The 108,092-nt window shown below is 39.2% G+C and overlaps 1 protein-coding gene across 2 annotated transcripts; it reads left to right on the top strand.

The window, feature by feature from the left end:
• Positions 1-20,833: 20,833 nt before the first annotated feature.
• On the top strand, positions 20,834-74,375 carry HAPLN1 (hyaluronan and proteoglycan link protein 1). Of its 2 annotated transcripts, none has more exons than XM_017806047.1 (5): positions 20,834-21,136; positions 48,255-48,380; positions 58,880-59,251; positions 66,838-67,140; positions 73,817-74,375. In XM_017806047.1, exons 2-5 carry the CDS (start codon positions 48,281-48,283, stop codon positions 74,104-74,106), a joined length of 1,065 nt encoding a protein of 354 aa, XP_017661536.1. In that variant the 5' UTR covers positions 20,834-21,136; positions 48,255-48,280; the 3' UTR covers positions 74,107-74,375. The 2 variants fall into 2 exon arrangements, with proteins under 2 accessions (XP_017661536.1, XP_017661537.1); XM_017806048.1 differs by having other exon boundaries at positions 58,877-59,251.
• The last annotated feature ends 33,717 nt before the right edge of the window (positions 74,376-108,092 follow it).

Genomic DNA, 108,092 nt, shown 5'->3' with positions numbered 1-108,092 from the left:
CTTTCCCCCATTCTGAGTCTGGTGTGTTTTGTCTGGAAAAAACCCATCTCACATTAGGTTGAGATGTGGGAGGAAGCTAAGACTAGGGGATTGGATTTTGGGGCTATCTCAAACCATGACAGCATGTTGTCATATTCAATCAATTAACATCTTAATCACAGCATCAATAACCGAGCTACAGAACAAATGAGACTGCAGCATGTTTATTTCTCCCTCAGAAACAGAGGTTAATAATAATTAAATATTTTTTAATTAAGGAAACTGATTTTGGGATGGAGGTGTGTTAGTCTCATTATTGGAAATAGAGTAACAGTACAAAGATACCCACTAAAACCACTAAATGGAGAAGATATAGATCTGAATAAATTCTGAACAATTCTTATCTTCAGTTTACTGTATCTTGCGTCATTTGGGATGTTATTCCTTAACTAGTGCCCTTGTATGTTTGTCACATGCTCACTGAGCTACAATTGTGGAGCAAAGCTGCCTGAGCCTGACAGGAACTATGGAATTGGTGAGCACCAAAGGCACTGCTTCATGTATCCCTGAAATAATTCTATTAACCTCTCATATCAGAACAGTTGATACTTGGCCTGGCTGAGTGAGCCAAGACTATTTATGAACTGAGTTCAGTGATATTCTTATACAGCAACAGCTGGGTTGCTGCAAGACAAGCTGAGCAATCAGCCAGTTCTGACCAAAATTTAAAGCCATCTGGAGCAAGAATCACATCTGGAGCAAGAATCTCTGATATGCTGGAGTTGGAAACTTTCAAAGTTTAGAGAATATCGGCCTTTCTATTCAGGTCATGAGGGGAGTCTTGAAGAGAAGATTCCACTGTTACTACTACCACCACCACAACTACTACTACTACTACTACTACAACTACAACTACTACTGCTAGCATTCATTACTTGTTACTTAGATTTCCTGGATCGAGAGCAAGCTTTAGGTTTCCGCTCAAGTGAGGTGATATTAATATCACCTTTTTCTAGTCACTGGTATTTTGGGACAGTTCATCTACTTCATATGTTACTTTTTTTCATTGACTCAATTTTAAAATATTTTTTTTTTTACTTTGAAATAGTCCTGAAGTTGTCTTTCCACTGTCATTTCTTTTCCTCCACTGTAACACTTAAACCCTACTTATTTGCAATGTCCCCGTTATAAATTCTAAACAACACTTTTTCATGGAGAATAAGCCTTCATATCTGTAGAAGTTTATTTACTTCATTTTATGTCACTTGACTGACTTTTTTGAATATAATTTTTTTTATGCTGTAAACAAATTCAAACTTGGGGCTAGCAGTACTTTTAATGTCATCCTGGCATGACAAATTCAAAGTAATTGAATTTGTTGCAACTGACGGTTAGCATACCACATTTGCCATGATGTGTCAGCACTACCTTATCTGCCTAATAGAGCTTCTGATCTTCAGATTACAGCAGTTGCTTCTTGCTATTGATACAACTGCCTTCCATGCACAGCCTACCATGTACAATCCAATAAACATTTATAAATACTAATTCCACTTTTCCTTTGTTAAGGGCACAAAACTGCTTGCTCAAAACACAGAAAGGCACAAATAACTTGTCTTGAGGTGATTGCTTGATGCTGATTTCTATAGTCATTTTGAAACATCAGAGGAACATTTTGCCCCCCGCACTTGCCATTTGTTCTGTAAACTGGTGTGTTCTTGTCCCTCTCTGACCTCCTCTCTGCCCCCAGGTCTTTATCTGTTATCTTCATTAGGATCTCTTTGGTTTCTAACAGCACTGGCAAGAAAAGATACACTGCTGCAGCTCTATGAGGTCTTTAAGGAGTATCAAGTACATTGTCAAGGCAGAAAGACAAACTAGGAAGTCTTCGGTGGGTTTTCACTTGGGAAATCGAGGACAACGAGGGACTCCAGGGGCATATCAGCCAGAAGACTTACAGAAAGAAAGTATACTAACTCCACGACAACAGGTCACTGAAAACCACCAGACTGGGACAAACAGCACAAATAAACCTCTTCTCCCCTTCCACTCCTCGAAGGTATGTGCAGGGAAAGGAATCTGTGTGAGATGAAGTGTTCCAGAACTGTAAACAGCACTGGATGTCTCACCTTTGGTTCCTCCTGCAGTGAAGATGGAGCAAGTCCAAAACTACAACCAGCTGAGGTGGATCAGTTTCCATGGGGTGTGCAGTTTCCATCTCTAATCCTTGGCAGTATCTACTGGGTTGGCAAAGGTGCACAAATTTCAGGGAGAGAACAAAGTTCTCCCTGGCCGAATGAAAAATGCTTATGATTTTAGGCAGTCATCCCCACCATAATGGGATGCTCCCAAATGATAAGAAGGAAGAAGTTCACATTTTTCCTCTCTGTATTGATCATCAATGACTTAAAATTTAGCTTTTGTCCTCAAATGTAAGGACACAATTCTGCCACATGTGTTCTCTGTGAAATTATTGCTCACAAAGAATCCCAGACTGAAATATTTAGTGCCTTTAATGACTAATTCTTGATAATATGGGTAGAACTAGATCATCTTAAAGGTCTTTTCCAACCTGAACGATTCTATGACTCTGTCTGTGAATTTTCCAAAGAATTAACTGTGTGTAGAAACATATCTCTAAGTGTGATGCAGAAAGTCTGAGCACAGAATAGTCTTTGCTCAAATCAGTCCGTCAAGCTCCTTGCCAATATTCCTGGTAACCTGCTAACAGTAAAACATATATTAAGTAATAGACTAAAAAATATAACAAGTTATAGATTAAGAAATAGCCTACAACAAGCACTCAGTAATAGGTACCATGGCAAACTAATGCACCATACACCTAAACACTACACCTAAATACTGAAAGACTCAGCCTTGTTATGGCTGAGGATGGATAATCCTCACAAGCATTCTGAAAAGCAGTATAAATATTTCTCATTATCTCTAGGTTTGACATAACTTTTTAACAGTGCAACAGCCTTATTAAGCTGAATCTCCCTTGTTTTTTTTCTGAGACACCCACCACTACAAAAACAGCAGGAGGGAACTGTGTTTCCTGTAAGTCTAAACACTGTACAGAGTTAACAGGAAACAAGAGACAGCGAAGAGATTTAGTATAAAGGGAGATGGCTCTTTCCTTTTCATGTGGACCACAGTGTTGTCAGCCAAACATCAGATCATCCTGATTTCCCTGCTCCAGAGTATATTATTTACCAAGAAAAATCTCTTCTTTCATTTTAGGCAACTATCAGCTGCTTCAGTTTGCATTAATGTATTTTCTGTGTGCTTTATAAAAGCTTCTTTTCAAATTATCTTTCTTCTTTGGGAAAAAAAAAAAAGAAAAAGAGAAGACTGGCCCATGAGTAGACACCATGTTGGAGAACTCCCGGGTGTTTGTCATCTTTTCATGTCACTGAGTATCCCTCAGTTCTCCTGCAAGAGAAGGACAGAGTCTGAGCTCTCTGCATTGCTCCATCTTTTGGGTTTTTTATACTATGGCCACAATTGCTCTACACATTCAATAATGCAAATTTTTTTCCTTTGTTTCAAGCTTTCTTAATAAGAAAAATTCTCTGACATCTCAAATAACGTGCTTTGTGCTTGAATCTTTATTTAAGACAGGATTACTTTAATATATAGATTTTTTTCTTTCACCTTTATTTATGATAGGGCTATGAGAGTTAATACTTGTTCAAGCTTTAAGCACTGTTTTTATGTAATGAAAACAAGGGTATAAATAAAAATAAAATCAGCTGTCATTTCTCACCTTAAAACCAAAAAAAAAAAAAGGGTAGTCATCAAATACCAGGTTTCTGTACCTATAGAATACCTGTATTCCCTAACATTTTGGAATTCCTGAAGCATTAAGCACAGGAATAATGACAATGCATCTATACATGTAACAGTAACACTGACATTTCAGTATTGTTCTATGCAGTTTTCCTAATATAACCCACTGCCTTCTTTGCTTCTTTGACCACCATTGCACATTGAGCAGATGTTCTCATTGAGCTTTCTCCAGTGAAGCTCAGGTCTTCCTCCAGAGTCATTACAGCTAATTTATAACCCATCAAGGTATATGAAAAATTCAGATGGTTCCTCCCAGTGTTAAGAGGTCTTCCAGAAGCAATGCCTTTGGAATTCATCTGAGAACAGAACTGACATTATCTGATATTTCAGTGCCGTATTGCCAGCAGCTGTTTAATATTTTCATATATGCCATTTGCCCTCACTAGAACATTAGGCTTACGCTTTTCTGGTCTAATTACATAGGCTTATGTTTTGATTTTTTAATATTTCAAGGTAGTCATTCTCCTATAGGATCTGTTCTATTACTAAACTGATGTCACTTCAGTACCTTCCTATAAACTAAAACTGAGACATTTAAAGTGCTGTAACAAATTCTGAAGTAATTTCAAAGAAAGAAACCAAAGTACTTAGTTTCTGGCAAATCACAGATATACTGAAGTCTAGCTATCAAGACAAATATTGGAAACTATAGCATGAGCCACATGAGGTCATGTAGGGTTCTTCTAAATTAATGAAGGCAAAAGGGGTATTTATTAAGTAAACAGTCATCCCCATGAGAATAACTGTCTCAGTTTAACGAGACAGAAGTGTTTGCTAAAGATGGCAGGATATCGGGAAAACCAAACTCCTCCCTCTAAGCAATTGTAACTCTGAAATTAAGAGGCTCCAGTGGAAAAGGTGTGGAAAAGAAAAATAACAGCTCTTTACAAAAGAATATACGCGTACAGGTAACACAGCAAAAGAAAACAACAGTCCCGCCCCAAACTCCCACCGAAACCACTTCCGTCCTTTGCGCCTTCCCGCGCAGTTTCTGACCGCGGCCAGCAGGGGGCGCTGCTGGGCCCTGGCCCCGCGCCTGTGGGTCCGGCGGGGGCGGCGGCCGGGCGGGCCCCAGGGAGGGGGGAGGGGGAAGGGAGAAGGGGGAGGGCGATTCCTCCTGTGCCCTCACTCTGTTGAAGGCTCTGGCTGGAACTCCCCTTCCTCCTCAGCGGGTGTAAACTGCCACTGGCACGGAGAAGGAGGAGTTGGGGGTGAAGAACAGCCCTTCCCCTCAAAAGTTCCTCTGCAGATTGGTACCGATTTCATCCTTTTCCGATGAAATCCGAGGCAGGTCCGGGCCGTGGGCAGAACGGAGGCGAGCCGGGGCCAAAAGCAGCTAGGTGACGGCCAAAAGCAGGATGACCCGCAGAGCTCTTTCTCTTCACACAGACCCTCCCTAAGTCCGGCACAAAAGTGAAGTCTCCTCCCCAGAGGAAGGAAAAAAAATAAGAAATAAAAAATAAAAACAAAAGCTCACCTCCCCCCACAGTCTACTAAAGCCATTAGCTTGGAACGTGGGGCTTTTGTGTGTGTGCTCACTCTAGCCACCTCCTCCCGCCGGCAGCCTCTGCAGCAGCCCCGCTGCTCTCACCTTTCTTTCACAGTGATAAAGGGGAAAAAAAATTCCAAGCAGGGTTCTTTTTTTTTTTCTTTAAAACAAGAAAACCTATGACAATGATGGAAGAGGGATTCCCAGGAATGGTTTTGGGAGAGCTGATGAGCATGTGCAACACAAAATCCAGAGTCTGGGAGATGGGAGATGACAGGCAGGCTCCTAGCAGAGCTCAGCAGGTTGGAAAAGGATTTCTTGGCTGATAATTCGTCATATTTTGTGTAATGGGGAAAGAGGTCAAGGTTGGTGCTCAGTGAAAGCTGAAGAAGTGCATAGTGTCCAGTTAAAAAATATGGCCTTAATTAACTGGGTTTCCACTCCCCATAACCACTCAACGTTAGTCCAGTGGCCGATGCTTTCAGGTTAAAAAAATTCAGTTTCCTTCTGTGACTGTGAGAGAAAAACCACTGGAGCTCTGTCCTTCTTGTCGTATCCATTCCATGGATAATAATTAAACATAAATGATTAAACATCCACCAGAAAAACACCAGCATTCAGATGTTTCATCCAAATACTGGGTGAGTCAGGCAAGTTTTCTATCTTTCAGTGACAACCACTAAAACTGGAAAATGAAGGCAGATTCACACCTGGCTCTGTGCTGTGTGCATGGGTGCAACTGGTTTTATCAATGCACTGTGATTGTTCTGACACTGTAATGCTCCTCTTTTCCATGAAATACTTTAGCAGTTGGTGAGAACAGACATGTGACTTGTGTCTGCTGTGGTGAGAACACTTGTCTGAGAGGTGTGAAAGCTTAATTATTTATTCAAAGTAGTAGAGCTTCATGGGAGACTTGAGAAGATTCTTCTCCTTCCTCTCCCCTTTCTCTCCAAAGCACATTACAGATATTCATCAGGGAAATGCAGATTCACATCCTTCAGGGAATAAGAGAACTCCATTTGAGCAGTTCCTCTAACCCAGCAGCACTCGGGTTATAAGTGACACCTCCACCTGATGACTTTAACCCACATTTCTTTCTTATTTTTGTAAGACATATTTTCACTCCATAAAGTTGTTTTGAGAATATAGAGCTTTTTTCTCGAAGAAAAAAATGTGACAGATTATGTCTTCATTTACCATTACTTGTTTTTTGCTCTCATACCCATATATGAAGTCAAATTTAACCCTACCACTACTCATTCTTCTTCTACCCTCTCCCATTAAACTAGCAGAACTGTCTGCAGTTTTATTAATCACAATTAAAATCTGCTAAAATATATAGAATTTACAATCAAAAATAATTTTTAAGGATAGAAAAAAAGACAATTTGTAAACTCCATGTTATCTGCATGAAGCAGATCAACAACAGGGAGCAAGCAGTGGTTGTTCTGAGTTCGGCTGTGAAAGTATGGGGGGAAAAAAGTGGACCCAGAGTTTTTGCAATCCAAGTAACTGCAAAGAATAATTCTAGGATCTGCAGAAAAAGTCATGGAGGATGCCTGTGAAAAGCCTTAAGGTATGCAAACATTAAACACCATTTTTAAGGGCAATTTGCATTACATACTCCTTCTATTCAATTTGTACACAAAATGTTAGTAAAGTGACAGCATGTGCAGAGGGAGAAGGGAAAAGGGGGGTAACTTCAGCACTGTATCAATTATTTAGTAACCACTAAAGGGAACAAAAGAGAGAAGAGGAAATGATAGGAAAATCTCTCTGACTGATAGTGAAGTGCATCATGTTTGTTGCTCATTAGTATTTCTCATCATACCCTCCAGGGTGAACCTAAGACAGCACCCAAACTTGGAAAAGCCTCAAAGATTATTGTCTAAAATTTGCTATCTGACATAAAGCAGGAGCTTAACTGCAGCTTTGAATTTCTAGAGGGAGTATTCCAGGCACTTTTTGTTAGAGGGAGATGATGTCCACCCACACAGATCCCCATGCCAGTGATGGACATGTAGCACTGTCTCAGAACACCCTTCTTCAGATGTTGGAAGAAGTTTAATTACAGAGTTCCCTCCTAACCGTTATTACCTCCACAACTGCACAGAGAGCTTTTTGCTGGTTAACATGATCAGCTCAACTAACAATGAGTCCTCAGAAGGTGCAGCTGAATGAGCTTCCCACCACACTGCAGGGTGGCTGCATCTTCACATCCATTCATGAGTTCACAAAAGCAGCACTTAATTTCACTTACTTCAAACTCTTGCTTCCCCTCGAATTTTTCACAATGCATCGGTTCCCTCAGAGTTCAGTTTGCTGATACCCCTCCAAAGAAAGCCGTGGGACTGAAATGGAACAGACAATTCTGCTTAAGAATAAGCATTTCTCACCATTCACCAGGTAAAGTCACCTTCAAACAGCTTATCTCTTGAGAAAATAACACACCTGTTAGGAAGTCTATGTTGGCTTTCAGCTGTAGCACCCAGCCCTCTTTTGATCTTTCGTTTTTTAAATCAAGTCATTCTTAATTTCTTACCTATAGACCACAAATTTCTCATAATACATAGTCCAGACCAGATAATTTCAGTAGGACAAACATTTTCTGATATACAGAGATATTAGATATTGTGTTTCCTTAGCTAAGGTATCAATTTTGGTAGATTTTCTTTAAGTGCATTTAAGGCCATGCTTTGGAACTTTTATTCAGACTGAGTTTCTCATTCTGTGAAGGCACTAAATTCATTTTCTTGTGTAATAATTTTTTCAGAATGTGAACCTCTGTACCCAGCAAAAAGGGTAGATCTCATTAAAAAAAAAAAAAAAAGAGGAATACCAATCTAATCTTATCAACCCTGTACCAATTGCTGGTTTTGCCTTGAAAGAGTGGAAACCAAATTTACAACATTTTATTTCCTTGGATACTTAAAAATGACAACAGCAGTTTGCCCAATACCTTAAAAAAAACCCCCACCATATGAAGAGGGGACATTTTATTCAAGATTAAATGGTAAAGGCAAGTTCCAAATCAATACTGTAGGTCTACAAATAAAACACAGGTTAAAAGTAGGCAGCTAAATTCAAGACCAGTTGCTCTAGGTGCCAAATTCTACCTTCTCATACCACCCTTCCCAAGCCAGCACCCTCATTATGACTTTTTACTGCCTAATTTAAGTATCCTGAGGGATCCACTTTTGGATCACATCACAGAACTTACCATTAAATCTATAAAGGGTGCATTTCACTCGTTATGTATTCTCAGGTTTCTGCCTGGCAAAAGAAACAGCTGCCTCTCTCTTTACTGTGAATCAGCATCAAATTGTGCACACATAGGTGCACTTTCCTGTATGTTCAATGTTATAACTTTCTAAGCACACTGTACAAGAAGTTAAGTGGATTCAGAAGCACAAACTTGTTTTTAATGAAGAAATAATTAAATAAATCTGCAGAACACTCAAACATTTTAGATTATGTGTGCAAAAGTACCAGGTTTTTTCTCTGCTTGGGATCTGATCTGCCCATAAAATTCAATAATCCTGCTGCACACAATACCTCATAAACACCTCTTTTTTAAACAGCATAATTTTCTGGTTCTCTTAAAATGGAAATTAATAAAGGACTTCTTTAGTAACCTAGGATTTTTTTCTTTTTTTCATTAAGGCTCATCCTTAATATTGGAAAGCCGCCACCAAGATCAGCAAGTATTCTGCCTAAGGGAGGCAGGAGAATTTTATTTTATTTTATTTTATTTTATTTTTATATTAAAGGAATGTGTAGAATATAAAATTCAATATCCAGAAACCTATTTCTTTCAAACTGAGTTTCTGTCCAGTGAATTGCACAGATGCCTTGATCTCAAAGTTTGCTCATGGCTCAAAGTTTGCTGACATGAAAAAAATAAAGTAATATATAAAGTATTCACAAAATACTTAGAATAGTAAGAGTTTACTGTGACCATGAAATTTTTTCACTGCTGGAAAGAATTCACAAATTGCTTCAGTGATGTTTTCCTGTTGTAAAGGCACCCATAGAAAATGCTGAAAAACCAACTGTTTAATCTCTGTTGGTATTATCCAATAATATCAAGCACAAAGAATTGGACAAAAATAGAATATACATATGATATAATATTACATTCCTGCAAAATAGTATATGGTACAGCAAAGAGCTAAAGAAGTTTCTTTTAAAGACTATGACATGTTTCACAGAAAACTTCATTGGTGAGGACAGAAATACTGTCAGATTTAACAAAAGACGTGCACACACATGCACATACCAATTATTTTTAAAAGTACAAATAAAACAAAAATAAAAAATGCCTTTTAAGGTATTTAAGGAAGGTATTTAGGTATGAAAACATCACTTTGATTATTCACTGCACTTCCTGACATAAGGCAGTAAAAGACCAACTTTTTTTGTTTGTTTGTTTTGGTAGGGTTTTTTAAAATCTAAGCAGTTATTACAGCTTATTCTGACTGGTCAGCTAAGCCAGTTATTTACCTGCTACTTTTGGTGAATGGTTAGTGGTGAAACTTGAAAGGAGCAAAGGCTCTGAAGATAGGAAACCCTTTCCAAATACCTCTTTATAGATCAGAGGAAGGGTCCCTGTGTCTGGAGTTGTGAAGGGATATATTCTGAACTTCTATTTTAGTTTGAATCCTCCACAAATGACAGAACGCCCTCTATTCATTCTGTCTTTTGACTAACAAGTCTTCATCACTTTTTTTTTTTTACCATTTTTCATATGTTTACCTCTGCTTCCCTTCTTCTAGATTTTCTACAGAGCAGTAATGGATCCTTTAAATCAGATAAATCCTCATGTTGCTAAGAATATATTTGCATTTGTTGCAAAAGTATGAGGAAAGCTGGGCTAAACCAAAAGGCTTTTACTATGTAGGGCTCAACTTTAAGTAATGTAGCACAGCTCTCGACTATAAAACTTCAGCATTCCAAAAACATTTGGTTCCCCTCATATGAATGGTTTCATAGATTATAACTCAGAATTTATGCAGGTCAAGTTAATTTCAACCCCAGTGAATAGGATTTTTTCTCCCATCTAAATTGTTTTTCTTAAATAACCATCCTCATTTAAAAAAGGAAAAATTCTTTGAATCTGGTCTCTTTAAGATTCTGTTTCTAACTACATTCAGAAGACATATTTCCATATGAAAAGGTAATCGTTTTCTTATTATATTGATTTTCTACTTACAGTGACTGCAAAGATTTTCAGTCTTCCTAAAAAGAAGGATCAAAGTCAACATAATTTTTATAACCTGATGAATATTTTCCACACTGAATCATTCAAGAAATGAAAAATAACACTCTATAACATTTAAAATCACAGTGAGAATACACTCCAATGTACAAGTGCTGCACTTCAAAATATTTAAAATTATTGAGTTCTTGGCAGCCATACCTTACATGTGTATATGTTTAATGTATTTACGCTGACAGTGATTCCACTTCAAAATACTCTACCAGATAGGAATCAAAAGATGGTAACATAAATGATTTGCTGCATCTTGTCAAAAGTTAGACAAGCTTTTGTTCCCTGTGGCAATTTTTCCAAAGAATAAGTAAACAGGAAATGAGAATAACTACATCCAGATTTCTGTCTTGCATTGGTAGGTACAGCTGTGCTGATGAAGCCCTGCAAGGAGGACTGGCAAAATTATCTGTATGGGCATATACATCCTGAAATAATAAGTATTAATTCTACCACTTTTAGAAAATACTGTGAAAGCCACACATACAGGTAAAAAAAAATACTACCATCAAAAAAGGAACATTCCGTTACAACAGAACGGAAGGACAGAAACCTTCCTGCAGAACACGATTTAATAGACTCAAAAGACAAAGTGACTCCTTTATTTTTAGAGAACCATGCAATCCATAACTTTCCAACAGCAGTACAAATAAGTTCCACAAGCTGCTGTGCATGACAGCGGACAAGGAATTGCCAAAAAGGTTCAACAAGTCACTGCTACACCACTACCCCCAAAATGCCCCAATCAGTTCTTTAAAACAGAGATACAAGTGGTTCTCATATTCTTCTCTTTCACCAGCTCATGATGATCCATCAGACTGTTTGGAGGAAATATTCCTTTGTATCTAGGACACAAAAATATTAGTAGACTTCAAGACAATAGTCAAAAGAAGAGCCCTTTAAATGATGCAAATGGCAAAACCTCTCAAATTCTTTTCTCTCTCATAAAATACTTTTGAAATAATAACATCTCTTATTTTAGCCATTTAAGCAGTGCTTAAATAAGGAAGTGATATCAGTGCTTTGCATGGTTATTAAAAGATACCCTAGCTATAATTGAAGCCAGAGAACTACAATCAAGATGATCCTTATTAAAATAAACAAATGAGATTGATAGAATATTAATTTAAGCCTAAATACCAACAATGTCATGCTGTCAGCAAATGAAATATATTAACTGAAAACTGTTGCATTTGATTTAAGGCCCTATCATGCAAAATGAGAAAAGAGGTCACCCTGGACCTTCAGGGAATCTGTTCTTACAGAAATTTTAATTTTGTTCACAACCCCTGTGAAGGGAAAATAATGAACTGCCTTGCTCAGAGATGTGAGAGGTGTACCAGTCACACACCAACAGCATTACAGTTCATATTAGCTGATCTACCTATGCAAAATATTCAGCTAAAAGTGCAGTGATGATTGGGACTAGATAGTGTGCTCCTTTACTCATAGTGGCAATCCTATTTCAGTGGAAATGCTCATCTGAGCAAGTATTAATTTTCCTTTTCCCTGAATACGTGCTATACCATACCGTTCTCCTGTTTCAGCCAGATGCAGAAGGAATGGGTTTTGTGTATTTTAAGTGTAATAAAATAGCTCCTTACAGAGCATGAAAGCTGTAAAATAAGGTAGGGTGAGCCATACACTCTTTAAAAGACTCTGGATCAGTTGCTGACAGCAACTTATAAGTGCAGAGCCTTTTGGATGCAGTTTGGATACCAAAAATATTCACCCATCCAAGCCTTGTACTGCATCTGAAAACCCAGGCCATGAGGTGCAAACAAAAAGTGTGTGACACAGTTTCAGTCACACACATTTCTAGGCCAGTTGACCTCAGAGCATGACCAAGAAGCCTGAAGGCTCTGCCTCTGGACATCAGGTGGCCTTTTGCCCTGGTGTCCACCATCTGCTTGACAGCCAAGTTGCTCTGGCTACTGGCTCCTGCATGGACTCCGTGGTCCAAACTCCTCCAAAGCTAAAATTCTTGGAGGCACTACTATTTTAATTCACCTTCCCACATTTCTCCAAGCCTCAGAAAACACCACTTTAGCAGCACAAAACAAATGCACTGCAAAGTGGCAACCTTTGCAGCACCATCCTAGTTCAGAACAGGTCCCAGCACAAGTCAGGGCTAAACATCAGTTACCCAGGGTCACTGGAAGGGTCTCTACCTGCAAAACATATACTTTGAAATGTGCCATTGGGAAGCTGGGCTGCCTCTTTTTTATATTGGTGCAACCAGCTGATTGGAAGTTGCACTGAGGTTGCACAGAGGACATTTTGAAGACTGGCCAAAATCTTTTCTTCAGCCCTTCAATGCTGCTTGGGAGGACAAATAGGCAAGCAAAGAAACCTATTGCTAGTGGCTTGGACGGCCTGGTGGTGATAAAAAGTGTCTTCTCCTGTATGAATAGTTTGAGAGATGACAGCACAGTCAGGAATTGTGCCTCAGTTTAACAGTGTTTTGTTGGTAACGGTTCAACACTCAATAAAATCTGCCTTAGTTTTCCGTGTGAGAAGGCCACTTCTCAGGCTCACTTTTTATAGTTTTGAGAACTCCACAATGGCCTGAAATCATCTCTTTCATGAAAATACCAAAGATCAGTCATGTTCCTACTTACTGAAAAGTGTTATCTAGTTTGTGTGGAAGAGTACTTGACATGAGATATTCATCACACAGAGAGAAATCACTGACTTTCCAACAGCCACAGTGGACATTCATTGACTATTTCTGAGGGTAAATTGACACTGGAGTCATATGTATTATGACTCCAAATGAGAGTGGTAAAAGCAAATCAAGTCATATACAGGAAATGATGGTTTTTCTTTCAGCTTAATGGCAATCTGAAAAAAATCAGCATTTAAGATGACTAAGTTGGTAGTTTGGCTTTAAAAGTATCTTCACTACTGAACTTGCAGTTCAAAGATTACCTTCAGTATTTTCCTTATAATTTCCTAAGGCATATTTCAAGGATTGGGTTGGGGTGTTTTTCTATCTAATGGAGTAAAACTGCTTATTTCTGGGGTGTGCAGTGCAGGAACACTTGTGACACCAGTGAGATCTGCAGAAGGCATAATGTAAGTGCAAAGTATTTTGATAACTTGCAGGCTGGTGGCAGAAAGTTTCCTGCTTCTGCTTATTAATGACTCTACAAAGTCTTATTTCTTGTCTTCCTACTTTTCTTCCCTCTTTGCTTCTTCATCCCACTCTAATTCTGTCCCACCAACTCATTTTCAGGGTCTATATGGAAAACAGAAACATAATTAAGAGTAAAACTTACAGAGCTTACAGAAGATGAGAAAAGAAAAAACAAGCCACTTTTGTTCTGGTATGTGGAAGAGGCACAACTATTTGTGAGATACAGTATTAACAGCAAAAGGATTCTCAGAGAACCTTGGACATGGCCCAAGTTGCTAATAAGTCAAATCAAATTTCAAGGCAAGGATAACATAGTTCAGAAGAAAAAAGTCAGTGAATATTCTGGAGAGAAATGTGTAAAGATTGTGTGATGAAGTGCTAAGTCAAAAATGCATTTATATGAAAATTATTCTCCTGATACAATCAGGCAAAATGAAGACCATGCAAATTTTGCAGAGCCAATACATCCACCTCCAGAGAAAGTGATGCTTTTTTTTTTTTTGGTGTTCCATTTCTTAGGTGGTAGAAATGAGAATATTGTAAAAAGGAAAAGGTTATGTAGCCAGGAGTATTAAACAGCTATGACTGCCTCACTGAAACAACTAGTCTGAATAAAACAGCTTCGTAGTGTAAAAAGCCCAACTTGTAAAAAGAAAGAGAAAACACTGTAGACTGAGAATCTATAAATAATCTCAACTGGAAAGCTGGCATTCAACTGGCATAAAATAATTTCCTTTATTTCCAGTCAGCTTGGAAAAGTAGGGGGAGGGGTTATTATGTATATTTTTAGTGGATGTTCCTTAATTTTTCACTGTATTTGTATTTCTCTTCAGAGGATTTGGGGTTTTTTTCAGTAAAAAATTTGCATGAGTGTGTAGGCATTGTTTGGTTTGTTTGATTGGTTTTGGTTTTTTTGTTGTTGTTTTTTTGTTTGTTGGTTTGGTTTGGGGTTTTTGGGGGGTTTTTTTGTTTGTTGCCTTTTTTTTTTTAAGAGTATGTTCTGCTGTTTTTTTCCTGTAGATTTCTGTAGCTTGGTACCAGTGAGTCATCAGCATCCATCCTACTCAATTTTCCAAGTGGAGGAAGTACACAAAGCACATTTTTCATCCTATTATTAGCTTTCACCTTACGTCTTCTTCCTCACTGGGATCAGGTGTGTTTCATTTCTGCTGCCAAGCTGAGTCCTTCTCTTTTTCTGGATTCATACTGAGGAACTCCCTGCAAATAAAAGTCAAGGTGAGTGGCCACAAACAGAACTGAGGCAGTGTCTGAGGTGCCTTTGGGACCAGTGTCACTTAGCAGATCCATTACTGATCTGGAGGATACATGTAAGAAGAATGATAGCGAAATTTGAAGAAGACTGGAAATAAAAGAGCACTAAGAACCAAAAAGTTGTGCAAGAAGAATGGACTATGCATTTCTCATAGGCCAGTAATCTTCTTGCAGAAAGATGTCCCTGGCACTGTTTCCTAACACCTGATTTTTTGGCAAATCCTAAATGGACTACATTGCAACAGTGAGGAACCCTAATTTTTATATCAGTTATGTATGTTTATTGTTTTAAACCCTTCTCTCCCTCCAAAAAAAACCCCAGACAGGCACCAACTACTGAGATTTGAAAATTTCTAAGAAGGATTTCAGGATGGCATGACTTTTACGAGCTTTAAAAGAAAGAACTGAACAACCCAAAATCCAGCAAGTGATAAACCTGTTAAAAACAAAACCCTGAAACTATTCCTCTCTTGCTTTTTAGGTTTATCAGGAAGACTGTGTTTTAGCTGCTGTTTTCCCAGTATCCTTATCCTCAAATCCTGGAAAATAGCCAATTTTAAGTGGCACCAGTGGGAATTTTCAAATTCTTTCTACAACAGTCCAATGCAACATGAATCACTACTTTCACTTTTGCAGAAAATGCCATCTTTGCATCCCTGTTAAAAACTGAAAATTCAAAATCTTTCATACAATGATACTGAATGTTCTTTTTTTTTTTTTTTTTTTGAGTTGTTGCCATGGTCTGAGGTGCCAGGAATAACAATCAGCAGGCCTATGAAGTTGCTCATCATGACAGTGTTCCCAGGTAAAAGCAAAACCTAATATCCGTTCATCTTGTCTGACCTGGGTTTAAGCAAACAGCTTTCATTCTGCTCTGTTTCATGGTCAGATACCAGGAGGGGAAAAATATTAAAATCCAAAGTGTGCTTGTGTAGTGGTTTGAACCAGGTTTTCCTCCTGAAGCTAAGAAAATGGTAAAACCCCAGCGGGTGGTGACCCCTGGAAGTTTTGAAGTTTTGTCCAATCTGCGCTCCTGTGAAATGTAAACATACCACAAGCAAATGGAAGAGAAGGTAAGTTGTAGTTTTGGTTGTAGAAGTGGTAGCCATGTTCTGAGGCCACGAGGAGCAGAGGGCAGAAGCCTCCTAGGGGTGCTTTGGCCCCCCAGCACCCAGCGGGGGCTGCAGGGACCTGGAACAGCATAAAGCTGGGCTAGGTGCCTGCAGGTGAGAGCTAAGAAAGTTTTCTCCACTGTGAGTGAGCAGAGACAGAGCAGCAGCAGAAGCAGCGTCCAGAGACTATGGCTAAGAGCCAGGACAGATAAGAACTGAACCAAACAGCAAACGGCATGCACCGCAGAGAGGACTCCTGGAAGGAGAGCTGAGAAAAGAGAGTCAGCAGCAGAGCTACAGAGTTTTGGGGGTAAGAACTGAACCAGACCCCCCAAAACTCCTTTGAGACCTCCGAGAAAGGAGGGAGATGGACTCCTGTTAAGGAGAGGAGTCTTGGACATGCAGCACTAGAGAGAGAGAGGAGCTGAGAAGCTCAAAAGCGTCCTGAAGCTGGACTGGGACGGAGAGGAATGCAGAGGAGGGTGACCTTGGCCTTCCCCCCCCCCCTCGCCACTGCTGCCAAGGTGGCAGCCTGAAACAGAGCTCAGGAGCTCTGGTAGAACTCTTGAGGCAAAGGTTTGCAACTGAATGCTGTCCAAGATGTTCTGACTCAGGGGTGAATCCCCTGAGGAAGGGACTTTCACAAAGATGCCCCTACACTTTGTGATATCCCTGTGGTGAAGCAAGTTTTGTCCCTGCTGGCAGTCCACAGGTGAGACCTTTGCTTGGAGTCGAAGGAGAGCCAAGAGGGGTGAAAGGAGACCCCCTTGTGTCTTGAAGGCCCTTCGTTTAGAGACGACGGGCCAAAGGACTTGGAGATCCCCTTGTGTGTATTGAAAAGAGATTCAGCTGCAGTTGGAGCTGAATCTCTTTTCAATACAGCAGATGCTGCTGCTCAGAGTAGAGACTAGAAGGGATCTGTCCTTCTTCCCTCCTGGACTTTTATTTGGAGGGGAGAAGAGATCTGATCCATTGTAAATACTTATGTCATGGTAGAGATAGTTGAGATCGTGTGTATAATGTATTGTAATATTTATTTATTTGTACAGTCATTGTAATATATTCCCTTTCCCCATTTTGAGTCTCGTGCTTTGTCTGGAAAAACACGTCTTATACTAGGTTGAGATGTGAGAGGGGGCTTAGACTAGGGAATTAGATTTTGGGGATCTCAAACCATGACATATTTGGTAGCAGAGGATGGTTTCAAACCATCGAGATAAAAAAAATGCAAATCAACATCCTTGATCACTATTATATATAATGGTTACTGAGTGCTTCCCAGGGATGATTGATGTGCATGGAGCAGTGGTCTGCATGTGGAGCAGCTCTTCAGCTGGAGTTAAACTGCACATCTCTCTAAAACCCTCCACAGGATTGATACAGAAACACCACTATCAAGATATGCAGATTAGGCCCCCAAATCTGACAGAACCATATGAAATCACTTTTTTTTTTTAACTTTTGTTGAAGGCCAGTCAGGCAAGTTTCAGTGCACTAGCTCATACTGTGCTGTGCAGAGCTTCTGGTTTTAACCCAAAATTCCTGCAGAATCGTGTCTGTCTCATCAAACAAAACTCACAATTAACATTTTGCTTGTTTCAAACCTACGTCTTTGCTCAACAGAATGGCAACATTTCACTATGACTTAATACATGGAAACACACTTATTGCCCCAAAACAATGTTCATCTTGCTCAGCATCTTGCTCAGCAATATTCAGTCTTGGGAGCCTGAAGGATGACTATGGAAAAAGTTTCCATTCATATATCCTCTTAGTATCCAGGAACCAGCAGCTCAACACTGTTCTAATAACTAGTCTTCAAACCACGATAAGGTGCTAGAATTAATTTTAAGATACACCAGAAGGCTTTATGATAAGATTCTTATGATGTTTCATCCTCTTAGTTTACCTGCACCTGACATATAACTGGGGAAAAAATGAAACCCCAGAATTGTAAAAAATTTATGAGAACCCAAAACTGTGAAAAAAAAGTACAATGAGAACCCACACAGGTTCACTTTGTAGGACATTTTTGTTGTTTCTTTGGGTTTACTATGTCTAATAAACCAAAAATAGGGCCCCTAATCCAAAGATAGGGTTCCTCAAAGACCAACCCCACAGCACAGGGCATTGGTGTAGAAGAGCTGGGAGTCTCTCAGCTCAAACCCGCTACACATAAAACAAATAAACAACCTGAAGGAAAGAGGGATGGGGAAATAAACACCCAAAAAAACCAACGGCAGGTGGAAAAACTCGGCAAAATGCCCGTTTCGGGTCACTTTCACACTGCTGCCAGTGCGGGGGGCGGGTCCAGCTTTTCCTAGCGGCATCCCCGGGTATACCACCATGACTGGGAGGGATAGAGGAGGGAGAAGGGCCCAGAAGAGGGGAACAGATGGGGCCACCGGTCTCCTCTATGTCCCCGGTGTCCTCTCAACGCTGTGCTGAGGTGCTGAGGTACCGCGCCCCGCATCCCTCCCGCGTCCCCCCCTGCCGCATCCTCCCCGCCCGCGGGGCCCCGCCGGCTCCTCCTGACTCCGAGGGTGTGTTTTTTCTCGCCGTGCCCCATCAAAGCCCCCTCTGTTATTGAAATATGAGGCCGTTTCCTTCCCGGCAGGGAGGGAGCGAGACCGACGGGCTGGGCCGGGCACCGGCGCCCCGAAGAAACGTCCCTTTGTGAGGGGCAGGAGGGGCCGGTACCGCCCCACCCGGGGGCTCAGGTGCACCCCCCGAGCTCTGGCCCCGGCTCCGAGGGGTGTGGGCAACTCTCCACCGACCGCCGGGGTGCCCCAGCACGGAAGGGTGCAATCCGGGAATGGGCACCCAGCCCAAAAATCCTTTCCGTGACCACCAGTACTTCCCTGTTTTACACTGGGGAAATGCATTGCACGTCTTTTTTTTTTTTTTTTTTTTTCACTTTTATTGATAGCCACAAACCCTGATATTTCTTTCTCTCAGGCACTCAGTATTCTCTAATCCCCATTCTCCTGGGTTTTTTTACAATTTTTTGTAATTCACACGAGTGCATTACAGAAGGAAATAATAGGTTAAAATTAAATGAAAGTGCTTGTTTTAATATGGAATATATCAACAGAGATGGTATTTTTGGGACTGTCCTGTGCAAGGTCATGATCCCTGTGGGTCCCTTCCAGCTCAGGATATTCCACGATTCCAGGCAGAGGCCTGTTTATTTGCTTGGGGCTTTTTTTGTTTGTGTTTTATTTTTCCTTCCAGTGGGATGTGCTGTGAAGTAGCCGCTGAGACACAGCAGTGGTGACCCCTGCTCAGTGACACCGCCGAAACTGATGTCCCTTCAAATGTGCTTTTGCACCAGGATGTGTCAGGCTCTGGCATTTCCTGATCGAGGAGGATTGATGGGCTGCAGCCTCCTTTTGATGGTGCAGGCTGAGAGTTTGACACCAACAATGATAAAAGCTTAGCAGGGTCCAGACTGAAAAATTATGTTGGAGAGTTGCAGTGGGTGTGACACAGTTACATTCTTCCCTTTAGAGGGGGGAAGGATAAAATTAATCCTCAAGACTAAGTTGCCTGGGCTACCTGTGTTTTTTAATCTAGCAGATTTTAAAGGTTAAGAATTCCACATACATTTCCTACTGTTTGGAAATGAGGCATCGAGAACCCTATTTTTTCAAGTGAAGGAAAGTGACACGTGCTTTAAATAAAAACATTATTTGATCCCAATTTGCCAACCTGTAGTACATCATTAAGGTCTGGCCTTTTTTTTCCCTTTTTCCTTTCAACTATTGTTGTTTGATTTGGGGTTTGGTTTTTGGTCAGTTGCTTTTTTAAATAAGACACATTTATAGGTACAACAATGTCAGCACCTTTTGCCTACAGTTGTAAGAGGGGAGACTCAATCCTCATGCTTTTCATTCCATGGCATTTAGGGAGCTAAAGCCACATAATGCATGGGTTTTAGCAGACTTTTTTGGGGTTATATGTCTCATGATGTGAAATGGACACCAATCCAGAAATTTTTGATGCTGAGGTGGTGTTCAGAAATTGCATAAAGACTCAGAGCCAACAGTTGCCTGACATTAGGAAGTAGTGATGTCAGTGCCCTGAGCAAGGTGTGGGGTATTTGGGGTGTAACAAGACAAGCTGGGTTTGTTTCCTGGATTAATAATTCAATTGGAAATTGGGGATAAAAGAAAAACAGACTGGGATCCTGTTGGGTCCAGCTGTGTCCTCCCCACTGCACACCCCCTTCATGCTTCACTTTCTCCCTATCTGAAACCAAGTTTCCACCTTCAAAGTTAATGCGGGGTGGAGAGGGTGTGAATAAGGAGCGGGGGCAGGGAATGAGCAGAGGCAAGTGGTCAGAAGTATCATGTTTCTCAGGGTGTCACACACCCTAAATCCCTAAATTCAATGGTCCCTTCATGAGGAACACTACCAACTTCTTTTTTTTTTTCCTTCCTTTTTAATTCCTGCCTCCTCCCCACCCTTTTTTTCTGTGTTTTTTTGTTTGTTTGTTTGGGGTTTTTTTGTTTGTTTGTTGGTTGGTTTTTTTTTTTAGCTCCATGTAGTTTTTAGCTCGGGACTTGTGTGCATACCGAGAAGCTTTTTTAGGTGTGGATCTAGGAGGGCTGGACCTAAGGGGAGAGGACAGGGATCTGGAGGGAGAGGGCAGCGCGCTGGGGCGGGGGTGGCTGAGTGTGGGTTTGTGAAAGAGAGGGAAACGGCATGTGTGGGTTTATTTTTTCCTCCCATTCCTGGGTTCTGAAGGAAGCACATTGAGCTGTAATTAAGAGATCTTGGAGGCGTACTTAACTCATGACGTGTTGCTTTTCTTTTCCTCTCGGTGAGAAAGTGGCTCTCTCTTCCCTGAATCAGGTCCTCTGCCACCCAGAGCCACAAAGAGACACTCGGGACATAGACACACACACGCATACACTGACTTAAGGTGAGCTCCAAAAACTTTCTCCGCACTTCGCTGCCCTCCGTCCCAAACTGCTGGAGAGTTCTGAGAGCATCTCAAGTCGGGAGCTCTGCGCAAGGTAAAAAAAAAGAAAATCAACAAACTAACCAAACTTTTGGAAAAGTTTGTTACTCCTTTGCTTCTCTAAGTCGGATGGGGATCCAGTGAGCAGAGCCCGTGGCATCAACTGCAGGGCTGCACTGGAGGGATTTTTGAGCGATCTGATTTGGCAGCTGAGGTGGGGGGCGATGGTGAAAGACAGATTGAAACTGGGTACCTTCAGTGTCTTTGACTTTAAGCGCATTGTATTACCAAAGGAGAGATCAAATTGCAACTGCAGATTCCGGCTGAAAGACAAAAGCTGTGTACCTTTTTTTTTTTCTTAAGTATTTCTCCATCCATTCAGGTGCTTTTAGAAGTTTTTAGGATATAGGAAAAAGAGGATGGTAGACTGAACAAACATTTCACAGACTGGAAGTAGGTCTGCACAAAGTACTGCCCATCCCGTTCGAATAAGAAGATTTTGATAAGATGTGATATGTTGCATGCTGATGTCATGTTTGGCTATTTACTGTCAGAGAAAGCCTGAATAACATTTGGCACAGGTTTCTGTACCATCTCCACTCACCAAGAAAGTTTGATGCTGCAGCATTTAACATGTGTAGCTGCACATTAGCTGATCCATGGCTGTGGGAATTGTATCATTTTACTGTTTGTTTGGGTTTTGGGGTCAAACACATATAAAGTTGTCATTCTAAATGTTTTTCATGGCAAAACTACTTGTGTGGTGGGTATAGATAGAAAGGGCTGGAAAGCATTCGTGTGTTTGAATCAAGGAGATTTATTGCTATTTGTATGTAATTAGTGAGGGTTTAATTACTGCTGGGATCTTCCAGGGCAGAAAGTGCTGCCATGTAAATGGCTGTGTGATGTCATGTAAATGATATAACACCTCTAGGAGGCTCTGGGAACGTAGCAGTGTGTCCAAGAGAATCATGTGGGTAATTAACAGCAATGAGTTCATATTAATGGCTACCAAGGCTTTTTTAGTGCCTAAATGTGGAAAGAAGCAATCTGGGAAGGGTCCTGTTTTGTTAGGGAAATATTGCTAGAAATATTTATGATGTGGTAGCTGAGAACACAGATGCAGTGAGGCTGTGTAACTATGGATACACACCCTCTCCATAAACACAGTATCTAGAGGCAGGTTATTTTCAGCATGTGGAGAAATTTATCATAAGCAGGAAAATTATCCTTAGCTCCCGTGAAGAGGGAACCAGGAAGTCTGTAGCCTTGTGTTAAGGCATGTCATACAGGATGCTAAATCTTTGTGCTGCACAGAGACAGCTCATGCTTCCTTGGATTTTCATATCCAGTGAAGCCTATAAAGCATAGCTAAGTCAAGTTTCTCTGGGTGTGTTATCTGAGAATCTAACCCTTGTATATTTATGGGTGTTACATTTGGTGTCAAGGTGAAAGGGAAGAACACAGAATGTAGAAAGGAACAGAAAGAAAGTGAGGGGAAAATATCGATTTGTGATACTTTTCAATGCAGTGGTTAGAGCAAAGTAGGGACAGAAGTGTAGAGAACAGCTTTTTCAAGTTAAACAAAAATAAAAGTCAGTGTAATAATCAAGACATTGCCAGTCTGCACTGAAATTGTGCCAAAAGGCCTGTCTTCCTAATGAGAATCCTGAATGTACAGGCAGATTCCACTAAGACACAAAAAAAGCCCTGTGTCATTATGAAGAAAAGTATTATTTATTATTATTATTATATTATTATTATCCACAGAAATGTCCTCTTCAGAGAATTACACTGACAGTGTAAATCACAGCAAAGCATCATTTCACTATAAACATAGCAGGTTCAGTTTCCCCTCAGCTTCAGTGAGCATGGTTAAAACAACCTACTAAAAAAACCAACCAATCAACCAAAAAAAACCAAAACCAAAAACCCTAAAGTTTTGAGGCAGGGGGAGAAGAGGTTTCAGAACCTCTTGAGGCAGAGTGGAGAGTTTTCTGTTGCATAGTGGAGTGCATTTTATTTTTAAAGTTTGTAATAACGGTAAGAAGAACTTTTTCTACTGCAGGTCCCCCGCCTTTCTGATTTTATGCTCATATGTGACTAAAAGTAATATTTTTACCCACTACTGATCACAACCTGGAGCCAAAAGAACTATTATCAATACTTAATGAAGTTGTTCAACTTCCTTGCCCCTCAGTAAAAGCCTGGAAATAATATGGACCACTCTTTAAAAAGTGTTTTTAGGATCTTCAAGTGAAGAGAGACTTTGCAATTTCTTATATTTAAAAATATTAAAGGTTTTCCAATTCACTGCAAGGATTAAAATGTGAGAACCGAAATTAATATTTTCTGCTTTTCATTTGCCTTTTCACTGAAGCAGTACTTAAACTATCTTTGGAAGTTGAAGTATTTTGCATTTCTGTTTCATTGTAAACCTGACAGTGTATTTCATTGCTTAAAACTCTATGGAAGTTAAAATTTTTTTGGGAAAAAAAAGTTATTTTCATATGACAAGCTGCTTCTGTTGGTTGTGAGGAAGTATTAGACATTCTGTCTCTGCTGTTAGTAACTGTAGTATACAGTGCTGCACTTGAAAAGGGAGCTTGTAACTTGTAGGTAACAAAATGTTCTTTGGGGGAAAAAAAATAAAAAAACCTGAATATACTTAGGATTTCAATCAATCGTGTTTAAGGAAGATTAGAGGAAACAGCTGGCTAAACAAATATTAAGTGTAGAGTGGATGCAGTGGTATAAATTAATAATGCAGTTCTTTATCTGCTGTATGAATGGGAGGTTTTGTGGAGATAAGGCGATTTAACACGGTCACCACATGCCACCTAGTGGATATTGACGAGTCTTTTGACAGATTTTTCTATTATTCACAATATCTGTAACTAATTCAGGTGCTATTTAACTGTAAGTGATTAGTTTTTTCGGGTTTACCATTAAAAAAAATATCAGCTGGGTTTTTTGTTTTCTGGTTTTTATTTTAATAGATTTTTACGGGAGGTTATTTCTGCTTTTTAAGTGCCCATTAGACCAGACAAAATCAGTTAATCTTTTATTTATAATTTGCCACTAACATCTATTTCCAAAGACTTGTTAAATCACTCAGTGACAAATATCCACAACTTAGCACTTGATTAGATGTACTGAGCTGTTGCTGCAAAAGTGGAAGGATGTCTGTACAAATATTTTATCAGCAGAAGTTTTGTTCAGCAGTCAGGATTTCAAAGCTCCTTCCAGAAAAAACCTCTTTTATTACTTAGAATGTGCTTTTGTTAACCCCACTTTTGTTTTATCCCTGAATATTTTGTCAATGATAGCCATGGATAAAGAAAATGTTGTATTATTTCTGATGGCTTATAAAAGGTCATAAACCCTCCCCATCTTTTTCCCCATCTGCCATTTATCTCCACCTCCTTCAGACATTGCATACACTCACAGCTTAGACTGTCCTTTCTCTTTACTAGGGAAAGGAAAATTGCCTTTTTTTTTTTCCCCACTGGATTGTTTATTCACTGGTGGATGTTCAGGTGCTGTCATTTCTTGTATCTCTAAAAAGAATCCCATCAAATTACAAAGTTTTAAGCAGGCAAACATCCATTTGGACATACTTTGTGATCAGCTTTATGCTATGTGACCAGCTTACATGCTTCTACTTCCTAAGCTTTTTTAAAATGTCACCATCACCACAGCTTCCACTGCAGTCATACTCTGGGTAGCCAAAGTTGGAGATGAATCCATGGTTCTGACACCACATTTTTCAAGTAGGTGCCACAATGGCTACTGAAGCAAAGAAATACTAAAATACATGTCAAATTCAAGCTTCCTGTGCTTTGCTTTCCCCTGATTTTCATCATTGAACAGATTTTCATCATTGAACAGTCAATCAAATGACAACATTACACTTAGCAGAACAAACAGTTTCTATGTTCTGCTCATTCTCTTAGCTTTGAAAGCATTTCTTTTTTTCTTTTAATTAGGCAACAGAATTGATGTCTTAAACAGTATCAATAGCTCTGAAAACAAATATTTAATACGTGCATTAAGAAGTCACACAGCAGTTACCTGCACTGATTCTCTGAAAACTTTTCTCAAGGTTTACACAACATTACCATAGGAGGTTGTTAACACGAGGCACAAGGTATCAGCTAAAGTGAGGGAAATCTACTTTTCCATTAATCAGGCAAAGTTTATGAATTAAAGTCTAGGAAGGTAAAATACCATAGCAGCAAATGGGCTAATTGGCTGGATTCTCTCCTTCATAGGTGACTTACCCATCTTTTTAGCTCTGATACTGTGAAACACAAGAGGTGCTAATGCAGAGAGATGCAAACTGTGTTAATGAGAGTCTTTGCAAGGCCTCAGATTCTCTCCTAGGACAAATCTTCCCAGTGGTGTCACTGGCACACAACGTCACTGCCACTTCCTAGAGCAGGGCACATCAGGGCAAAATCTGCATCCTTAATTGTCTGGCATAATAGAAATAAAATCATGAGGCCAGAAAAATGTCCCTGGACATATACAACTCTTGCTTTGAAAAATGTCATTTTGGCATTTGTCTAATGGCAGGAGACCATTATCTTGAGAAAGCTTTCCATTAATAATATCTTCTAATTACCTTAAAATGCTTGCAGTCTAAAGGAACATATGGGCAACCGAGACAGGTTAGACTGGAAATGTGCCTGATAGAAATCTAAGTGGTAGAAGACAAGCTGCTCCAGTGTAGAAAGAAGGAAAAGTGAGAATCATGGAAAGGTTTGGGTTGGAAGGGGCCTGAAAGGTCATCAAGATCCAACCTCTATGTCAAGGAGTTACTTAGATATAGTTCAGATTTGGGTTTGATCAATTTTGTTCTGTGTTTTTGGGAGTGGATATATTAAGTTTGGGGAGTTTTTGGCTTTTTTTTTCTTTTTATTTTTTCTGTATGTCATATGTTAATTTGCACTGCTTATGTCATGATATCTGGTAACTCGTCATCTAAATTGTATCAATAAGTACTAGTGAATTATATCATGAGATATACTTGCATCTATTGTGATTAACATTTTTTTATGTCCAGAATTCCTTTCCTGCATTAATGCCTGCACATACGCAGAAGTGGCAGTCTCTGTGCATCTGTGGGTATCTATAAGTACTGCATTTTAATGTAGGTTCAGCTCTGATCAAATCAGACAATAAATCTCACTACACTGTGACATTCTGATCTAGGTAAACAATATATAAGCAACTTTACTAACACCAGTAATTCAGTGAAATCAATAGCAACTCAAACAGGCCTCGGTGAATAAAACTATTTATCTATTTGCATCCATAATATCAAATGTCTGATCAAAAAGCAATGCATAAAGCTCCTAACCTGCAAATCTCTTTAGCTTTATAGATATAGATGACTCAGTGATGTCAATAGAGCATTAAGTGCACATTCACTAAGAACAGAGGAATCAAGACCTACCCCTATGGAATCTCTAGGCAGAAGTAGGTGATTAATGTAAGAAAAAAAACAACATTAATTGCTAAAATAGCTTCCCAAACTCTCCAATTAAAACTGAATGACTACCTATCTATTCATTAACATTTGGGAAAATACATACTACAGTCCAAAATATTTATGTGGTTGTTGTTATTTTCTTTTCCATAAATATATTTTCAAGTAAAAAAAAGAAACCCATCCCTGAGTTACATAAAAATAATACAGCCTGGAAATAGGAAAAGCACCTTGAAAAATGTGAAAACATTGTAGTGTTGGGCCCAACCAAGAGAACTATATCATAGAAAGATAATGTTACAGTAGGTGTGGTGGTTCTTTTACTGAAATTGCAGTGATACTTGTGGTGCAACTATAACAGACCATAAGGGTGCCACCACTCTCTGATCACACTGCTTGTGGCTTAAGGTAATTTTTTTAACACCCAAAGTGATGTACATGCAGCAGTGAAGGTCTGCATTTTTAATTTCTTGCATAATCTGAAAGATTTATCTGCACGTTGTTATTTTCAAACTATGTTTCCAGATTTCCAAATGTCTGAAGCAAAATGTGAAGTCTTGCTAAGTGTTTGTAACTTGTTTCTCTAATGGCTTTGATTATACAGACATAAAATGGGTGGGGCAAAGCATGACAGCTTTTATTAGCAAATCTTGCAAGCAGGCACATTTTTTTTGTTTGGTTTGGTTATTTTGTTCAGATGTTGTTGAATATATTCTTTGATTGGTTTCATTGGAACAGATTTTCACTGGTGCACTTCAAATACAGTTGGACTTAATGATCTTAAAGGTGTTTTCCAACCTGAATAATTCTAAGAATGTATTAATGCAGTGACTGTGTATTTGTCTGTTTTGGATGTTGTGGTGTGCCTGGTCACAGGTATCATGCCATGTTGCTCTGATGTACTTTGGGGATTTAATGGTCATCTCTGTGAGCCAAGAACCAAGGAGAGACAATAAAAGTGTTGATATATCAAAGGGTTTCTAGATTTTGCCCAGCTGAAAGATTGAAGGGATAGAACAGTAATTCAGCAATTATAGATGCAATCAATGTAGCCAATGAATGGGTTGTTGCTTCCTGTTTCCAGGCATTTCACTGTTTTCCCCCATGGGCAGGCTGAGAGAAGCAGCCTCCATATCTGTTTTTTTTAATGTAAGTTCAGCTCTGATAAAATCAGATAGTAAGAAAAACTTTCAAATCCGGTAGGCCGTTCTCCAGCAGGATGGGAGAATAATAGTGGCCGCTTTAACATCCTCATAAACAGGCCAGGGAGATATTCTCTTGATTAAAGTAGTGTGATGTGTTTTCAAAACTGATTAGGAAACAAATAGCTCACTGTGAAAACAGAAGCTCATTTTAAATAGGATTTTGCCAGGACTAGTCAGCATTGATACTCTCAAGGTTTTCATTAGTAACTTGGATACGTGAATAGAAAGTATGCATAGGTTTTTAGAAAATGCAAAGTAGGAAGGGACTTTGAAGTTAAAATTTTTTTGCCAGACTAGAGAAAAAAATGGGGAAAAAAGTTTAAAAAAACAGAATGTGGTAAACTGTGGCAGAAATAAAACAACCCACAAAGACGTTTTGGCATATAAAGAAGCAGAAGAGTGTTTAACAAAATCCGAAGAGGTTAATGAGTGTTCACAATTTGTGGGTCAAGACGGTAACAGTTCCTTCTTGAACGTAGAGATTCAAATACATTATCTCTGCGGACACAGTTCAGTCCAGTCTGACTTCAAAACTCACCTGGGTGCACGGAACTTGGCAGTTACTTATTTTCAATCATGTACTGCAAATCTGAGACAGAAGCAGCATCCTTGCCTATGCATATCACTGTTCTGAGGGATAGCTGCTAAAAACTTTAGATTTACTGTTTCTCAAGACATATCAAGCAGCAAAAAATATGCAGAGTCGTGAGATAACTTCACTTGAATAGAACTTAGCAAAGGAATAACGGGCATCTATCAGAAAATTAAACTACCACACTTATGGAAAAGTGTCAAGAGAAAGCACAGACATTTATTTCCAGACCAGGAGACGTAGATCATTGTAAGGGTGACCTCTATTTGGTGCATCTGATGATTGATGGAGATTCTGTTGTTTTATCTGAGGAATGCTGGTTCAGGGCTGCACCATTACTGAATTACTGCAATCTGTTTGTTTCCTGACATTGTACTGGGGAAATGTACTTTATTTCTAGCTGATTATGTGTTTCTTCAAAACTGTATTTATTTCTGTGACTTGTAGTTTGCAAAATAATCATGTCAGAGAACAACCCTCCTTCTGCAATGATATTCATTGACTCTTTATTATTACTTCAGAAACTGCTATGGAACTATGATTTATAGGTTTTATGGTTTTTTAAAATATATATATGTATATTAGTACCAACTGTCCAGTTTATATTGAGTTTCCCGCATAAAAGGAAAGCAAAATCATATAGATATAAGTGTAGAAATGGTGACCACATGTTGGAGGACAAGAGCTCACCTTATAAACATCCAAAGAGAGGGAGGTAGGTGTCTCTAATGTGAAAGCACACCATCTTTTAAGTTCCTTTGATAACAAATAGCCAATTTAACATATTTTTTATGTCAGGCTTGAATATTCCCTAAACTGTCACCCCAAGTCTTCAGAAATCCAGAATCTTGGTTCAATAAATCTTAGCTCTCTGTTTATGCCACCCAATTAAATGTTTTCAAGTTCAGTTTAAATGTTCAAATAAGTATGAGCAAAAGGAAAATTAAACACTCTGCTTGTCAACAGATGTAACTTTTTATTCTTATGTTTTTAGGATGCATGTTGTCATTTTAGGAAATCGTGAAAAAGGCAATTCTGATTCTCTGTGGGTACATAAACTCTTCCCAGACTTTAGTAAGTACAATAGAGCACACAGGAAATACCTGTGGGTTTACCTCAAGGAGAATTTGGTTCACACTCCTCTGTCATGGAAGCTTAAATATGGCAGATGGCCTAGAAAGCATAACAGTCTACTCTTACAATTCCCACAACGTTTTTTGGGTTTGTTTTATTAGGTCATCAGTTTTGAAGTCATAATTTTAGATAACAGTCTTGACTCCCAGTAAGAAAATCTTTTGACCTTTGTGGCTATAATGGAAAGCTTGAATATGTGAACAACAGAGGCAAGTTAGAGAGAATAAAGAAGAAAAAAGGAGAAGATATTACAGAATTATGCCAAACCTCCAGTCTAGCATCATTCCCTGTTGCCTTTTGAGGAAAAAGGAAGAAGAGCAAAAATACTAGGAAAGAAGGAGTGAAGTTAAACTAAATTGCACTAATTGCTTTTCCTCACACAAGAATAGAGAGTAGGAAGCTCCACTCTTCTGTGCAGGGTAACTACTGCTGTAAAATGTTGAACAGGCCTCCTAGAACTGTGTTTAGCTGAAGGAAGCAAAGAAAGACAGCATACAGAAAACATGAAACTCATTTACACTGTGTTTTTCAATTGAGTCTTCAATTTCCTATCATGCAGCCCTTAATTGCTCTTGGCTTTGACCTTTAATGCAATTCTCCAGCACTAAACTGATCAGCATCTCTAGATTGACTCAGGAAGCTGTGGCTGCATCATGGTTGATTCAGTGCTAGAAGAGCCTTTTGAATCGCTATCTTTCATCTCAAAATGACCTCAGATATATCCATATAGTGCATTGCTTGGACAGTGAGGAATGAGCCAAGAAATTTGCCTGTGATGCTGACCTTTGCTTTACTCTTTCTCAAATAAAATCACAGTAGGGGATAGCCAAAGGTCCACAGGCACAAAATAGACCATTACCAACAAGTTAGTGTTTGTTGTATACTTGTGATACAGTTTGTCATTTCACTGCTGCAGGAATTCTGGAGTGATTACAAGTCAGGCAACTCTATTGAAAAGCTGAAGACCAGCACCTCACTGCTTATATCTCCCTGCCACTCAAACTGATAACTTCTCAGTTCATAATGGAGTGCCCACAGAGGACTTCCAGGGAATCACTATTGCCATCTTAGTTCCTTTCTGTTTCAAGGGGAGAACTATGCTTGCTGTATTAGCAGAGAATACAGCACAACATTGATTTGAGGTTGAGGCACCTGAAAACAAATAATAATTGTTATCTTTTAGTTATGTATTACTTGCACCATGGAAGAAAGCATTGCTGAGCAGTTAGAACATTTTACTGTAAAGATATTTCACTTTGGATTATAATGAAGTCCAGAGGAACTGCGTGAAGAGTCCATCTCAATCATTGACCATTGCTCAGTTGATACAATATCACTGTTTTTATGCAAGCTCAGAGTTCCAACAGGATTTATGAGTTTTACTGAGTCACAGCAAGCCAGTCACTGAGCCCAGAGCAACAATTGCACTAGAAGCTGGAATAATTCTCAGCACTCATATTGATTTGGGGCTGCCATTGTCCACAATACTTCAAATAGTGATTATTCCAAATACAGAAGAGGTGTTAAAAGTAAATGTGATTAAAATAAAATAACCTAGGCTACTGAGAGTACTGGGAATTCTGAACATTAAAAAAAAGAAAAAGGAAAAGGTATTAATTTGCCCCAGAAACTTTCCAGCTCACTTCTAGGAAAAAAAAAAATACAAAAAACTACACAGAGAAGATGTAGAAACAACAATAAAACCTACAAAAAATGCCTACAGCTTGTCACTTATAAACGACACATTTTAGTGATCGAAGTTAAAACTAAAAAAATACATGTAGTAATAGAAATTATATATGGAAATTTATGCAACTTTTTTCAATGCAATGGAACCCCTGATATTCACCTTGTTTAAGATACATTGAATGTCAATGCCATGCATTTACTTTACAAAGATATAAATATCTGCACAAGTAGAAGGCAAATAAAAATCTGGTCAAAAAGTTTTGAGCAATGAGGTTATTGTTCTATCTGAAGAAGACAAAAAAAGACAGCTCTGGCCCATGCTTTGTTGAAAATAATCATACAACTTTCCATTATTTACTTTTCCAAAGGTTAATACAGCAGCCTGAAAAATGTTAAATAATTAAAGTGAAGGTTGTCGATGCTAATGTCTTCTGACCATTGACTCAGAGGCCAATAACATTTTGATTTCTTAACTTCATTTTCCTTTTAAAGTATCTCTAGCTTCTGAAATTGTTAATTTATAATTTTGTAGACATAATTGCAATAATTTTAGGTACATTTATTCAGAGCAGGTAAAATTATTCCATATATTGGCCAACAACATCATCTAGCCTGTCAATGTGTCTTGTAGCACATCCCCTCTCCTTGAGTTGGATGGATTGCCACTGTTTGTAAAGGGTTCAGTTACCAGAACACGTGATCTCCTCTGCACCAAGGCATTGGAAAGTGGCTAATCCAAGACAAAGAAAAAAAATTCAAGACCAAGCAAAACCTGGAAAGCTACTGCATTGGAAATATACCTCATATCATCACCCATGTCAACTCTTCATTTCCCTCTTATTCAGCCCAGTTGGTGCAATGCCTCTTGTATTTATTTCATAAGGACTACGGGGGCCAGGGTGCCATTATTCACACCGTTAATTGCACCCCCAAGTTACTTTGGTATTAGTACACTATGCTCACATTTTAAGCTACTTATTGCATAAAGAAGATACTAGAGATTTTAGATAATCTAGTGTATTCAAGGTTTTAGCATGAGTACATTTCTGACTTTGGAGTTCCTGTTGGAGGAAAGCCAGGGTGAACTTGGACATACAGCTGGAAAAGATGCTTTCAGAATCATGATGTCTGTCTGATCTTATCCTTGTTGTGGGCAGATATGGTGATGGTCTTTAGGGTCCTTTCCAATCCAAACCATCCTATGTGTGATTCTATGATTCTCTCTACCCCTTCACTGTAGTTCATTTAGGGGGACTGAGTGATTCTGCAGAAGCTATTACCCATGAAAGTGTTAATGGTGTTGTATTTAAACAGGAATTGCTACACTTCTGACACTATACTTAACTTCTTTGAAACAAATAGGAGCTGTGAGCTTCCCTGAGAGAAGCTTTTCCAGGCACAACATTGCAGGTTCCTCCAGGGACCACAGAGGTTCTTTCCACAAGCTCATATTAAGCAGGTTTTCTTCAGAACCATGAAAATAATTTATAGTTCTTGCAAATCACTTCTCATCCCTACCTCTTAATTAGCATTACAGAGATAGCAACTTACATGAAGCCATTTAATACAAGTGGATGTGAATTTAAAATTATACATATATTTATATTTTTTAAATAAAAACACGTTCAACAGTTTCAAAGCAAGGAGAAATCTTATGGGTGTTTCTTGTACACATCCATTGTGCAGAGAATTCTGCCTGTGCCAATATGCACAGATGGTGACAGACTCAGTTTGCAGTGTCTGTGCAGTGACTGTGTCCTGTACACTGCTGAGAGGTATTGCACAGTCACCACGAGACTCAAGCAACAGACCAGCAAGGAACACTTTGACAGAAAACATTTTCAGGTCAGGGTGTTTTCTCGTCTACCCTGCACTGCTGAAGATGTTTCTCAGATTTATAGCATAACATTGCAGTAAGATGTGGATGTGTCTTCTGAAATTAATAACTTCGCTTCAGTGACCGAGAAGTAGAGATGATGTTGTTTAACCACTCCTCTTGCCTGCTAAAAATCAAATATTTATCTTTGACAGTACCCACTACTCTGTTTTACCAGTGCAAAAAGTTGGGTCACTTTTCCTTTTTTCTGATGGCCAGCAAAAGGAAAAGTGGGCCTGCACAGTTACTATTGTCTTTTTCTTTATCCTTGTAAAATATTGAGAACCAGAATTGTTTACCTTAGTTTTGTTGGGGTTTGAGTTTTTTCCCTGGTTGTTTTTTTGTTTGTGGGTTGTTGTTTTTTTGGTTTTTTTGTGGTTTTTTTTTTCGGGGGGGTGGGGCTTGGGGGAGAATGTCTTGTATTTTGGTCTGGAATTTTAGGGGGGGGATATTTTTATATTTTTTGATTTTGTTAATTTCTTTTTCATAGGTTTTTGAAGGGTATTTTTTCAGGTAGTAGCATTGTCCTAGGTGTTATAGAACATTTAGAGGATCTATTTCTAGATGTCCTAGAGAACACTAGATAGTTTGATTTTATCCTTTTATATTCTGACCATACAAACACAAGGAAGGGGAATTTTGAAGCTGGAGGGGAACACACAGGTGGAAAGATAGTAGAAAAAACTTAAAACTTTTCACTGAGGAAATGAAATCTTCTGAGGAAAGGTAAAAAATATCACTTTAGATAAAATCACAATTGACTGAGAAAGTGCAGATGCTTAGAAGTTTGAAATGAGCACAGAGAGGTTGGATACTGGATCATAGTCCTGGGAGTTCTTTCTTCCTGAGATTTACTGCTTGTTATGCCATGGCACAGCAGGGAGCTGCAGGATGTCCTCCCTGAGCAGCAAGTGAGGACTTTCACTGCAAACACATCTTTTATCCCCAGATTGAATAACAAGACAGAAAATAATTTCTTACAGGATTTTATTTAAAGATAAATAAATGGTAAATAAATGTTAAAATTTATGAAGAATTATAAAGAAAGAAATCAGCTGAAGTCCAAATATCACTTCTGAATTCAGAGCACACAAGGAAAGTCTGTGTTGTAGTCCAGGTGCTGCTATTTATAGCTTATACATTCAGAGTTTACACTAGAAATGAGTTTATAATGGAAAATATTTCAAGTTATGAGTGTGCCAGTACCTTTTTTCCAACAAAATCTAATTTGAGATATTTAAACAGAGGTGTTTGGAGCAGATGACTAGTGGGAAGCACTTTTTTTTTCTTCTTTTCTCATGACCAATTTGAAATCCTTCAGAAAATATGTGTGCCAGCCCTTTTATAGTAATAATGAGGGGGATTTCTTGGCTTTTAAATAGCATCTGACTTTAGAGCCTTTGATATCCCAGTTGCAAAATAGAGGTCACCCACTAACTCACACAGGAACTGTGAGGAACTACTCACAGACACAGCATTCTAATTTTGGTTTTCTCCTTTCGCTCTCAAGGGATGTGACCTGTTGCAACCATTTAGACCACACCTAGAACTGAAGTCCCAACCAGATCCTCAGTCAAAAACTGTTTCCCTCAGCTCCTCGCCCCCATTCTTGGTGAAAAAAAAAAAAAGAACTTGTTTTTTTTGCTGCAATTTCTGTCCCCTTCCCATGGAAGAGAAGGTATCACATTCCTTTAATTGATTTTCACTGCAGCACATCTGAGAAGCTGTGACTCCCTGAGACTAAAATGCCTCTGGTATCTAACGGCAGGAATTGTGTTCCTCTTGACACTGACAAAGATCAAAGATAAATGCCTCGAGTTAGTCTAGAAGTACAAGGCAAATGGTCCTCACTCTACATTTGTGTAAAGCAGATCCATGACTATACCTCAAAAGCTGTGAAGTGTAAATTTCAGATTAAAACAGCAGGGTTCAAAGGCATTAGTTCTGTATAGTGTAATCTCTTAGTGGCATGTTGGAGGTGCAAAATTCATCTTCATTAAGTGCAGGGTTTATATGAATGCTTTTATGTCTATGTCAGCTTTAATTAGAGCACTGACCTGATTTTTAGGAAGAGACTTCTACTGTCTACAGCCTTTTCAGGGAGATTGGGTTATTAAAGATCTCATCTATTATACTTATTTTTCTCAGGTTATTTCATTTTGATCCTCAAGAAACTGCTTTTTAAACAGTATAGATTCCTCAAATTAACCAAAAGAAAAGGGTGTTTTCAAAGATTGCTATCATGTGACAGCAAATGAAAACATATTTTTTAATGTGCTAATGTCAGTGACATTTTCTTTACTACTTTTTGCTGTATTAGCAGCTATGGCCCCTAAAGTGAGAAACTTCTCCCTTTGGATGTGTGGTTCCTGTGAGAATGTTAAAATAGCTGTTCTACATGAATAACCCATTTTAGAAACAGATTACCCACCAAATAAGTATGAAGGAGGGGTGGGCATGGAGGTTGCATCTGGGACCTGCTCATGCCCATCCTATGAGATTCCATTCCCAGAGAACAGCAAGTTAATATTTTGTGAATATTAATTTTTTTAATGTCTTGAGGATTCAAGAGAGAAAAAGAGAGACAAATTGTTTCATTGAAGGTTTCATGTTTGGTAATTTCTCTCCTTGTCTGGAACGAGGATGACAAAATTTCTGCAAGATAGGTAGTCTTATCAGCTTTTACTGGTGCAACCATGTCAACCAAAAACACATCTTGCTTTGTCAGAGTGTGTTCAACAGTCAGAATTTGAATAATGGTCATACACATATATGTATATATACATATATACACACATATATATAAAATATGTGTGTATATATACACAAATAGCAATGCATATGTGCAGTGGAGCACATTAGAAGGGTTTCAGCTTTTTTCCTGTTATATCTTAGGCAGAGCATCTGCTCTCCAGTTCACAGTAGTAACATCCACTGCTGCGGTAAGTACCCCATTGTGGCTAAAATAGATGCAAGTTCCTGGGCTGGTTCAAGCAAACCAGCTTTGCAGGTTTTTCTCCAAGACAGCCATGGGTGCAGGAGAACAGGATTTAGGGTCTGTAGTTGCTCTACACGTCATTGATACCATGGCATAAGTGCAAAAAACCTGTGCTTTTTATAATAAGAGCTCACTTTCCTCACCAGCTGCTACCAATTGGGAGGCTTTTTTCCCCCCCTCTTACAGCTATGCCTACACTAGGACTGACCTGTCAGCGTTGCTCTACCCATCTAACTAAATCAACAAACCTTCTTTAGTGTAGATTAAACTTAATTATGGATTAGCACAGCTCCCAGTCTCTTGTTTGGCAGCCCTCAGGCTGAGAGGTGGAGCACTGCTAGGGTTAGTTTATGGAGGCCTCCACAGGGATAGGTTTGGGAATTTGGGGCTCTTTTTCTTTTAACTTCTGCTATTTGACTCTTTAAAAACCCTGCCCTGGCAAAACAGCCTGGAGAACAGCATTTATGCTGCGAGCCTTGACATTTGGATGTAAGTGGATCTGTGCATTTGGCCTCTGAAAAAGAAATGAAACTGAGCTGACCCCACAAGATTTAAACTCCCTGTAAGTGAGAGATCCTAGAATAGTGTCCTATGCCCTGTATGCTCTGCATTTTATATAGCTCAGGAAATTTCTACATGTCACCGAGATGAAAGCTGGCTTAAGTAGAAGCCAGTAACTCAATTTATTTGATAATTTATAGTCCCAGTCGAAAATCACAATCCTAACTTCAAAAAGCAGTAAGGAAATGTTAAACCTTGCTGATGCACAGATCCCTCATGGTCTGACAAATACTTAGGGAAGGTGATGCTGCATATGGTGGAGAAAAATTACAACTGTTCCATAGTTCAGTCTGTGGAGCATTTGAGAAGAAATGAGCAGAAATATCAACTTTCCAAGGCAATCCTCAGTAGATCTTCCTGTTCTCTTTTCTTCCCTGTGGGGCAGTGAAGGCTTAGCAGCAACAATCCCTGCTATTAGCACATCAAAGGGAAAACCAATCCTTTTTGCATTATCAGCACTTTGGGGCAGGGAATGTCCCCTCAGACAGTTTTGGAGATGCCCTGTTTCCCCTGCTTTTCAGTCCTTCACCACAGGCCAGTTTTAACACCCCTGTTTGCAGTCAGTGAAGCTTATTATGGAAATTTTCCAGTTGCCTCTGAGACACATACTTGTGTGAAAGTATCAGTGAAGATATAGTGACTGAAAAAAAAAGAGCTTGAGAAGGGCCAAACTGTGTCAAGGTAAAAGTTTGCCTTGCCCTGTGTCCAGTGATCACCTGCACTAATTGCTCAGGGAAAGAATATATCTTTAAAAATAAAAAGTAAAAATGGGCAGGAAGAGTGTAAAATTATCTTGTGTTTCCAGTACCTTTGTAAGAGATCCCTGTTTCTGGTACAGGACTGTTCCCACCACCCTCTAGAGTGTGGCAGGAGTCCTTGTTTTAGCAGCACAGCTTCACCTCATGGATGAGGGTGTGGGTTGGGTGACGCTGTCTGGAGGGTGTTCAAAGGTGCTATTGAAATAATGTCTCTGGGGCTGAAATACCCTGCATAATCCCGAGGACATTAAAGCACCAAAAAAAGCCCTGCATTTATTCTGGATGACTGTAGAATTGCTGATCCCTGTAATTAACTTGGTTGAGTGGAACACTGAAAAAAGTAGGTGAATCCTATTCATTTAAACTGACATCTTTGAAACCCCATTGATTTTCAGCGTACCAGTGTTGTGGGCATTCTTGTTGTTGACTAAGCAAGGATATGGCCTTGTCTGGCTTAAACAAATCCATACAATCTCCTTGTTAACTGAGCTTTCCAATTCAGAGATTGTCAAGAAAACCTGTTGGTTTTTTTTTCTGAAACCTGCACAGGTTTACTTTACTTGAAAGAAAAGACCATAAGCCAGCAGATATTACTGGCAGCCAAAAATAAGTCTTAGAACAGTTCAATTAACAATTACGTGGATTTTTTTTTTAAATTATCTTCTGTTTCATGTCATATACCTATGAATTAAAACCAATCCTTAGACTTTGGTTCTCTCAGTCTCTATATTAGTATGTACTAAACTCAACTATCTCCTGTCTGTGGCTTTCCATACGTTCTTTTTCTTAATGTATACGTTATTTTTCTGATGCAGAATGTAAGTATTTCCTAGATATAGAACTTCAGTCACATCTTCCTACACCTGAACTTAAAATACAACGTACTTCTGTTATTGTACTCGGTGCACTAAACTACACAACTAAACTGCACACTCTGCAAGCTCCTTTGCTTACACAGCCTAAGAGAGTTTTGTTAACCATGATATGCTGCATCGTGATTTTATCAAGCAGTTGCAAATTATTCAGTTGATCTTAATTCTCTGTTTCACATTTTCTGAAATTTCCTCAAGCCCTTGTGCTTTTTCATTATGAGGGCATTAAACCAGGGAAAAGTGTTTGGAGGACCTCCTGCATTCTTTTTCATGTTTTGTCTTTGATTTACAAGTATGTGTTAAAATTATCTTTATTTTCACAACTTAACATCTCAAATCACTCTCAGTGGTCCAGAGTGGGGATGGAACTGCCATTTTGCTTGCTTTCTACCAAACCCCTGGAATGTGAGGGCTGACTTCTTCCCATTTTGCACATAACCACTGCAGCAGACAGAGAGAAACCTTCTGTATGACTAAGCATTTCAAGAGACAGACCATTAAGTCAGCCACATGTATCTCTATTTCATTTGCAGATATTTAATGACCTGTATCAGGCAGAACGGTGTTGCTATTAGAGCATGGAGTCCATTTAGGAAATTACTGGAGTCAGATAACCGTCAGAGTATTAAAAGCTGCTTTGAGGTATCTCTTGTAAGAAGTCCCAGTGATGAGAAAGGTGCTTTGCTACCAGTGATGAGTGTTACTGGGAGCATGTTTGTAGCTGTATGTGGATCAATAGGAAGCCCCATCTGATTGTATTGGATCATATCATTAATAGCAGGAACCAGGAGAGTCTGTGCCTGTCATAACAGGGAAGGAAAAAATTCTGCTTGAGATAAGAATCGATTAACCTAGTTATATTAAGGCTTTTGCCAAAAATTAGGTATCCAAGAACAAAAAAAAAGGGATCCCCTGTGTCATAATCTAGTCCTCTCCTGTCCACATTCCACTTCATCCCAGGCAGTTTTTCAAAGAGCAGGCAAGTTATGATTTAAAACTAGCTGTGTTTCTTTCCTCCATGCTAAAATGTGATTTAAAACTTGCTGTGTTTTTTTCCGTCATACTAAAATGTCTTCATGGAGGCTGTGACATTTTTCTACACCTTAAAATCATGTAATTTCCAGTCCGAACTTATTTACAGCCCCACTAGTTCTGTTCCCAAATCTTAGCTGAAATGTTCTTTTCCTCCTCTGACATTTACTCTGATGTATTTATAGAGAGCAACTATATCCCTCCTCAGCTGTATTTTGCCAGACTAACCAAGACAAGCTCTTTTGGTCTGTCTTTGTAAAATGGGTTTTCATTTTGTCTGATTGCCCCAACAAACCCTTGCCTGGATGTGTCATAATCTGAGCTACTCTCTTCTGATCCCAGGGGACCAGGGATGTGGGCAGAATGCCTGAAGATGTTGCCAGTGACATGGAGTGGGAAAAGAGATTGTCAAGGTGATGGAGATATGCAGTAGTCAGCCCAGCTCTTTGTTGCACCCTGGCAGCCCTGTTGCCAAAATTTCCATTTTCTGTTGCAGTCTTTCTGGAGACCATCAACCCAACCATCCACTTATTTTATGATTCCCTTCCTTGAACTCATCTGGTGATGCTCTGAGGTATAAATTTTGAGGTTTAGCACAACTGTGCCATCCACATTTTTTAAAAATCTTTGTCTCCTTTTATAATAGTCTCTTCCTTCTCTATCCTAAATGATAATTTCCCATTTTGCCTCTTCCTCTTGAATCCAGTAAATGTCTTTTTCTGATTCTGTTGCTGTTAAATTCCTTAGTTCAAAGTGCAGCACTGCAATCACTGTAAGTCAATATCTGCAACTGGTAGATATGCAGTCTGGACCTTTGAATGTAGAGTAATTTTTGGCACCTTTTTACATCTGACTGACCAAGGGTGTCATGCAAGTCTCTGTTATCATTACTGCAAACCAGAAAACAAAATTTTATTTGCTTTTAATAAATGATCGAGTGCATTTTTGAACTCAAAACAAAAAGTGGTTTTCAGACAATAGTTTGAATTTGTTGTATTCTCACTATTGTTGGTTGTTTTGAAAATCAAAATCAAATCAAACAAAAAGTGTATGCATAAGACTGAAGTGACATTGTTTAGTTTCATTAAAGTTTGAAAGGGTTGCCTTTATTTAGAAAGATTTTTTTTTACAAATACACACAATCTTAAAAAAGTTCACATGTTCTCAATAGAATTCAACTAATGAGATGTTAACTAAACAATCATATGACTCATCTGTTTTTCCAATGTTCTTAGGCTTAAGATACTGCAATGAAAAGATATTTAAGAAAAACGGGAGGAAACGTGTTACAAGTAGATATCTGCATGTTTATCTGTGTATATAGATGTGGACAGCCATCACAGGGAGCTTCAGAATGTGAAAATGTGTGCTGTTTTTAGTGATGGCCTTATGAAGAAGTCCCCTTCTGATCTAGACACTTACATATCTCATTACAGCAATGTGGCAGCTCCTTTCAGTTGTAAATATATTCATTTCCACAGTACCCTTTGAGCAACAGAAAATACGGTCATGGTGTCACTGACAGTGAGCTTAGAAATAGAAAACCAACCCTTTCCACCACTTCCACATTCCCTTCAAAGTCCTACACAAGGGGTAGAGGGGGCAGAGTTGAACCCATGTCACACAAAGTCTGAACTCATGGCATGACCTCTAGACCTTCCCCTTCTTTAGAATAACTGATCTCAGTAGCAAGTATGTTTTGCCATTGATTGCAGATAAATTCAGTTAAAGTATTGCTGAAAGAATTGTGCTTTTACAAGTGATCTCCATATGGCTTTGATCTGGCTACACCTGCAGCCAATTCTTTGTGACGTAATATCCAAAGAAAACTTATGTATCATTGCAGTAAGAAGCAGATGTTTGATGAAAACAGTGCTGTTGTAAAATTAAAGTGTTTACCTTCTCAGAGACAATGATTCAACAGGAACTTACACTGGCAATGTGGAACAGCAATTTAAAAATATGCAGAACACTATATCTCTGCTATTATTTCTTGAGGAAACTGAATAGCTTGTTAAAAGTCATTCTCAATGAGATTAAAAGTGCAAACAGGGCAATTCTCAGATGACAAAAAAAAAAAGGGGAGGACAGGACCAGGTTCTCATGGCTGGCTGGGCAAGGAGTCCTGTTTTATGCTTTGCACCAGGATCCATGACAAAAATGTTATACTTCCAGTAATTCCTTACAGCAGGCTGAAACCAGCTCCCACTCAGGAAGTCTGGCAGTGCATCTGTTCTCTCCCAGAGTGGCATCCTTAAAGGATATGAAAGCACTGTTAATGTTTTTAATTTTAATTTTTATATTGCTGGTACCGTCCTCTTAGCTGGCAAAAGGGAATGAGAACTCCATCAAATTTAATGTGGGACAGTCACAATGGAGATGTTGCACCTCCCCCTGATAAAACAAATATCATCTGGCCTATTCCATAGCTCATATTGTTATCATTTCATGGACTGTTTCCTAGCATTACCATTCATATAACTTTAAAAATATTTCCTGAGCGAAATGTCTAAAGACTAAATTTTAAGGGGCAATTAGATCATTTGATTTGAATGACTTATCAAAAAGCTTGAATAGGTTTAAAAACCAGCTGCCTGCAGTGACATGGAATTTCTACACTGAGTATCAGTAGGTGATTTTCCTAGCTTCTCTTGAATTCATTCTTTTTTGCCATATTTACAGAAAAGAAACTTTCCTTTGTCCTTATAGGAGGGGTTGTGTTTGGGGCTGATTTTGTTTTTCATGTGCAATAACAGATTTTCCACCAAGTTTGTGCATGTACTTGATAGAAAGTGGAGGAGACTTAGATTGTGTAGACGCATCTTTTAGATCTGCTTCAAAACATCATCATATTTTAAGTGGTTGAGAGCATGGAAGGTCTCTTGGGGGAGACACGGCTTGAGTTGCAGGAAGGATGAGCAACCATTCACCACAGAGAATTATGAAGTAAGTTTACTAGTTTAAAAACCTGTTTCTTGTCATCCTGGGCCCTGCATCTGATAGAGTTTAGAGGCAACAAATGTAGTACTGTTTTAGTACTTAGTAACGCGAATGTCCTAGAGCCTCTCTGCCCAAATGTCCCAGCCTGAATTAATTAAATGTGAAAATGATCCTAATTAAATAAATGTCAAAAAGCCAACTCACTTGGGTTGGCTTTGGGTAAATTCTTTGCTTTTTCTCTGTACACAAAAACCTCAAAAATTCTGTCTGACTGATCTAAAATGGTGCTTAGATTGGACTAAACATTCAGTTAAGAGCATGAAATCTAGCACTACAAGTTTAGATACAGAAAGTAGTTCAAATTCCCAAAAACAGGAAAAAGAAGAAGAAGAAGATACAATAAACAAGTTAAAAAAACAGATTTTAAGAACCTACCTAATTATATAAACTATATGAGATTTATTTTTTCAATTATATAAAGAAGACAGGCATCCAGCTTTCATTTACCTTTGGTAGAGTGACAGAACACTAGAAATTTAAAATGTTTGTGTCCCTGTAGAAATCCAAGGATCACAAAAAGAATGGGTAGAACTGGAAGCATCAATAAGTGAAAGTTAGAGAAGCAGAAAAAAACCCTGGCAGAACTTTCCCAAAGTGGGTGGCCTTGCAGAAATTATGCAGGGCATTGGGAAATATAACTCCCACCAAGAAAGTATCTTGAAGAAGAGGTTTAGGTGATAGTAATGGACCCAGAAAGCAGCAAGGTCCTGATGAAAAGCCAGTTTTGTAAATATGACCGAAAGGCAAGAAAAACGGAAGAGGGAGATCAAGTTATATAGTTCATTATTTAAAAAAACAAAAAACAAAACCAAAAAATCAAAATCAAAACCGAACAAGTAAATAAACAAAACTCCAACAAAACTAAGAAAGAAAACTACTCCAAGAACTGAGTAGTCTGTACTCCATCAGGGAGTCCTTACAGCACATTTTCTGTACTCCTGTTTGTATCCAACCTAGAGTACCAAATTTTCTAGCATTTAGTCCTAAAGCCAGACCACATGACCTTGGCTATACCCTATGAATAAAGTCAAAAGTACTGTTACCCTCCTGCATCTGGAATAAATTTCATATCTAATGCAAGGCAGACACTTCAAAAACCATTAAGACATTTTCTTTCTCTCTACAAGCAATTTATAAGCATTCTTCCCAGGGAATTAATAGTCTGCAGGGGGTTTCAGATGCCTTTGAATGGTCATGCTTCTTTTGCACTGAGCTGTTCTGCCCTGGGTTAGAGAACTGCTCTGACAACCTGCTCTCCAGACAGCAGCTGTCTGGACTTTGGATGGCCCCAAGTCTCACACAGCCTCACAAATTTCCAAATTACCTTAATTAATGAAGTGTCATGGGAGGAGCCCTTGGAAAGCCAGCTATAATTCATTCTAATAGAGAATGTAAACATCATCATTCTCATGCTACCAGTTGTTCTTTCTTCTTGCCGTAGCATCAGCAAAATTTCATATGTGGGAACCCTTCAGCTTACGGACCAGCCTGCTGGATCTGTCTTGCCATCATTCCATAGGCTGGGGGACTCTTTCACCAAGAAAAACTTGTTTTCCTAGCAAAATGAGTGAAAAACAGAATCCAGAGTAGATGGTGTAAGGGCAATCGTGACAAGAAGTGTATTTTCTTTTGATTTTGTGAACAGAGGTCTCAAGTCTGTAGCTGGAACTGAGTATCTTACTTTTGTCTTTGAAGAATGGAAGATCTTTGAAGGAGATAGGAGTAGTTACTCAAAGACAAAAATTATTAGACAAAAGGTATCCTGGGTCAGTTAAACACACACCTACCTTCCACCGACCACATTGGTTAGATATAAACTGATCTTAACAATAGTTTGGACTCCTAGTGAAAAGTAAATGTTTCATTTACAGACACAATAACTTAAGTGTCCACAATCTGTAGCCAAATTCCATTCTTATGGTTTGACTCAGCTGCCTCAAAATCCAAGTGTTTATCCTTGTCTCTGAAGTATGATCTTTAAGAGACTTGGGACAGACGAGAAATCTGTTTGATCAGCTAGATTGAAGTATTTTTCTCCAACTTCCCAGTTTTAGGAAAGGCTTTTGAAGAGAGTGAGTACTGCCTAGACTGGTCCTCCTACTATTGTGCTATCTACCATCAGTGTCTAAAGGCAAGAGACCCTTCATTACTGCAGCTGGCTCCATCTCCCTGAAAATACACATATTTTATTTCATTAGCATTAGTTTCTCTCTGCTTAATGCCAGTTCTCAGATGGATCAGAGCTCCACAGAGAGTGGGCTTGTAAAGGCTTATATTATACAGTAGGTTTGTGCATGGATGTGAATAGCCCAAAGATTTGGGGGCTGTTTCAATTATCAAAAGTGATTTTACTGATTCTGTTGCTTGGTTTAGATATCATTGCTCCCTGCCTTTACTGGCTTTATGAGTTAGATAAAATCCATTCTATGACAGTGTCAACAGCTGGAACATAGGATGTGATGGTTGTACCACCATATCCTCTTGTGCCATTGTGAGTTCAGGCAGTGAAAAGTGAAAAGTCCTTTCTTCTCAGGGGAACAAGCATCACATATATTAATATATTAGTATGTGATATAAGACAAAATTAACTCCTGTGAACAAAGGCATTCCACAACAAAGGCTATTGACTACTACCAGAGAGAGAATATTGAGTTAGGTGGACATTGTCTTCACACAGTGGATTCTCTCATATTCTGTAGCCAGAGAGTAGTTGCAGGAGTAAATAAGAAATATTTTATTAAGAACAGACATTGGTATGTAATGCTATTTTTCGGTATTCTGCCTTTCAGAGAAATGCCTGTCCCTTATGCAGTTGAATTACCTCATGGCATTCTGTTAATTTTTGGAACGTTATGTTAAATAATATTTAACACAAACATTGGTGTTTTACAACCTTTTAGTTTTGCCAGTAGTAGATGAATATGACTGGGTAAGTGTGACAAAATGGTAGTTAATGTCAAAATTTCAAATTGTGTGCGAGAATGGAGAGTTCTTGAGAATTTAAACACTGAAGGTACAGTGACCTTGAACACTTCCCTGAGCCTTGAAGTCTCCCTTTAAAAACCACTTCTCAGCTTCTATGTGTCCCTGTCCAGAGAAACAGGAGATTCATAAACTGCAGTAATTGAAACTAGTGTGAATTTCTTGAGTATGACTAATCATTACCATTTCTTACAAAAAAAAAAAAAAATCACTCTTCAGCCAAGATTTTATTAATTTTAATATGGAAACATCCACACCTATCGTGTCTCCCCTGACGTCTTCCCAGACTGCTGCAGAAATGGAGCTTTGGCTAGAACTGAGGATGTGAATTCCTCTGGCTAATTGCTTTTTGGATAATCCACAAAACACCAGGGGTCAGATTCTTGGCCTGGTAAAGTGTCTCTGGCTTGATGCCGTGGCTCCCATTGTGGGGAATCCCAGGAGAAGAGTGGTACAAGGTTGTAACTCACATCAGATACGCATATTTTCTCAGCTGCTGTTGCACTTGGCATAATCTGTGCCTATTAACAAATCTAAAGCACCACCATCTTGGGTATATTGCTCCAGAAAAACTACAGAATCAAATGTGTCAGTCTGTAACCATAAAGTTGATTTTGTCCATGTCTGTGGCATGAATGGTATAAAACTGTCCAGCTGCATCTAGGATATTTGAGGAAAAGGAAAAACAGATCTTCAAGTCATCACTGACCTACCTCTCATCCTGCCTGTGTGATGCTGTCACATAAACTCTGTAGGGTAACAGGGTATTTGCTTGAAGGTACAGGTAAATATCACTGAAAAGTATATCCTGCTGCCCTCAGTGCATCACACTCAACCTGAAACTATTTGTTCTGACAACCACCCCCTGATGGTGCTACATGGAGGAATTTCCCCCATGAGGGAGACTTTGACAAGGAAGGGAGGCTTATGTGGATTTCTCCATCCATGTAACCAGAAGGCAAATCTTACTCCTCAACAGAGCTTCACTCCCTGTGCATTTAGAGCTTGGTGGAGATGGGGATGCCGTCCCCAAGAAAGGTCATATAATGTGGTTATGTGACTATTTCTTTTCACTACTGCCACAGAAAAGAGCAGGTTTATGGTGAGAGGTAGAAGCCAAGTGTTAATGAGCAGTTAAAGCTCTCCCAGGGCAGTTCTGCAGAGCCCCTGTGGGCTTTGCTCCAACTCACTGGGCCCAGGAGAGAAAGAATTAGATAGGTAAATTAGATAAATATTAGTCAACAGCCAAAAAACATAGACCCCAAACCCAAAGCATTTTTGACTCTTGGAGGAAACACATGTGTGGCTGGTATGGGGTTTGTGAGTGACAGAGCAGTGTGTCTTTACCCCAGCATGTCCTGCCCTCCCAAGCAGCCAGGCCAGCAGTCTCTAGTGCAGGAGGAACACCCAGCTGCCTTTGTGTGACCCTTCAGACAGCCCAGGCTCGTTCTGGTGTGCTCTAGAGGGAGCCACATATGTCCTTGCTCTCCAGAATGGAGGTCACCAGCCTCTCAAGCTTTCCAGGAAAGAGGGAGTGGCCTTAAGTTACTGAGCGTGGACTACCTGGAAAACAGTGTGCAGGCAGCACTTGTGCTGCCTCTAGACACTCCACAGAAAGGATTAAGGGATGCTGAATTGGCTTTGATCTACCTCCCAAACTGGTTTTGAAGAAATGGAAGGGCAGGCAAGTAACAGGCATGTTCTGATATGAAAAAATGGCAATGACATTTCTGCATTTCAGTCTGTAGTAGGGGTTGGTTCATATTACAGTATTTGGATCTAGACTTGAAACAATTCACTGCTTGTTCTGTCTGGGGACAGGGACTGTTTGTGAAGCTCACACCTTGAATCCGGTTTTGGCTGAGTACCCTGCGTGTTTTATGTGTTTCTAAATCTGATAGAGAAAATGGGGGGGGAATTATCTCTGCATTAGAAAGTATATTAATAATGCTGCCATTATCTGATGATTGAGGGGAAAAAACCCCTAGTCTCTTGAAAGGCAAAGTTGGGAAATAGCTCTCTTTTATTTCAAGAAATAAGAGTAATGAAACGTATAGCTATAAAACACACAGCAGTCCAAACCCTCTACATAAAACCAACCTCTTGTATTTTATGCCTCCTTTTCTATATCAGGTCTTCATTTGCCTAATTACTTCTCAGAGGCTGGCAGAGATTTTCCCTGCAGCGCTGAGCTCTGCTGACTGCAGAGACCCTACCTGGCACGCTAAGTTAGTGCGTCAGTATTCTAGGCAGAAATGAATGAGAAATCAATCAGGGCAACTGCAGTGGCAGCATATACAACACTAACCTAACCCAACTTTGTGCATGGTTTCAAACATTTCATTGTGTAATTTAGGTATCTTTTAAGATGGTAAATGGATCTGAAATAAAATGGATCTTTCTAGTCAGCCTAGTAAATGTTTTGTCATCTTTACTACTTAGTTCAAGCAACCTTGCCACCCTGACAGTTAAGTTAAATTGCAGCCTTGATTGAAATGCCAAATCCTACAAGAAGGTTGTTTTAATCTTGAAAGTCTATCACCAGCAAGTTGCATCATGCAGTGGATATAGATACAGTGATACAGCTTTGATTGTTTTAATTGTATGTTCAGACCAGGTCTAGAGTAGGTCTGGAAAAGCAAAAGTACACCAGAACCTGTTTTGAAACGAAGATACTGCTCAGGTATGGTCTTGCAAGGAGTTTGGTTTAGGAATATTTGTCTGTGCACTCTCATTTTTTTGTGCTGTATTTCTGCACAGGCAGAGTTAAATATGGATTGCCAGTTTCATTTGATTAAAGTCCACAATAAAAGTGTAACCTTCACACCCAAAAAATTAGCAGATGTTCTAACATTCTTAGCTGAGTGGGTTAAATACGTTACAAACCCTCAGAAGATCACTGCTCTAACAAGTTGTGCAGTGCAACACTGTAAAGGTTTTCAAAAATTCACAAGCCTCCCCTTATGTGATGCCCTTACAGTGAAGAAGATTCTTTTGGCTTTAAAGATGAAGAATCTACTTTTTCTGGTGCTGATTTCTGTCTGCTGGGCTGAACCTCATCCTGACAAGTCCAGTCTGGAGCATGAACGAGTTGTTCACATTCAAGGTAAGGAAACACATGAGAAAATACCAGTATCTTCATGTTGTTGAGGGAGACAGAATAATATGCTTAATGATTCATAATTTATTATTTTTTTATGCTGCCACACTGTTTTTTAAGTATTATTATTGCTGATGACCAAACCTTTTCTTTTCTGGTACTGTTGCATTATTTTTACTCCTAAGGAAAGTAAAAAAAATGAAAATTGCACTGTTTAATAGCACTTAGTCAAAACCTTGCAAATATTAGTGAGTAAAGTACAGCATGATTTAAGACAAAGGCAAAAAGCATGCATTCTAAAGTAACAAGCAACTGCAGTGGGTTGAAATACTTAAGTTTATTGTGAAGTAGATTTGATTTTAAGACATCTGCCATACATAGTTCTTCACAGTACAGAAATTTATTGCTGTGTATTATTTAAAAAGGCTCAGCACATTTGAGATCATATTTTCACAATTTAAACCAGAAAAAAAAAAAGTAACTTACCCCAATACAAATGTGCCTTTCCTCATACCTTTAATTCACACTAAATATTATCCTGGCCTCCTGCACAATCCTGTTTGGTTCATGTTTGAATCCCAGAGCTTATAGCTGTGGCAGGATTTGAGTCTGCAGCAAAATGCAGCTGTTTTTTAAAGTCCCAGCTTCAGTCACTGAGGGTCATCCTCTATAAGAAAAAATAGGGGGTTTATGCTGTTAGGACAGGCAGAATGAACAGGATTTTCCTGCTTTCACTCCTGTGTTTCTCAGGGCTGGTTTAAATAAATTCTGCAAAATTAAGAAGCACAGAATTATTGTTCCCCCCACTCCCTCTCTCTTCAAAATTTGATTCTTTCTCTCAACAGCTGGCAAATTTTGTTATTTGAGTGTTTGTGGAAATATGAATTACCAAGGTCGAGCAGGTTACTGGGGAAGGCTGAGCATTTAAAAGTTCACAGGAGAGTCATAGAAGTTAAAGCTACCCTGCACTTATTAAAATAAGCACTGGGATTGTCAAGGTCAAACAAGGAATAAAAAGGAGGTGCCTTCCCTCTGAGTAAACTCTCAGGATGAAGGTCAAATGAATGTGTTAGATCAAAATGAAGACATACAACTGTTGTGAGATGATGAACATTTGATCCCCAGGGCAAATTTCAAATTAGACATCAATCTCTAATAAACATACATTTTGCCTTTCCTTTGTATAATGCAGCTTCTCTTCTCTGAACTTTATCTCTTTTGGAGGGTTAACTTAGTGGACTAGTCAGCAGTTCAGTGTAATTCACAAGTCATACATTCACTTATCAGCAACTCTTCAGCATGTGTACAGTGCAAGTGCCAAATAGTTCAAAACTGACAGAAGTTTCAAGATGGACCTTTCTCCCGGTCCATGGAAACTCACCTGTACCTCAGGAGTTTCTTCTTACAAGGAAAGCTGGATAAAGCCTTAAATTTGGGCTCTACCATAAGCTTTGTACATCATCGAGTTCAGGCTCTGAAATACACAGACCACAAATCAGAGAGAATAAAGCTGCTTGGGACTTGCCATTTTCACATGTACTTTTTGTTATTCCTCTCTGCATTGTGGAATTCCATCAGGGTTGGGATTCCTCCCTCCCCAAAGCTGCATAAACACAATATTCTACACCTGGAAATGGGCTGGAGGTCAGGGAACACTGTGGAACATATGTGTTGTAGCTTCATACAAAAGGTATTTTTTATCACATCAACAAGTCTGGCATCCCTCTCCTCATCTGAAATCCAAGAGATGTGTAGCTAGTCTCCTCCTGGATTGCATGCCTGGGAATACCTTGGAATTACAAAAGGTGTGGGTGAATGTTGTGTAGCTAATTCCTACATAGAAACGAAAGAGATTTCTGGAGGCAGTGAAGGAAACTCTCTTATATTCCCCATTCTTTACCTCATGTAATCTCCTGCAGGCTAAGTTTGATTTCATAAAAAAGGTTGATCAGATCTCCTGATTGCACCCGGCTTTTCTGGTATGAAAAATACTCTCCTAATTCTCCACGTTTATTGTATGGCCTTATGCTTCCCCTACTGTTGTTCTTTAGCTTCAAATAACACTTTGTCTTCTTTGATGTTCACTTTAAAATATTAATAACACCATATCCTCACAGCTATCATTTGAGTATACTTTTTCAAATTCTTCTCTAAGTGTATAACCTCCAGATTACAATTATAATTTGATATTGTAACCAGAAAATGTTAGCAGTTCATCTCTACACTGGTTCTTATTCAAATTCATATTCCTTGGGTGCACCCAGCCAGGATTTTATTCCAAATAAAATCTTTGGCTGCCTTTACTATTTTTGTTTTCCGGTAACAATGCATTGTTCTTCAGACCTTGGATCAAATTTGCATTCTTCCCACCTGCACTGCAATGCTGGTTAGTAATCTCTTGTGATAGACAGTATTTAGCAGTCAATGTCCCTCACTGTCACTTGCAACTAACAAGTAGAAGCTTTATATCAACAAGTCTTCATACTGGGGCTTAAAAATGTAGACTATACATTTCGTGTTAAATGTTATCATACTTTTTTCACCCTTCTTTCTTCGGACTTTCTAAATATCCACTCCCTTCCCTTCAGTGTTGTTTAATAGTCATGATTATTTTTTAAGGTAAAATTTAAGGTAAATTTAAGGTAAAATTAGTGGAAATATTAAAGACAGATATTATACAGGAGACAGTCCACTGGGCTTTCTCATGTATTGTCCATTATCACCCTGAGCTGTAGGCGATTGATATATCACATTTCCCTGGATTTATAAATTTATTTTTAGTATACAGCTGATATCAAACTAGTCTGACACCCCTTGGTAAGTATCTACTGTATTTTATCCCTCTTTCTGTACTTTGTATCTGTTCTTCAACAATTTCCCTTCAAAGATTGTTCTAAGGCCCTGTATGCTGTTAAGGTCGGACTAATCAGATTGTTAATAGTCGAATTACTTTTCTTACATGTATTTGTTATTTTACTGCCATGTAGAAATATATGGTACTGTCTTAAAGTGACAGATGAGGTCATACCTCTACCACCAGGTCTACCTACCCCAATTTGCTGTTCCTCCATTACTGTTAAAAACTCCTCCCATCTCTCTCAAACTTAGCATTTGTGAGTCAGAAGGAACTATTTCATAGACTGTATTGTTTTACCTCCCAACTTTTCACAATATTCCTTTCAGCTCATTTCCTCTGGCCCAATTGCTTTGTTTCTATCTTCTTTGGTTTTATTCCAATATTGAGGACAAAGTTTATAAAAATATCTTAAGGTGCATTTTATCTCACCTGTGACTGTATTTTCCTTGCTGAAGCCAGTGGTGGATTTCACGGTTTTGGTCAGGCTGCTCTGTTATCCCAGGCTGCCTGACCATATCCCCTTCCTCTGGTAGTTTGTCTGCATAAAAAAATCATTCTAGTTTCACTTTTTTTAGATAAAAAAGTGAGAGTACTGAATTTAAAGAAGATGTGTTGTCCCACTCACCCCAGAAAAACTCTGTGTGCCTTAGGGGGATACCAGTTCCACTCTTTAGAAAAAGTCATAATTGTAAATGAAGAAATCAGTGAATGAAAAAATGGGATTAAAGTATCCCCTAGCTACTTAAATGCCCACAACAAGAAAACACTGCTCTAAGCATATCAGTGCAATTAGAGACTCATATTTTCTTTTGAAGACAAGATTTTTGAAGGACTCTGTGACCCTTGAGAGAGGACAACTCTTCCCAGTGCTCACTTTGTGTATCTCCCTAAACTATTCATGGTGCCACTTGCTGACCAATTACCCAAAGAGGCAGAATACCCTTCACAGATAAGAGCATTCCTTCTGTGTGTGGCTGCTCTGCAACATAAGCAAAGTTGACCAAGACATTGCACTAATTGCTAAGTTAATTACCTGAGGCGAACCAGAGCCTAGAAATTACTCCAGTTTTTTCAGGTTTTAGAAATACAACAAGAAAGGGCGGCGATGAGAATACAAAGTTTGGTTTGAGAAGGATCAACATCTAAAATTTTAGCTTTTCTCTGGATATGAGACATTTGTATTATGCAGCATTTCTTTACCTTTGAGATACAAGAACACATCCCTTTGCCTATCAAGACCTCTGCATACACCACAAAAATGTGCCCACATGGAATGGATGGAAAACTTTCTAATACCATCCTATTGAAACAAACAATCCCAAAACACACACACACACACAAACAAAAATGTCAATTAATCAATAAAGAAGGAAAAATAATTGATTAACTTGTTCTGCATTATAATGAGCCCACTTCCCTTTTTACAAAACAGGCCAGCACTAACAGAGAGAAAGAAGCTTCACAGACTTTCTAGACTAGCCAAAAAAAAAAACATGATAAGAGATTAAATGCACTATTAAAATGACCTCTTAGACTAATTCTTGTCTTCCCAAGTTTTATGCTTTTCCACTTTCCTTTAGGCTTCCTTCCTTTGGCCCAGATTTCTGCATTTTTCCTTTTTTCAATGATTTTGTCTGTCACTTCTTTCCATTTTCTTGTCTTATCTTTTCCACTTAAAATTTCTTCATAGTTTTGTTGCCATTCAGGACAGTTTAGGTAACGCCATGATCCATTGTGCTTTCTCTTCTTGTAACTGAGCTGCTCCTTTGACATCCACACATCATGTTTTGCTCTACAGATTGTGGTCTGTTGCACCAGCAGGTGATAGAAATGACAGCAAAGAGCAGCCTCACCTCCTATTTTCATAGCGCTTTTATTAAAGGCATTCAGGATTGCATGTTCAGGATCAGACCTTAAGCAAGAGGTATCAGGATATTTGGGTTGTAAAATATTATTACAGCAGCAAAACTATTCACATGAAACATAAATTTAAATTATTAATTTGTCTTGTTTCATCAGTCTAATTCCATATTTTATATATATATATATATGTATATATATATATATATATAACTTAAAGTTAATTAAAGAACTGGAAAACCTCCTCAGCGTTTATGCGTAATATTTTGGTTTTGTCAGTCTTAATGCCACCCCTGAAGATTTACTCCTGTGCAGAGACATTATCATGATTTCTGTTCTGTTCTGCTCTGTGAGCCCTGAACTTCATGAAATTTATCTATACCAAAGCAAAACATACTTAAATTTTATTAGAGGCAATAATTTAGAGGAGCTGAAGTTTGTTATTTCCCTGATGGGTTTATGTGCTCTTAGGTCTCCCAGAAACATAAACTTGAGTTAATATGGCCTCTTTAACAGTTCCCCCCAACTTGTTACTCAAATTGAGTAGGTGGAATCTGCTAAAAAATGTTTTATCTCAATCTTGCAATGTCTTTGTTATAAAGACAGATTTCTTCTCTGTCATTTATAAAACAGGTATTTTTAGCTGTACTATTATTTGGAAACTGAAGTTTTTAACTAAGATTTATCTAATATCTCTCTTACCAATTAAACTTAAAAGGAATGTGTAGGGAGTATTCTGTCCTGTCAGATTAGAGGTAAGAATATGGAATTTGGAGCCCGGTTTTTTTTTTGTCATGGCACAATCAAAATGACATTCATCCTTGAGCCAAAAAAGAACAACTTTTACTAGTTTTACAGATGATATACAAAAGTTCTTACATTTTTTTTCCCAAAAACAACAGTAAAAAGTTAGTTAGTTAAAACACAGATAGAAAAAATGTGCGAGAAGTATGTGGAAAAAAGTGTGTGTGTAATTCTTACTCATGTTCTTCCCTCAGGATTCTCTGAATAATAGATCCATATACAACAATATCAATAATGCGTTTTCTTTAGATATTATAGCAAGTGGGAATTATTGTTATCACATAAATTATTTATGGCTGTTACGTAAGCATGTTAGGATCACAAGATGCCAGTCCTATGGGAAGAGTGAGGATATTTTAGCATGAGAGTTATGCTCAAGACCCTGGTAACACCACAGGAAAGCAAGAAACAACTCTGTGTTTATTTAAAGTAGAATGGCAAACAATATTATCAACCTAAGGGCTTGCTAACAGTGGGAACCTTTAGGCAATACATTATCTGACAAAACATATCTATGATGTGACCTTATGATTTTTTTTTCCCCTGTAAAAATGCGTGTCTTGTTCTCTACTACCACTTTTTAAGTTGTTCCATTAAAATGTGGGAATAATCAAGTTTCGTAGCCAGGTCAGCATAAACTTGTGGACATTACTGGTGGATAAAGTGGATAAGGCTATTTGCCAAGGGTTGTGGTGTGACCCATTCCCTCTGCCCCACATTGTGTTCTTGGCCTTACAAACCTGGCTCGCTATCCTTCTTGAGTACAGAAGCCAGTTAAGAGGGAAAAATTAAAAAGGGAAAAAGAAGAAAACTGCACAACAAAGAAAAACCCAAAACCAAACCAAAACCAACCCGCTCAAACAATAATAAAAAAACCTGGCCCAACCCAAAAGTCACTACTGAAAAGACAAAAAAAAATATCTTAAAATGTGTCCAGCACTAAAATTTGGAACTAAACCAATAAGCCAAGGAAATAGAAAGGGAGAGGATAGAACGGGTGGACAGTTTGCTGCTGCAGTGCCTCATTACTTAAGGCTGTAAGATACCCTTTCACCTGCAGTATATACCTGTTTGATTTGGCACCACTGAGTTACAGCAAAGGAAGTTTTTAAGTAACTTTTCATCTGTGGGACACAGTTTTTCCCTGGGAAAGCAGCTCCCAGAGTTGCGTGTTATCCTGCACAGCTGGACATCTTCTACAGCTTGGACAAGCTCTCTTTTAGCTGGCTTGGCTGTATCTGCATTGTGCTGCCTTCGTCATCCATCTAATTGCACCACAAGAATTAACTAAAGGCCACAGCCTGTCAGAATCCATAGTAGGGAAGCAGGAGTGGAAAAATACAGCAAATTAGTCACCAGTGGTGCCTAGTCCTGTTTTAACAGCTTAGTTATTGCCTGTCTTACAATGCAAAACATGCCTGGAAGGGTGAAAGCCCGACCTGGGAAACCTTTCTCATCCTGCTTCTGCCCTTGGAGCTGAAACCAGAGCCAATCACCAGGCTGTTGCCACCCCTGGTTCCCAAGAGAAGGAGCAGCTGGAAGTTTCATAGGACCGTTTGTCCACCCTCTGAGGCTCTGAAGTGGCCAAGCCAGTGGTCTGCCTTGTCTCCAGCAAGGATCCAAACCATCCTGTTGCAGACAGCTCCTGTTAAAGAGGTTAAAACCTCTTTAATTTGGGGTTTTCAGAGCTTACAGTTTTTTGGCCATTCACCTTATAAACTCTGATGCTACTTGTAGGGAAAAAGAACCGTTATCTTCCTCAAGTGACGTGCTAGACTCTGTGACAACACTCACGTGTCCCATGCCTTTCCTTCTTGTTGTCTTTGTTTAGATATTCCTGCCATTTAGAAGCAAAAATAATTTTATTCAGGAGGCAGAGACTTGTCAGAAACACCATGAGGAAATCAGTCAGGGAGCTACTCTGACAACCCTTCAAAAAAGTGTTAACTCCATCTTCCATGACCAGATCACAACAAATAGTTCTCATTGTATTAAGGATGCCAGGAAGTAGGAGTCATTACTCATTTGAGCTTACTTTCACAGCAGTAAGCCAGAGAGCTGCATCCAGAGTGTTAAACATATTGTAAATTAAGAGATTCTGGTTTGCTCTGTCTTTGGTTTGTTATGATTTGATGTTTTGTTTTTTTTAATTCATCAACTCCAGGAAGACCAAGACCATTCTTTTTGCCACACTCCCAAAAATGTGCAGTTAGGTCAATTTGGCCCTGCTTCTGACTGGCTATGGCACAATAATGACCTCTTGGCCTCTTGCCAAACCCCAGTCATCTCATTTTTAATCGTGAATCCCTGCTGTTTGCATATCCTCTAGCCCAAAGAGAAGCTATGCATCATTCCCCAGTCTGATATTTTCTTTGCCTCGAAAGCCAGAGATTCTTCCTCACCTCCTACATCTGGGAGCAGCAGCAATATAATTCTCTGCCAGAAGGGCACATCATCTCATTTTGTGTAAAAAAGAACTGGCTTTTATAATACTCGAGGGCACAGGCATATTTCAAGTGTTGCATCTCCCTTGGAGTCTCCAGGGACTTGAGAGATGATCTGCAATGAGAAAAGTCGGGTTTTCCTCTCCTTTCCCAGGTTGTGATCAGGTAATGGCTGTTGCAAAGGGCCAGAAGAGCTGGGAAACACCACCCCGTTAGGATGCTGACAATGGAATCAGAGATGACAGTGCTCTAGGCAGATCTCCATGCCTTGCTGACAGAGGAGAGCTGTTGTTAGAAAGACAGAGCATTAGCAGCCTGAGTCAGACTCTCCCTCCTGCTAATATGTATTAACTTGACCATTCCAGTATGAAAGACCCAACACAGTTGAGCTCTTATTCAGATTTCTCGGTAATAAGCACCCCAAAGCATAACATTTCTCCTCCCAAGGTGTACAGGAGTCTGTGGAATGTCTTTGTCCCCAAGGAAACAGGAAAATTCACAGAAAAACTGTGCTGGCTGTCTTCACTTTCCTCCTTCTCCTCCTCCTGTGGAAACTGTTGGTAACACTTTCCATGGTGCCTTGCCTCACCTCTCTCCTTGAATGCTTTCCTCTGAAAGGGGGAAGATGGGTTATTGGAGCAGTCCTAAGCCTCTGGGAAGAAAGGCAGTGGGAAAGAAAACCAGTTATATGTGGCTGCAGGGGATCTGCTCTGCAGCAATGATTTTTCACTAGGCAGGAAGGCCACTCATCCTAGTAAAACACCTTTCAGTGATCCAGCTTGTTCATTCTTGAGGAAGCTGGGGCCTTGTCCCACACAGGCAATAGAAATGCTCCTGACACAGCACCTCCTGACAAAGAGCTATACCTTTGGCATACCTGCTTTTCCTTAAGCAGGTGCACATTTGGACAAAGAAAGATTGTCTTTGCAATTATCACTCCTGAATGTGTTTGTATAACCATAAAATACTGCATTACCCTGGTGTCCCCTTTGCTACTTGGTGTAGTTAGTGTGGACAGGGAGTGAAATCCATCTGAGGCTGCAATTTAGGTGAATATATTATTCAGCTGCAGACCTGTCAAGAAAGCTCAGAAGCCTGGGACTGTCTGAAGATACTTATGAGCTACAGATCTGAACATCTCCCTTTAACCCCTGAAGCTGTGGACACACCAGCAGAAAATTGCTGCTGGCCTTCACAGGATCATCCTCTCAGCGGCCTCTACTTCTGGGAGCTTATCCCAAATGTTTTTTCCTGAATTTAGAGAGAGCCAGACTGAACGTCAGAGCCAGGAATCACATTTCTAAGCAGTTATAGTTACTTGCTGAAGGCACATGGGGGATTGCAAAGTCTTTCTTCACAACCTGTTAACGCAGACTGTTTCCCCAGTGAGCTGATTCATTGCTGGTTTCAGTCAATGTCTCAGTGGTTGAGGGCAGCAACACCAACAGAATCACTGAGCTTGCTGAATCAGTTTTGCAAACTTTGCATGAGTTGAAAGGCAAGAGTTACCAAAAGTTCCCACTTTTGGACACTTCTGCTGACTGCCACATGAAATCTGCATTTCCCAGAGTTTTCCCTGTAAAAACCCCAGAGACTCAGGATTGGAAGCGAGCACCTGCTCCAGCTGCCTGTCATAAGTGTAATAATTTCACAGAGCAACATCTGCTGTAGTGACCTAGTAGGGAGAAGGAAAGCAGGAAGTCTGGGGTGAGAAGAAGAGCCAGAGCCAGACAGTTAAATACAGGTTTGAGTGAAAAGTGAGATCAAAATATCAGAGATAAAATAGTGATGAGTAGGAAGGAAATCAGAAAAAACAGATGAGGAAAAACCAAGTTGAGATGATGAAGAAAGTGGGCAACAGAGGATCAGATTTTACATTTGAAGATAAACTGAACTTCCTTACTCTGGTCAGAAGAGGAAATCATGCTCAAGAGTTAGAATAAAATACAAATAGAAAATGTCTAAAATATTTATTTAAGAATTATGCTGACACTTTTCATCAATATAAATAATGTTGTTTGGTACTGTGATGGTTTTTCTGATTTCTGAGTGGGATTCACTGCATCCCAGACTGTGAGGAGGTTTATATGCTGTTGCCTGAATAAGCTGAGTCCATGGAGAAAAATTAAATAATGAAAAAAAATATACAGCATTGAGACACAGCTCTTGAACAACCCACAGGAAAACACGGAAAGTTTGTGTGGAGCCTTTTATGGATGATGACATTCATCCATCAGCTATACAACTCTGTAAATATATTTACACAACTCCATCTTCATGACTGTGGGGTGTATAGGATGGCCTCTGCCTGTGTGGGGTAGGCACAGACATATTTGCAGCTAAGTAAATAATTATTTACAACTCGTTTACCCATGCTTCTACTGCATAGGTAGAAAATGACTCCAGACCTAATGACCCTGCAGACCTAATGTATAACATAGCTGATGATTGTTATGGCATTGATCACAGCCATTTTGTAAAAGGAAAACTAATTCTTGGGGGGGGTGTTTTCCCTTGTTCTTCTCCTTGAATCCCAGCAGAAAATGGACCCCGTCTACTTGTGGTAGCAGAACAAGCCAAAATCTTCTCTCATCGGGGTGGCAATATCACACTGCCATGTAAATTCTACCATGAACACACATCAACAGCTGGCTCAGAAGCCCACAAAATCCGGGTCAAGTGGACCAAACTCACCTATGATTACCTCAAGGAACTGGATGTTTTTGTGGCCATGGGGCACCACAGGAAGAGCTACGGGAGCTACCATGGGAGGGTGTTCCTGAGGGAGAGCAGTGAGAATGATGCCTCCCTTGTAATCACAAACATAATGCTGGAGGACTACGGGAGGTACAAGTGTGAGGTGATCGAGGGACTGGAGGATGACACGGCAGTGGTGACTCTGAATCTGGAAGGTAGGTACCACCTGAGTTATACCCTACGTCAGATTTACACTGTGTTAAATACCTGATTTATTATTTTTTTTCCTCCTTGTTCTGCTGATATTGTATTATCAGTGATAACAGCAAGCTGAGGAGCAGAATTCACTATGCTCTGGGGAATCAGCCCATGACAACAATCATAAATTAGAAGAACATTAGAGCTGCTCTAATTTATGCAAGCCTACAGCATATTCAGCTTCCAGTGGGACTTTTTGTAAGAGGAGCCAAAAAAGAATGAGCAAACATAGTGTGAAGAACTCCACATGTTTTTAATTTGCTCCTGTCATTTTGTAGAAGTCACTGGATCTTTTTACCTAGGCAAAATTACATTAAATTTTCCCCTAATGGTAATTTTACAAAACTTCAGGACATTTTAAATTATCAAGCAAATACAAATCTTTCTTGCAAAGATGAAAAAGTAGTTATCCAGAGACAATGGGTTTGGCTTTTTCCATCCTTGCACTGATGCAAAATAGATCTGTATTGTCTGTCAAGACAACTCCTACGTGTAGTCTCTAGGCATTTCCCTCAGCAATATTCTTGAAAACAGTAGAGCATAAATCATTTGAAAAATTAGGGAAATAGGTTCAAAGAGCACCAAAAATTCAACTTGCCTTCCTTCTTGTGAAATTCAGATAAGTGTTATGTGTTTCAATGTATATAAATGTGTTTCGCCTTTTTTTTCCCCAAAGCACTGCATTTAACACAGGAGTAAACTACAAGTTTCATGAAGACACATCACTTATACTTACCTTGCCAGAGGGATCCTTATAGAAAAGGAAAGGAGAGCTTGGTACAAATGCTAGTGCACACACAAGAAATCTGTATCTGAAAGGCAATATTTGATTGATTCTAGAGTAAGAAAGAAATGAGGAATCTTTACTGCATAGAGTAAGGCCAGTGAAAAAAAAAAGGAGACTTTCTACCCTTTTTACTGGTGGTGTTTTGTAATACAGCAGCAGCCCACTGGATACAAGGTCAGGGTTCCTCCTCCGAAATAAGAAATTCATAAGGATAGGAGGAATGATATTTCTTCAGCCAAGTATGGCCCAATCTACACTCAAAGGAAAATTTATGTATTTTAACTAGTGTCTGGCTAACACAAGATTTAAAAGATTTTTGTCAAACATGGGAAAGACATATAACTGTTCCTTTCTGACATTATGGAGTGATGTTTCTTACACTGGCAGGAGCATCTCCTTTGCAAAACCTCATGGTAAAACTTAACCTTTCAAGTGAGATAAGAGCAGGGAGAGTGTCAGTCCTGCTTATGTCAACTAAATCCAGTGATTCTAGGTCTATAGTACACTGCAGTTTCCTAATAAAATGGTGAGTATTAAAATGTACTAATATTACAATGGATATATATATAGCTGATGGAATATATCCCTCTGTTTGCATGGCACTGTGCTTATTTTTTTAAGTCATCTGCAACTTTACATAGTGCTGGCATCAAATACATTAATTTAATGTATTTGAGCAAATTTGAACAAAAATTAAAATATATATCAGCCCATTCCAACATTCTATGTCTGCTGTAAATAATCAGGTTAATCTCACAGTGGAAGGATTTGCATCAATAGCCTGATGTCCTGAGATGGTGGCCTTAAGGATGTTAATTGAGAGCAACACAATGCCATTTACATACAGGAATGCCCACTAGCAGTGCAGAGCAGCTGATGACTCCCATGTGAGGTCCCTGTACAAGCAGCACAGCTTTGGCTTGGTGGAAGCATGTTCATGTATCAATATGAAGATTGTTGACCTCTACCTCACTGGACCTTTTTTCTTCTCCCCCTGTTGTGGTGCTTTATTCTTACTAGATTTGAAGGCCTTCTGGGATTGTCATTAAATTAACTGTTCATTATAGCTAAGTACATTTAGCTTTGAAAAAATGTTGGAACTAGATCCAATCTGTGTTTGTTACATTTTTGTTTTATGTTTTCTTCACTGTTATTTAATACAGAATACAGAATTTCCTCCTCCCCCCACTACTGAGGCAGTGCTGCCTACCAGCAAAAGCTCAGAACTAGAATTCACTGCAGTTTTACACAACCAGTAGCTTTAAGAACAATTCAGTCATGTCACGATTATCATCTTGTTTGTAGCCTGAAGTACAAGGACTGATCTAAGTGCAGGAGGGTTGGGCTGGGCCCAGGAGCTGCATGTGTCAAGTACTGCAGAAAGCAGAACATTCTCTACATTGACCTCCTCATCAAAGCCATTTTCTCTCTGAAATGGTCTTAATCCTCTCCTGCACATAAAAAAAATGGATCATGAGTTTTACACTCTCTGTTAAATATTCTGAAAGTCAAATACTTCACAAATTAAAAGGTCTCCAAGGGCAGGCATTCCTGTCAAAAGTCATAAGGAAAGAAAGAATTCTCAGCTTACATTACATTTCATTTATGATGATGTTTTACTGTCCTACACTAAATTTTCTTTATGTTAATGCTTTTCTAGTTTACTTTCTTGCGAATGCTTGGCACTGTAATGAATCTCACTACATCACAGTGGTATGTTTGGCTTCCCAGGCACATGAAAGCTCCAGCACTGTCTCTCAGGTGTATTCCTCAGGCACAGGTTGAGTGTATTATTCCTTCGTGAGATCCATGGGAGAGGTGACAAAGAAAGCGATACAAAGCTAAACTGCTAAAGGCAAATTTTTATTCTATTAAACATTTAATAGTTTCTGTCTTCAGAGAGAGGTGATGACTGAACACACTAAGATTGCAATACAGGCTATAAAATAATTACTTTTTACATCCAACACTGACAGAAATATGAAGATCTAGATAGAGTCTTCAAAACCTCTGTAGAAAGCATATTCTAGATAGAAGTTAACTCTTTGTGTAGCTCTCCATGAACCAAAACCCATCAGCATTTATGATCTTGCTTAGAGGTATGTTAGCCTTTATATCCAAGGGAGAAAAAAAAAGGCATCCCTTTCAAAACCAGGCTTTGTAGTTCGAAATAGCTCAAACAAATCCATAAGCTTCATATAAACAAATTTTTACAAACTGTCAAAACAGTTATTTTCTAAAGTAGTTATTTGGTCTTCAGGTCACTAAAGCAAAGGGGAATTCAAAGCTGAAGCCAATATGAAACCAACTCCATGCTCTCAAGAGCAGGAAAAATCAGATTTAGCCTAATACTGTATGTCGTATTTGTTTCTTCTGTGTGTTGCTGTTACATTCATGCACAAAAAATATTCTCTGGGTGATAATCTGTTCTACTCTGTTGAAAAACTGGTTTTATGAGACACACTTTGTTGATCCCTAGAACAGAGCAAAAACTCTTGCAAAAACCAGCTGGGGGTTGACAAGAGTAAGTCATGACAGACTGACAGTAATTTCTTCTGTGACAGGGTAACAAGTCCTTGCAGACACAGCTGTGTTTGCACATGCTGTGGGAAATGGTCCTTGAAAGATGCAGGAGAAATAAAATTTCAAAAAATTATCAGGAAATGATGACCCAAAAGGAAAATGCTGAAAAAATTAGGGCTAATATTAGCCAAGAAGAGCAAGGGAAGACAACAATCTTCAAATTTTGATAAAGGCTGTAGAAACATAAGGGAATAATATGCCTTAGGCCAGACGAGCCTAGTTCCAATGCTTTTATATATCAGAAATAAGCAACCTCACTGACAGCATGGTTATGGGATGCTGTGGGCCTCAGGGACAGTATTTCAACCCTCAGTTTCGTTTTTAGGGAGATTGATACCTGCTGACAGCTGGCAGCCCACCCTGTAGCTGAGTAATCAGACATCTGACAGCCCTGACAGGCAAGAAAATTGAGACAGAGTCTCCTTGAAAATGAGGGACTTAATAGTTTTTACAGAATTTTAGGAATCCAGCATGGAAAAATTTTGCCATCGAGTGTATGATCCTGCCAGCATAAAACTGTACCCTACAGTATAGTATATAGCAAACCCTACTGTTACCCCTTGTTTACACTGGCTACAAGAAAACTTACTTTTCTGCTCAGGCTAGAACTCAAGGAAGCCCATTTCTTTACCCTGGCTGTGGAAATACCTTTCCCCCTCCCCCCCCATATGGGTCAACAGAAATTTGTGTTATTTTGTCCTGCATGTCAATACTCTTAAAACTGCTAATTGTGTGTGGTGTTGGCTTAATAGACACCTATAAATTGTTACAGGAGTTGAGCTTTCTAAGGTCCTTGCACTGACAGTGTGTCTGAAGCAACTGAGTAATTGCACCAAATTTTAGGGGTTACCTGCATAGAAGACTCTGAAATACAAATGACTTACAGAGGACAAACAAATATGTTACCCAAAAACCACAGTAGCTGGAGCAAAGTTGTAGGTTTGTGCACTTGAAAGTAAGGCATTCATGAAAATACAGGCATTCCTACGGGGAGGATAAGCTGTACATCCAATTTTTATGTTCTGATTTGGTTGAAATCCTAATTTCCACTACAATATTCATTTTCTGAACTACAGTTGCTTTGTCACAGGTGCCTCCAGCAAGCATCACCTATCCCTCCTCTTTCACTAACAGATTTATTCTACTTTGAGTTGATGTGTCTCAGGTTCTTCCTGTTTCTTTTTGGAGTTAAGGAGGTCTTTTCCTAGAGGTAGGACCCATTCTAGAGCACCATAGGTTTGCGAGAGAAGCCCATACTTTACCATCTCCACTCAGGCTCCACATGTCACTCAGCTGCTTCCTTGGGGCAGGGAGAGGAATCACAAAGGTCAGGTTAAGGCACCTCAGCTCCCTCTTCCCACAAACTAACCAGATTTTAACCTTCTGGTGCTGGAGGTTTTTGTCTTCCTCCATTTTTTAAACTGAGTTTGTTAGCATTTGGGCATGAGTGTTTTGTCTAGTGGCAGAACAAAGGGCTGGAGTCAGGAGTTTAGATTCAGTCTGTATTTTAGGGAACAGTAACAAGCTGTGGAACAGCTTTTGTCCATTCAGGAACAGGTGGGATGGATTATCCCTTGATGGGTTTGCAAGATCCAAGACTGAACAAGGCGCCCTGTAGTTAACAAAAGTTCAGCACTGATAAAGTGTATGGAAGGGAAGACGAACAGTAAGATCTAACTATGAATTTCAGCTAGGTTTCATAGGGGAATGAAAGGGAAAAAAATTAACAAAAAAGGCAAGATCATGCAAAGCTGCACAAAACACACACACAGTCAATTTTCCTCTGCAAAATTGCCCATGGCCACCCCCAGCTGTAGGGTGAAATTAATGCTAATCAGTTGCAGGCTTGTACTGCAGATGAACTCGAACAAAAAATGGGCTTCTATGCTGTCTACTCAAATATAACCCAAAGCTAATATTACAGTTTAGTGGATATTTATGTTATGAAAACATCACATCTCAAACTGTCAAACCCAGATTTGTAACACATTTATATACATGCTTAACCCCTTTTAAAAAGTTGTTTGGGAAACCTTAAGGAATCCAATCTGTTTAAATAGTTTTCAATTAATTCTTGCTCAGTTTTTAGAAGTATGCAAGCTTATATCTTGATTAAAAATTACCCACCTCTGCTGATTTTAGTGTGGTTTTTTTACATGTATATGCAAATCAGACACATGTACTGTACAAGGAATTGGTTGTCTGGGGAAATGTAGTTCTGGAAAAATAGTAAGTATTGGATTTCCAATAAAGTATTAAAGCTTTGACTGCTATGACATTTGCTAAATTTTTATTATAGCCAGTGATATTTCTGTCTACTAGCACTGAGGAAGAGTGAATAAATTTTTTTATAGAGATGAAGGAAAAACAGAGATCCAGAAAAATATGGAACATCTTCAGCTTCTTGTTTATGAAGCTACAGTTGACACACATGTTGTGTTACATTACATTCATGCTTTACAGCTCAGAACAGCTCATAACCGAAATGCCCTTTAACGAAGGATTTACAAAAGGAAAAGGCTGAAGCAGACTATTTAACTAATTGCTGAAGGAGAGCAAAATATTGTTTATTATTACCCTGCCAAGTTTACATTTGCATGCTTTATTTTCTTGGACCAAGTCCCTGAGGTTTAGCAATAACATAGATTTTTATCAAAAATAACACTTCTTGGACAATAGAGGGGTGAGGGAGAGAAGAGAAAGAAAGTGGACTTTAAGATATTGGTGGAATAGACACGGAGATGGGTTTGAACGTCTGGAAAGAAGAGTGGCTTCATGCCATGGTGAAAACCCTGTATGACCACAGTGTAATTTCTCTGTCCTACTCCTCACTGCCCCAAGGACAAGGAAAATGTCATAGGCACGAGGATTCATCAGCAGGGAGAAAGCAAAAATAAAGATGAATGTTTATACCAGTGTAAAGTTTTTTGCTCATGTGTTACCTTGTCTTCAGTCCCTCTACATCCTACAGCACTTAGTTCTACATAGAGATTTGAGGATAAGCAATTCTGAGCTGGATCTTTTCTGATACCATTTTATTTCGGTGTATTATGAGACTGGGCTAAAGCCAACTGTAAAATTTAGATCTGGGTTAAGTTTCTAAACCATGTCAAAGATTAGGGGTGTCTGATCCAAACCTTTGTTTCAAGTCTTTCTCTTCTTTTATCAAAGCCACCTGGGGAGGTGGTTCCTCAGTGTTTCCTGAAACATCTTTCCAAGAAGTAATGTTTAACTTCAGACCTTTTTTATAAAACAAGCAGAAAATATACTGTAGAAAATCTGTCAGATAAGAGCAATGTCTGTGATTAGATGTTACTTCCAAAGCAATTCTAAAGCATTTCCCATGTCCTCTTGGATGTCCTCTGTTGTGAGAAGGTCTCTCCACCATACCTGTCTGAAATGGCTCAGCAATAATGAGCATCAGAAAGGGCTCTGGGATGGCCTGTGGCTGGTACTCCAGGATGGAAGGAAGCATTTGTCAGGTCCACAAGCAAACAAAAGACAACTGTCTTGAAATTCTCAGGAAATATTCACAAGGGCACATGCCAAGAACAGAACACAGCACTCTTTTATGTCGATCAAAACATTTCATTTTAATGTTTATGAGTAAAAAGAAATAATTCATAGAAATAGTTCAACAATTTCTTTTTTATTTTTGTTTTTAAATGACTACTAGGAAATCCCCAAATCCCATTAAAAAAAATTAAAATTAAAAGTATAATGATAAAAAAGTAGAACAAGGCTAGGGTTTAATTGATTTTTTAAAATGAGACTTTTATCTTGCAAGGGATAAACTGGAATTTTCTGACAAAAAAAGAAATGTAGTTGCAAAATTCCATCCTGCTCTGCTCCTCTTTAAGCGCTGTGAGAGCACGAGGGTGAGATTACTGTGTGACAGCAAAGCTGGGGATGGGAGCAGTGTCCAGACCTGGAACAGTTCCCACTGGGAAAGGAATGGGGTTGTGGAGAGATGAGCCAGCTAGGTGAGGCAGCATCCCTATTCCCTTCCCAAACCCAACACTGATGTGCTGCTGTCAGAGTGTTTTCCCCTAGCAATCACTACAGTCCTGACACGCATCATGGAGTTTAACCTTTAATTTCTCCTTCTGGTGGCTGTAAAACCTGTTTCCTCTTTCAGTGCCTAGTGATGCTCCCTCCTTCCCCCCACTACAGGTGTGGTGTTCCCTTACTCCCCACGGCTGGGGCGGTACAACCTGAATTTCTACGAGGCTCAGCGGGCATGTATGGAGCAGGACTCTGTCATCGCCTCCTTTGACCAGCTCTATGATGCTTGGAGGTCGGGGCTGGACTGGTGCAACGCTGGCTGGCTTAGCGATGGATCTGTGCAGTACCCCATCACCAAGCCCCGGGAGCCCTGTGGAGGGAAGAACACAGTGCCTGGGGTCAGGAATTACGGGTTCTGGGACAAGGAAAAAAGCCGATATGACGTTTTCTGCTTCACTTCCAACTTCAACGGTAAGAGCTTTCTTCATCCCCACCTCACAAATGACTCTTTCTGTGCTTAGGCAAGAAAGTCTGCTGGCAGAGAGTGGTATTTGATTTGTCAGAGTTTATGTTGGGCTTGGAAGATATTGCTGTTGAATTTATGGGGACACATGTGCAGAGTAAAGTCCTCTTTGCCCTGTGCTCACATAGGTCGTTTTTACAACTCAAGACTTGTACTGGCAGGAGTGCCTAATATTTCCACTTTCACCTCATTAAAATTTATATGTAGCCTTTCAATGTTGATAAGTGCTCAGTTTAATTCAGTTAAAGTGATGAAGAAACCTGCAGTTCATTAATTCAACTTTCCTGTTGAGTTCAATTACAATTCAACTCATATTGCTTAAATATATCCTCAAAACAAAATTCTAACCATCACTTCATCTGTACTGCAGTGTCAGGCAGCTCCTGCTCATGTACTAGGTCTAATATGACTAATACTTCCTTATCAGAAAACCTATTTCTAGCTTTATTCCTTAATAATTTAGGTTCTTAATCTTAGCACGTTGCCAAAACCCCATTCACTTTTGCTCTGAGGTTGGACTGCTCTAAACCTTATTTTAACAACTGCAAGCTTCTTTTGCTGTTAGTAGATGTTACTTTATGTATGAAACAAAATTAAATGGTTTGCTCTCAGCTTGCTATCATTTCAGGTTTTATCTAGTGACTGGAAAGGATTTAGAGAGCATTGCTGTAACTGAGAGCAAGGCTGCAAGCACACATGCATAAGTAGTCTACAATCCTCTACAGCATCCTACTTGTGGATAATTCCTACACAAATTTGCATATGTTTGGCTTGCAGCCCACCCAGACCATGGGACATGGCTTTTTTTTTTGTTTATGCGCAGATTTCTTATCCACAGTGAAGCAGTTTTGTCCTAGAGCATAGCAAAAAATAAACATAAGCCTTGCTTTCAGAAGATATGCTCTAGTGCTAAGTCTGCTCCACTCTCTCTCTCAAAAAAAAAGAAAATCCTGAAGCCAACAATATTAAATTAGGCTGGAAGTGGTCTGAAACAAAAGTTTAGCTGATTTTTATCATACTGCATCATTCCATGAGATATTCGCTCCGTTTTTTCTTCCTTCATTTATCCAAGGTGAAATTCTACATGAACTCATCTCTTATATGCAGATTTAACCCTGTGGTATAGAAATAACTAAGGAATAAAATAATCAGGGGAAAATAATTAAAATAAGCTGGCTGCACTGTTTATAATGCTTGTGACTACTGCTCACTACCTTTTACACACTAGAAGCTGGACAGTGCCTCTTAAGGAAAGAGAAGTATAATTTCTGGGGGAAAAAAAAGAAAAAGAAGTACTGACATAAATATTGTCTGTGCAATGACACAACAAGGAGAGAGAAAGAGGGAGAAAGAGGAATGAGGTGAGGATAAGGTATAAGATAGGAGGATAATCAAAGACAAGACACTGAAATGAATTTCAACCTTGGTAAGTTTGTTAGACTGACGTGCAAGACAGAACACTACACAGCAATAGGGTGAGATAGCTCTCTCCCTCTCTCTCTCTCTCCCTCTCTTTCTCTCCCTCTATCTCTTTATATGTATATATGTGTGTGTGTGTGTGTGTGTGTGTGTGTGTGTGTGTGTGCATGTTCCCCACAACTCAATGCCATGTCACTCAAGAAATCAGCAGAAAATCTGGACTTCTGCTTCTCTCAGCATCCATTTCCTTAACTCACCATATCACATTGTCCTCACACATCCCTGCTATGCTCTTCACTATTCATGTCCCAAGCTCACCTCAGCACCTAAAGTTAACCCAACCACGGTCCGAAAAACCTCAGCTCCCTATTTTCAGCTCAGCACTTCAAATAACTTAAACATGTGTTTAATGGCATGTTGCCTTTCTCAGGGTAAAGAGAAAAGCTGTATAATAACCCATTTTGCCACTGGGTTGGAATTGCCAGTTTTCAAAAATAGTGGCTACAGGCAAAAAAAGGCTATTTCTGCAATACGCAATATTGATTCTCACAGCTCAGGAACAGCCAAGGAAAATGAGAATTAATCAGAAGACCCTGCATTCTCAGCAGTGGCAGTGACTGCTGGACTCTCCTGAATGTATGAAACAGAGGAGCCTTCAGCTTTATGTAAGGGAGCTGGGAAAATCCCAAGGTCCCTAGGATCAGGGAAGTGTAAGGTGAGCTCAAAAAAAGTGTTAATTGTGAGAGCTTCTATAAAAAAAAAAAAAGCAGTCAAGTGAGGTTTAGATTTCTGTTAACTGGGTTCTTTTTAGGGAAAGAAATCCCCCAAAAACCTTATGATCTCAGGGATCATTAAAATAAAATAAATAAAAAAGAAGGGTTCCATTCTAAATAATTCAGCAGTAAAACTAAAAAAATCTTTGTCTGAAATGCATGTAAAGCTTGTTTTTTACCTGAAGAAGAAAGGTAAAAAAGAAAATCTATATTTAGCCATTAAGATAATAAAATGAAACTGTAGTCATCAATGCAATGAATTCAAATTCAGGCTCAGCATTTTCACTCTGGAGCTGTTGGATCCCCTCTGTGATGAGCTGGATACACAAAACCAGACTGGTTAAAAAGTTTCACCATTAATGAAAAATTCTACTTGCATTTCTGTTACCTGCACAGGGAAATTGTTTGAGCAAAACTTGTTTACAATATAATATAAAATAATATTTTTATTTTATGATATTACCCTCTACAGTGTCTTTTCTTAAACTAAGGCAAATGCAATACTTGTACATTTTTTTCTGCCTGTATAATTGATTTATACTCAAATTTTTCTGTTGTTTCATAGAAGACTCATTCATGTTCTCTGCCCAAAACCAGGAAAATGTTTCACGCCCTTTATATCTAGTAGTACCAGCAATTTACCAGTTTATAAGAATATTTAGAGACATGTTTCACCAAACAATGCAAAGAATAACATTTAGCCTAATGTTATTTATGAAATCCATCAAAATATTGTGAAATAACATGATTTTTTTTCTGCCTGCATTGGATGGCAATGTTTCCCATCTGTTTTTACATGCCTTTTGTTAATAAAGGCTGTTGAAAATGAATATACACAGCTGGGAAGTATCTAACTTAACTGTGAAAATTCCAAAATTGGAACTCTCAAATTCCAAATTGGAATTTCTTGGTGTCTGAGGACTCAGCTCTGCTCCCTTACAGCCAGTTTCTCCTTCTCTTGTCCTTCACAGTGAGAGCCACTTAGTTCATGTTGCCTTTAGAAAAGCTGAAGGTTCCTGACAACCTGCCATGGTCCAAAGTTTTGCCAGGGCTGCAGACAACCCTAATTTATTTTCTTGCCTTATCCCAAAGAATGGAGGTGCTCCCCTTCCATACAGTTTGGGGGAATAAATGCAGATGAATCCTTTTGTTACAGTCTTCTCCAGAGAGCCTAAGAGGCATAGGAAAAGCAATATATAATGGAAGAGCTGAGTGCTTATTCTTTGTTTAGTTTCAAAGCCCGTCTGAAGGAGAACAACTGGTTTTTTTGAAGGAAAAACCATGAGACTATTTTGCACTGAAAAGTGCTAAATGAGCTAAATGAAAACATATTTATCAACTCCTTTCTAATTAAGCACTTTCAAAGAAAAAAAACATAAGGTACAAGTAGAGATTGCATCAAACTTTCTGCTCATTAACATGCATTTTGTTATATACTTTGCACACAGAAACATGGTTCATAATTGATTGTCCATCAGCTCTAGGAGATCCAAGTAAAAATCTCATGTTGATAAAGAATACAGGGAATAAATTTTAGGGATTATGTTAAAAGCACCTGTTTATTACAGTAATTCATGCTAAACACCTCTGCCATTTAAATGGGAGAAAGGTGTGGGAAGTCCTACCTGCATAATTCTCATTTGACCATTGCAGAGTGTTTTATCACTGGGAACATGTAGCCTTTGTTCCAAAAAAGAGAAACAACCCCAAAATAAAATTACATACCCTTTATTAGAAGTGGATGCTTCTGAGTTGGTATTGGAGCACTTAATAAAATAATATTCCCACATATTTAATTCAAAACCAGCTGTCTGACATGAACACTGGATATCAAAATACTTATCAGGTCTTAACCTTGATTCTTATTTTCATAAGAAAAACTGACTAATAAATCTCTCAATCTAGAGCTGAGCTTGGAGAAATTTCCAAGGATGGATCATCCCTCAAAATCCCACAGTAACAAGGGTGTGGGGTATTTAGGTCAGTTGCTGGTGTTTTCCTCTTTAAGCTGTTCTGCTACATGCAAAAAGCTTAAAATAGCTATTCTAGGGGATTTGAGGGATGCCGCTGCCCCATGAGTTGGTTGTGAGAAGAAAAAACAAGCAATCCCATCCTCTGTTGGAGTGACCCAACTATGAGGTATTAATGAGAGAGAGAGGCAGCTAATTCCTCCCTCTCCTTCCACAGCAATTAATAGATACTAAGATTGAACAGTTAGGAGCTCTTGTCACTGGTTGTCAGGAGGAAAACTGCAAATCTGTATGGAGTTTATTAAAGGAGTAATCTGGATACACATTGTACTCTTGTAGGGTTTGCTATTAAATTTCTCTTATTTAATAAAGGGGCAGAGTATTAGAGTTTTTATTATTGGTGTCATATATCAAAAGCCAGACCTCACTGCAAATCCCTAGGAAATTACATTCCATGGACATATGGTTTGAAGAGGAACTAAGTAAGCTAGGTGAAGTTTACATACTATCACTCCAGATCCCTCTTCCCCGAAGTCTGAAATTCTGTTTGTTTTGGGGAAACCTCTTAATAGCATATCAGTAACAGTTTTCCACTTAATATTGTTTTTACTTCATAAATGCTCTCAACTTGCTGAGATGGAGTTGAGAAAGTGTTTTACAAAGGGATAGATTATCTGTTCTCAATAGTTTTCTGTAGAAATACTGCAGATATTGTCTCTGACAGCAATGAAATTTTTTAAAATTTCTCCTCTGCCACAGCTGCAATGTAAATACCTTTTGTTAAAGTGTTCTTGTCTTGGTATACAATTTCCAACCCTTAGACAAAGTTAATTCCATTGTCTTTGTATTGTCATCTGACCAGAATTTTTTTCACTTAGGAAAAAAAAAACAACCTGTGTGTTTTTTACAGGAATCTGAAGCTTACACAACTCTTAGCTTGCTCACCACTTTTTTTGTCACTAAGAAGTAATCTCAAACTGAGCATTTGCCTGGTTTTTACCATTCAGAAAAAGGATCGTGTTCTGGAGTACATTCTTAATTAAGAAGTAGAGAGTGTGCTCTGGAATTAGAAGATCCCCACATGAATAAAATCCTTCTTTTTTTCATCTAACTTGCCTCTTCAGGAACAGATTGAAAAGTAGTGAATTTATGTGGAAATTATTATGCCTTCAAAAAACCCCACTATTCCTCAGAATCCAGACAGCACAGTCCAAAATCAAGCACTGTTTGACATGATTCTTCAGTGGAATATCTTCACTTCTCCTCAAAACTCACCATTGCATTATCAACATCACTGTACTCATAGAATTGCCGCTTAAAATTAGCTCTTAAAGAGACCTCTAAGACCCAGTTTGTGAGTTTAGAAGTCAGGCTTTCTTTATTTCGGTGTACTGGGTGCACTGGCAATCATTTTGCCAAATTCATGTATCTCAGCTACAGCTGATATGTCAGCATTACATGATTATTCATTTTTGTTCCCCACATTCCTGTTACATATTCATGACATTTCCCAACACTTATTAGCATACATACACGTATAGGGTCTCTGAGGGGCTTCATTGAGGGTTTCTGGTGGTCGTTTCTGTCTGGAGGCCCTAAAATTCTAAGTTTGGGGGCCAACATTAAGTTCTTAGACCAATTCTTAAGTTCTAAGAGTAAATTAACTCTTAAGTTCTAAGACAGATTTATCTTCTTTAAGACAATACCCTTGGTTATAGAGCAACTTGGTGTTGCTTGGCTGCTTTGGTTCCCTTCTACATTGTTTCTTTCCTTTGCTTGGCTTGTTTCTTTAAATCACTTGTCTCAGCTATACATAATTTTCCATGGTACATTCTGTTGCAAAAATTATTAGTTCTTGTTGCATCTCTAAACCCAGATATCAGAATCATTGAGTCATTGACTCATTAACTCATTAAGACTCATTGAGATCACCAAACCCAACCTTCACACCGCCAACAGCTCCAATAATGCCTTAAGATTATTAAGATTTGTAGCATATAGGTTTTTAATATAGTTGTATTATAGTTTCTAACACTTTAAAATAGCAGTTAACAGCTTCTAAACCCCTTTTCTCAAGCTTTGTGCCAAATTCTCAAAATTCTTCAAGTTTTTGTTTAACACTCTTTTCAAGGAAAAAGATTTTAATGATTAAAACTTGTCTGGGAACGGACATGTACCTAGAAGGACATAATGAGATATCATTGTAGTTAAAGCAACCTAGAAGGCCTGGAAAGCTTGGAGAAGATCCAAAGAAGACTGAAGAGGATGATGGTGGAGAAGGAAGGGGTCTTGAGACCTCCAGCTTGATTCCAGGGAGGGGCAGACCTGAGGGAGGTTCTAGGGGCAGACAATTCTCGGACTAGATGTATCCATTAGATATGATAATTAATTAGTGTTATAAAATTGTAGAAGCCCTATGCTGTATCATGGCATTATCTCTTTCCCTTCTTCCCCCCTGCCAGGCCGTTTTTACTACCTGATCCACCCGATCAAGCTGACGTACGATGAGGCGGTGCAGGCGTGCCTGAAGGACGGGGCCCAGATTGCCAAGGTGGGGCAGATCTTCGCTGCCTGGAAGCTGCTAGGGTACGACCGGTGCGACGCGGGTTGGCTGGCAGACGGCAGTGTGCGCTACCCCATCTCCCGGCCCCGCAAGCGCTGCAGCCCCAGCGAGGCTGCCGTGCGCTTCGTCGGCTTCCCTGACAAGAAGCATAAGCTGTACGGGGTCTACTGCTTCAGGGCCTACAACTGAAAGATATAGAAACCCCTAGAGCATGTAAAAGTCTTTAAAAAGTCATCAGGAATGTGTTTGAAAGATTTTTCTTTTTCAGTATGAACTCATGCAAGTTTGCCAAAACTGTGATAAACTTCTTTTACTTACTGTAAAGAGTTGTTTTCATAAACCCAACCCAATAATCCATTTGGTTATTTAGTTTGGTTTTTTTGGTTGGTTTTTTTGGTTTTTTTTTGTTTTGTTTTGTTTTGTTTTTTGTTTATTTGTTTGTTTGTTGATTTTTTAAATTTTAGTGGTTTTGTAAAATTATCATTCCATAGATATTTTAAATTAATATAATTTAACAGAAGCTCTAGGTAAGGAACTTTTAAATTCAAATTCTTTACAGCTACATCATCCCAACAATTTTTTTTTTTTTTTTTTTTTTGTGAATGGGGCATGCAATAGAGCTTGAACAATTGCTAGGGCACAATTATGGAGTGTAAGGCTACTCAAAGCAGAAGCTTTTAAAAGCACAGATTTTACATATTTGTACCAGTTTGAGAAACACTGCAAATTGATTATATCAGGAATTTTAATGTAAGATAATCTTTCTGTTAAAGGGGATCAGTGAGGTTTCGCAAAGAAACCTCACAAAAATATACGTTAGCAAATAATTGTTTTCACTGGTTCACATGGGAACAACAGAGAGTATAACAAAAGCAGCTAAAACAGTCCACCAAAATAGGACTAGTTTTACAATTTAAAATCATGCCTTTCTGAAAAATAAGCTCGTGGTCCCATAAATAGGAAGAAGCACAATTAGTTCTCCTGAACGTTTCAATTGTGGTTTTGTTGTGTATAAATAAATGAGTGAATAATAACTAATGAGAAAACCCTGTTTTCTTCTTAACTTCAATTAAAGATGCCTGAGAAGTGTTGTATTACCTTTGAGTAGCTTTACTGAGCTATTTTTAAACTCTTAAAGGCCATTTGCTAAGTAGCATAATAGCATTTACTCAGGGCAGTTGTATAAATGAACTGCTGGACAGAGAAATTGTAAACTTTAGCAGCTTGGTTTTACATTAGCCTTTGAAATGTTATTGTCTTAATGGAAGCACATTACAATATTTAATATTTCTTAGTTATTTACACGTCATGAGAAATAAAAATTAGAAAACAAATATTTAAGTCTGAAACCAAGACTATTAAATAAAACCTGAAACCAGACATCAAGTTTTAGAAGAGAAACACTTCATTTTCTCACATCTTATTTCTATCTAAAGAGTACATTTGTTTTTTAAACTACCAATGAAAAATAAAAATAGTATTACTAGTCCTGAATTATTTAGTTAGTCCTCCTTAGAGTTAATGAAAAATAAAACTATTGAAATGCTTCTTTTCACTAAATTTGCAGTAGTGGAAGATGTTTACCTATATCTGCCAGTGTCAGAGATAAACACTCACTCTGCATGGTGCCTAGGATTTTCAGAGCTGCCTAAAGTACTAGGTCCTCCCTAAATACCAGTTTGAGGGAATTTGGATTTCTAATGCAAACCTATTTTTCAATGCAGCAATTCTTGGTGCTCAACTTCAGATACCTTAATGCAACCAGTTTTTCAGAGAGCAGGTGCTCAAGGCTTTCTGAAAATTTACTCCACTTACAGTGTCTCAAGCTGGATAAAAAAAAAAAAAAAAAACCAAAACAAAGAGGCCACTAACTGAAAGTATCTTGGTCTTGGGTAAATCTCTTAAGCAGTTTTTGATGTTCTCTATCCAGTATTGGTTCTACCACTTAAAAATGGAGAACTCTTTTTCCTACTCTATGCTTGCTGACTGTAAAGATTTCAGAGGACCAACGTTTGTATTCACGCAAAGTTTTATAGCTGCCCATTGTTTCCATAATTAAATGAGAATATAATGGTATTTATCCAAGTAGGACACAATCTGTATGCTGTCATGAATGGTTTGGTGTAGTTATTTTCCCATGGATGTGAGCAAATAAATCTCTTTCCCAGAGTAGTTGTGGTCCTGTTTTAACACACTGTGAACAAACCAGGAGCAACATATGGAAAGGGGCCACAGAGCAAGAGACACTTCATTGGAGTTCATTCCCATCAAGCTCAGAGGCAAATTTCCATCCTTCTGAGGACATTTGCATCCTCTGTGGATATTTCCTCACATTGCACAGATGGAGCAATCTCAGTGCCAAACCCCCAATTTTTGTAATCCACTAGGAATTGGATTGCCTTGAAACACTGTCCTTTAGCTATAAATAGAGACTTACAGTAGGTTAAGCCCCCCAAACCATGTAATCTTTTTTTGAACAGCTATTTTTTAAATTGGTGTCCACTTCACACATTTTCTCAGGCCATTCAGAACCTTTTCTGAACCCTTTAGAGAAACAAATGGAAGAGGAAAGAGAAATGTCAAATATCCAACCAGGATATTGAATGGGATTTGCAGGACTGGACTATGGCCATGAGGAATACATGTTATTCCCACATCCAACCTTCAGAGAATTGGAAAAAAGACACAGATTATTTCATAGTTCTTTTCTGAAGCTTGGACAGGGAGGTTGTGGGATGGGAAAAGCTGTAAGGAATGTCCCAGTAGTTACCCCAGCTAGATCCAGAGTTGATGTAAAGAGGGGAGCCTTCTGCAGCTGGCTCTATCCTCCCCAAAGTCCTGCTGGGTCTGGAGGAGGCTGCATGGTTTACTTATTGCACAAAGGTGAAGAGACCCTCATGAAATTTATTTTTTTCTTATTTTTTTACCTCTCCAGGGAAAACTCTTGCAGGGTTTTTCACCCAGACACATCTTTTTTTTTTTTTGCAGGACTGGGGATTATATTTTGCCTGCATTAAAAAAAAATAACTAAAATTAAATATACACACCCAACCCCCTTAGTGGGGCTGGCTGAAGTGCCCTCACTGCTAGACCAAAGGCACTGCAGGAAAGGCAATTTCAGCCTTTCAACAAACTCTGCAACACTCTGGAGATGGCTGGTCAGGTCTTAAAATCACAGCAATCTCAGGCTTGCTCTAGCTTAATGCTTTCTGTGTCCACACCTTCCCGGGGCTGCCGCTGTGACGGCCCCACGCACAGCATCCCCCTCAAAACTTACCCTTGCTTTGTGCACCCCCCAAAAAAACGCCAGGCTGGTGGCTGAGCAGGCTCTGCACCACCTAGGTGATCCCTCCCCAGCTTGGTAGCACAAGGGTTTAGGTCTGCAGAGAGGCGCTGAGTTGGTGTGTGTGTGTGATCACAGAAATGGCCAATTTTATTTTATTTAAAGCCTGTAAAGTCCGCATCAGATGATGTTGCTTGTAGGAATCATGTGTCTGTGTACGGAGTCACAGATTGTGAACTCACATCATGTTGCTTAGGAGGAGCTCAGTAGTTCTAATCTGGGACCAGACCAGGCTAGGTTTAGGTCTGTGTGTTGATATACAGCATTACATATCACTATAACACATACGGCTAATTGAATAATTTGATGAAAATATGTTTGTATGAGGAAAAAAATAAGCATGAAAAAATAATTAGTAATGTAAGCAGGCATATAAAAATAAAAATGTATATGATTACCTGAGAAGCGGGCACACATAGACAAAAAAAAGACACGAGTTATATTTATTTTTTACAGCTACTGACTCCATTTCCTTTTGTAATGTCAAATGTCAGGATGTTTTTCTTATTTTGGACTAAGCTAGCTAGGTGCTTGAATAAGAACTTCAAAAAGCAGCTTAAGAACTGGATAAAGTCTGTGCTATTTCATGTTAATGAGAGAATATCGTTAGTATCATGTTCTCTGTCATTATCTTCTATTTCTCAATGTATCAAAATTTTAATGCCCATGAATTAACAACAATTAAATCATGTTCTTTTCAGTGTGATGATTTCTCCTTATTGACTGACCATTCTTCTACTTCTGTCCCAGAAAATACTAAAAGCAAAGGAATAGGTCAAAATATGAAAATATTTACCTTGCCATAGTAAACAATATAATTACAAGACTAAGAGGGATGGGGGGGTGGGGGAAGACTACATTATGAATATGATTTACAAAGAAAATAAAGAAATATATCTTCTAAATCCTTTGTTTTAGGCTTCTTTGAACCATTTTTAAAATAGAAATGCAAGTACCAATTTCTTCTTTGTGTTCTCTGCCATCTTCTAAAATAAAATAAAACATAAGCAAGGAAGGCATGTTTTTAAATTATTATTTTTATTGTTATGGTTGATGTTACACTGTATATGCATAACTGGAAATTGGATGTAGAACAGTGTTTCATGTATGGGAAAATTTATTATAACCTTCCAGACTTGGCATTTGAAACCCAACAAAAATCACTCTTTGTAATGTGAAACAAGAAAGATTTCCAGTGTCAAGCAAAGAATTAATTATTCAAAGCACTGGGCCAACTTTTGAGCTTCTTTAATCACACTATTTCTGCATTCTTTTATTGATCTCTGCTGGACTGTTAACCTAGAAAGTTATCTGCACTGCATCACTTCACTGGGAAATACTAATATTCCGGAAAGTTTCCATGTATTGGCCATGCTTAAAAACAGGGGGAAAAGAGCTTTGGAAAATTTGTCACTTAGAATAAGGGAAATTCGTGTTATCATTAATGCATGGTTGAGAAGAACAACCTTCATTTTCCAGGAATTTAGTTAAAACAATTCTCAAAACTATTATGATTTTCACTTCACAACATTACTAAAACTGCCTCTGGTAGAAACAGTCATTCAATAATTACAATTTTAATTAATAGTAGCAGCTTCCATTCAATGACATCTCACTATTCAAAACAGAGTCACTGTTGCCATGCCTGGAAGTGGCTGGATGTAAGAATTGATGGAACTACCTCAAAGCAAGAAATGTGTAGATTTTCACCTAAATACTTAGCAAATGAAGTAGTATCTGCCATCTTCTTTAACCATTCACTCATTTAATCAAGAATGATACCAGCAGCTTTCTGTTCAACAAAAAAGTTGGTCTTCTTGTAGGTTTTAAGTTGATTCTTACACATTTTTTAGCCATTTTCTCCCTTTTTCAATTACAAAAGATGAACAAATATTCTATGGAGCAGTAAAATTGCAATTCCAGGTAATTTGCTATATAAAAAAGACAAGATTTCCCTGGGTTGCAAATTAAAAATAAGAACAAAAAACCCCCAAAATTAACAAAAACCACCTCAAAACAAAACCACCCACCCCCCCCCAAACACACACAAACCGTATTAAAGAGAAAGGCAAGGTGAACTGATGAAAAGTAATTCTGCTGAAAATAATAACAACTACTGAAAAATAATTACTCCTCTTCCCATGCTAGGAATAGGGATGGTCCCTTTCAAACAGGGATGTCCTGGAAAGTTCTTTAAGAAGAAAAAGGGTTTGTTGTATTTTGTCTAATAATCACCAAGACACAGGTCTAAATATATAATTAAAAAAAAAAAACAACAGATTTATAACAAACCAAGGGTTTGGAAGGAATTTCTTCTTCTTCTTTACTAGGCCTCAATCTAGAATTGGAAATTCTCATTAAAATCTTTTGAGTCTTTTTCCCTTTATTTTTTTTTTAATCTGAGAATGTCTCAATTTCTCAATCCATGAAGCCACAATAGAGTAAAGCCCATCTATTCCTTCAATATTGTGCCAGAGGCAAGCAATTGTTTTTTCTAATAATAACAGCCCTAATAGGGGCCTCAGCTAATGCATTATGCACTGGCATATTTTCCAGTGTGTCCAGTGGGTATTTAATGGATTCAATTTTTTTATTTTTTAAATGACACCAAACAAACCCAAAATGGCATGTCTTGATACTGTTTGAATAAGAACAATCTGGGGTTTACCCTTTACTTTAAAGATGCATCGTAAGGCACTTCAGCTCCTTCCTTCCTACACTGATGTTCATCTGCTTCCACGCGTGATGCTATTGGCTTTTTGCTCAATTTCATCCTGATTTCTTTAATGGATAGATGAAAATCAAGTTTCTTGTTTTCTTTTATGTATAAACATATTAAGTTTAAAAGTTTTTCCTTCCATCACAAATACAAGATAGACAAATTGAGAAGTCTTCTTTCACCAGAACTGGCTTTTGAATCCATGTCTACCATTAATTAAAAAAATCACAGCATAAATTTATATTCTGTGTTACCAAACATGACCCATAAGTGACTGTTCCCTTTCCTGACTTTCAAGGATGTTCTTTATAATGTTTTAGTTCTTTGTTAGTGTTTATTTTCACCAGAAACAAGAAAACCACACCACGCAAAAACCAGAGGGAGAGGATGACAGGAAGAACCCAACAACATTTCTGTCATGTTGACTTTCATATTTATGTTATTTATGGTCTCTAGTGGAAAAAACACTTAAACTGATCACTTGACTCTGCTTAGCCCTTCCTTGAACTTAAACATCTGCTAGTCAAGGGTTTCTAAACTTGTGCATATTACAAAAATAAGAGTGATTTGTTTATTTAGATGACAGTTTAAATGCTGTGCACACAGGCTGAGGTCACCCACATATGTAAATTAAGAAAACCACTGCTACTAATTGGAGGTTAGGAAGTGTATCTTCCGATCACCTCCACTTCTTGCCTTCTAGCCTGTTTTATTTGGTAGTTTTGGTGGGTGTGATTTAGGTTCCCTTTGGAAGAAACTAAATTTGAAGTTCAGGGTGAGATGGAAATCAAATGCTTCCCATCCAGGAAGGGAATCCTGAACCACTGCTAAAGCCTTCAGACACCTTTGAACCACATCTATAGTATGGATTTTTGTTTCTGGGTCCAAAATAAAATTCAACCTGATGAGAAAAACCCTATAACAGGTTTGAGAGTGGCTTTCAGGCTTGTCGGTGTCCCAAACCAACAACACCAAACTGCAATCACCCTGTTTTCATCAAGTCATTATTACAACCTAATCAGCTCTCAAAGGTCCAAGTGATCTGGTTTCTGTCCATCCATCACAGGAAGCCAACAATACATTTCTGTGTTTGGTGATCAGTGTAGCACAGCATTATCAGCATGCACCGAGTGTTGCTTTTGGGCAAGGCCACTTAATATTTTATGCTGTTACTGGCTGCAATCAGGTATAGCTGAGCTGTACTGCATCATCTTGCCTCAGGGGAGTTTTTTTGGGATATTTAGTTTTGGAAAAATGCAGTACTCAGAACAAAACTAACGTCTGGGTTATTTTTAACCCTTCTTCTCATTTCTCTGCATCTACATTCTATAGTAATATCTTCAACTTTATTACACCAAGAGGTAACATCCCAATGCACAAGCATATTCTCAAAAAAACACAGAGCTATGAAAAAGGTCTTCAATTCCCACAGCTTCTCCAAACATCAAATTTTCTCAAGGATAGTAATCATAAAAGGAGTGCATCATGGATTGCACCAGGAAAAACTGTCTTTCCCATTTTTTTAAAACATGACCTTCAAGGCTGAATACTTCCAGAAAAATTGGCATCTACATTCATAAATTTCAAAAATTTCAAAAAATAGCATAAGTCGCTATCTTCTCTTGAAAAAGGAAAATGATTTGCAGTTAAATCCTAAACAAAACAAAAAAAATGCTCTACAGAAAATTGTGATTAAGAATTATTGTAAAGAAGTGTTCTTTTTCTGTAGAGCATTTTTTTTGTTTTGTTTAGGATTTAACTACAAATCATTTTCCTTTTTCAAGAGAAGATAGCGACTTATGCTATTTTTTGAAATTTACGAATTTAGATTAATTAACATTACTTATAGAGGTGTTCCCAATGCATTTTACAAGACTAAAGTTTCTGCATTGATCCAGAAAATAAATTATTTTGATTATTTTCAGCCAACCTTATGACAAAGTCCTTAAAAAGGCTTTGCTTGGGTCTTTGTTAGCTAGAGTAGCGATGTAGTAATCAATCATGCAAGGTTAACTGTACATGGAATTCAGTCAGGCTGTAAGGGGGGAAATTTTTATTTCTTACAGACCAGTAGATTTTTTAAAAACTTTATTTTATTTTAGTTGGATTTATTATTACACATATGGTAGATCAAGAAACACATCAGTTATCAAATGCTGAAGAGAAAAGCTCTTAGACAGCTTCATTAACAAAAAAATTAGATAAAATATCTGACATAAATCTATTTGTTAGGTTTGGATACAGATAGATGATGGTTTTACTTAAAGTACAACTAAAGCAAATGGAGTTACAATGAGCAGTGAGGATGAAGTATTTCCTCATCCTAAATTTTTTCAAAACCTCATGGCCACAGGAGAATAAATTTTAAAAAACCTTATCTGAGAGAGAGACAACAAGCCATTCAGCCCAGAAAAAACTCCATTGCTTGATTTGGTGCTAAAAGGTAACTTAATTTTTCGGGTTTTTTTTCCTAAAAATCGTGTGCCAAGAAAAAGGGAGCAAAGAGTCAGAGGGAAAATCACTGTGCACTGAGGGGACAAGGGTAGAGATGGATGGGCACATTCATGCCTGCACATATTGCTAGTGCTGGGGCTCTCTGCCCAGCCACTATACTTGGACAAAAGGCCAAGGGAACATTTTCCAGTCGGAAGAGAAGGCCATGGCCAATCAGCAATTCATATCTACTCTCTCATAGCTTTTTAAACTTCATTTCCATTACAAATTAGGCAATTATTTCAGCCCAACGTCAACACAGTAGTCCCTTTAAGCCTCATCCTAAAACATAAGTACTTTTGTAAAAGTCTTTGCCTAAATCATATTTAGCAGACTAAAAATTATATCCAGGAAATGTAACTTAGATTTATGAATGAGAATTCTGAGATCAAGTATCTAAGCAGCACTGCAGAATATTTCCATCATGGCAGGGACCAAAAGTCCACATTAATAAATCCTCCACATTTCCGAAATGCAAAATAATGATTTATTAATGGGAAGTCTTTAGTAAAAACTTGTTGCAATGATTTGTCTTAAAGCTGTGACTTTTGCTCTGGTGTTTAAAGATTCCCTATCCATTTGGTAAATGCCTATTTATAAACATTAAAAATGTAAAGCAGTGTGTATATTTAATTGTTTCTTTCTCTGAAGCTGACCTAACTTACTGAGGGAAACAAAAGAAACTCAAAGGCAAGGACTCTGAGGTATCTCTGCCCCACCAAACTATATTCCTGCACAAATAACTCACACTTTTAAACATTGATGCAACCAAGGAAGTTGCCAGCCAGGGTTGAGAAAGTCAGCAGATGAACTCGAGAGACATTGTGACAGTCACATTTCACTGCCCAGTTGTCCAGCAATAGCCCCAGTCACACTTTTCTCCCCAGTCACTCCTATCAGAGAATCCTTTGGGTCCTGGACGGATCACTGATTTTTTTGAGCCAGAAAAGTGTTCAAGATGTTAAGTCCTCAAAAAGTAATTTTAATGAACTAAATTAAAAAAAAAACAACAAAAAAAAAAAAAAAAACAAAAAAACAAAAAAAAAACCACAAAAACCCAAAGCCAAAACAAAACAAAACAAAACAAAAAAAAAACAAAAACAAAAACAAAACAAACAAACAAAAAAAAAACAACCAAAAAAAACCCACAAAAAAACAAACAAAAAAAAACCCAACAAAACGTTCAGCTCTTCCAGGCTGGCATTGCATTTCAGTCTGCTTCCAGGAGCCACAGTGAGGGATTTTGTTTTTCAGGTGTTGTTTCATGGCAGTGCAGCCTCTCACTCTGCACAGAGAAGCTGAACAGAGACCTTCAAACAAAACAAAACATGCTGCCTCCTTTCGGGATGACATTACGAACATCCCAGTGTTGTTGTAGCTCACGGAGAGCGCAGACAGGGACAGATGCTTTAGGGCTCGCTGACAGCCGCTAACTGGTTAATTACACAGAGCAATTAGGGGCTGACTGGTGGCAGATACGCTGAACTGCGGTTTCCTAACAGGGAGAGCACACAAGATAACTGCAAAGTGGTACTTTCCTACAGATTAGGGGGAGCGGGGAATTTAGAGAGAGGCTGGTGTTGCCCAATCCTTCCCAGTCATCCAAAACCAACTGGGTAGAGAAGGAGAACTGGGAGAAACGTGCCAGACTGCTGGAAACCAACACCTCTCATATCATAAAGCTGTGGGCTTTGTTAGACCTTTTCCTACAGTTTTTCTTTAATTGTCTAAAGCATTAAAATTTTTGTCATTGTATTAAATATATAAAATAATATTTTAAATCTAATTTACCTCTGGCCTGCACTTACAAAGCTTCTGGCCTAACTCTTCAGTGGTGTGTCTACCCTATAGAACCACCATCAAAATAGTGACCTCAGTTGTAATGACGATGACAGAGTGAGAAGAGATGCCTTTATTCCTTTACTCCTTAGTAATTCCTTTACTTCTCAAGAGCTTAACCAGGAGCAGCTCCTGGTAAGTCACTGTGAGGACATCATACTCATGGTAATACAGTGAAATGCAAGTTTCCTTGCACAACAAAGACAAATTTCACTGTTTTTAAAGGATGCCTCTATTCTCTTTCAGGTTAAAATTCATTAGCTTTGAGTTCTCGTTTTCAAGTTGGGAGAAAATCAATTTAAGTAGGTAGCCAAGCAATCAGCTGCCATCACTTATAAATTAAACTGGAAAGGTCCTATAGGACACCTCCAATTTCTTGCAAAAATCAGTCTTTTCTTGGCTTTTTGTGTTTGCGACAGGGTGAGTGGGGCACTAGGAAAGGAGAATGGAGTCTCGAGGGTTACCTGCAGCAGGAGGGCAGGTAAAACCTGGGCCCGTGATGCTGGGCAGGTACCTGACACAAAGAGAGGAAATAATAGCAAAGCTGGTCCACCCATGTGGAGTTAAATAGGGTAAATCCAGGGCAGGGAGGCCAGCAGAAAGTGTTTGCCAACCTTAGCTCTGTGTTTACAGAGCAGTGAAGTCTCTAACTGAGGCACTTGGGGATGAGGTACTTGGGGATGGGTCACAGGATAATTATGACTTTTAACCTAAACCAGCACAGGCAAAAACAGGTACAGGTCTAAATCCGGTGCTCAGCTCAGCACTGTTCCCTAAGTACCCAGTTTAGACCTATTCCTGGTTTTTCCCTTTGCTGAGTTAGGAGGGGACAGACTGCCAAGAGCTGGTCCATCTGCAGCAAACCCAAACCTTTAATCTTCTTACAAAAGACCTCTTTATTTTTAAAAAAGGTACTTGTCCTATGATCCCTTATACATCCCCTTTGTGTCTGTGATGCTATGTATTTTTTTCCCCCTCGGATAGGGTGTCCTTTCACTATTCTTCTGCTTTTCAGTGAGGAGGTAGAAAAGGACAGCAGACTTATTTAATGTGCTCTCCCGAGGCAGTAAAGCATTTCCTCCTCTCCTTTTCCAGAGACAGTTTGTGAAGATTTAGTCAAAAAACTTCAGGGTTTTCTGTAGGGCTATTTGTTTGACTCAAAACCCACCATTTATGCCAAGCCCATGACATCGTGCCCAGAGCCAACAGTTTAATGGAAATTGTTTCAAGTTTTTATTTCCTGCCACAGGCTTTCTGAAGCACTCTCAGAATTTTCCCTTCAGGTTCAGCTAAAGCTGTTCTGTACAAATATTTATGTAAGGGTGTGAAGGGGGAATCACCTTCCGCACTCCACCCAACAAAAATGTTGGAAAAAATGATGCATTTTTGGTAGTCCATTTCAAACATTTGGACAAGGGCAATCTTTGACTGTATTTTACTGACTTTCTGGCTGGCATCCACAGCAGTCTTTGCCAAAATCAAAAAATAGAGAAAATATTATATTTTTTAGAAGCAAAGGGAGAATTCTATGATCCCTTAATTTTTACTTTTTTTCACCTAAGTTTCAATGTACAGCTATCTGTAAAAGTATATCTTCTGCTCAGGAAGTTGGATCTAGACATGAGGAAAACACTACCTCAATCAATTAAAAGAGAAATGCCTTTCAATGATGTTTCCAAACTGGAAAAATAAAATAGTCTGATTCAGTAGCATGCTACAGGGATTCCTTTTTGCCTGTTTCTCTCTGATTTCTCAAAAGAACACATGGAGTGAGAACTCATCATTAGGGACTACTGGGCTAAATGTCTTTTCTGGTAGGGGAAGAGAAACCAGAGGCCAGTTTTGCACATATTTTCACTTGAGCTCTGGGGAGTTCAGGATCCTGACATTTCTGTTTCCATACTTAACTCTTAAACCTGTTTTACCCTTTACTTTTTTTAATTTTAAAGCATCACATTGGGTTGACTTCAGCTGTCTCTTATTCTGACATTCAACCAGAGGAGCAGCAGAGTCCCAGTAGCTGTTCCAGTCTCTCCTACCAGACCTGTCCAACATTTTTCAGCCACAGGGAGAGGGAGAGACACGTGCATTGAGCAAAAGAATGAATGAAAACTGAGTTAGGATGTGCTATTTAATTCCTACACTTCATTTATTGGCCTAATTTCCTTTTGAACTCACACAGCTAAAATTCAATGCCAGTTCATACCCATAATGAGTTTAGATCGGTACTTAAGAACTCACTTTGGACACATTTGTAACTCCTGTTATGTTAAGTTTATATTGAATTAGTGACTGAATTCCAGTGTAAAAAGTAATTACAATGAAAACCTGGCAGTACAAAACCAGAGTTTCAAAGCAAAATTTCACAAAAGAGGCCGTTCATTCTTCCTAACTCATCCATAAAAATAAATATAATGTAAAAAAAATTCTAATATTGTTTCAATCAGGTTGAGACCCATCAGTTTGATGGAATTTGTCATTTGTGGAAGTTCTCCATCAGTTTGAATTAATTTCCTAGCCTTCAAATCAAGACCAGATGACTTCTCAACAAACAGCACTTCACAAATAATTGGGATAGAACTGGAAGTCACTAGATGAAATTTACAGTTTTGTGGAGTCCAAATTCTACAAGGATGATAATGGAAACTGTCCATTCTGGATTGAAAAGAGTCCCCTGGCCCTAATGGCCTTCAAGAAGGAATTGGGTATTTCTCAGCTGACATTTTTCTGACCAGCTCTGGAGCTTTCCAGCCCTGTCTGGTATCCCCAAGGACCAAGGGCAAAATACAGTGGAAATCTGCCAGGATTGGGCAAGAAGAAAGGGCCTCAATGACAAGTAAGGTCTGCAGGGTAAAGTGACCACATTAGAACAAACAGTGTAACTTCATTACTGTTCTAAAAGTTCCAAAATAAAAGCCTAATTCACCCAAGCTGCATCCATGTTGCCATTACTACTATGGGCAGTTTGGGAATAGGTGTTTCTTTGCAATGACATTTCTTTTTCTACCTGCCTCAGGTGTCCTGCTGTACAGAGAAAACCTGAGTTGGCACAGTCAGAAAGGGCAAAAAAAAAAAAGAAGCCAGGTTGGGATGGGGGTGAAGGCTCATAAGTCAACTTGTTTCATTAAAAAACAAAACAAAACAAAACAAAAAAAACTCCAAAGCAATCAAAGCAAACAAACAAATAAACCCCCACAAGAAATAAAAAAGCTATTTCTGTTTTCAGGAATAATTAAACTTTTCCAACTCCAAATTTCTCACTCCCCTCCTTCCCCTTTTGGGAATTTGTCATAAGGGGGGGAAAGGATTCCCATAACTTCTCCAGTCCATTAAGAAGTATATGTTTGCTACAAACTCATCTGTTTGATGGCATCTCCAGATTTGTTATGCTGATTCTTGAACAGCCTTGGAAGGACTTGGAAGTGAGTGTACACATTTTTATCTCCCCTGGTTGTAGAGATGTTCCTCATTTCCCTGCTGGAGCACGCTCATGCAGAGGTTTGTGCTCCAGACTGCACAGGGGGGTTGAGCAATGTCCAAGCCTTTTCCGAGGAAAAGAGGGAGGAGGAAAGGGACAACAAAAGCATGCATTTCACAACATGGGGAGCACAGCTGAGGTACCCTCACAGCTAATTTTACAATGGCCATTTGTCACCGACTTGTCCTTATGTCAAATTTAATCATTTTACCTCAAATTAGAAACAAACACAGCCAAATATTTTCATGTGATTTTTCAAAGGCATATTTTTCCTGCACAACGGGCATAATTTTGTGCAGAAATATCCTTGTGGAGCAGCACAGCCTCGTGCTAGGAGGGCTGGTCCTGAAGAGAGATAGGGCTCATTGCCTGTGATGGAGCATCCTGCTAATGAAGGAAGTCCCAAATGAGTTGTGCCCCCACAAGGTGCTATGTCTTTGTCTCTGAGGGCCCACCACCCTGCACTAACTCAGAGATCTTGCACAACCTCGTGCTGTGCAGTACAGCCAGGCTTTGGCATCACTGTTGACTTGCAATTACCTGGCTGGACTCTCCTTTTTTCAGCCAGAGTGCAGAAAATAAACACAAAATTTAAAAACCAAACAATCCAGGGTAACTTGTCAGCAGTTTGCACAACAACGTCCCTAAAGGCAAATTCAATGCAGTAAGGCAGAGTTTCCTTGCCCTGGTGCATCCAGTCCACAAGTTTGGTTCCTTTGTGAATGAACAGATGTGCTTCCCGGCATCTGGTTAGTATGGATTTACCTTACACAAAACACTGTGAGTCCTCTAAATATTTTTATTTAGACGTAGGATGTGACACACATCACTGTCAGATATCTGACATAGAGTGTAAGAAGCCTTGAGCACAAACAGCAGCAAAACATGTCATTGTGTGGGACAACCACGTCTGTACCAAGGTCTCAGCTGAACCCCAAATGATTCACTGCACTGTGTGTGTGGCTCAGTTTTTGTTGGCACCTGCATTTGGTTGAATGTTTCAGCTCAGTAGATCATCTGATGAAAAAAGGGCAGAGTAAGTCATCTCAGGGATTGTAACAAAGAGAATGAGAGGGAAAGCCAAGGAATCTTTCACTTTTCACATCTTTGAGTTAAAAACTACAGAGCTCTTGATTCTGAAGTAACAGCTGCTGCGATGCCACCTGCAAAAAATGCAGCAGCATTTAAGAATTGGGCACTTGTCCAATGAAGGTAGCAAAGACCACCCATTTGTGGAAGAAAACTTGAAGCCTTGGAAATTCAGCAGTTTCCTAATACTAATACCATCAAATCAAGTGCATTCATGTGTCTTATCTTCTATCAAGTGACTGAAGAACAAAATAAGATAAAGAAATCGATGTTCTCCTTCTGATCAGCACAACATCAAGAGTTTGGGAGATCAAGCCAAACCACTGTCCTGAGAAGGGTAGAATCTCTTTTTTAAATGTTTAAATGCTTTGTGCTCTGTTAACAGTACTGCTGACAGGGCCTGCAAAGACATCGTAATAAATTTACTTAAGAAAAAAATTCAAGACCTTTGAAGCAGAAGTGGTATTTGTTTTGAACAAGTCTCATGTCGGTCACGCTTCCAGGTTTCACCTGCTCTTTTATCGTACTCACAGCCTCAAAACGGATGTGTCTGACTGGTCCAGTCAGTGAACTGACATGCAGAGGACAAGGGACACCAGCTGTCAAGTTACTTCCATGGCTACTAAGTTTGTCCTGATGATATAAAACAAGATGGTTTATTGTCTAAGTCCTTTAAACTCTTTAGAAGTCACAACTCAGAGTCAAGATTGCTGTTTTAATTACAAATATCCTCAAGGTTTAATGATGTGTGGCCAAGGACTTTCTGAAAGCCACACAGTCCCATGTTTCTTTGGTATTTTATGGCCATGAATTTGGAAGGACTCCAGGTCCTATCCTGGTCACCTCCCTCACCTTGCTTCTGGGAAAGACACGGGGATCCAGAAAGATTCTTCACTAAGTCCCCCAGCATCATACAGATTTTCCTGAAAGGGTATTTCCCCGGTTCTAACTTGAAATACTCCATTCAAAACTCAGCAAAAAGACCTCTTTAAGAAGTTGAGGGATGTCTGCAACACAACACACACTCCAGTACTGCCACAGCAACCATTTCCTCCCCTGCCAAAAGCATCAGGTTCCACTGCTCCTGTGCCAAATATTTCCAGGTTAGGTCACAGTGTTGTGCTTCAATCTGCACAAACATAATGAAAAAAATAACAAGGGTCAATATACAAAAAACACAGAGCAAATACCCCCCAAAACACATCACACAAAATTAATACTTCCTGTTGCAAAATTTCAAACACTGTCAATTTCTCTAGAGTTTTGAAGGCTCTGAAGAAAGCTGTCAGTGAAATGACAAGCAATAAATTTCATTGGAAGGTACCCAATAAACGCTTCACTTTGGATTGATTTTTTTGTGACTGCCTGCCACTCCATCAGCAAATCTTCCCTCTTTCCGTGTGGTATCTCCTGGAATGCAGAAGCATGGTTAGTGCGGGCAGTTCGGATGGTTTTTTTCTGAATTCAAGTATTTTATTCAGCACAAAATGCTGTGTCATCTTACACACCTCATTTCTGTACCTTTTGTGTGTGTCACATGTGAAATGCATATAATTTTGCCCTGCTTCATCTGGTTTGTTCACATGTTCAATAATCCATAGCCACTCTGCTTTGCTAACATATATGGGGTCCAGATGGAAGGATGGTAGGTACAAATTATCCGCTAGGAAACTTGGAAACTGATTTTTTGCACTTGCATGTGAAAGGGAAGTTTCAAGAGGGCCCTTTGGATCTCAGATTTCAGAAGGAGGATCAAGGGCCATTCAGAAACCAGAAGAAACTCATAAATCAGACAGAAGAGGACTTTGGGCCCACAGAGGCGAGAAAAGAGAGATCACTAAATCCTTTATCTTAAATGTTGACTTAGCTTGGTTGACTGGACACCTCAAGACAAACTACCTGGCATCTTTTGAAGAGACAGTCGTACTGCTTACTGTTTCTTGCCAAATCAGCAACTTTTGTCTGCATCTCAGCTGGAGTTCACAGCTGTGGTCACATGAGTCGTGGAAGTGTCTTATCCAAATATTTGTTTCGTAGTTTAGCACTTTGTACAATGCCTGAGAGTACCCTTTGCTGCTGAGCTTTCAGCTCCACTGCCACACAGTATTGCCAGACAGAAATCAGGAGTATCTTCCATTGAATTCTCTGTGTTTTCTTTACTGCTGGATGGGACTGGAAAATAGCCATGGCCCACAGCCCCTCTGCTGTGGTCTCAGTATGAGGCTGAGATCTGCTCATCAGGGTTTGCGGAAACACTACTGAACTCCCAGGGCACCTGCTTTTTTCCAGGGTGAACCCTAAGAGGTCTTGGACTGTGCAGATCTCTCCCAATTGGTTGTGAAAGCTGCTGTTTCCAACAGAGAACAAGTCTGGTGTGTGAGGCTCAGGACTGTGACCAGGGAGAGAAGCCCACAGGAGCACAGCCACATCTTCCCCATCAGCACAGCTACATCTTCCCCATCACCACCTCCTGTCCCCACTTTTTAATGAGAAACAGCCAATGCTTCTCATTACTTGAGTTTCCTTTTACATGTACTCCTACAATGCTGTCCAGTTTTGAACAGTTATAAATGCACTTCTTTACTGTTTGAACTGAATTTTGCCTCTTTGACCCACCATCTCCATGACTGGAAAAGGAACTGAGCTTGTGTTAATTAAATTACAAAAAAAAAAAAAAAAAAACAACAACCAAACCAAAACCAAGCAACACTCACACACACACAAAAGGAATCTAAGGAAAATATGTTCCAGCCATTTTACAGTAAACAAAGTTTAGATAAACAAATTTCACTCTGGAAGAGATTTCATCCAGCAAAAGTAACCTTTGTCTCCAGGACACTGGTGCATTTGGCATGCCCAGAATTTGGGTTTGATCCTTAGCACTACTCCAAACCTTCAGTCAATGAAAAGCAGATGGAAAGCTGACTTGGATTGCATTAAAGACATTGCTCTTGCAGAAGGTGTGCAAATAACTACACATTTCCCACTCTTTGTCTGTTTGACCACTCAATTTTGAGTGGAGATTATGAGGATTGTTGAAATGCAGCACAGACTGATGATTTTATTGCTCTTGCAAGCTAAAACACCAAAAAAGCCACTTCTCACAGCAGACCCAGTATAAAGTGAAGTATCATGATTCACTTTCCATGGAAATATTTTATTCTACAAAAGCACTGCTTTTGATACTTTTTTGGAGACATGTTTTTAGAAGAAATAAGAACGCATGTGAAAGTTGCAGAGGTCTGTATCACTGACAGAAGAAACTATACAGATGCCATTGTTGATAATTTTAGTTCTTAGCTGCCTTCATGCCACTTTATTTGGGTAAAATATTGCATTTTTTCTAAATTAGGGTTTGTTTCTGACTTGTCCAATTGTCTCAGTTTGAAGTGACTGGAATGTTTGTTAAAGAGGATGAGTTATGAGACAGACCAAACTCTTCTCTCTCAGCAATTGTAAATTCAAAAATTAAGGGGCTTTAATCGAGGAAGTGTGGAAAAAAAAGAAGAACTAACAAGCCTTTATTAAAAGATATATGTATATTGGCAAGAACAGTAACAGAACATAAAACCAGCTAAACAATAGTCCTGTACCCAGAAGTCCCCTTCAAACAAAAGAGACAGTCTGAATGAACACTTCTCTGTCCTTAGCGCAGTTCTGATCACGGTCGGCAGGGGGCGCTGTCGGGTCACTGGAGGTGCAGAGCCTGCAGTGCTCGGTGTTGGCCTGCAGGGGGCGCTGTCGGGCTGTGGCGGTCACCGCGCGGGAAGGGGGTCTGGGGGTGGTCTCGGATCGCGGGAGAAACTGAAGAGAAAATGGGGGGGACCCTTCCCCCAGTGGAAGAAAAGGGGAAAAGGAAAGCAGTTCACCCCCAACGGAACTCACTGTCGTTCCCAGATGACGGTGTCTCAAGGCTCCTCTCTCCCTCAGTGGGCACAGAGCTCTCCGATGAAAACACAGTAGGCTCCGGCTGGAGTCACAAGGCAGTGTGCAAAGCCAGCCGAGACCAGTGATCCGGCTTCACCAGGGCGAGAAGCAGAAAAACAGGCCTCTAGGCCTTTTCTCCAGATGCACCCACGCAGACCCCCGTCTCCGTCCCAGAGAGAGAGCTCAGCAGTCTGACCTGTCCTGTGTGAGGGCGGCCAGCAACCCCCCGTGAGCCGGGCCAGCTACTGAAATCCCAAACTCCTTCCCCTCCCCCCCTCACTCCAGCCTTTGATGGGCATTAGCTAGGAATGCGGCCTTGCTGGCTAGAGTTTCTGTAAAGCTAATCGACTCCCTTCTCCTTTCCCTATTCGAACTCCATTCTTCCCACAGCAGAGCAGGGGAAGAAAAATTCCATTCCTGGGATTTATAGCCTATAACACCAATTTGCTGCCATACTGAGGAAAAAGTCAATATTGAGGTTTAAACAAATTCTGGGGCAAGGATGGGGGTAGGTGTGCTAAAAAGAAGATATGAAGAGAACAGGGAAGCAAAAATGTGTCCTCCAAACAAAAGGATATCATCAAAATATTAATAACTTGAAGTCAAAAAAAAAATTGAAGCATAACTCTGGAGAAGAAGAAGAAGAGAAAGCAATTGCTTTGTTTCTAATACTGGACAACTTTTTGGTACTGATTAATAATAGGTTGCATCCAATTGGGTTTCAGTCAAGGGTTTCCAAGTCCAAATGGGGTTTCAATCATGTGACCAGACAGCTCACTAAATCAATACATGATTTTAGTTTGTTTTTTTTAAATTCTAGATATAAGGAAAACTTTTTTTACGCAACTAAATAAATGAGCAGATTCCTTTAATTTCTTCAGCATAAGATGGAAAAAACTAAGCACAGCCAAGCCACTATTCACACTGAGAGTCAGATTTGCTGAGTATTAGAGTTCCAAGCTGATCCTCAGGCTGATCCCATCCCACCTGGGCACAAACACAAACACGCAGAACAGCACTGGCCAGCTCTCAACAACTTATGAAAAGGCTGTTTCTCTCCTAACCCAGCAACGGTCCATCACTCCGTGGTTATGCTCATTCCAAGGCTGGATTCTGGTTGGGACCACAGGAGAAAACATCCCTCTCCTGGTTGGCTTTGCCATTGGTACCTGAGCCCATGGCCACCATGTCGCAGTTCCACTGCCAATGGCTCTGTGGAAAGTTTCGTTACAAGATGGAAGAAGTTCATCCCCAGCTCCCTCAGAAGCAGCACCACTGGCACTCAGGGGACCAGCTTTTCCAGGATGAGGAATAAAACCAGTATTTGGGTGAGGAATAACTGGTAAATCCTGCAGAATGCCATGAGCAAGTAGATGGAGCGTTAACTCCAAGGCGACATTATAATAACCTTTGAGCACTGGTTGTGTACGGGTTGTTTCCTTGCTTTATGACTACTTGAATCAGCCCCATTTAAGATGTCACTGAATTAACTAAATTAGTGAATTAATGAATTAGATAAAAATTAAAAAGATAATTTCCATGTTACTCAAAACACTCCAAAATCTTGGGTGATCATAGAAGAAGACAATTGCGAGAGTATAGCTCTCCAAACTTAGACCTTTCAAAAAAGATCATTTAGTAATAAAACAAATAGAAATGTCCTTCTGCTTCCACTGATCCACCCTGGACTCTACCACTGCCCTTCCACACTGATAGCTTTATTCCATTCCACACAGCGCACAATTCCCAGGCACTTGTATCATCACACACTGGTTATGAATTATTTATTTGATTAAAAGGCTGACATTACTTGGCAAATAAATACCTCTGCAGTAATGGATCTGAGTGTGGACTCTCCGCTGGTATTCCTGGAGAGAGCTTGGCTGCGCTGTCCCCCTTTTGGCAGGAGGAGAGAGAGACCAAGCTTCCCCGGGTGTCCCGTGGCGAAAAGACCTTTAATCTTAAACTCGTGCTGCTTATATGGGTTCGGGAGGAGGGCAAGAAGGAGAGCTGTGATTCGGTTGAGGTACAGGGGGAAGGGAGTGGCTTGAGTGCCACGGTCCTCAGGGAAGAGGGAAATGGGACCGGGCACTGCAATAAGGGTTCTCAGCACAGTGGAGGGTTAGCGCAGCAATGCCGCTTTATTCAGAGAGAACAAGGGTTTAAATAAAGTAGGTCTGAGGGGCGGATTCTAAACTGGGGAGGCGCAAGAGATTGACAACTCAGGGAAAAGTGTGATAGGGAGACAGGGGAAAGGTGGGTGGAACTCCCGGGTCTCTAAGGGAATGGGCCAATGGTAGCTCTCCCTGCACTGTGGCAAACTGTAACCAATCAGCGGCAGAGGAGCAGGAAAGTGGGGGAGGACAGGGTGACAAACAACTTTTGGAGGGAAAATCTAAGGGAGAAATGGGGACAATATGGAGGTATGACAGAATTCATAAAATTTAACAATAAACTGGGGTGCATAAGATTTCATAAACACACAACAATAAACTGGGGAAAAACTGTCAGTCCGGTAGATGAATTATCCAGTAAGTAACAGGTCCATTTAGATCACATTTATGCTTTTCCAGGCAACATATCTTTCCCATTCTATCTTCTCATCCACCAAACTTGAGAGCCCACTGACCAATGGGAGATACAGGAGAACCGCATTCCAGTAACCGAGACAGGGATTTGGGGAGAGGCAGAGGCAACAGGAGTCTACAACTGGGGAGGGGAGACAACGCTGTTCCGAGTAGGGGGGCCGCGTGGACCAGGGGAAGTACATAACTCACGGAAAACCCGTACAATAGAAACACAAGTAGTTGTTTTTCTGCTTTGCTCGGTACCGGGAAGCTGCCACCGTAATGGGCCTGTTTCTAAAGCTGTTCTTCCCCGGTCTTGTAATCCTGCCAGTCACCCACACTGCAGGGCACTGAGGCAAGAGACATTACTGCCTAGACGTTTCATGTGACATCATAACTCAGGAATAAACTTTGTAATGCATGGACACAGCATTTGTTTTCCTGTAGCAAGGAAAACAGATCCCAGCTCCTCCCAGTGATGCCCAGCAACAGGACAGGAAGCCATTGACAGATACCTACCTAAGCAAAAGAAAGCACTATTTTATAGTCAAACATCAGGTGTCCCAAGAGGCTATAAAGTCTCCTTACATGGACATACTCAAACCCCCTGGTCAGCTTGTTCTGCCTTTGAGCAGGGAGGTTTGCACTGGGTGATCTCCAGAGGAGCCTTCCATATTCAGCTGTTCTGTGATTCCAAGAAAATGAAGGTGTAACAGTGCCACACTTCCAACAAGACATCACATAAATACAAACTCCTCTGCTTTGCTTTCTTTCATTGCATATTCCTCTTTGAGTAATTAAACCACACTATCTACAAGGCAACATCTCGTTCTTCCCCCAGAAACCAACTAACTGCAAAAAGTCATGATAGTTTAAGGTTTTAACTATTCCAGTCACAATTTTCTACATAATTCATGACCATATGATATTTATCTCTCTATTGATGATTCGAGTAACAAAGTATATGAATTTAAAGCTACAGGTTCTGTGTTCCAGGCATAAATTAATAATTTAGAATGATTACTCAGTAATAAAAGCAGCCAGACTGCAGATGAAACTGTAGTGGGCACTGGGCAACTCTAGTGATTTTAATAGAAATGAGAGACACCGTTGATAGATGTAACAAGACACAGTTGTCCCCCTACCCCAAAAAGTCTCCAAAGATTAAACGATAAAAGGATTGCAAATGTGATTTGTAGAATTCTGCATAATTTGGGGAAAGTTTAAGGCTCATACTTTAAAGATCAAATTTTAACTAATAAACTACTGAACTTGGCATCCAGGAAAAAGAAAACTTATCAAAAATGAGATACAAACCCAAAATTTCACTGTTCTAGTCATTGTATATATAATGTGGCATGAGAACTGAGGATATTAATGAAAAGAGAAGATGAACAGTCAAAAATGAGTCAGACAGCTCTCTGTGTACAGAGAAAGTATGTGATTTATCTGAAGGAACTAGTGCAGGTTTGGGTTAATTTGAATTTCCCCTCATCGTCCTTGCAATTGTAACAAGAGATGGAATTTCTTCAGCAACTTCTACCAACAGTCCCCAATATTTGAAAACACAATTTTAAGTAATATTCAGCTGCAAATGGCAGTCTACTCTCTTCAGAGTACACTAAGAACAACTGAGTCACTTTGAAGTCTAGCGGTCTGGAAACAAAGTGCTCAAACCTCAGCTGATGGTCCTGTGACAGGAATATAAGATTATATTCTCCTTAGAATAACTTGTGAAATGAATTGTTTTTATTTTCTATAGCACCTGACATTCATAGTGCCGCTGGTCTATCACAAGTTAACCCGAGGCTGCTGCTGAAAGAAGTGAAAATAAAGTAAAAAGGGAAGAAAAAGTATCTTTCCTTGGATGCTGTTTCCCCTCGCAATAACCCTCCTCTATGTGACATCTAGTGTTCGTTTACTCAAAGGACAAGTCTGTGTGAAGCAAAGGAAAGAAAGAGAAAGAGTCTGGAATCATCCAAGTCATCCAAGTCATCCCCTCCGTGCCACCGGGGGGGTGGAGGGAGGTGCATCGTTATGATACAATTATTTGATAACAGGTATGAAGTTGCTTTACCCGTTCTAGCAAAATCATTACTAGTAATGGACCTGAAACGAATTAACCCAGTTTATTTCATATAAAGGATTAATAAAACAGCCTTTCTCAGGTGTTCTCTGGGTAGTGCATGAGGTGGGTTCACAACCAGAAATCAGTTAAGGAAATAAACTTCACTGAGTGAGCTTCAGTGCTCTACAGAGTTACTGACATTTGTAATCTCAGTCCTTGTCAGTGGGCAGGTCAAATAAATAAAGCACAGAGGAGAGGCTTTTCAGAGGGTCCTAAAACAATTATAAGGAAAAAAGCTGGACAGTACTTGTGTCCCTCAATCCTCTTGATACTATTGTAAACCCACCCTCAGCTTTGTAACTTCTCTGGAATCCAAACTTTATCAGGGAAAATACAAAATCCTCAAGAGCCTTTCTTGTTGACTGGATGATAGGAAAAAGAAATATGCTTTTAAACATGTGGTTTGTAGTTTCCATTTAAAACAGTATTTGTGGCTTAAGATTAAATTTGCCGTTTTCGCCAAGGCTGTCAGCGAATGTAACAAAAGGCAAAGGTTATAGGAAGGTAGAGGATTTTTCATTCCTTTAACTGATCAAGTTGAGAAAATGACATTTTTACAGGGAAGGGGAAAATGGAAACCCTTAAATCCTCTGTTACAAGAGGAAAACTGAGAAAGAGCTGCTGGGAGTGCAGTACTTTCTTTTTTCCCCTTAAACTGCAGATGTCTGACTTGAATCTGCATATCACCACATTTTTGCAGTCCATCCATACATAAAAAGTATCTTGCACTGCACCACAGCTATACATCCCTGAAGAAAGCTGTCGTGAAGTCCAAGGATATTCGTACTCCATGCAGGAGAAAACACACAGCACATTTTCTCTGTAAAAAAGCAGAAAAAAACATCAATTCACAGGCCACATGAGGTCACTTTTTCTCATTAACTGGAAACAACAGATGGAGTACTGGAGACAGTTTTGGCCGGGAGCTGCCAGAAACCAAATCAGGTTATCAGAGAGGCACCTGAAATTGCAGAGGACTGTAACTAATCACAGAGCTCATAAAAATAACTCTGCCCATACTCAGCTACTCACAGGGAATAAAACTCCAGAGTTGTAGCAGGGAATCAGATACCTGGGAAGCTGATTTAGAAAGTCTTGGCTTATAAAGCACTGATATTTTAATTCAAAACCCACCACCCCAGTCTGCATGATTAAAAAAAGATAACATAACAACCCCAACATCAGTGGACACTAATCCTTAGGTAGGATCTGTTAGATTACAAATCCCTATAAATCTCTCTCAGTTGACACATCACAGAAATTCATTTCTCCTCCTTTTCCCTTAAATCACCTACTGAAATCCTTAACCACACTTGCCTTTTTATGCCTGAAGGGGAAAGGTTTTGTGTGTGCTTTCTGTAAAGCTCTTTAAGTTTGACAAAACAGCCCTTAAATGGATCTTGTGCTTCTTCGGTAAAATACATAGGGAAGAAGGAAATAAAAGCTGATGTTTCAGGAGTGTTGTTGTACAAGGACAGGCTAATAGCTGAGAGCTTTATATGCTGCACAGTGTTTGTTGCTGAAGAGGAGGCAAACATTGCACCCTCCCACTTCAAGGTTAAATCTTAAAACTGGTCCTAATATGGTCAGAAATGCCAGATTTCTCTTGAAGCAACCAACATATGAAGGGGCAAGGGGGTGGGGAAACAGTATTTTCACTGAAAACACATATTTTAACACTCCCATTAGTGTTTCTTTCTTTTATAAGGGACATGCATTGCAACCATGAAGACTCGAATAGCACAGGAAAAAATATGTTTTTTTTCTTTCCGTTCAAGAAAGTTTAACAGGAGTCACAATGAAAAATATGATAAAGAGCACTAGATTTTCCAAAGTTAGTTCACCATAAGATTACTAATAAAAACACATAGAACATCTACTTTATGTCTCAATATTGACTTTTTGATGTGTCTGTGCCTGTCTATCACCTGCGAAGCTCTTTTTTTCAGTATCCCATGGAGGCATCAGATTCAACTCTTACACCACAGGCCCTGTAATATTTCCAGGTTTCCCAATCGTTCAACTATACAGAATTCATCAAAATACAAAAATGTTCAGCCTGGTAGTTTCCAAGTAAAACCTAAAACAAAACCAGAAACAAAACAAAAACAACCAACCAAAAAAAACCCCCGAACAAACAAACCAACCAAAAAAACGAAACAAAACAAAGCAAAAAAAACCAAAAAAAAAAAAGGAATTATTAGTATTCCAGCATTTCCAAGGTTAGAAATGAATTTTTTAAATATGACAAGTTTAAAGCACAAGGCTGAGACAATCATCATGACACCAGGGTCCTCTGAGCCATGTATGATGCAATGCTGAAGCCTGGAAGAAGGATAGAAAATTAGCAAATAATGCATAGAAAATCTGGCTGTGAGGGTGTTTGGAAAACCCAAGTGCTGGAGGTTAAAGGATTTGCAGACACACAGGTGATGCAGGATCTCTCTTCCTTTCCCAAAGTCCTCTCTAAGGTGGGGTCCAGCAGCTAGGGAGATTCCTTGTGTTACTTGTAAGCCTTAAAAACTAAAAATTGGCCTCTGCTTGCAGCAAACAGAGTTTTCTCATTATACACTTTCTGCCTGAAAATTTGGTCTTGCAGATAATCATGTTTTGCAGCTTCAACTCTACTTTGTATTGGCAAACACTGCCTCGGGGCCTAATGCTAATCATACTGCAAAATCAGGTACTGTGTGATGATAATAAATTTGAGCAAAACCTCACATCCCAAGTGTACTGAACCATTTTCTGTGGAAATTAGTTTGCACAAGCCCAAATCTAAATGAAGAGCGAGTGTGTGGAGATTTAAATTCTTGTAAGAGCAAGTTCTTTATGTTCATGCATTTCTTCATGATGTTTGAATGCAGGTATTTCCATTCAGAATGATGCTATAAAAGTATGTCTTCTTGGCATTGCTTGATAAGCAATGAATATATTTATTTACTTCTTTTATACTTGTTTATTATATAATAAGCAATTAATACACTTACTTTGTAACCTATCATCTTTTTTTTCTTTCTGACTCTGATCCATGTCAGATCAGATTATATAAAACTAGTAATGATACAAAACTGACATTGTAGCCACCCAAAGCAATTCTTTCAATAGCTGAACAGCAATATAAATTATTACTGACCAAAAATATGTGCTGTAAATTTGTAAAGCAGCTTACAATTTGGCCCTTCCTTGATTAGTCCCCAGCAACCAAAATTCTCTCAGTTACTAGGGAATCCATCATCAAGAAGAACAATTTTTTGAGGTGATGAATTCTCCCTAATGGTATAAAATATTTCCTCTGTTCAGGTAATTTTTCTCCTTTTGAGATTTTGGGGAAAAAAAAATCCTGGTTAGTTTTCCCTTTTTTCATGACTTTTCAAGGCTTTTTTCCTCCTGCTTTTGAACTTTCACAAAGCAGTTGCACTTTTAAATTAATAATACAGAGAAGCAAATAAAGCTTTTTCACCTCCAACTCCCTGAGTGACAGTATCTCAGACGTTAGGCAGCTGCAGGACAGGTTCTAAGCAGAGAGATACAGCCCCGTAAAATGCAAAAATTTCCATTTTGCTACTGTCACCCATTGCTAGCTGTTTCATCCGCAGCTGTTCTGCCCTGGGCCATAACTATATAGATTTAATTTTTCGGCACATGTGAAGTTGAAGAAGCCCGTAATCGTTAATAAAATCCATGTAGTCCAATCCTCCTTGGAGTTTATCTCATTCTTGAGTGTGGAGAGGCTGATCTTGGAAGGAGACTTACTAATATCCACCAAAACTTAATCCCAGATAATGATTTTATTTGTAGTATTTCTCTAGTGTCTTGTTCTCCCTCTTTACCCACTCATGCAACAGATACGTATATATTTGTAATGTTCGTGCTAAAACTGATGCTTTTCCACATTGTTAAGGAAAGACTGAATAAAACACCTCCTTGTGCTTGCATTCTATAATTTCATAGAATAGAGAATTTGGTTGGAAATTACCTCTAAGCTAACTGAATTCAAGCCAGCACCGCCAAGCCCACCACTAAAACATGTCCCTGGTTGCCACACTACATATTTTTTTAACACTTCCAGGGATGGTAACTCCACCACTGCCCTGGGCAGCCTGTGAGAGTGCCTGACCACCCTTTCAGTAAAGAAATTTTTCCTATTATCCAATTTAAACATCCCGTAAGCAACAGAGCAAAACAGAGAAAAATGGGTTTCCTTCACCACAAAATGTCAACGGTGGGTTGAGGGAAAAGGGATACAGGGGTTTGCATTAGATCTTGGTGATGTTGTGCTCCAAGGCTAAAAGCATGGGAATAGCTCCCAAAGGTGATTCCAAAACTTCGCAAAGTATAAGTGCCCACCCAACAAGCTGTGCAGGTAGGTCAACCCTCTAAATGTACCTGCCATAAAACAGCTTAGAGGTGTGAAACTGGGTATTTCACATCCAAATTCAAGTGGGTATCAACCCCTTGATTTAGGAAGCTCCTTTTTTCCTCTCAACTGTACAATTAAATCCTGATTTATTAATTCATGTTCTGGCCCAGGTTTCAAAGGCGTTTATTTACCTCTGCAAAACCAGGTTACTATAAATCACTGCAAAGGATTCCTTCTCTGCCTGGTCTAGTGGAAGATGTCTCTGTCCATTGCAGGGTTTGTAACAATATGAACTTTAAGATCTTTTCCAACCCAAACCATTCTGTTATTCTATCATTCTATGAATGTAACTGAAAAAAGGTGAACTTGATTTCTCCCATTCTAAGAATGGAACACGCCTTTTACTCCGGATTGGATCTGTGTGAAATAAGTACTTTACCTATTTTGAGAACAAAGGTAACAAAGTGAGATTAAGGCTACTAAATATTTGCACTTTGTCTTTACTCTGGGAGAGATTCTTCTTACTATCACGATGATCAATTATATTTAAAAAATTTTTCAACATTTATTAATTTATGGAAGTTGGAGATCATTAATTAAAGAAACACACTTCTTGGTGAGGTCAAATGATACCTGTTGATCTATATTGGGGTAGGAGGCTTAACTCTTCACTGTGAATAGCCAGGGTAGGATATTACCATTGTCACATCTGAAGATACACAGGTCTCAAAAACATCTATTATAAAGAAATATATCATAAAAAGTAAAGATATGACATTTCACTGCTACTAAGACTGTTGCTTACGTAAATAGTAATATAGCAGAGGTGAGAAAGGAAAGAAGTTTTTTGCTACATAAAATTCACTTGTTTCTCTTTTGTGATCTGTGCTCAACATCCACTGAGCACAAGCTGAAAATTTACAGCCAGAAAGATTATTGCTTATGTGATGTGAGATCAGCTGGAGCCATGTATACATTGGCTATCACACAAAATATATTTGGGCCAAGATCCAAAGAGGTGTCTCTGCTTTGAGGAATTCACAGAAGTCATTGGGCAGACCTGGTTTTTCAGGTGCAGATGGCACCATACTCTTGTTAAGAAGTTAAGGTAAGTGAAGGAAAATAAAACAATGTGTTAATGGATTTCTGTGATTTTATTAATCTCTCCTTTGGAAAATACTTTCTCTTTCTAAGGTTATTTCTGATGTTGTCACTTGTGCCTTGGACTCCCTATATTGAACCTATGAAAACACATATCTCTGATTTTTTTATCCCCGAAAAATAAATATTTACTATATGCTGGACATCCAAATCTCTTATCTTTAGAAGTCATTCCACTCCATTAGTATGTTAATGTCACTTCAACTTGAAAAATCCCTGTGTCCAGGCTTCCTGTCACTTGAAACTCAAATGTTTGGCTTACAAATGCAAACAGCTGTTCCTAACAATTTTCAAGGACTAGAGAGCTATGGGAAGTGTAGCCCACTAGCACAAACACAGGCTAAAAGGCCTGTCTTAAATAAGGCCTTGAAGGCTTGAAGTAGCTTTTTAAAAATAATAAAACACCTGTCACCATAGAATGCAGACAAAAACTAACACAAAGTGCACACACATTTAGGCCAGGTTATCAAAAATAGAATAGTGTATGTTTTGTATCATATGTAGCTGCTGTACTAGTTTGTGTTTGCTGCGAATATTGCTGTCTGATTGGTCTAAATCCATTGGTATAAATTCAAATTCCTCTCTAATACAAAGCTAACCTAGAATGATTTTCCATTTTCAAATCAATACTCTTTTACTTTTCCTCTCATAATTCTTTTGAAATTCACCAAAATCCACACGTTTTGTTAATAGAGCATGGGTTCCCATGGAAATGCACTTTTGGGAGACACAGGGCCTGTTACCCTGCCATGTACTAAAAAAGTCCATGTATTTTGGGTTTTTTGATCCTTGGTAATCCAAGAATTCTTTTGATTCCTGGATTTTGAATCCTTGGTAAAGATTTGAGCAAATCTGGAACCTGTCATTGTTTAAGCAGCAGTGGAAGAAGAATTGAGGCTCCAGGGAATCAAAAGGATCCCTCATTCAGCAAGCAAACAGCAGTCAGCAACATCTGGTGCTTCTTGCTGCCTTACTAAGCTTATTAAGAATACATGTTTTAACAAAGATGTAGCACATGGGTGAGCCCAAGGTTTGTTCTAACCTGAAGAGAGCAAACTGGGATCCTGCTGCCACTGGAATTAAATCTTCTATTACATGCTTAGAGAAGTCACTTCTCTTTTTTTTTTTTTTTTTTAATGTGAAAGAACAGGGTCTTCAGTGAACATAAATTCCTCTCTCAGGTCTGCTGCAGATCTTTTTGTGTGACCTCTGCCAAATCACTTAGGAACAAGATGTATGATTATCACCTCAAAGACTATAAAAAACACAGGACCAAAACTCCTGCCATTCTCCTGCTACTGAAGAAAACTATACCATTTATTCCCTTTTCCAGATGGATTACCCTCCTGTCTTAATAAGGACTTTTGGTGCTGTGGATTTCTCATCACTCCATGATGTCACTTCCAGAGCCTTTAATTGCTCATCATCCTGTGGCATCTATGCAGGATGCATCAGTATTTGCCTTTCTTTCTTCTCCACTCTTCCAACCGCCACAGAAATTCAGCTACAGGACTATTCTCATCTTGAATCCATTTCTTCTAGCTCTGGGCAGCTGGCAATCTAGAGGCATTCTGGTGGTAATATGAGTCCACTCCTGCCTTTGCAATAAATTCCTCACTAACATACCTCAAGGTTCCATTTTTCTGTTTTATCTGCATTCACACAGCAGCAGAGCCTCTGCAGCAGTTATAGCCAATGGCTTCCCCACTTGAAAATATTTGCTATGAAAAACAAAATTTGCCAACAAATTGCACTTTACAAGATCTTATGCTTCCTTCCAGGTCTACTGGTGAAGTTTTCAAATTATGCACCTTTTTCTGGGTGATATTTCTGTCTTTACTTCTGGGCTCCACCATGCCTGATGTGGCCTTCAAGCTTTTGTCCATGCTTTATCCAAACATTATTTTCAGGAAAATCAGGGTGCTCATAGAGTCCCACACATGTTTCTGCTTACAATCAGTAATAGAGTTGTATATTTTCTCTGGAAAAAAGAATGCATTCATCTTTTTGCACCCGCTGTTGCATTTTCTCTTCCCACTGCCCAGGGACTGTCTCTGCATACGCTCAGAGCAGAGATGTTGCCTCTAGAAATGAAGACATCTCTCCTAAGAACGTGTCACAGACATAGATCTTAACTACACCCACAGATTGAACCTCAGTGTTCTTCCAGCCACTGCCCTGGCAAAGCAATTTCTTACTGCAAACTCCTCTTGGCAGCACATCCTTTCAGCTGGCAGCCTCTTACCAGCTCACCTGCACCTTGCTGGCCCAGCTGCTGCAATTCCTGGGACTTGTGTCTCCTCCTATTGTTGTTCCTCCATCCCCAGTAGCTGATGAGTTGTGATGTCTCAGGCAAGGGATTCCACAGAAACCAAAGTATATCCATGAGTTCTGCCATCAGGGAGCTATCTTTTTCTCTATTGTTTCAAAGAGTTTGTGCATCTTTTTGGGTGTAGCTGGAATTCAGGAATGTTTCCACTGCCCCGCACCTCCTCTTGCTACTTAAAAGCTCTCCCAGAAGAGTAGGCCTGACTTACTCCTGCCCTGTGTGGTGTGAACCTGTGTAGGATTTGAGCCCCGTGCCCTGGGGTGCACACCAAGAGTCAAACACTGTCAATATGTGCAGGGACAGGAACACATTCAGAGCAGAAACTGTTACTCTCAGGGATTTTCATTGGCTCACAAAATGCAAAATCAGTGTTCAAGTCATGCAATCATGGAATCATTGAATGGTTTGGGTTCGAAGACACCTTAATGATCATCCAGTCCCATTCCCTGCCATGAGCAGGGACACCTTCCACTATCCCAAGTTGCTCCAAGCCCCACCCAACCTGGCCTTGGTTACTTCTAGGGATGGGGCAGCCACAGCTTCTCTGAGTAACCTGTGGGAAGGCCTCTCCGCTCTCACAGGGAATGTTCTCCTCAATATTCCACCTAACCCTGCTCTCTGGCAGTGAGAAGCCATTCCCCCTGTCCTGTCACTCCAGGCCCTTGTGAGATCTCTAGTTCTCTCTTCTCTCTACTCCAATTCCAATACACTTCCACAGACGGGAGTTCAGAGATGTTCTACATAAAGGAATCATGGCCCTCATGGTGGAATTGCCTGGGATTCACAGCAGAGCCAACTCTGTGACATGAGGGTGTGCTTTTTGCAGGGGGTTGGTACTGGAACACTTTGGAGTTTACACCACAATTAGACAAAGTCTCCAGAGCTGAATAAATTACCATTCTCTGTCTAAATAAACAAGCATGGGTGACAGGGATTTTTAGGTTTTGTTGTTGTTGTTGTTTTTTTTAATAAGGAATGTTGTCAGTCTTATTTTATTATGCATAATAGAAGGTGGTGAAAAAAAATCGATATAAGCTCTGAATCTAACCTAATTAAAACTACAAACACAATGTTATTTGAATGTCTTACAACATTGTTTAAATCCAACAAGTAGACAAGAAAACAACAAATCTATGCAGGGGTTTTTATACATATGGTGAAGAAAATTTGCAAAGTGTTAAAATATATTTTCTGTTCTGTATGTTTCTGGTACGAGGAAGTGATGTGTGGATTACTGTATATTTATGAACAGAGCCTTGACTTTTACAAGCAATAATCAGCTTCAAAACATACAATGTATATCTTAAAATATCCCCTAAAGCTGCTCATACAAAGTCAAATCCAGCACCTACTAAAGTTCAGCCAGCTGACTCTTTGACTGGGCACTTGACCAGGCCCATGGTAATTGTGAAGTACCTGACAGTCTAATTGTATTCATATGAAAAAAATCACATTGCATAGATTTAAACAGGAAGACATGCAATAACAAGACAAGTCACAGTATAGCAAAAAACCTTGTTTCTTTGGTGAAACAAAAGCATATATAAAAGTTACAAAGATTTTAGACTTTCATTCACAAAAAAAAAAAAAAAAACCCAGACATTCACATTATACACTATACAAGATAATAATATAAATAGAAAAAAGTATTATGTGCATTGTTTGGGGGCCAGGGGTGGGCAATGAACCAGCCAACTGTGTCGGACACATGAGGGTTGAGCAGCCACTGCCTTTTCCTAAGGGATGTTGTCTGAACTGTTGTGTGATCCCAGTTCCCAACCTATGGCCTGGTCACTCCATGGGCAGCTCTGCCATGTTAGCTGGCTTTCAACTCTTATCCTTTCCTTTCCAACCTTTTTCATTACAACCCCACATGAACACAAAGGTTTCAACCTCACATCTGTGTGTATTTGTCATGTTGCTTTAAAAGGTACATCTTAAGGAACTTACTGCTCTTTATTTTCATTTTTTTTCCTTTTTTCCCCCTTTTTTTGTTGTTTGGTTTTTTTTTTTAAATCTCGTGCCCAAAGGTGTGCAAGGCACTTGGCAGGAATAACAGTCCCTTCTGTGGAGAGATCGTTCCAAATGTTAACTTCTACTTCACTGTACACATCAAGGCCAGTTATCGCACTAACCAGGGTAAGAAACCATAACAGAAAACTCCTACCTACACACTGCACCAGCTACAACCTAATCACCTCTCTGTGCACACACTTCTCTCTAGAAAGCCAAGATCCTGATTCTTCTGTAAGTCACACAGTTCTCACTCATTTAAACTGCAAAACAAATGATCCTGTTGAGCAGGAATTTTGCTCTCTGGGGAAAATAGCAAGTTGAACTGAAAGATGGTTCCAAAAGTGGAGCTCAGGGGCTAATACTGCACTGGCGAGCTCTTTCAATCTTCTTTGTATGGGTAAAATAACATCCAATAAATTAAATCAGTATGGCTTACTTCATTTATTTATGTACGCTTCACAGCTGCAGCATTCATACACAAACATTCATTACTTTATAAAAAGGTTAAAAAATGGTTATATATACAAAATTATTTACTTTTTTGATTTTTGCTTGTTTTTTACAAAAAAAAAAATCCCCCAAATACCAGGTCTACCTCCATTTTTGGAATGCAGAGACCTGTAATATAGACCTTGTGGTTAATGTCGTGAAAGTAATTTTTTTCCTTTGTTTTTTTCCTGTTTTTTTTTTCTTCTCAAAAAAAAAAAAAAAAGTAGCCTTGGTTGA

This window comes from Lepidothrix coronata, unplaced genomic scaffold, assembly GCF_001604755.1.
Source record: "Lepidothrix coronata isolate B3197 unplaced genomic scaffold, Lepidothrix_coronata-1.0 Scaffold14, whole genome shotgun sequence".
Taxonomy (NCBI): Eukaryota; Metazoa; Chordata; class Aves; order Passeriformes; family Pipridae; genus Lepidothrix; species Lepidothrix coronata.
This window is presented reverse-complemented; position numbering and strand designations above follow the sequence as displayed.

Excerpts from the sequence above, each read along its gene's own strand:
- HAPLN1 (XM_017806048.1), top strand. The coding sequence starts at position 48,281 with ATGAAGAATCTACTTTTTCTGGTGCTGATTTCTGTCTGCTGGGCTGAA. Across the intron at positions 59,252-66,837 it reads GGTGACTCTGAATCTGGAAG|GTGTGGTGTTCCCTTACTCC; the intron begins GTAGGTACCACC and ends CCCCCACTACAG. Across the intron at positions 67,141-73,816 it reads CTTCACTTCCAACTTCAACG|GCCGTTTTTACTACCTGATC; the intron begins GTAAGAGCTTTC and ends CCCCCCTGCCAG.